Here is a 144,179-nt window from a genome sequence, read left to right on the forward strand (position 1 = left end):
AGGGCCTCAGTCCCAACTGGGAGACTTCTCAGGTGGGAAGAAGCTGAGCCAGAGTCTAATCAGGGCCTGAGTTTGGCAGGTTCCACAAAAACACCCCTGCCTTTCCTCAGTGAGTTAATGTTGCAGGCAGTTTCTGTTTGAGCCTCAGAAACCCCTACAGGGAGCAGCTGCACTTCTGTGTGGAGACAGCATGCAGATACTGTCCTCTGATCTGTGGCTGTTGCACATGCAGGTCATCTACTGAAGGGGAAAGATTCCTCATCTGACTCAAGCTTCATGCTTTAATTTCAAAAATTCAAAGCACATTCTTGGTATTTCCTGGAGAAATAAGGGCATAGCCATCAGGACAATGAAAAGCAAGAGATACTGTTCTGAACATTTTCCATATGATGCTCTCACAGTACCTGCTGTGAGAGGGCCAATAAATCAATGAGCTGTCACTTGATTCATTTACTACTTTATGTGTACAAGTGTTTTGTTTGCATGTATATATGCCCACTACATGCATGCCTGGTGCTTGAGGTCTGGAGAAGGTGTTGGATCCCTGGGGAATGGAGTTACAGACAGCTATGGGCTGTTGGGTGTTGGGAATCTAACCATGGAGCCTCTGCAAGAACAAGTAAGTGTTCTGCGGCTCCATGGACTTGTTTTTAAGGATTTTTGTTCTAATTCAGCTGCCTGCCTGGGTCAATCTGAGAACTTTGTTGTCATTATTTTATTTTCCTTTTCAGTGATAGAATTCAAGACCTTGTACATGCTAGGCAAGTTCTCTACCATGGTACTTCATCCCATTATTATTATTATTTTCTTTTGGACAGGATCTTAGTATGTAACTCAGGCTGGCTTGGATTGGCAGGCACCACAGGTAACCCAATCCACTGAAATTTGCAATCAGGAAGCAAAAGCTGAGACACTCTGACCCTGATTTCTCATGTCACAGCACATTTCTTCCACACTATTCAAAAATTATTTACCTATTTTTTGAGACAAGGCTAGGGTTACAGGTGTGCCACCACACCTAGTGATTAAATATTTATAAGCTTCTTTTGGTTGCTAACACATAGGTCAATCAAGTCAGTTTAAATAAAAGGGGAATGCAATGCTTGTTGAGGGGTAGGGAGAGGAGTCTGACCCCTGTGGGAATCTCAGCAGCAGCTTCCCTAACTTCTGTTTTCCACCAGAAAATGGCTCTGGACAATTCCATGATACAAATGGTCAGTTCAGGTTCTCAGGACAGCCAGCTAGGCTGTCCTTTGAATCACCCTGCAGGCTTGGTGTCTTATGTTCAGGACTTTCAGCTAAGAAAGGGTCCAGGCAGGATTAGACATATGGGAATAGTTCATCTAAACTGAAGAAATATCAGAGATAATCTGCTAGCCGGAAATGGTTATTATACATCCTGGCTTGAGCCTATTTTTTGATTTTTTAAACTATGTTATTTTTCCTTGAATGCCTTTCCTTTCAAACCTTCCTGCAGCTACTGCATCGAGTCTCCTTTTTACAAATGGCAATCTGTAGAACAGGGTTCCAACCACGTAACATTGTGCATTTCGACAGAGCCCAAATCAAACCTTTGCACCAGGTCTTTGAACAGGCCCTGGGATGTGTGTATGTGTCATCCATCCATCCATCCATCCATCCATCCATCCATCCACCCACCCACCCACCCATCCATCCATTACAAAAAATTGGCCTGTAGATAAGGATGAGGGCAGGTGAGGAGAGGTGGCTCACATCTATAATTCCAGCACTTGTGAGGTTGAAGCAGAAGGATTAGAAAAGTTCAAGACCAGCTTGGGCTCTGGAATGAGTTCTAGGCTAGCCTTGGCTATCCAAGATTTGTCTCAAAAGGGGGTGGGTAGGGAAACGTATTAAAGTAATGCTTGAGTACCCGGGCGTTGTGAATAGAGGAATGAAGCAGGACACATGATTTGGGCCTGGCCCAGGTGCTGGTGGCTCACAGGCGCAGGTTGCACCTAAAGCTGAAGCCTGTTCCCGAGGACGCCAGTAGCGAGTGGGCGAGCGAGCTGGGGGTTCACAGCAGCGCCCCAGGCGCGGGCGGGGGCCCGACGGGCGCGCGGGGAGGTGCAGGCTTCAGGCTGGGGCGGCGCCTTCGCCTCCGGCTGCCGTAGGACCGCGGGGCCGCCGCTCTATCGGCGACATCTTGGTGGAGGACGCGCTTCGGGAAACGCTGGTCACACTGTAGCTGCAGCGCCACGATCTCTGCTGACCTCCGGAGGGCGCAGGATCAAACGCGCAGGAGGTAAGGCTGCTGGTCTTGGAGTCCCCACTCCCTGCCTAGGAGAGTGCCTGGGGACCCAGACCACCGTCCTTGCAAACCTGAGTCCCGTTGGTCTCCACCTTTACCCAGAGGGGCCGACCACAGATTACCACCTAGGAGTAGCACTCCTTGTAGCTAGGTCGTGTCTCCTGCAATCCGTCCTGGAACCCCGCCCCCGCTGTTACCTGAACCGCAGGGCCCTCCCGGTCCGAGACTCCGCCCCCAGCAAGACTCCGCCCCTCTCCCAGAATCACCCCGTCACAGACCTGCCCCTTCTCCGCCCCTCCTCGTCCCAGCCTCCGCCCTCCGGTCCGGGCGGGGCTCCGCGTTTGAACCGCGCGGCGGGCCGGGTCTCTGAGTCGGGTCGGGCCCATAGGCGGCGGCGCGGAGCAGGCAGTCTGTGGCGCACAACACCATGTCCCCGGGCAGTGGGGTGAAGAGCGAGTACATGAAGCGCTACCGGGAGCCGCGCTGGGACGAGTATGCGCCATGCTACCGCGAGCTGCTCCGCTACCGCCTGGGCCGCCGGCTGCTGGAGCAGGCGCACGCGCCCTGGCTCTGGGACGCCTGGGGCCCGGATAGCCCCTCAGACAGCTCGGCGTCACCTAGTCCGGCGCCCAGGGGCGCATTAGGGGAGCCCTCGGCGCCTTCTGCGCGGGAGGAGGAGCAGACCGTGGCGGAGCGCGGCGCGGAGCTGCGGGGCGCGGAGGTTGGGGACGCGGAGGAGCCGGACACAGTGCTACAAGGTATGGGCACGGCGGGTCGCTCCAATGACTGAGCAGCGCGTTTCTCTCCTCCACGGGCACGCGCTTCCTGTTTTGTTTTGGTTTGGTTGGGGTTGACAGAATCCGCTTGCTGAACTAAGAGGGGAAGATGCCGGCAGCGTCTCCGCTCTCCTACCCCCGATTTCCCTAATTTGGTGACTTGCAGGAGCCTTTATGACCTCTAACTGTCCACCCTCCCCACCCCACCCTATTCCCCGGTCAGTGGTCCTTGGTCGCAAGGCAGTGGCGGGCTCAGTGAACCCTGGATCCACCAGATAGAGGATCTGTTTGTTTCTGTGTATCCCTCTTTCTGAGAGGAGCTTTTAATTCCAAAGATGACCCGGGAAGTTAAGAACCCCTGAGTTGTCAAAATGGGGTCATGGTTGTCTGTGTGAGCTCCTTGGCCTGGCCGCGCTGTTTCTTAAGAATGGTGTGCGGGTGTTTGTGGACGGACCCTCTTTGTATACGCTGGTGCCTCTTTGTATACGCTGGTGCCAGAGCTTGTGTCTGTCAGCAGAGAGGCCTGGAGGGAGCTTGGGCTCAGGACTGTGCTTCTGCACAATCGGAGATCACTATGGTTGTCTGCCACCTCTTCGAGATCTTATGAGAATCTAGTGATAAGAAAGTTATTATTCAGTCACTCGCCCAAAATATTTATTTTCTCACCCGACCTTCAAATAGTCGTAAGATTGGGCCTTTGTTTTTTAATCCCAGTTTTGTAAACAAAGACCTGGGAGCTTGCAATCCATGGTCAGAGTCTGAAAGGATCCAGTTGCTTTGCTCTTGGTTACCCTGTTTGCCTATTCTCAGTTCCTGCATGGCGGGACTGCCTCCTCGTCATCGTCATCGGGTTGCTTGTGACGACCAGTCCTGATGCTTCAGTGATGTGGTTAGAAATTAGAGTGGCAGAAGGTTGGGGGCGGGGAAGGGGGGAGGAGGAGCGAGGAGCATATCTCCTGGTTATTCTGGTGCAAACTGAGCCCTTGCTAACTATGGTGTTTATTTTATCGGGATGAGTAACAGGCTTTTCTTTTTCCCCCTCTGTGTTTTTGATGAGTTTACCTGCTATCTGTGTGTGCTATATGAAAACTGTTGATAGCACTTTCGGTACTTGCCTGCTTAGGAGTGCCCCGATTTCATGATTATTTGGATTTCTATGGAGATACTGAGTCCTCCTAAAGAATTCGCTAAATCCCTGTTAAAATTTCTGTTGTGTAGGCATTAGAGAATATAGAAATATAGAAGATGTGTCATGCTTTGGATTCTCCATCACAGCTCTTTTGCTTGGCCCATGCAGGCCAGTGTCAATTTGAGAAATGTTCCTGGTGGATGCTTTATATACTAGACTGGTGAGCCAATGATTTGCATTGCTCTAAAATACATTTGCCTTAGTTTTATTGCAAGTGACCCCCCCCCAAAAAAAAAAAAACAGGGTTTCTCTGTGTAGACTTGGCTGTGCTGGACTTATTCTGTATACCAGGCTGGCCCCAAAGTCAGAGATCTGCCTGCCTCTGCCTCCCAAATGCTGAGATTAAAGGCTTGGGCCAGCATTGCCTGGCTATAAGGCATTTTTGCATGAATTTTGTAGCACCTGCCAATAGCTGCCTACTTTTTAGGTAACCTGCTTTTAGCTCCTCTGCTTTTCCACCTTTTTCCTTTTGTGGTATTGAAGATTGAATTTGGGACCTTGGGCATTCTAGGCAAATGCTCTACCACCAAACTGCATCCCTAGCTCTCTTTGTATCTTCTGTTTTGAGATAGGGTCTCACTAAGCCACACTGGCCTTGAATGTCCTCTAGCTCAAGCTGGCCTCAAATTTATGTTTCTTCTGTTTTATTCTCCAGAATGAGTAGCTGCCTACCAAGCCCAGCCACTCTTTATTTGTATTCTTACTTTGGGGCCAGCTCTTACTGTGGTGCCCAGGCTGGCCTCAGACTCCTAGGATTAAGCCATCCTCCTGCCCCAGTTTCCTGAGTAACTCAGCCCACAGGTGAGCATCATCTCACTTGGCTGGTATTTATTTACTTCCATATACCTATGCTGACACTAATTGATATTTTTCCCCAGTTTTTTTCCCTCTCCTTGGCTTTTATTTCTACTCTCCTAATACACATGTTTGTTTCCACACATTCTTCATAGCCGTCATAATCTGTGTGATACTGGGCCCATGGAAATGGACACTTGCTCAAAGCTGACCCACTTTGTTTCTCTGGTTCCTTTTTCTTTCTCTCACAATGTAGCCAGCACAGTGGTTCACCATCACACTCACCTTAACTTTATCCCTCAGGGCCACTGACCTACTTCTGTTTGGCCTGTGTGCCGCCCTTTTGTGGCAGGCGGGGCCTGATGCTTGTTGTCTAAAGAGGGGCCTTGGTGTTGCATAAGGCACTTCCAGTTTTTTCTCTCACAGGAGGTAATCACTATCAGGTTTGACTTACCCTCTCTCATGGTAGAGGTCACCTATCAGCTTAAGAAAGGATGAGTGGAGAGTTGAATTTCTGAGACCATTATTTAAAAGCCAATCATAATTTTTGAGTTTGTGATGTTGGTTCATTTTTTTCTAAAACATATGGAGGCATTGCTCCATTGCCGTGACTTCTGAGTCTTTTGTTTGTTCTTAAATATTTTTATATTTATTTATTTTTTGGGTGTTGCCCTGGATGTCCTGGAACTCACTCTGTAGACCAGGTGCACTGCTACCACCTGACTTGACTTCTGCTTCTTGACCCATACCTTTAACTGCACCAGGAGGGCCTGTTAGAATCTTTTGTCTGTCCTGAGTGCCAGGAATTGATGTAGGTCACCTAAAAGTACCTCCCTACAACCAAACTCTTTAAATGTTTTCTTTTCTTTTTTATTCATATGTTTTACTTGTATGTATGTCTGTGCACCACATACATGCAGTAGTGCCCTTGGAGACCAGAAGAGAGTGTTGTATCCCTTGGGACTGTAGGTTGTAAGCCTTTATGTGGGTGCTTGGAATAGAACCTGAGTCCTCAGGAAGAACAGCCAGTGCTCTTAACAGTTGTACCACTCTCCAGTCCCCATTTTTCTTTTTAATTCTGGGGAGTCTTCTTGAATTATTTTATTTCATTTTGGTTTTCCTTTTGGGGGGCAAGGTGGTTTATGGTGCTGGAAGTGGGATTTGAGACTTTGTATATCTAGGGAAGGACTGTGTAACTGAGCTGCTCTATTCTTCCTTCCTTTCCCTCCTTGAGACAGGGTTTCTCTGTGTAGCCCTGGCCATCCTGGAACTAGCCTGGTCTGGAATTCACAGAGATCTGTTTGCCTCTACCTCCCAAGTGCTAGAATTAAAGGTGTGTGCCACTACCACCCAGCCTTCTAGTCTTTCTTTTAGAAGTTTAAAAAAAAAAAAAGAATGGTAAATAAAAACTACACACATTTATAGTTTACATTTTGATGTTTCCACAGGTGTATATAGTGTGTAACGCTGAAATCAAATTAAGCATGTGTGTCATTTGAAACATGTGGCAGCTCAGTTGGTAGAGTGCTTGCTGTTTACATGCACAAAGTCCTGGCTTCTATCCCCAGCACAAACAGATATGGTGGTACATGCTTGTAATTCCAGCACTTAGGTTGAGGCAGGAGTCTCAGAAGTGAGCTCCAGGTCAGTCTAGGATACATGAGTGAGACCTTGTTTCTAAGAGGGAAAGTATCAAGTTCATTGTTTGTTTATATAATGCTTTTTTCTTCTTTCCTGGTTTGAAGACAGTTTTCCTATGTAGCCCAGGCTGGCTTAAACTCTGATTCCTCCGAGTGCTGGGATCACAGAAGGGCACTACCCCCAGTTTGCAAAAAGTATTAGGTTCTTGACAAGGATACATTGTATTTGTTCAAAGATATTGTAAGAGTGTTTTGTTTCTCTTTGTGTGTTTAGCAGAGTATATCCTCCCCTTTTTGTTTTTGTTTCTTTTTGCTTGTAATTCTGTATTGCTTTCTGGAGGCCTTTTTTCTTTCAAATGAATGGGGTCTGTTGGCTTCTTTTTCTTATTTGAGAAATAGCTGTGATAAATTCCTTGTAAGTTCCACTTGTTATGTTAGAGGAGGGAGTGCTTGGTTAATAGGAATTCTGTAACTTGCTAGCTATCCTGCTTTGAAAAACGGTGAAGACTGCTTCCAGGTTTATTTTTGTGGTACTGGATATCCAACGTGGGGGCTTCTCCACAGCAGCTAAAAGTCAGGCTCCCAGCCTGTTAGACTGTCTCCAGTTTCCTATTCCATAGTCACATTTTTCAATGACATTTCACTTTCTGCAGGGTTTACATGTGTCTTGTTTATTAAACAACCTGTTCAAAATTAGGAAAGTAACCCTGCCCCATTTCCTGCTCATGCTCACCCATCACTCTTTCTGCTGCTTGTCTCTTAGTATTTTTTTGGTGGGAGGCTGAAGGCTTCGCATTCTTTTTCTTCTAGGTATTCTCAAATTCAGTGGTGTGTCTTTCTCTCTTCTTCATTGTATTGGACATTTTGAATATGGAAGCTTCTTACAGATCAAGATTTCCTAATACCACTGAAATCCATTTTCTCTGCTTCATGGTTCACTGTCTTTTTCTTCTCTCCTCTCCTCTTAATGAACCCCCCCTCACCCCTCTTTTCTCTCTGTCTTTGACACAGGGTTTTACACTATAAAAATTTTCTGCCTCAGAATTCAGAGTACTAGGATTAGAGGTTTGTCCTAGTATGTCCAGATTATTTTCTTTCTTTCTTTCTTTCTTTCTTTCTTTCTTTCTTTCTTTCTTTCTTTTTGGTTGGCTGATAAGCCTCTTAAACCTTCTAACATTTTATTTATTTTTTAAATCAAACTTGTTTATTGTTGCTTTTTTTGTAGCATTTTACACACAGTCTTTGATCTTCAGAATACCCTGGATTCAGTAGTAAAACCTTTAAATAAAGTTTTGTACACTAGAAACTTCCCAGCAGTCAAATTTGTACTGTAAAAACATACATGCAAAACATGCTTTTCTGAAAACACTTAACTTTGAACCAAGCACTGAGCTACACAAATGTAGAATGAAAACAACATTTTAACTCCACCCAAAGTAGTCACCATGAAAGGTATAAAAGTCCCCTAACTTCACTTGGCACTGTTCACTTTTTAAGCAGGAGTTAATAGAAAATATTGTCCACAAACAATATCCCAGCTCTATGGCAGGTTCCAGAAAGTCTTCAACTTCATGTTTTAATAGCGATGAGGTGAGTATGATTGTCATCTGGAACGTGACCTGTATCCTCCAAGACTGTAGTAAGGAGAAGGTGACAGCCTTCCTTTTGTAAATTTGATCCCTGTCTTGAGCAGCTAGCTTTCCATCCACCCCTTCCTCTATATGATCTGCTGTAATAGCCCCAATCATCATAACCCTGATCATATCCCCTGTCATAAAAATCACTGCGGTGTGAACTGCCATAGGTGGGTCTCCCCATGTAAATCCCTGGTGTTGGGGTATGGGGCCTTTTTGTTATGGAGAAATCAACCCTAATTTGACGTCCATCAAGCTCCATTCCATTGGCATGTTCTTTAGCTTCTTTGGCATCATCTACATTTTCAAAATATACAAAGGCAAATCCTCTTGAATGTCTAGACTGCTGGTCATATACAATAGACTCATCAGCACTGGGGCCATTTTTAGAGAACACTTATCTTAGGTCTCTTTCTGTGGTGTACAAGCTCAACCCAAACACTCCAAGACAACAGTTGGGGTCAGGATTTGCCGGGTTTCCAACATGATGCCTTCGAGTAGACATGGAAGAATGACTGTGGCTATGTTGTCTTCGTTAATCTTGGCTGTATGACCTGCTCCGGGATCATCTATGGGAGTGGGATCATGATCATGACCATGTATAATGCCTTCTAGAACTTCTGGATCTACACCTAGATTCAGATCTGGACCTTGATTTTGATCTAGAATGCCTTGAGTCTTCCTGGGTGTGTAACCTTGTAGAACGGGATTCCTGTTCACCATAGTTCTGCTCGCCACTGTCGCTCATGCCTCGGGATGACTATCACCACTCCTAACCTTTACCGAAGCTGTGAAGCTCCTATCTTCTCTATAGAGACCTCTCACTGCAGCCTCTTGAGATGACACACTTTGAGAGTTGCCTAGGCCAACTCCCTCCACACCATGTCTGCACCGGTAATGCTACTGGACATGATGCAGCACTGTTTAAGTGGGCCCTGCTCACTCACCTGAAGCTGCACTTTCCTGGACCCCCTTCTAACATTTTAAAATTAAGAATTTTATTTTACTGTTGGTCATGATGGCCCAAACCTTTAATTCCAGCACTCAGGAGGCAGAAGCAAGTATGGATCTCTGTGAGTTTGATGTCATCCTGATCTACATAGTGAGTTCCAGGACAACCAGAGCTACATAGAGAGACCTTCTCTGAGAGAGAGGAAAAAAATGTATTATGTGTATAAATGTTTTTCCTGCATGGATATGGTCCCCAGGGAGGCCAGAAGAGGGTATTAGATCAACTAGGACTGGAGTTACAGACAGTTGTGAGCCACCATGTAGCTTCTGGGAATGGAACCTGGGTCCTCTGGAAGAGCAGCCAATGCTCTTAACCACTAAGCCATCTCTCTAGCCTCTAATATTTGATCTTGATTTCTCCATCCTTCCACTTTAACCTGGTTAGCTGGTATCACAGGTATGAAATACTGAACCCACCCCTGCGTTTATTTTGTCTAAACGTACCCATGGGTTGGTGAGATGGTGACAAATGAACTTGCTGAATGTCTAAATTCTTGGGTTTGATCCCTGGGTCCCACATGTTGGAAGGAAAGAACCAACTTCTGCAAGTTGTGTGCTAACTTCCACACAAATATGTGTACACACACACACACACACACACACACACACACACACACACACGTACGTACGTACGTAATGGGTGGGGTCATACCAAGATGTTTGCTTCTAACCTATCTGCTCATATTTAATGTGAGGCCTGAAAGTGCTCTGAGGAGCCTGAATGTAGAATCTTGGGTTGCCTATTGGCTGTATAAAAGAAAGAACACAGGTGTTTCTCTAGGGAGTTTAAAACTTACCCTACGGGAGTCTCCTATGTGCCTTTCCCAGATGGTGCCTCCAGTCTTGCCCTAGGGGAACCAGCCAGTCTGCCACATGCTTGGAGCTCAGGAGGAAAGCTAAAGAGGAGAGCACTCTGTGTGTTAAGGCTTGCAGTCCTGTTAGGAAGGGATCATCCTAGCTTCTGCTGTGCTGGGGTCCCAGGTCCAGGAACCATCTGCTTCTCCATCTTTAAACAGTACTCTAGACTGAATGAAAGAGTTTGAGGGAGGAGGTGCATGCCTTTAATTCCAGCACTTAGGAGGCAGGTGGATCTCTGTGAGTTCAAGGCCAGCTTGGTCTACATTGTGAGTTCCTGGACAGCCAGAGCTAAAAAAAAAAAAAAAAAAAAGATTAAGAAAGGGTTATCCATTGCTGCAAAAACTATCACCTGAACTTAGCCAAAACCCACACCACTCCTGAAGCATTGTAGGCTCTGGGATGGACACAGGTCCTTTCTGAGGCTGGCACATTTTGTCTGATAGGTATTATCTTTGGCCTCTGCTAAGACCCCAGCTGAGCTGTTGCTAGATCAAACTTCCAAGTCTACCTCTCATGCTGGGCCTTCCCCTTTGTGTGTAGATGGTCTTTAGCACAGCACACAATGCAGCTGAATTGATGAAGGCCCCTGCTTCCCAGTTTCTCTCTGGCCTCCTTTCTTGAAAAGTTACAGAAGTCTGTTCAAGTCTGGAGTTGAGGTGGCCTGACCCAGTTCTCAGTGGAAATGTGTCCATTGCTGCACAGAAGGGGATGGGGGTGGGGCTGGCTAGTGGTGGGACTTAGGAAAGGAAGTCCATTGCTCTGGCCCTGTGAGAACCCTGTGCCTAGTGGACACTCTGGGCTCGGCTTTTGTCCTGGGCCTCTCTTCAGGCAGACTCCTCTGCCTGATTTGAGTCTGTGTTCCTCTCTTTCCTGCTTCTCAGTATTTTATTGTGTCTTTGTGCCTTTGACCTTTACTGAGTGGGACTTGGGGGAGGAAGAGATCTAAGTACATGTTTGTAGTTTATGTATGTGTGTGAATATGCACAAGAAGGTGACCATGGAGAACAGAGAGGATGCAGGGTTCCATGGACCTGGAATTGCAGGCTGTCATGTGCTACTTGATTTGATGCTGGGAACCTAATATAGGTCCTCTGCAAAGAGTAGCAGGTGCTCTTAACTGCTGAGCCTTGTCTCCAGCCTCTGCTTTGTTTATTTATTCATTAATTTATCTAGAAACAGGGTTTCACTGTGTAGCCCTAGCTAGCCTAGAACTCTATGTAGACCAGCTAGCCTTGAGCTCACAGAGATCCTGGAGTGCTAGGATTAAAGACATACATCACAATGTCTGCCATCTTCCTTCCTTCCTTCCTTCCTTCCTTCCTTCCTTCCTTCCTTTCCTCTCTCTCTCTCTCTCTCTCTCTCTCTCTCTCTCTCTCTCTCTCTCTCTCTCAACATGGTTTCTCTGTAGCTTTGGAGCCTGTCCTGGAACTCTTAGACCAGGCTGGCCTCAAACTCATAGAGATACTCCTGCTTTTGCCTCTTGAATGCTTGGGTTAAAGGTTTACCACCACCATGCCTGGCTCTCTTTTGTTGTTGTTTGCTTTTTTGGTTTAGGTTTTTGAGACAGGGTCTGTACATATGAAAGAGACCCTGTCTCTATCTGTCCTGGAATTCACTATGGAGAACAGGCTGGTCTTGAATTCACAGAGATCTCCCTGCCTCTACCTTCCAAGTGCTGGGATTAAAGGCATGTGCTACCAAAGCCTGGCCTGGTTTTGTTTTTAAGAAAGGACCTCACTGCATAGCCCAAATTGACCTTGAACTAGAGGCCCTCCATCAAACTCCCTGGGATTATGGGCACTTGCTATCTCATAACCCAGGTTGGCCTCAGATTTAGTATAGGTGACCTTGAACTCAATTGCTCTGCTTCCATCTCCCAAGTGTGAAACTTTATAACTTGTGGCAAAATATACAGAACACAAAGTTTACCATTTTAACTGTAAAATGCATAGTTCCTGGCATTAAGTATTTCATGTGTTTTACAATGTATATTTTGGTTTTGATTCATAGTTGCTTAAGCATGATCTTTCTGTGTGTGTGTGTGCACGTGTGTGTGCGCGCGTGCGTGTGTGCGTGCGTGCGCCCACGTCTAGGCCAGAGGAGGTATCAAATGTCCTGCTTTACTACTGTCTACCTTATTCTCTTGAGACAGAGTCTCCCACTGAACTTGGAGCTAGGCTGGTGGCTAGCTGGAGCTGCAATGATTCTTTTCTGCCCCAACCCCAACTCCAGTGCTGGGTTACAGGTGCACAATGTTATACTTGACTTTTTATATGTGTTCTAGGATCTGAACTGAGGTTCTTAGGCTTACACAGCTAGTACTCTTACCCACTGAGCCATTTCATTAGCCCCTGGATGTGTTTTTAAATTTCAAAAGTGGAAATTTTTGTTGTTGCTGTTTTGAGACTGGACTTCACTCAGTAAACATCCTTTGTCCAAATAGAGTTTTTAAAAGCATGTACTTATATGTAATTATCATGTAGACCAGGCTGATCTCAAATTTATAGTAATCTCCCTGTCTCAGTCTGCCTAGTGCCGGAGTTCTGAGTGTTAGCTACCACATTGGGCTCAAGAATGAAAGAGATTTGAAAGCTACTTTTTGATGTTTTAGATTAATTTTCCTATTGGTTGAGAGAATATGTCCTTTGTATTTTCAGTTTATGTAAGTCCAGTGAAGATTCCCTTGAATGGCTTTGATTATGAAAAGCTTGTTATGTGTCCCACATCTGTGTGATGGGAATGCCTCACCTCCAGTTGCCTCTTGTTTGTTCTTTCTGCCCCATTGGGTCATTTGTTGTTGTTCTTCTTGTCCTGCTTTGTTTTGTTTTCCATCTCAACAGGACTCTTCAGAATAGTTCTGTGGTTGGAGATGCATTTTCAATAGCATCCACTATGGTGTTACTGAGTGGTTGATCTCTGACATGCCTAACAGACACACCTAACCTTCTAATTATATTTACTTTTAATTTACTTGATTTTTTAAAATAACCACATGTGGCTAAAGGCTATTGTATTGGGCAGCTCCATTCTAAAGACTGGATTTATTTTAATTTGAATGTTCTCTCAGTTGATGAGAAAAATGTTTCAGTCTTCCCCTGAATCTTGTGGGAAATACTGTTTTTGTTTGCTTGAAAATATCCTTATTTTGAACATCATTCTTTCAAATAGGATCTTAAAAGCATATACTTATATCTAATTACTATGTACCAGACCCTATTTTGAGAGTTTTATAAATATTAAATTACAGCAATTACATTCTGTCGCTTTTCTTCTGTTCTGTCCATCGTTTGTCTCCTGCTGGGAATAATTTTCAAGCATTATCTTTTTTTCTTAAGCACAGAGTGTAAGCACCATTATTTTACAGCCTGCAGATGATAATTTAGGTATCTTAAGTCTCTTGCTCCAGCTGCTTGTCTCATCATCATTATTTTTTCTCGGGTGCTGGACTATCTTCTGTAATTGTGTGAAATCATTGGTAGGAGTCATTTGGACTATGGGGTCCTGCCTAGGTCCTGTGGGCAGTGACTTTCATTCTTCACTGAGCTGTGTTAGGCCTTGTGGTAAGGGACCAGCAGCCCAGTGACACAGTCTCTACTGCTCTGCCACTTGGCTTGATCCTTGACCCTCATGTCCCCTCCTGCACCCACCAAAGCCTCACTTGTAAGTTGTAGGGTTGCAGTCCATCATCATACCGACTTTCCTGTGGAATGGAGCACTTCCTTAGGTTTTCTTTTGACTTCCTTTTTACTTTTCTAAACATCCTTCCTTTGTCCTACTCTTTGGTCCTTTCTCTCCTGGATCATTAAATAAGTGTTCCAGGGACCCAACTGTGTCCTTTTGGCCTCCTGCTCCACATTTCTCCTGGGCAGTCCTGTGCACTCAGAGCCTGATTCCCAGGTCTTTCTTCTCTCTCAAGGTGCCTGTAGATGTCTACTAGCAGCCTGCCTAGTTATTCCAACGTGTGCAATTCCTTCCTTCATGCCTTGGGTCCATGGATAGGAGGATCATCTGCTTAGAACATCCATGGGGACTAATCAAGTTTTTCTGTCCCATCCCCATGCCAGCATGGAGCCAGTGTGTCTGTTTACCCTGGTCTGTTATCAGCTTTTTCTGGCAGGCACTTAGCTCTATTCGTTTATTCAATCCATTCTAAAATATAGACAGGACCACATCATTTCTAAACTTAAAAGCCTTCCTTAATTCCCCATGATTTCTAAGGTATAATCACTCCCACCTCCAATCCAAGTTTGGCATAGAAAGGCTTTATTTTGCTAGTGCCACCTGCTCCCATCCTGGAGCTGAAGACTGCCTGTGCACTTGTCCTTAAAACTGTTATTTCTTCTTCCCTTTCAGTGAACATTCCTTCTTTAGGTCTCTTCTTCCCAGCATCAGCTTTTTCCTCAAGGAAGGGCATTATTGTCCTCTCTGGGCAGTTAGCCCTGGGAGATCTGGAGGAAAGGAAAAGGGACCCAAAACTCAGGTCACTATATTCTCATTCTCTGTATTTGATCTACATAGGTCTGTCCCATGCTACTTTTTCTCTTTGCTTTGACTTTGAGGTTCCCCCTTTCTTGCATCCTACACTAAAGTGAGGAAGGGTATGGGAATAACATGTCCAGAGATACTTGGGCAGTGAGTGGACTTAAGTGCCTGGGATGAAGTGGGATCTGGTGTCCCTTCACTTCATGAAGCTTGCTCCACTGCCAGGTTTACAGCCTGGTGTAGTATATAGATGTCAGACCCCAGGCTTGGCTTGTGTCACCTGATACTTAACGATGCTCAGTAAAAAGAAATGGGTTTTGGAGCTAAGGCCAAAGCTGAGGCAGAAATAAAGGTTTCCTACAATCAGGCATGCCCTGTCTGGATTGCCCAATATGGGATACACTCTCCTGTAGAGGAATACGAAACAGATGCCCAGTCAAGGGCAGCAGGGCTGAGGGTTTGTTCTCTGAGGGGACCCAGCTTTGTGACAGTAGTCTATAGTTGTCACAAACAGCCAAGTTCTGCAGCAGCTGACGGAGGAGGATAATGGAGGGTAATGTCTGAATGATGGGTGACTCATATTCCTGTGTGTGTGTAGGTGGGAAGGAAACAGGCTCAGGAAGGATTTATGCAAGAAATGATGTCTTATTAAAGGCGAGAGAGAGAGAGAGAGAGAGAGAGAGAGAGAGAGAGAGAGAGAGAGAGAGAGAGAGAAAATGTCAACATCCCAAAAGGTAGGTAAGGGAAATTAGAGACATTCTAGAATGTTCTTTCATACCTGATATTTACCCCAGGCTGGGCAACCACTGTTTCCCTCTCTTCCCCAGGCCTGCTGACACCGCTCAGGCCCCACACACCATACCTGTCAGTTACTTTTCTCATCACCGTGACCAAATACCTGATAAGAAGCAATTGAAGGGTGGAAAGGTTTCTTATGGCTATGCTTGGGGAGGGGTATGGTCCGTCACTATGGGGAAGGTATGGCAGAGTTCATGGCAGTTTGAAGGTGAGGCTGCTTGCCTGCATCTTGATAGTTCAGGAAACAGAAGCTAGGTCAAAACTGAGACCACTCATCCTGTAGTGACTTACCTCTTAAGTCCCCATCTCCCAGAGATTCTACAGCCCCCTAAAACAGCACCACTAGCTAGAACTGTTCTGATTCACGAGCCTGGGAGGACATTACATATTCAAGCATCACACTGTGGTCCTGACTCATGAAGTCACTTCCGTTTCAACTGCTCTTGGCTACACCGGGGATGCTGTAAAGGGCTACCCTCAGGTAAGTGGCTATGGTGACCACATCCTGTTGTGACAAATGCTGTTAGACTCAGGTGGCCACCTGCCTCTTTGGAGGCACAGGTGAGGAGGTTGTCCATCAAAAAGGAAGAATAATTCTGGAACTCCAAGAAGTGACTTAGAAACCTTGAGCAGCTGCCTGGTGAGGACAGCATATTCTGTCCCCAGAGGAAGCATCCAGAGGGGACCACACACTCTGGGCTTGTGTGCACTTGTCATAGGGATGATGAATCCTGAGGACGGCCATCAAGGTTGCTTTGGAATTGTTTTGATGTAATGTTATGCCTTTGTTGTCAATTTTTAAAATGGGGTACATGACAGTTCTTCTACAAATTTGTTTCCATATCTCACTTTAAGTAAAACTTGTTGAGTTAAACATGTAACTGACTTGATGAGGCTTTATTATTTTTTAACTTAAATTGAGTAACTGTGCATAAACTGGTGATTTAAAGTATTTCCACCTTGTCTCATCCCTTTTTTCAAAAGCACCACCCAAAAAAGATGTAGAAGAAAAACCTGAACTACAAACTGGGGCAAAAGAGACTGACAGAGTGCCCGTCGGCCCCGAACCTCGACAGCAGCCTAGTGCCTTATTTGCCAGAGGAAGTAAGAAAGCAACCAGAAGCCCCCAAAGGTCAACAAGCAAAATAAAAGAGAACAAGCACCCATTTGCTCTGTATGGCTGGGGAGAGAAACAGATGGACACAGGGAGCCAGAAGACACACAATGTCTGTGCATCCGCCTCTGTGCATGAGGTGTGCCTTGGAAGGGAGAGTCTAACCGTTCATTGCCACAGGGCATTTCTCCTTTGGCTTTCACTGCTCTGGGCCATGGGAGGTCCTTGGGTGGTGTGTGGTCCACGGAAGCCAAAAGAAGGGGCCTCTGGTTACTAGGAAGATGGAGTAGACTTTGGTGGACTGGCCAGGGGAAGAGGAAATATCATTGTAGTTTATGAGTTCTATGGCCTTGAGTCACAGGGGAAAAGTACACTGGGAGCTGGAGCTATCCTCAGGAGAGGCTTCAGTTTCCCTTAGCTTTAATGACCTGGGTCCTTGACCAAGGCTTTTTTTTCTCCCTTGGCATGTCTTACCTGACATCCACTAGGGACCTGTGATGAAATTCAGCTTGCAATAGTGGGTTTTTGTTTGTTTTGTTTGTTTTTTGAGACAGGATTTCTCTGTGTAGCTTTGGAGCCTGTCCTGGAACTCACTCTGTGGACCAGGCTGGCCTGAAACTCACAGAGATCCACTTGCCTCTGCCTCCCAAGCTGAGATTAAGGGCATGTGCCACCACTGCCTGGCCTGCAATAGTGGTTTGTTCCTAGGAGTGCTAGTCATCTGACTCAGCCTTGGTTTGACATTCTCTCAAGACCTGAGATATTTTAGACAGGAGGACAGAGAGGGTATGATCTATCATGAAACAGTTACTGTGTTAGCACCAGCTGGATGCCAGGGATGTCCGAAGAGCAGGCAGGAAGAGAAACTGCAAACTCAGTTTTCCTGTAATGCCAGGCAAGTTCCCAGAGCAGCCTAGGTGGCAGATGCTGTTTATTTGAAGTGAAATCCGAGAATAGGGAGCTGTTGTTAGCAGAGGGTTCAGACCATTCTCAGGGACTAATTTAACAGTGTGTTTATCTGCCACAGGATAAACTCCCCTGACATTTTTTGTTTTGTTTATTGTATTTCGAGATAGGATCTTACTTCGAGATAGGCCTGAAACTCACTACCTAGCTAAGGATGACCTTGAACCTCTGATCTTTTTTACTTCGTTCTACCAAATTCTGGGTCTACAGGCTTGTGTGCCTGCACCTGGCTGTCCTCCACATTTTTTAGTGCAGTATTCCTTTTTTTTTTTTTTTTTTTACATTTTAATTTTTAAAATTCATTTTACATACTAATCACAGTTCCCCTTCCCTGCCCCCCTTCCCCCTTCTCTACTACTTCCCCCCATCCCACCGACATCCACTCCTCAAAAAGGGTAAGGCCTCCCATGGGGAGTCAACAAAGCCTGGCACATTCAGTTGAGAAAGGGCCAAGATCCCTCCCCACCCCATCAAGACTGAACAAGGCATCCCACCATACGGAATGGGCTTCAAAAAGCCAGCTCATTAGTGCAGTGTTTTAGAGCATAGTCAAAAACTCAGACTCTTTTCCATGCTCACAGTGGAGGAGTTCCCACAGTTTTCCAGAGTATGGTGGCATATCTATAATCTCAGTACTTGGGAGGCAGAGATAGGAGGATCCCTGGAAGTTTATAGCCAGTCTGATCTATGTAGTGAGTTTTGGCCAAACAGCTACAAACAGGTTTTCCCAAGCTGGTCCTAGATCGAATGAAAGTTAGCTGCTTGCCATTTATATCTAAAATTTTGTTTTTTAAAAAAATATTTATTATGTTTGGTTATGGTATGTGTGTGAGTCTGGGTATGTGAGTGCTGGTGCTCTTAGGGGCCAGTGGCATCAGATCCTCCTGGAACTAGCATTACAAACAGTTGTAAGATGTGTGGCTTGGGTTCTGGGAATTGAACTTAGGTCCTTTGTAAGAGCAGTACTTGTTCTTGACTCTGAGTCATCTCTCCAGCCTTAAAATTTAATTTCTATGCTCAGCTTTGCCATCATTAGTAGTGAGGTGAATTGTGGTGATAGGATAGTTTATTCTTTGAAGTGTTGATACCAAAGATTGCCATAGCTTGACTCCTTGCTTCAGGGAATCAGGCTAGTAACATAAGACAGGGTCTCTTGTATCACAGGCTGGCATTGAGCTTTGTATGTAGCCAAGGATGGCTTTGAACTTACAGTCCTCATGCTTCTACCTCATGCTGGAGTAACAGGTGTGTACCACCACACCTGGGGAATAAACCCAGGGTTTCTTCTGTGCTATATGGAACTGAGCTGTATCCCTAGACTTAGATTTTGTTAAAAATTGGTACTTAAGCCACTTAGGTGTCTACCTTTATTTCTGAACTTTCTTTAGATTCATGAATCAGCACTTCGAGCCAAGAACAGACGACAGGTGGAGAAAAGGAAACTGGCTGCCCAGAGGCAGCGGGCTCACTCTGTGGATGTGGAAAAGAACTGGAGGGTAAAGCCAACTTCCGCAGAGAACCCGTGGCTGACGGAGTATATGCGGTGCTACTCAGCAAGGGCATAGATGCCGGGACATGCTCTTTCAAGTGTTTATGGAAGAAAAGGAAAAACAAAACTATCAAATGAGACCACACACAGGTGGAAGAAATAAATCGACTGGCCCTGCAAAGCTCCTCTTAGGGATTTTCAAGAGATGGTTTTGCTTTCATGATGGTTGGTCACCTGTCTTTGTAGTTAGGGCAGACCATTGAAGCCATAGGTGTTGGCTTGTTTATGAAGACAAGTCCCCGAGTCTTGATATTCTTGTAAGAGTTTTATTTTAAAGATTTTAACCTTTGGAGATACCCACACCAAATGCCTTTAACTGGCTCTAGGCGCTTCCCATCCACACCCTCCTGTAGTACAGTCAGAGCTGTCCCTTCTGACCAGCACCGCATTCCACAGCTGGAGGGGCATCCTATCCCACAGTGCAGAACTTACAGGCACCACATCTGGGCAGTTTGCCTTGCAGAGAGCACCAAGGAAAGCAAGGGCATCGGTGCGAGGTCAGTGCTGTTCCTGATGAACTAGGACTTTGGCAACTGCTGAACATTTACACTTGATACTTCATTTCGCCTCTCCTCCATGTAGACTATGATATTTAAGAATTTTCTGGCCAGAATGAGGGTTACCTTTTCTCCTTAAATCATCACTTAGACATTTATTTAATATATAATTCAATAGTTCTGGTACATTCCGGTGAGTGCAGTGTAATGAAGTGCATGTTTTAGAGCAATGATGACTTTTTTTTCCGAGTCACTGTCACTTTTTTTAACTGCAGTATTCCCTTTTAGAGCACATATGGCATAGCCAGCTGCTTATTAAGTCTGACCTGCCACTCCCCTCTTTGAAGATAGCAGATGATGCCATTGAAAACTTGAAATCTGAAATGACATTTAATGAACTGAGTCTGTGTGGCCTGTGGGGATGGGACCAGCTGAATCCATTTGTGTATCATCGTCTCCATTCTGCTTTTCCTTCTGTAGAACTTAACGAAGGCTTCATGTGCTGAAACTGTAGGTTGAAAATGTGACTACTTGATGTCCGGCCTGGTGACCAGTGCTGCCGAACTGTGGGAGAATGGGGAGGGGCCTGGCTGTAAATGTTCTTCCTTTAGTAGGGAACCACCGTCAGGGTTTTAAAACAATGGCTTTAAAAAAGCATAGGTTTCCATGAGATGGGTGCCTTCTCCATCCTTCTAGAGAGATGCTCAGAGATCTGTGCTCTTCCTGAGATGGGGAGATGTTTCACCTGCACCCACTCAGCATCTGAGTTTGTTGGGTAAAACTGAGTGCAGGGCGAATGTGTGACTGAGCATGTCCAGGATATTTTCACTATGGGTTTTTGAGTATGATAATTTCTAGAACACAAACTGATTTCATTCCATATAAAATTGTCACACAATGTCATCTTAAAACTGTATTAAGCTTTGAAATGCATACTGAAGAATCATGAGTGTTTTAAAAAAACTTTTAAAATATTTGCCTAGTTTTGTATAGTCCCTTGTGTACAGAGCCCTCCCACTGAAGTATATATTTAATTAAAGAGTAAGTTCTACATGTTGTCCAAATACAACCTTGCTAGTGACTCTGTTAACTACATAGTCCCCGAATGTCACATAGGCAAGATGATTGTGACAGTGGCCCAGTTTGCTGAGAATTACTCTTTGTAAAGTGGTGCCTTGAAGGCCTGTATTCCCTACCCAGCCCTACATCATCAAGTTACACCTGACAATCTCAGAAAGACAGGTGGGGAGGACACAGAACCTACCCCCACCCCCAACTTTCAGACTTCAGACTTGTATATAAGACATGTGCATCCTTTTACCTGTGTGTACAGGCTGAGGTGTGCTGAGAAGCCATGCTGGGGTCTTAGTCACCTTTTTACACAGAGCACAACTGATCAGGACTGTGGAGAATATTTTATGTTCACATACCGACTCCACACACACCTGAGTCCCTAGTGTTTAGGCTTCAATTTCTTTCCTATTAAAAAGATGGTGATTATATTTTGAGCCTATGAAGTTTTTACCAAATTGATCTTATCAACAACTTTTTCCTATCCTAGGAGCTAAGAGGGGACAAGCTGCAAGGCAGTGAGATCATTTATAAAATTAGCTTCCATGCTGGGAACGTCTGAAAATGTTTGAGAATACAGTCATATTTAAAATAAATGATACACTGTCTTTTAAAAATTTTTGATTTTAAGGTCTTAATTAAAATTTTTTTTCCATAAGTGTTTTTGCTTTTTTTGTGCTACTTTTACCTTAGAATTAATAATATTGAAGTTCTGCTGGAGTGACAAGAATGAGAAGAAAATAGAAATGTATTCTTAAACTGTATGTTTAGAAGCTATCTGAATACTTGGCATTGGTTATGTGTCTGCTCATCTGCTCTACCTCCATGGAATTCCTAACATGTTTATACATTTTCAAGTTAATTGAAGGCATTGTAGGCGGTCTCACCTGCTCCCAGCATGGTAGCACATACTCCTGTCAGTTCCTATGCAACATCTTCATAGTTGTGTTTCATTGAAGGTTGGCTGCTAATTCAAAGGTGTGTTTGCTCAGGTCATGGTAAGTGGACTGAATTGCAAGAAAAGAGAGCGAGCAGAGGGGCCGTTATTCATTTCCAAAAGAATCCACCATGCTGGGAATGTAGCTCGGTGATAGGGTGTTTATCTGGCATGTAGGAGGCACTGGGGTCCCCACATGGCAAGAAACAAAGCAGCAACCAAAGCAAATTCTGGACAACTTTCAAGTCAAAAATGCCTTCAAAAAACTTTGTAAATGGAATGAGACTCCTTGACACTTAGGCCACAGAAGTAGTATTGGAGAAGCGTGGGAGAAGCCCAGCTCAGGTGGAAGGTGAGGCTTGCTTTCCAGGTAAGTCACTGCTCAGGAAAAACAGCATAGCTGTATGGTCTACTTCATGGGTAAACTAATGCTATGCTGTGGCAAATTCTGCTGTTGCATGGCCCAGGTAAGGTCTTTGCTGTGTGCTCTGTGGCCAGTATAAATGCAACCCTTTAAACATGGCCTGGTCATTTCAGAATACCTGTGTCTGAATTTGAAGTGAGTTTCTCTATGTAGCCCTGACTATCCTGGAACTTTCTATGTAGATCTAACTACCTCTGCCTCCCAAGTGCATCTGCTACCATGCCTGGTTATTTTTCTTCTTTTTAAAGACAGGGTTTCTTGTAGCTCAGTTTGCCTTTGGAACTGATAGCCAAAGATGACCTCAAACTTTCTGCTCTTCTTGTCTCTATCACTCAACTGCTGGGATTACAGGTATATCCCCACACCTAGTTAATGTGGTTCTTGGGAGGTACAAGCCAAGGGCTTCATGCGTGTTAGGTGAGTTATATAGGTAGGCTTTAAATTGGCAGCAACTACATATTTTTTTGCTACCAACTTCTACAAGGAGGTGAGTTAGTGGCATATTAAGGTCTATATGCTGGTCCACCCATCATTTGTATGTCTTTATGAAGGTCTTCTCTCTTACCCTTATCTAGGCTTGTTCAAGGCACAATTATATCAGACATAATCACCATATGAGGTGGTTGTTCGGTACCTGGGACATCCCTGCAGAGCATCTCAAATATGACCACGTGAGGACCAACTGCTCTACAGCCAGGCTTAAGTCAAAGTCAGCATCATGGAAAGTGACATGGGCATGCAGTCATCTATGAACCATCCTTAGTACCTCTTCTTGTATGAAAATCTGGAGATCTAGGGGAGTTCTTTTATTCACAAGAGCTTTTTAAATAACTGAAATTACCTGAAGATTTAAAAAAATCTCCACAAGAAGCAGTTGTTGGTCATCTCTGGGCATTTTTAACGTTATGGACCTTTAATGGGGGAACTCAGGCAGTGGGAGCTGGGGGATGGCCCACAGGATGGAAGTTGGAGTTGTCAGCCCTCAGCATTCTGGATTTCTTAAATAGTAACAAAATTGTATTTAGGAACGTTTCCATCATTGTTCCAAGCTTATTTTGAGCACCACATTCACTTCAGGGTGCTGAAACAACATAGGCTGGGTGGGCAGGGCCACTGCTTGCTTGGTTTACACTGGTCCTAAGTAGTAAACCAAAGGGAACTGAACCAGCAGGGGCCTCTGGGTCACAGGTCCAAATAGCACAGCCAGGGCTTTAGGAATTGATGCTGAATTGGGATCATATTGACAGAAGGCAGGTTCAAACACTGTCAACTCCACAAGGCTAAATATGACAGCCACAGTCCAGTGACAAGGCCACGCCACTTAGCACCCGAACTGGGAGGCTGGGGGGAGAGGGGGAAGATGGCAGATACTGATGATATAAACACTGAAGTAGCTCTAATGAGCAATCAAAACACTCTCACAGATTAGAATATGAATGAGGATGGCAAAGAGAAATGAATGGGCAAATGTGTATAATCTTAATTCCAGAATTGGGGAGGCAGAGGCAGAAGAATTGTTGCAAGTTTGAAGTCATCCTGAGCCACACGGAGTTTCAGTCAGTCATGGTTACAGAGCAAGACTGTCTCAAAAAACTGGATCGACTCAATGGCTGAATGGAGATGGAGAACCACCAGTCTGAATAACAGGAGAAAAGATGAAGAAAGAGCAGTTTCACAGGGCCCTGTGTCATGGAAGATGGGAAAGACAAACAACGAAGGCTTTAAAAGATGGGAATGAACAATGGCTGGGAACTCCCAATCTGATGGAAGATAAAAGCTAAAAGAGTCAAGATGAATAAACTCTGTGCAGGATAAATCCAAAGGGATGCATTGAGCACTTGCAATCCCAGCACTGGGGAGGCTGGGGCAAGAACATCTTCAGACACATCAGGCTACGTAGGGACACCCTGTGTCTCACACTGTCCTCAAACTGCCCAGAACTAAGATGCCATGAAGTGCTCAAAGAAAACCCACCTGTGTGGCAGTTTGAATGATGGCATGTTCTTCATAGAGATCATGGAGGCCAGAGGAAGTGGATCATTAGAGTGAGAGGAAAATGTCACCTGGGAATTCTGTATCCAGAGCTGGGCATGTTAGCACACACTGTAGTCCCAGTATGAGGGAGGCTGAGGCAAAATTGCCACGAGTATGGGGCAAGCTTGGGCTAGAGTGAGACTTTATTGTAGGGGGGGGAGTCTGAAAAGACTAAATTTTATAATGAGAGAATACTAAGTGTTTAACCTAAAAAAGCAGGTTTAGGGAAGTTGAAAAGCATTTAAAAATGCAAAAGATGCCAAACATATCAATGTATACAGTGCCTTCTTGGTGTTTCCATGTCAACAGTGCTGTGAAGATGGCTGAGAAGTCCCAGGACCCACATGACTGCAAATGTGTGAGCATCATGCCCACAGAGTGATACAGGTAAGTGAAGACATCCTGTGGCCAGCGGCTGTATTGGGACTGGGCAAAGGCTGTGTGGACAGGCCCAGGGTTGTATGAGTCAGCTACAGATAGGGAATCTGATGGGACTGACAAGTTCAGAATAAGAGCTGGAAACTTTCACATCCCATGAGCACCAGAGATAATAGAGGAGAATCAGCCATGATGTGGGGAAGCCTGGTGATAAGCAAGCATCAACAGTCAGACTCCAGCTCCCCTCTGCCACAGTCATGCAAACTCTTCCAGGAACACAGAACATTACCAAGATACCAATCCTGTTGTATAAACAGATGTTGGCAGTCAAAAAAAAAAAAAAAAAAAAGATTATGCATTGTATGCTTATGACTGTGCTAGAGTTAAACTAGAAATTAGTGACAGAAGATTTGGTCATAAACTGCCAAAGAGAAAGTCTCAAATTTTGAAAACATTTTAAATAGAAGAGAAATGAGGTTTGATCATATTAAAATTTGCATAAGAAAGGTAGTGTTCAGGAACACTGCTTGTTAGGAAAACAGGCTTTGCTAGGTGTTGAGGCCCACATCTTTAATCTCAGAACTCTTAAGGCAGAGGCAGATGGATCTCTTTGAATTTGAGATCATCCTGGTCTACATAGCAAGTTCCAGGGCTACAGAGTGAGATCCTGTCCCAAACAAAAACCAGGTCAACTTGATAATTGTATACAGTAAAAGGCATTTACATATTCAAGAAAAGCTACAAAGAAATTTTGTGTGACCCATTTCTACCCTGTACTCACTCCAGTCTCTTTAGCTCAAGATGGTCTTGAGGTCATGACAGCCTCTTGCTGTCTCAGTCTACTGAGTGCTGGGATTATAGATGTGTGCCACCAGATGCTTTCTGGGATCAAACTCAGCCTTGTACATGCAGAGTGAAACACTTTGCTACTGAGCCCAAGATTTCTTAATATGTAGTATCTTTTGCTAGAGGTAGTGAGTTTCCTGGAAATGACTACAAAATAATATAAGATGTGGAAGAAGAGACAGTGATGCTCTTTTAATGGGTCTTCTAGCAGGGAGACAGACAGCAGACAGTGGAGGTCGAGGGCGATGTGGAGGCCGAGTAGGATGGGCAGGTTGACCTGGACCCACAGTGGCTCTTGCACTGACCTCAGTTAAGAGTCTTAGAGTCCACAGAGTAGGACAGTGTATTGTGCACGAGGAACTCGGTTCCACTTTATTTCCAGATGTTAGTGCATCCTGTAGATTTAACATTTCAGGTGTGGATCACAGAAACAGTGTAAAAAGGATAAGAGGGATTAAATAAGAAATGTACTGGCTGTGAACACCAGAGTCCTTTGATACTGAGTCATATGTGTAACCAACACAATGAGAAAAGCACGCTCACATTCACAAACTGCATTTCCTGTGAGTTGGAAAAAAAAAAAAAAGCTTCATTGAGTGCAGGATTCTACCATGTCACACTGGCTCTGTGCTGTAGGACTGTGCCAGGCTATGTGCAGCACAAGCTTGATTTAACGGAACATGAAGGGGCAGGTGTGGGGCGGGGATCTTTGCATACATGTGGCATCTGAAGGTATTGTCCACTGAGTTAGTTTGCAGTATGGCTGCTGAGCCCTGTCGGCCAGTGTGCACTGTTTTCCCCATGAAGATCTACTTCTGTTCAGAGTAGAAAAGATGGTAGTAAAAACTTCAGACTCTTCAGGCTCCAGCAACTGTGCTCCAGAAACCACCACTGAACCTGAGAAATGTTAAGTGTGATTAGATACTTGTGTGGTTGTAAATGCAAAACAGCTCACGGCCCAACAGACAGGACAGTTTCACCTTTGGATTAACACTGGCTTACACTGCTAGATAATGCCATGGTGAGCTGAGCATGATGGCATACACTTGTAATCCCAGTAGTTGGGAGGCTGAAGCAGGAGGATTGTCATAAGGTGGTAGGCCCACCTGGACTATGATGTAGTGAGCTCCTGCTTCAACTTCCCTGACAGAAAAAGTCCACTGTGGTAAATGGAAGAGAGCTATTTTAAAAGTATAGACCTCCTCTCCTGGTCCCCAACCCTCCAGCATGCAGGGCCTCCAGCACCCACCTGTGTTACTGGCGTGCCTAACAGCCACATTCCTGTGCATTTGGGGCCTGTGTGCGCCGTGGAGACCGTAGCTGTCTCAGGGCAGCGTCTCCATACTGGATGCCAGAACCCATTCTCTCTGGGTCCAGCTCACCTAAGGACCAAGAAAATGGCAGTGAGTCCGTGCTCCCCAAACATGGTAAGTGGAAAAGGGCAAAGTATATTGTCTCAGCATTTGTATCTTCATTGTGAAGAGCAAAAATATACCCACTAAAAATATTTTTATTTTTTATTTACTTTGGTTTTTGAAACAGGGCCTCACTATGTAGCCTTGGCTGGCCTATTACTTATTATGTAGATCATGCTGTCCTTGAATTTATAGATTTACCTGCCCCTGCCTGATGTTGGGATTAAGGGTGTGTGCCACCACACCTGGCCGGGGGAGAAATGTCTTATTTTAAAAATGTATGTGTGTAATACATGTGTGCAGGTATGTAGCATATGGAGGCCAAAGCTCAACCTATGTGCTCTCTACTTGTTGAGACACAGGCTGTCACTAAGACCTGGGTGCTCTGTACCTCTGAGACACCCGAGCCTGAATTTTGTATGTTGAGTAGAACTATGTGACAGTACTACACATACAAAACTAAATGAGTTAAAAATTAGTAGCAATGTTCACTTATTAGTCTATAATAACCCAATCTTGATGCCACTCTCTAAACACCTGCCCCTGACTGGCGACTCTCCTCTGGGAGCTTGTTTCTGTCAGGCATGCTATTTAGGGATGCTTTACTACAGCCTTACTCATAACAGCCAGCAGGGGGCACTGTTGAGCTACAGGGCAAAACCCACAGATGAGGCCAGGGAAGAATGTTACCTGATTCAATTTTGTTAAGTATTTTCCTTGCACACTGCATGAAAGCCTCTTCAACGTTCTCACCAGTCAGTGCACTCGTTTCCAGGAACATCAGCTCTAAAAATGATATTAAAGAAGACAGGGAGCCACATTTAGAAGATAGTGAGCTTTAGATTATTATTATTACTTTTGGGTTTTTCAAGACAGGTTTTCTCTTTAGCTTTGAAGCCTGTCCTGAAACTCACTCTATAGACCAGACTGACCTTGAATTTACAGAGATCCTCATGCCTCTGCCTCCCCAGTGCTGGGATTAAAGGTGTGCGCTGCCCCACCACCGCCCACTTAAATTTTTTATCATTACATTTACTCATTCATTTTGGAGGGAGTGTGTGCTCTGGTGCACGTGTGGTGGTCAGAGAACAGTTGGTAGGAGTTGGTTCTCTCCTTCCATTATGTGGGTCACAGGGATGGAACTCGGTCCTCAGGCTTGGAGGTAAGTGCCTTTGTCCTCTGAGTCAACTTGCTGGCCCAATGGCAGTGACTTTCAACTAACAGCCTGCTCAGCCTTCTCATATAGTGACAGGCTCAATCCAGTACCTAAATGTTCTATTCCTATAAACATAAAGTTAATACACATATACTTTTGTTGTCTGATTTTTTTGAAATAAGGTTTTATGTACTTGGTTTTGAACTCTTGATCCTCTTACCTCTTCTGTCTCCTGAGTGCTGGAATTAACAGCTATCATCACATCCGGGAATGTCAATATAATTTAAGTAATTGAAGTCCATTGAAGAATGACCACTATCATGCCCTAGCCCCTGAACTGACAAGATTCTCAGTGTGACACTGAGAACTGTGTCAATGACTACTATGAATGGTGGCTAAAAATGGTTGGCTAAAATTGTGACTTAAAGCTTCAGTTTCCTTCTCCAAGTAGATCTGCAAGTCAGCATGAATGCAAACACAGCCTATGAATCATTGCATTGCACTACACACTAGCAGGGCCCATGCCCATCCAAGCCAGATACAATCCTGCTGTCCAAGAAAAGCCATCCCCACCCGGGCTTTTAATTTGTATTCAATTGGAAAATGTGTGCGGCTGGGTATCCTAGGGAATTTTTTACTAATTTTGTTCTCCTCTACTAATCAACATTTTTAATTGGGGAGTTGGGTAGAAGTCTCACTTGATTTACTTTTATTGTTTTGTATGGGTGTTTTGTCTGCCTGTGTGTCTGTGTACCACATGTGTGTGAACCTGATGCCAAAGGTGGTAGTGAGCTGGCAACTGAATCTAGGCCCTTTGCAAGAACAAGTGTTCTTAACTACTGAGCCAACTCTCGAGCCCTGAAGTCCCACTCGAAGTCATGCTCTTTTATCCCCAGAACAGGGGCTAATCCAGGGGAAAGCCTGCTCTGTGCTGTTAGCTGCATCACAGATGCTGGCCTCTGTTCTGTACTACTAGAGGACTTTCCTTGGCATAATAAACAATTCCTGCTTTCTAAATAGCTCTAAAACAGTGGTTCTCAATCTGTGAGTCGACGACACCTTGGGGGGGATCAAATAACCCTTTATAGGGGTCGCCCAAGACCACTGGAAAACATATTTACATTACATTTAACAGTAGCAAAATTACAGTTTTGAAGTAGCAATGAAAATCATCTTATAGTTGGGGGGTCACCACAACCTGAGGAACTGTATTAAAAGGTTGCAGCATTGGGAAGGTTGAGAACCACTGCTCTAAACATCATTCCCTGTACATAGTCTGTACTGCATTTACTTTCTTTTTCTTCCTACCTTCCAACCCTCTTTTTGAAACAGAGTTTCACTATAGGGTCCTGGCTTGCTTCAAGCTTTCAGTAATCCGTCTGCCTCTGCCTCCTTAATACAAAGATTACAGGCCCCAAATTCCATGCCTGATTCATGTTTATTTCTTAGTAAAAGCCCATCAAATGGGGAAAACAATTTTCTGTCCTTGAGTCCAACCAAATGTGGACACAAGGATGTACCAGTCTCAGCTGGCTCTCAGAATTAAGGCTCTTCCTGAATGTTAATAATACTGTTATCTCTATAAACAATGGCTAAATTTGCAATGCAGTTTTAACATTAATAAACTTGCTATCTAGCATGGTCTACTTAGTGAGCTCCAGGACAGCCAGGACTACACAGAGTCTGTCTCCAAAAAAAAGAAAAAAAAAAGATCAAACAAAGAAATTTGTTGCCATTAAACAAATGACTTAATGTAAGAAAATGAAGCCAGCTGAGTGTTTCTTTTGTTTCCTTTCTATATGGGATGACTACTTTACCAACTATATTTCAAGATACATAAAAAAAAAAAGTGTCACCCCAAGATAGCTAATATCCCACACCTAAAAGTCCTTATGGAAGGTAAATACCTTGCTTTTCTTAGCACATTGGCTGTTGTCAGCAGAATGAGACATGCTGAGCTATACTGAACTAGCTGAGTTCACTATACTGAATAGTGGAGACTGCACAATTTCATAAGATAATTGATAATTTAACCTCAAAACTCCACCAGATGTTTTATTTTATGTATGTATGTATGTATTCATTTATCCATCCAATTACTTTTTTTTTTTTTTTTTTTTGAGACAGGGTTTCTCTCTGAAACAGTCCTGGCTGTCCTAGAACTCACTCTGTAGGCCAGGCTGGCCTGGAACTCACAGAGATCTGCCTGCCTCTGCCTCCCAAGTGCTGGGATTAAAGGTGTGTGCCACCACCACCTGGCTCCACTAAATGTTTTAAACCCAAAGAAATGTCACTGTGCCCAAACCCACACTGTGAGAAACTATAAGAGGAAACAGTCACTTGCCATTCTCTTGTGCGAATCTGGAGGCTTCAAGGAAGGTGACTTCCCGGTCAGCATCCAGGTCCTTCTTGTTCCCACAGAGGATGATGACAATGTTCTGACTCGCCAGCATTCTGGCATCTGTTAACCAATTAGTAAGCGCATTGTAGGTTTCTCGGCTGTGTAACATAAGATTGTGGAAATAATACATGTATTTTATAAAACTAGCAACTCTTTCCAGTCATCCTCACCATGCACACTGCTTGTCAACATTTCAGCAAGGGCAAGGGCACCTCAGAGGTGACTTGGGAACCCAAATGCCTAGTGATACATCAGATGCATGGGCTATGTTTAGCTGTTGTTACAGCAAAAGCCATGAGTCAGACACTCAGGGTTCAAAGGGAAAGGGAACTCTTCATTCACTTCACAAATGCACCTGAGCCCTGAGCATGTGCAAAATACGAGGCTGTTTTGCAACATGTCACCTGTAGATTTGTGGGCACTTTGACCCACAGGAATCCACCACAATGACTTTGCAAGGATCTGCTAAGAGCTGAGCCTTGGGAACATGCAGGGCTTCCAGGCTTTGTCTAACCAGGACCTACTCAGACCTGCAGACTAGCTCTCACATTTAAGGACTGGCCCAAGTGATATCACACCCTGGTAGGTTAAGCCTCTCATGGCACTGGGGGGATAAAGAGGGTGGAGTCAGGAGTGTCACCCCATCTCATTAGAGAAAGACAACCATGCACTGTTTTCTCCTGGGTCAGGTTTCTCTCAGGAAGGGCCCCTTAGTAGAACCTTCTGGATTCTTTGTTTCTAGGGCAATGCTGCAAACTCTGAGGTCAGTGCATTGATCAGATATGCTCAAGGACAGGATTGTGCTGCAGCCTACATTGGCTAATCCTGTGGTCATTAGCCAGAACAACCCAGGAGTGAAACTGAGTTGTTACATGCAGCTAGTAACTGTAACAAGTATTTCATTAGACTTAAACTCACTGCCCCATCGTTTTCTTATGGTCCAAGTATATTACCCTCATCTTACAGATGAGAAACCAAGACCAAAACAGGGAGGTCTAGGCCTGTAGAGATCACAAAGCCACTGGCTGGAGCTGGGATTTGAACCCAGGTGATCCGAGCCTGAGTCTGCATCTTGATTCACTTCTGAGAATTCACAGAACGCTGCAGACCTCAAGGAATATGTCCCACAAAGTATGAAGAACAATGAGGCAGAGGCTTGTTTTAGCTCCAACATCTCACAAACACTAAAGACCTCTACGAATCCCCAGGAAAGGGCCCAGAGGTTTGCTGGGTGTAGCCATGCTCCTATCCAAAGTGAAGCACACATCTCACCAACACAGGGATGCAGGACACCAACTGGCCTCTGTGGTAGGGAGTGGACTTTACCTGGTGATGTCGTAGACAAGGAGTGCCCCTGCTGCACCTCTGTAGTAGCTTCTTGTCACAGACCTGAAGGAATGACAAGGCTTCTAACAATCAAGGCCCTTTACTTCTCCCCATAAAAACCACAACATAGGGCCAGGACAAGCAGGATGGTCTCTCCAATACAGGAACAGCTCTACTGAGCAGGTCCTTAGAAGGCACGGGAGGTTCAGGTGTCTGCATGTGACCCAAATGTCCTAGCTCTATGTGGGCACCCCGCTCCAGGACACCCTCACATTGCTGTCTGCCACCTCCAAGTGCCCTGTGTGGTTCCCTCCCTTCTTCCTAGGAAAAGCCTGAGATGGGAGCAGCCTAGATTCCTGCCAGTGCCCCACATTTACACTGTCTCATGGAATACCCTTCTTTACTCCTTGCTCTATGAGAACTGGCCTTTTGTCCACTTCACATTCTCAGTAACCTGTTTTTCAGCAATACATTTTATCTTCTGCAATGCCAACTTCTCTCTAGCTAGCTTTTTTTCTTTTAATTTTATTACTATGTGTATCATATTGGAGCGGTGCATGTATGTAGAAGTCAGACAACTCTATGAAATCAGTTCTTTACTTCCAAATTTGCATAGGTTCTGGGGATGGCATTCAGATGGTCAGGCTTTCCCAGCCTTTAGCTACTGAGCCATCTTGTGGGGTGTGGCTTATCCCACACTGAATCTTGACTCTATGATGTGGTGTACTATACAGAAAGCATGACTGAAATGCAAGACATGTTCACACACTGTCTTGCATTCACTGTTACAAGATGCTAACTACACAATCTAATTAGCAGAGACTTGGAGTCAGTTGTGCAAGAGTGCCCTGCAGGAGTCATAGTAGCTGCCACAGCATGCTCCAGTTAGTGTAAAGGAGTCAAAACCTACAATGGATGTCTAAAAATTCTTTATAGAACTGTACTATGTTAAATTCCTCACTTAGTCCTGTTGCACTGTCTTCGTTTTAACTTAAAAGTATACTATGGCCATCTTGATACTCAGGAGTGTGACCCAAAAAGGTCATGGGCTTGAGGTTTACCTAGACTGCTCAGCCAGGCCCTGCCTCAAAACACCAAAGGAAAGACAGACTGAAACCCAAACCACTGCAGAGTACTCAGCATCTTAGCCTCCAGACTGAGTTGCCGCTTCTGAGATTCTAGTTACCTAGTGTTCTCTCTTGTTTGTTTTGGTATCTGGGGTCCAGTTGGTACTCTGTTAGCAGTGAGAGCTTCCAGGCTGAGCTGGAGCTTTTGAAATCAGTGTACATGTTGGTTTGAGACCACACACCATGAGGGACTCCAGCTAAATAGTTTGAGCCCAAGTTCAAGTATTCTTGGTAAATTAGGAGAGCTACCTGAATCGCTCCTGTCCGGCTGTGTCCCATATCTGTAACTTTACGTATTTACCACCAACATTTATTATTTTTGAGCCAAATTCCACTCCTATGGTATGATTTGAGTCATCTTTAACTAAAAAAGAAAAACAAAAAACAAGTGATTAAATTTTAGAACATGAAGGTAACAGTTCACAGATTTAAATAGTAATGTTAATATCAAAGGCTGAAAACTAAAATAAAAACAGTAAAAAGAAATGGGGGAGGGGATATACTAAGGGCTCTGCAGATGGAAAGGCCACTAGCTTCAGCCATCCATTCTCTAACAGTCAGCTGATGAATGGTACTAACTTTAAGTAAATCACATGATTCCTGTTCTCAAAGAGACACTAGAGAGTGCCCCTACCTCCTAACACATGGTATAGTTACTGCAAGAGGCTGCCCTGAGCCCGAGACACCTGACTGTCCATGGGGAAGACTGACACCAACCATCTTCTGATGCCTGCCTACCACACAGCAGGGTGTGTGTCTCGTAACCGGCTGGACACTTGGTCAGGAGTGAGGTGGTCAAAAGGTAGTTATTCCAAAGAACTGAACAGAGGAGACCCCAAAGATAACCTAGTCATAGAACTCTGATTTGGGGTCTGTGGAGTTGGGGGGGGTCCTTTCTTACGTGTATTACTGGTATCAAATATTCATTAGTTATGGCAATGCACAACAAAAATATGAGTTTATTGGAGAGTCCTATCACTTCTCAACACATGGGATATGCCACTGGTACAAGATGGCTACAACAAAGGGATGAGCTAGAACAAATGCTACTCCTGCCACCTGCTGGCTCTCATCTCATGACTTGGACACAGAGTACCACTTCAAAAATCAGGGGTGCCACTTGATAATGCATTTTTCCCCCTGGAGGGATGAGAGCGTAGACAGGTAATCCAGCCTGTGCCAGAGACAGATTCAAGTGTGTGATCAGGTAGGAAGCCTCCCACCCCCACTCCAGGCAAACTGCAGGGAGGACCTTGGCAGCAATCCTGGTGGAGTGAAAGGATGAAAATATAGCCTAACTCTCTAATGACCACTAAAAGTTAGAAATTTAGAAAAAGTCCATCCGCATGTATTTAAAAATCACCCTAGCTGCATGCAAAGCTAACACATGAAATAGCTTGATCACGATGACTGGTCTCTGGATATTATTATTATTATTATTATTATTATTATTATTATTATTATTATTAATCACCTAGTTTCTGAAGAATGTTGTTATCCATAACAACAGTCTGGGAACTGTTATGGGTCATCCTGTCCACAAAGGAAATAACTAAAAGATGGGACTCACAGCAAAAAGAGAAAGAGAAAACAAGAGCCAATAGATATAGATAACTCCCTGACTGGAAAGTACAGTCTCCCAGCTGCTCAAGGACAAGGCTACTGAGCCCGATGGTTCTTAAGAAAGAAAAAACCCTAACCTTGCAGGTGTGCTAAATCTCTGTAACTTAGGAAACCTTACTAACCATTCCAAGTTTTGAACTATCCCATGACCTTGCTTTTAGGCTTAGTGAAAATAACAGGCTAGCTTTGAAACTGGCCTTCTTAGCTTTGATGTAAACCCTATAAAAGCTATCTCATTTCTGCCCTCGAGGTCCTCAGTCCTCTACCCCTGTGTGGTATATGACTGTGGACCCCAGTGCACTTGGAATAAAAAATCCTCATGCTATTTGCATCAAGACCGCTTCTCGTGAGTGATTTGGGATGTCGCCTTTCCTGAGTGGGAATGTGAAGGTCCACGCTCTGCAGGTCTTACAGAGGCATGCTGTTGTGACAAGGAGAGAGCGAGCTTTCCCTTGAGGCTTCGGGGACAGTTAGGAATGGATATAAAACCCACCTGGCTGCTCTGTTTTCAGAGATGGAGTAGACACTATAAGATGTCATGTGTGTTGGTTCATGCCTGCAATCCCAACAATTGGGAAAATGGGACAAGAAGACTGGCATGGACCGGAGACCAGATTGATTATATTAAGTCCCTAGCCAGCTTGACAGCTAAAGGATGAGAGAAGACCTGTTTCCAGAAATCAAAAGTAAGCAAATGCCCAGAGAACTGCGTGTGTTGGTAAACCACGCTAGCGCTAAGCTGGGCAGAGGCTCTGACAAGCTCTTCACTCTTCCTCTGACTGCCTTAAACCAGCAGATCACTCTCCACAGTTCCTCACACTGGGATCACAGTTTTGCTTATTCTAAGGGCTTTTGAACCTACAGGCTCTCGCAGTCTCATACAGTGTGGAATAAAGATCAAATCCTCTTCCCCAAACGTGTAGGGCTGTGCTCCAGAGTCCTCTGTAACAGACAGTCCTCCCAGGAGCACCCGTGACTGCTCTATTTCACTTCCTGACCTGCAGACCAGGACAGGAGACAGAAGGGCCTCTCGGCACTAAAGGCCACCCAGAGCAACTGAAGGCTATAACATCCAACTGCACTCCAATGTGTATCTGGCTACTCTGCCAGGAAACAGGGTCTCTGCTGAAGAATCCTTCACTGTGTTTCTCTTAAGAAAACACTATATATTGAGCCACCATCAAACTGAAACACTAATAATAAAAACTCTGTCATGTAAAAGTATGAGAGTATAGCCTATTTGGGTGCAAACCTTTAATCCTACCACTCAGAAGGCAGGGACATTGGGTGGGTCTCTGAGTTCAAGGCTAATCTGGTTTACATAGTGAGTTTCAGTCCAGCCAAGGCAACATAACAAGACCTAATATTGAAAAACCAAAACCAAAAATCAGAACCTTGTATTGCTACATAAAAGTACTTTTGCCTAGTAGTGCTACAATACTGTTGCTACAATGCTGACCTACCAAGCAAGAAATACCCACTGGTACAAGAGTGGCATGGATGTTACACGAGTAACCAGCCACTTTCAGACTGGATTTGAGGCCTGCCCCAAGTAGGAAATCCATGCCTATTACTGTAATCTTGGTCAAAGCCCATGCTGGAGAGGTTATAGCCCTCAGGGAAGAACCTACTATAGTTGTTTTGCTAAATGGACATGTTGTCAAATTTCCTTCCAAACGTTGTTTCTACCTTTAGATTAGTGCTGCTCTCAACCGTGGTCAGGAGCAGGCAGAAACTCACAGCTGCTCAAACTGCTGCTAATAAAGGCTGGCTGTTGCTCATAGAAAAGTGGGTGGAGGTGGGGAGCAGGGGAGGAGTGTAAGAGGCAGAGGATGGAGAGGAGAGCTGTGAAAGGCTGTCTTCTAGACACTGTGTCCTTGGACATCATACTCATGAGCTCACAGCACCGACCGGAAGTTGCCTGCATAATAGGCTGGAGTCCATCAACATCCTAGCATGGGCAGGTGAGGGGCTCATTAGGCACTACCCCTAGCTGAGGAGATATTAGCAGTCAATGGCTGCTAGGGGAGAGAGAATTATTTTACTTAAGGGGTGTAACCACTAGTAAGCTGCCTGTTCTCCATGATCCAGGAAATAACCCCACACACATGCACGCAAGCAACCTTAACAAAACTCTGTGATATTACATGAAAGTAGGGAGAGGATGGGGGCATGTAAGGAAGAAGGGTTCTAGAGGGAGCTGGAGAGGATAAGAGGCTAGGGGTGGAGATGATCAAAATCTATACATGTATGAAATTTTCAAATAATAAAAATGCAAAAGTAAAGTATTTCAAAGCTATGGTTTGCGGCTCCAGAAAGCTCAGGTTTCCCATAAGCACCTCTGTAGCCAGGGTGCTCACAGAACATCTGGTGTCACTCACATTTTTTTTCAATGAACTGATGAAGCAAGCAAGATTTGCCGGTTCCCGCATTTCCGATGACCAAGAATTTAAACAAGAAATCTGAAAAGAAAAGAAAGAATAAGAAATAACCTTTTTCTTTTTTCTTTTCTTTTTTTCTTTCTTTCTTTTTTTGCTTTTTTTTTTTTTTTTTTTTTTTAATGGGTTTTCAAGACAAGGTTTCTCTGTTTAACAATCCTGGCTGGCCTCGAACTCACTAAGATCTGCCTGCCTCTGCCTCTGCCTCCCAAGTGCTGGGATTAAAGGTGTGCATCACCTTCTGGCAAGAAGAATTAATAACTTTAAAGGGAGCTATGAACACAGTCTTACACTATGATCATAAAGTCTAGTGACACACTAGTTGTTTTGATAGAGGAGGCAACTGGCTCTCCTGTGAAAACACACACACACTGGCTTGCCTTTTCATATCTACCCATTTCACATTTGCACATTTCTGATACAGTCAGAGCTTTTCCAAACTGGTCCTGTGACAACTTTAGAAATTTGAAGGTTGAAAATTAACTGATGATGAATAAAACCGGTTCTTGCTGGCCACTACAAAAATGCAGACTTAGTTTCAAGCAAAATTAGTCTAGAAATGGAAGCCTGCTCCTTTCTTCTCCACACACAGGTGAGTTCCCAGGCATGTGGTGCTGTGGTCACTCCTCATCCCTCAGCTGAAGTTCCTGGAAGGCAGCTGAGGCCAAGCTGAGGCTGCATGTCTAGTGACTGACTCAGTGTACACAGGTTGTTTAATTTGGGATATTCCTCTTTAAAAATATCTTATGTGTAGTGGTGTTTGGCCTGTATGTCTGTGTAACTATCGCGTGCTCAGTGCCTGCAGAAGCCTGAAGAGGCCATCACATCCCCCTGGAGCTGGAGTTATGGATGGTTGTGAGCTGCTATGTAGGAGCTGGGAATTAAACCTGATTCCTCTGGAAGAGCAGCCAATGGAAGTTCTTAACCTATGAGGAAGTGACCTTTAATACAATTCCTCATGTTGTGGTGACCCCAACAATAGAATTATTTTTATTGTTACTTATAACTGTAACTTTGCTGCTGTTATGAATCATGATATAAATATCTGATATGCAGGTGATGCAATCCCCCAAAAAAGTCATTGCAACCCACAGGTTGAGAATCACTGCTCTGTGACATCTCTCTAGTTCCAGGGATATTCCTTTTATAAAACTAAAAACGTTTCCAAGATGGAATTGTTTAATATGAAGTAGCTTCAAAAGGTCAGGGTTGCAAACTTTCAATGTAGCAGAGGCTGGTTTTGACCTCTTGATTCTCCTGCATGCACCATTACAAGTGTACCATCATACTCAGCACTTCATATGTGCTTTCTCCCCCCCTCCTGTCCCCTTCTCTGAAACAGGACCTCACTATGTAGATGGTACTGCCTTAAACTCCCAGATATCTGCCTGCCTTCACCTCCCAAATGCTGAGATTAAAGGCATTATGGCTAGCTTGCTTTCTGTTTTTGATAGAGAGTCTAACTATATAGCTATAGCTGGCCTGGACCTTGCTCTGTAGACCAGGTTGACTTGAGCTCAGAGTTTTGCCTGCTCACCTGAGAGCTGGAACTAAAGGCATTTTCCATCTCACCCAGCCAATTGCTTTCTCTTTAGTAAGAACTCTAGTCCTGCATAGCTGGGAACTACACACCATTGGCTCCTTATCCCTTTAACGGACCTGCCTAGCCTAATCTTGTTCTTAACCCCGATCTGCTGCAAGCCCCACCTTGCCCAGCACTCATGCTCTGTATTCCTTGCTGATGACCCTAGACACTTCCTGCTCTCCCCCATTAAGCTGAAACAGCTGCTGGTTTTTGACATGGCCCTGTCACCAGTTTCTAAGAACTATAGCCATCACTCAGAAATTAAGCCTATATTTGGTCTCCAATGATATCCATATGGTTTCAGAAAATCATGGGACAGTACCATTAGGATTGTGGCAGCATTTAAATACCAATAACTTCAGCTTCTCAGCGCATGTTTTTAAAGCATGACATGGAAACTCCACTCTTCTTTAAGATGCCTACACCCATGTTCTTACATGTGTCTAACTTTCTTCCTGAGTGCTTCTCTTTCTCTTAATTACTAAGTATAAAATCTATATTAAAATACCTTTTAATAAACAACTCAGCTGGGCAGTGGTGGCACACACCTTTAATCCCAGCACTCAGGAGGCTGAGGCAGGTGGATCTCTGTGAGTTTAAGGCCAGCCTGGTCTACAGAGCGAGTTCCAGGACAGGCTTCAAAACAACACAGAGAAATCTTGTCTTGAAAAACCAATAGCTGATAGATACATAGATATGAAGGAAGGAAGGGAGAAAGAAAGAAAATAAACTTCAACTCTGGTTCAAAAACAAGTTACAATAAGGGCTGGAGAAATGACTTCACAGGAGCACTGGCTGCTTTTGCAGAGGACCTGGGTTTGTTCCTTAGCACCCTCATTGCAGCTTACAGCCATCCTTAACTCCTGTTCCGCGTATCCAACACCCTCTTCAGACCTATGAGACAACAGGTACACACATAGTACACTACATGCACACAGACAAAACACATACAATTAAATAATAAAACTTTATCACCAGCATTGTCCACAGTAGTAAAACAGGGAAGTGTCCATCAGTGGAGGAACAGATACATAAAATGTGGTATTGCCATACACTGGAGCAGGCCTTAGCCTTAAAAAGAAACGAGTTCTGATAACTGCTATAGCAGATGAGCTTAAGGACACTAGTGACATAGACCGGGCATAAAATGACACATACAGATCCCATTTCTGTGAGGTCCTCAGAGTAGACTGGGGGCAGAAATGGAGAATTGCCATTTCATGGGCATGAACGTCAAGTTGGAGGTGTGAGAGTTCAAGAGATGGGTGGTGGTGACTGCTGCACCATGAAATGTAACTACTTTTTTGCTCTTTATTGGAGATCTTATTTACTTTTGCTTTAGTGAATGGGTGTTTTGCCTCCATGTATATTTATGCACTATTGCATACAGTGCCTTTGCAGGTCAAGAGTTGGCTGTCCATGCACTGGAGCTGCCATGTGGGTGCTAGGAATCAAACCTGGTTCCTCTGAAAGAGTAGCCAGTGCTCTTTATCACTAGGCCATCTCTCTAGACACCTCATGAAATGTGACTGCACTTTAATACCGCTGAAATGTACACTCAGATTTTCAGTTGGTTAAGATTGCCAGGCTAAAGGGAACTAGAATTTCTCAACCTTATTCAATACTCTCTTCTGTTAGGAAATAATGTTACATAAGTTGTAAGGAGAACACAAAAAAAAGAACTAAAGCTGGGTCTGTGTTGCCTTGGTGGGGGGTAGAGAGGCTGGCAATAGGCAGGCCAAGGGAGGCTCCCATAGAACACTAAAGACTCTGCTTGAAGGACACAAATCCCTGCTTCTGGACTTCGGACTCCATAGCTGAGTGTAGACTCTGGCTCAGATTTGCTGAATTGACCTTTACAGACTAACTGCTGACTGTACCATTGCCACACCTGGCCAAAGGGTGACATATCAGTGCACCTTGATGGAGAAAGGCCTGGCAAGATGCACAACCTCCACAAAAACACCGAAGTCCAGAAAGTAAGAGGCGATTTCAGAAAACATTTTGTTTGAAATCACTTTGGTCAAATAGGAAAGAATGGTGGAGCTTTAGGAAAATGGAAACACCGTGCCTTTCTGGAACAGTATCAGAGTGCAGCCTTGGGGGTGTGGGGAAGTCTGGAGTGCCCTGACAACTGGTAAAACCTACTCACACTTCCCAGGAGGATGGAAAGCATTCCCCTTTGAAAATGAATTATGAACTGATACTGTAATTATTTCAGACAATACACCCTGTATTGAGTCAGGCGTCAACGATAATATGCCTTAGAAAGCGATGCACATCACTTCAGAGGACACACTGATTAGAAACACAAAGGTTCCCCACACATGGTGCTCTGGAGATATTTACAACCTAACTATAAAACCTGAAGAGAAACAACCCATCATGAGGACATTATGGTAAGTGACATAAGCCAAATGTTGATAACCCCATTCGTGTGAGGTTCCTGGAGTTCACACACAGAGAGCTGGCTAATGGGGGTGGGGAAGCACCTCAGTGCCTTGATGTGTGCAGACCCTGCCTTCAGGACCTGCCAAAGGGCAGCTTGGTAAGGGGCCATGGGGATGACCAATAACAAGAAGATGTAGTTAAAAATGAAGGCACTGGAGGCTTGCAAGAGTAGAATAGAGTCTAGATTGCCTAGAAAGAAAAAATGCAAGTTCTCACAGGACCAGGTGCTACAGGCTTGGCATCCAGCTACTTGAGAGGATGAAGCAGGAGGAATGCAAGTGTAAGGCCAGTCTGGACAACCTGGTTTACGACAGAAGAGGGCTGGGCATGTGTTAATGATGAGGTGGTAGAGCACATGCCTGGAGCGTACAAGGGCCTGGGTTCAGTCTCCAACACTCAAAAAAACAACAAAAATAACAGACAAAAAAGAGGAGATGGACAAAATGAAGAGAAAATAAATAGAGCAGAAGCTGGAGGAAAATTACCAGCAGGAAACAGTGTCATCAAGAGAACCAAGGGGAACCAGAAAGACACAGAGGACTGAGGGAACTCTTATATCGGTAAAAGAGGGGTCAGCACCAAAAGAAACGGTGACTGAAGATTTTATAAAACTGACATTAAAGGAATCAGTTGGTGTGGTAGTTCATACCTGAGGTTCTAGTACTTGGAGGGCAGAGGCAATAGCATCACTAAGGTTTCAAGGCCAGCCTGGGCTACAGTGTGAGACCTTGTTTCAACAAGGGCCAACAAGGTGGCTAAGCAGGTAAAGGTGCTTTTTGGGCAAACTGGGTGACCTGAGTCTAATCTCTGGAGCCCATGAAAAGGTAAGAGCATGGTGGTGCATTCTGTGCCCCTCCCATCATACACATACACACAACAATAATAAATGAAAAAACAACCACAGAAATTATTATGAGTAGTTTCCCTGTCAGCCCCAAATAACACACAGAGACACTGTATTAGATATAAAGCTGTTGGCCTGTTACTAGCATTCCTTATTGGCTAGCTCTGTCTTAAATATTAACCCATTTCTATCAATCTAAGTATTTCCACGTGGTCTTATCTTACCGGAGAGAGGATTCAGACTTCTGCTCTCTTGGTCCTACATGTTGACTCTCCTCCTACCTCTCCCTGAATCCTCCTTGTCTACTAATCCCACCTATCTTGCTTTCCTTTAGGCCAACAGTGCTTTATTCATTAACCTATAAGAGAAACATATTTACAAAATGACATCTCCCATCAAGAAATTGTCAGAATAAAAATAACATTGAGCCATTGAGAGGAGTAAGTGTTCAGTAGACAAGTACAAAAGGGACAGAGAGTGGAGCAATCATCAGGAAGGAAGACTCCCTCAAGGAGAAGGAGTGCCCCAAATGAAAAGGCAGAGTGATGGGTGCAGCAGCTACTTGCCAAGGTGATCCTCTGCCTTCGAAAGTCAGGAGTTCTAAGAATCTGATAACATACCTATATGCAACTGCCACAGGCCTTCCTTCCCTTTGGTTCTAAAGTATGCATGGCTGCTTTAAAAAAAAAAAAAAAAAAAAAAAAAAAAAAGACCTTGTCTGACACGATTGTAGAAATGCTAAAATTTCTTAAGTAAGTGAGAAATGGGGAAGTTAAGGAAATACAAAGATGGGGTGGTGTGATGGCTCAGAGGTTAAGGGCACTTGCTGCCTTTGCAGAGGACCAGTGTTCAGTTCCCAGAACCCTTATGGCAGCTAACATTTTGTAACTCCAGTTCCAGGGAACTCAGTGCCCTCTTCTGGCCTCCAAGGGCACTGCATACATGTGCTACACAGGCATACACGCAGGCATGACACTCATACACATAACATCTTAAAAGCAAGGGAAGGTAGGTACAAAGGAAAGCAAGGGTTCTACCCTTTATCTTGTCAGGTAAGGGTTCTTTATTTTACCCTTTGGTAAAATGGCAACAGTCAATATTAACATATCACACATGTATAATGCTGTATCTCTGGCCATCATTAAAAAGCTGTAAAGAGGGACAGGTGTAGTATAATCAGCACTTTGGGGCGGGGGTGAATGCAGCAGAATCAGGAACTTAAAAATCATTTTAACTATTTAAGGATCTAGGAGTCACCAGGGCTCCCTTCCACCCATCCACCAACCAAACAACAGAAAGATGAGTGGGGGAGGGAAGTTAGCCAACACGAAAAGAGGCTAGTGAAGTAACAGCACACACGGCTCCGAGCTATAGATTTTTACAGTTTTTTTTGTAAATATTTGTTACATGGCTTTGTGGGTGTGTGAGAGAGAGGGGAGGAGAGAGAGACAGAGACAGAGAGAGAGAGTGAGAGCTCCCAAATCATAATGGAATGATGTCCCTTCTTAAATATTTCTACCCTGGATCCTCTTGAAAAGCCCATGGTTATTACACTTACAAGGTCATGGTTTCTTCAGGGAGGAATTAGCTTGAAGGCAGGGGAAAGTCTGTATCCCAAAATAGGAATGCTAAAATGGGATATTATACCAGTGTACTTTTAACTTTCCATATGATAAATGTCAGATGGGATCAGGGTAAAGCTATCAAGCAATCAGTAATCAGTGGGTAGACAGCAGCCACCCTTCCATGGAGGAATTGCAGAACAAAAACAGTTGCGGCTGCCAAAGGACATGACATTCAGTGCCCTTACCTCCTCCCCAGACCCCAGCAGACCCACAGCTGGACCATGAGCTAAGGCACAGAAGCATCGCATGCAGTAGGGAACAAGTCAAAATGAGCAAACAGCACAGCACACTATGCTCAACAGCCAGTGTCAGTGAGCTCAGGCTTGGTTAGCAACAGTGCCTCTGTTGTGTAGCTGCTGCTGGCTGTGACCTGCATCTTGCTTTAACTCTGGGCCTGTTCTCAGTCTCAGACCATGATCCCATCCTTTATCATGGGGTCCTGCAATTTTTTTTCTGAGGTTATTACGGAACTGACTGTTAACATAAAACTGATCTGAAACTGGATGTCTAGCCCTCAAGATGAGAGAATGCCATGGGGGTAGGGGGACTTGCCACCTGCAGTCTGTGCCAACACCAGATTTCAGAAGACACTGACTTGGTCCGTCCAAGAATGCTCCCCACTTCTCTAAGGAAGGGCAAAGAGGAACGGGACACAAACATGGTGGCCTTCTTCCAGGACACCCACCCTCACACACGCTACCATCCTCACAGTGGAGAGCTTTTGAACATAAGTTCTAACACCTTCCTAGTCTTCCCTTCATTTAGCCACTTAGATGTTAAGATTTCTACACACCATAGTAGGCGGGAAGAAACTGCAACCCCCTCTAAGGGTCCCTCTTCCTGACAGAAAGGGTTTGGGCTGGATGGCACTTGGCTTTAGATAGGTAAAATGGAGGCATGGGCGGTTACCCTTGCTTTCCTGCTTGGTTTGTGAGGTGAAGGCCCATAGAAGGGATGCCAAAGGTTACAAGAAGAGTCTATTTTGAGATACTGAGTAGCAGATTCAGCTGAAAACACCCATAAGCCAACAAGATGAGCCCATAGGAGGTGACCATGAAAAGGAAACTCAGGCAAAGGTCCCTGGTGAAGCCCACACCATCAAGGCAGGGCAGAATCCTGACTACAGTGGGCTGAAGAATGAAGTGGTACTGTGTGGACGGAAATACTAGTAGCTCTTCCAAGAAGCTGGGAGGGAGGAGATGGAGAATTAGAAGGGGATGAGGAGTAGTGGGTACCCTGCCAGAAGAGAAGAAGAGGAAGGGATGAGATCTGGGGACAGCTTGTGCAAAAAGCTGGTTCACCTTCGATGGCGGGACTTCTAAAACAACAGGGAAGGCACAGGTGAATGTACGGACTAGAACAGGTGGGCACATCCTTTGCCAGTATCCCCAATCACTGGTGGGCTCCACTGGAGCGATTAATGGGTTGAAATGTGCAAGACAGCTGACATACAGCAAAGGGCAGGGGGGGAGTGTTAGGGGCGAGAGCTGTACACCACCACCTCCCCCTACAAACCTCTCTGTCCTACAGCAGCAGGGCTACAAAGTAACGGATTTGGTCAGGACTTTACAAAGCAAGTGTCCTAGAAGCACAGAGAAGCAGAGACAGCAAAGAAAGATGCTGGAGCTAGAGGTGGAGGGCAGGGTATCTGGAAAGGAGGCAGACCAAGGCCTATCAAAGGGATGGGAACTGGGCAGAGGATGCCCAGGACAAAGCCAGGGAATTGAATACCTGAAGTAGAAGAGGAGAAAGTGACCACAAGTGACCCTATGGAGCAGTGAGGCTGAGGGACTGACCTGTCCTCTGTCTAGAGGCTTCAGGCACCATGTCAGTCAGCAGCTGAGGAAAAGAAGGATGCTCAGCAGACCACCCTGATGAGGGAGGACTAGCTTGAATGTCAGTGGATGAAAGCAGCTCAAAAGAGCTGGGGGGGGGGGGCTCAGCATGAAGAGAGTGTGTGTGTTTCAGAAAATGCAAAGTCTGGTGCCTTCCTAAGGGAAAGGCAGCCCAGGACGGGAAGTCAGCTGCCCATGCAGGACATAGTGAACTAAAGATAAAGAGGTCTGATTAGAACAGCTGCCCTTAATGAGGAACAAATTTGGGGCACATTAAAGAGCAGACTGTCGAATTTGATTACGTTAACAGAGGGGATGAAGCCTGCCAAACTCTATAAAGAAATAAGGGCAAATAATCTGTCAACATGATTTACAGAATATCTCAATAAGGGGAGAGACAGGGAGGAGAGAAAAGGGAGACAGCTGAATAGCTTTTCTGTTTTAGAAAGAATCTTAATATGTAGTCTAGACTTCTGCCTCTGCCTCTGCCTCCCAAGTACAGGGATTACAGGTGTGTGTGACCCCACCCAGTGTGAACAGCTAACTTGATTTGTGGCTGACCCAAAGGGTCTTCCTGATGTACCATGTTATACTGGAAGGGCAGGTAAGCATGCTAGACAGAGAACAGTCAGTTCGCTCTCAGCTCCTCCTTTATGAGGAGCTGGTTCATGAGGTGTTGGCTTTGACCCACGAAGGGCAGAGGCTTGAGGTCTCATCATCATTGAAAGCCTGACCTCCTACTGTTGTGATGTGGCCACCATAGGCACACACAGGAAACGTGTACATTGTTCAGATGGACAGGGGCTGTGTTCCAGAGGCCTCCTAGGTCTGTGGTACCACTATGCACTCCCTCTTTTTAGCCCTAGTTAGCTCTGGATCCACAGAAAGATTTTGTTCCATATGGATCTTGAACATAGTGCGTCAACAAGATCTGGCCACATCAGTAGGGGTGTTGAAGGCCCTTGGTCATCTGCACCCCTATATGGGACCTTGGCCCACTTCATAGTGGATCTGAGTTCTGGGCACCAATATACTGGGCATTAATTATATGACTCTAATCCTATCTGTAGGTAATACTAACTAACTGTCCACTCAGGCACATACCTGCTCCCTGGGTGGGAAAAATTCCCAGTGTAGTATTGGGCATAGGACCATCAATGATGTCAGAAGAACTTCAGGCAGTGTTTAAGGTGTTGGCCTGAAAGCTGAGGCCTGGCAATAGCTAGGAATAGTCCATTCATGGGCATGTGTAACTAAGAGGCATGAACTGTATTCCTAAAACAGACCAGAACATTTGTAAGGTTTTTATGACTGTAGAGAGCCTGCCTGGCATGCACGAAGCACTGGGTTTGATACCTAGTGTCCATAAACTGGGCATGGTGGTGCACACCTACAATCTCAGCCCTTGGAGGGCAGAGGCATGAGTATCAGAACTTGAAGGTCATCCTTGTCTACATAGGGAGACCAAAGTAAATGAGAGGCTACCAAGTAGTCATGACTTGAGATAAATGGGAGCTCCCTCTGCGAACAGTAACAATGAACAGACATCTGAATGCACAGGGGTTCTCCACTGAGAGTACCCCTCTGGGGTTCCAAAGCAGTTCTAGGCACACATGTGCCCAGCAGTACCAGGGCAGGTCCCCCAAGGCCCCACTTGTCACTTGTTACTTCTTTGACTGCCCAGCCTTCATCTGACCATCTCTCGAATCTGGCAGCTACAGAACCAGCTCCACCCATGCTTCTCTCTGAGGCCAGGCAGGCCTTGGCTTCAGGTTTGGGTCCGCAGCAGGGATGCTTGTTTTCTCTATTTTCAGGCTCTGTGAAGTGCCCACGTGACCTCGTCAGTCCAGGAAATTTGATCTACAGAACAGGTTTTATTAGAGTTCTGTTTCCACTAGCACAATGGCACTGTCTGACTTCTCCCACAAAGAACATAGTCGAACCAGGCCGCCAAGTCAGGTTTCTATTTATCTTGGCTTTTTGTTTCATCTTCTCTAACTGAGAGCAAAATCGTTTCTCAAATGGACTCTCATCAAAGCCTGTGTTGGCTGGCTGGCTGGGCCCTGGATTGTACGAGGAACCAGGCAGAAGTTCACCTGGACCTTCTGTTCCCAATGAGAGTTTGCCTTCTAGTATTGAAAGAACGTTTTGCTTTGATCATCAGCAAGAGCTGATCTGCAAAGCGACCCTTGGGCTGTGCTCAGACCTGTGTTTACTTTGTGAGCATCCCCTAGTAACTGCTATGGCAGGCACAGCAGGAGAAAGTGGGGTTGCCAAATGTATACTCTACATATATTGCCAGTGATGCTGAAGGAGGGGGCACTTTGTTCTTAAGCCTCCAATTGCTTTTCTGTGCGATTAAAAATTTATGTTTGAAAAGAAAATGATAAACATCTCTCTAAAATAGACCTCACATTCATAATTTATTAGTACTTTATGAATAGTGTCCTTTCTTCCCCCATCTAAATATCACTGACTCCTCAGGACTTAAATGCCAAAGCACTCTGCACCTGTGCGCTGATGGAGCCAGGTATGGTGGCTCAATCTAGTAATCTGTTTCAGGAGGTGGAGGCAGAAGGATCAGGATCAAGTCCAGCCTTGGCTACAAATCAAGTTTGAGGCCTGCTTGGGTCATATGAAACCCTGTCTCTTTATTATTTTTATTGTTAACATATCATACGTGTGTGTCTGTGTGGGTATGTGCACATGAATGCAGGTACCTGCAAAGGCCAGAGGTGATGGGACCCCCTGGAGCTGGAGTTACGGGGAGGAGGGGGTCACAGGAGTAACAGGGGAGTTACAGGTTGTGAGCAATCTGATATGCATGCTGGGAATGGAACTTGGGTCATCTGGAAGAGAACAAGTATTCTTAACCACTAAGCCATTTCTCCAGTCTGAAACTCTGTCTTAAAACAAAAAACAGACAAGAGAAGCAGAAACAACCACAGGACTCAACCACTAAGTGCTGTGCACTGTTTTGATGCAGTACTGGAGCACACATTCAACTAGATGTCAAATTTACTGTCATCACACACTTATTTGTGCTAAGTCTTTTACAACATAAACTACCTTTGGAACTCTTGTTTTTGAAACAAGGTCTCACTTTGTAGCCCTTGTTGGCCTGTGGCTCTCTATGTAGACTAGACTGGATCTGCCTCTGAGAGCTAGGATTAAGGCTGTGCCACCACACCCAGCTCCTTGGAACTCTTAGACAAGCTTAAAATGAATGAATGAATGAATGAATGAATGAATGAATGAATAAATAAATAAATAAAACATTTAAGTATACAGTGCTTACTTGCTTTATGTTCTCTGCTATAATGTGGTTCTTTTTCTTTTATCTTTTTTAAAGACAGGGTTTTATGTAGCTCAGGCTATACTCCAACCTCTACTTTGTAAGTGTTGGGACTATTGGCATAACCCTCAGTTCTACACTTTAAATAATAGTGCCCTGTGCCACCTTATATTTCATTCCACAGTTACAGTCACTGAGTAGCAAATATCACATGGCCTTCACAGAAAACAAACCAGCAGAGAAAGACAGAGAGCAACGACACTGGGCTGAGGGCTCAATCCCATGTCACAGTCAATCACCTGCTCAATCCCGTCTCACAATCAACGTAACTCCAGTTCCAGGGCATCCAATGCTGTCAGCTGACCACTTCAGGCACCAGGAACACATGGTATATTTACATGCATCCAGGCAAACACTCATAACATAATGGAAAAGTAAATCTTACAAACACACAAACAAACACAATCGCCCTATCTCAGAAATTCCACCACAGCAACGGGTTAAGGCACGGGCCAGGGTACAGGCCAGCAAAGGCTTCCAACACTTAACTGGGCAATATTCTACTAGAATTACTAAGAATGATAAAAATATACCAGCTCAGTTTGACACACCCCCTAGGAAGACTGAGAGAAGAAATTCCAGAAAGAACATGAACCTTTTCTCCTTTCAAAGAAATGTTGAGGGGTGGAGAGATGGCTCAGCAGTTAAGTACACTTCTTGCCCTTCCAGAGAACCAGAGTTAGACCGCAGGGCCCAGCTCACAGCTGCCTGAAACTCCAGATCCAGGAGCTCACATGTCTTCTTTGGGCCTCTGTGGGCACCCATACATGTGACATATTCACACCCACACACACACACACACACACACACACACACACACACACACACACACACACACACAGAGAGAGAGAGAGAGAGAGAGAGAGAGAGAGAGAGAGAGAGAGAGAGAGAGAGAGTTGGGTTAATCCCTTCATTCAGAAGGCAGAGGCAGGTGGATCTCTGAAATTTGAGGTCAGCCTGGTTCACAGTGAATCAATGTTGAATTGTTTAAAAAAAAAAAAAAAGGCTGTTATGAATAGTTGATAAAAAGTAGGTCAACATGTAAATTCTTTTTCTTTTTTTGAGATAGGGTTTCTCTATATAACAGCTCTAGCTGTTCTGGAGCTCACTTTGTAGACCAGACTGGCCTCAAACTCCCAGGGATCCCAGAGTGCTGGCTGGGATTAAAGGCATGTGCCACCACCACCCAGCCAACATGGGAATTCTTAAAAAACAAAGAAACTAGCATGGTCTTTAACAGAAGGACTGCTATTATAACAAGAAGAGAATTTCAAACTTAGATTTACCCAAAATTGCTTTTTGGGGAATTTGAAAGTTTGGGGAGTTTTATTTACTTAATCACCATGGTTTTTCAATGATACTGCATTCCAACATAATTTTCTCAAGGCCTCTTCTCCCATCCACGTCCAGGGAGCTGTGGGTCCTATGAGGAGCCCACAGAAGCTATCTAGGATCCAAGGGTAGGTGTGCAGCAGCAAGCTGCAGGGTGTCACATACCTGCCAAGTCACTGAGATGGGAACCAAGTGAACCTCCCTTTATTTAGGATCTGGCCAAGCAGCTTTAACTCCACTTCCTTTTCTTCCGGGGAGAAAATAACATAGACTCTTTAGAAAGGCATTTTGGGGACTTAGCAGACATCTGGACTCAGCATCTGAGGGTGGGAACAGTTTAAGTGGCGCTCTCTCCTAGGCAGGTGGCAACTCTGAGAGTGCAGCCCAGGGAGGTGGAGGGTTATGTGACTGGACACGGGACACACTGTATTCTAATTCTCTGGGATACCTGGGTAGAATAGTTAGGGAGGGTATTAGAAATGAGATCCTTAAGAATTAATTAATGGTGGAACTGGCACTATAGATTTAGTACGTATCACAGAATCAGAAGTCACAGGCTTTAACACCAGGATGACAATGAGAGGGATAGTGATCTTGTTCTGCTGAAGAATTATGTTTCCAAAGTCCTTGGATGAGCTGTGATACAGTATAGTCTATACCAACCACAAAAATATGTATCTGGCCTATATCCATGGTCACAAGCATCCAAGGATAGCTACAAATGATGTCTAACACATTTGTAGACTACAACATCATGTAATGTCAAAAGGTTGGACACCTCTGATAAAACACTCAAACACAGTTCTTGAGCCAATGGCACCTGTGCATCTCCAGACCCCTGGAGATGACACATGGGCTCTTGAAGCATTGGTGAATGTCTCTAGACTTGGTTCTTTTCTCTTTCTCGTCATTTCCTTCTTCCATAAATTATTATTACTCTCTCTCTCTCTCTCTCTCTCTCTCTCTCTCTCTCTCTCTCTCTCTCTCTCTCTGTGTGTGTGTGTGTGTGTGTGTGTGTGTGTAGGTCAGAGGACAACTTTGTGGAATCAGCTCTCTCACTTTCACACGGGTTCTAGGGACCAAGCTCAGTCTGACTGTGAAGTGAGTGCTTTATCCTCTGAGGCATCTTGCTAGCCTGTCTTTCTCTTCTTCCTCCATACCTCCTTCCCTTTCCTCTCTCTTTCCTTTCTTTTGATACAGGATCACATGCAGCATAGGCTGGTCTCCAACTCCCTACATAGTATACCAAGGGATGACCTTCAATTTCTGATCTTCCTGCCTCCAAATCCTAAGTATTGGGATCATGGACATGCCTCCCACTCCAGTCCTAGTCCTTGCTTCTTGAAATCTTCAGTGAATGAGGAAAAAAAAAAAAACCCTAAGACTTTGGCAATCTTTTTTTCTGACATCTGTTTGAACTGTTTAAATGTTTTGTCAATTGTGAGTTAAGGCGATGGTAATTCAGATGAATCTCCTAATGGGAAATTAATTTTACTTTATAAATGAAGGAACCTTGAAAATGCTGCTTTTTTAAATTTGGCATATCCTTGTCAATCCAAATTGCCTTATCACGCGCCTACATTTCTCCAAGACTCATCATGTAACGACTAAGTCCTGTAAGTAAGTTACCTTTTGAGTCTTTGCACCATCAAGTGTCCCAAGTTCACTGGCTTACTGTGGCAGATATTTACTATCAGAGCCAGAGGCTGCAGTGAGGTGTGGCAGGGTTGAGCTCCTGCATGCTCAGGGAAGGGTGCTTCCTGCCTCTTCCTAGTTTCTGGTGGTTGACAGCTATGCTGGGGGTATCATGGCTGGGTACTGAACCTCTCCAACCTGCGGCTCACTGCCAAAGCCCACTCTCCTTGTGTATTTACAAACATGTATGTCCATGTTTCCCCTGGTCTCATTAGGACACAGTAACCGAGTTTGGGACATACAACTCCAGCATGACTCCACCTTCAATAATCAACAGCAAAGATACTATCCTAAATAAGGTCACATCCACAGGTCCAGAGCTAGGACATATGTGTGACTTTGAGGACACAATTCAAACCTCAAGCACACAAATGAGGATACACAGTTAGTGGAAAATATCCTGATGATCTCAACCTTATGTGTTAGACACCAGAATGTAATGTGTTATTTTCTAGGTGGAATATACTATACTGAATATACTATGATAGAAACCACCATGGGGCCAGCAACATGAGCCGGACTCATGTCTCAGGAGTTTCTCTCATAGTACCTGGGCATAAATTGTAGTGCATAGGCACCTGTCTCAAATTCTTCCTCCAGGCCAGTCTTCTTTAGCATCTGAAGGTTTTAAAGCTCCCTGGCACTTTCCCACCACATATACTGCTTAGTAATTTCTGTGACTCACCATTAATTGTCAGGAAGTACTTGAGGACAGCTTTTAAACTCTCAGGTCTCAGGCTGCTGACATGAGTCCTTGGCCCCACTAATGCTCACTGAAAGCAGATAGCCATAGGATGCTGTGTCTCTAACGATAACTAGGAGGACCTCCCTTCAGGTTAGGGACACTCAAGTTGAGGGTTTAGTGTTACTTTTGTTAGCTGGGACCAAATGCCTGAGAGAACTGAAGGGAGAACAATTTGTTTGGTTCAGTTTCACAGGGGCAGCCCATCGTAGCTGGGGGCATGTGATGGACAGTTCACATTAATAGAGGCAAGGAAGCAGAGAGAAGGGACTACAAGAAGGGGTAAGAAAAGGCTCTAAAGACATTTGCCCAGTTTCCTCCAATCATGTCCTACCTCCAACCTTTGATCACCTGCCAATAATAACATCAGATCATGACTATATCAAGGGTTTAATTCACTGATTAGTTTGGAGCCCTTGGGATCTAATCATGCCTAGATACACACCACAGACACACCCAGTGGTATGCTTTACCAATATCCCAGCGTCCCAGTCTCATCAGATGGACTAGGTCAGCCACATTTCAATGAGAAGCCTATCTGTTTATCATTCCAATTTACATTATGATATTATGTGATCTAAAGCATAGTATTCATGGAGTTAGGGACTTCATATCAAGAAAGTGCTGACCACCACTTAGCCAGTGCAACATGTTGGGATTGTTCTACAGGCCATTAACAGCCAGCTCATTAGCAGTAGCCATAAACACTGGCTCCCATTTTTTCATCGAATTTCCACCAAGCTGCACAGAATCTCCTTTCTCAGAAGAGAGAAAAAACCAGCCCCAAACACATGGAACTTAAAGGTTAAGCAAACATTCCTATGCCAGCCAACAGGCAAAGGTCCGGAAGGAGAGGTTGTGGTTGTTTTAATTTGGGGAACAATACTGTGTAAACACAGCCAAGGATGAGTGAAGGTGACAGCCTCTGCCTTGGTTTGGGGTCACTATTCTTTTATGCCAGCAGCTTTAGAGACCACTCTTGCCTCTTTCTAAAGCTAAACTTCCACTTATTAGTTTATATTTGTATTTTGTTTCCTCTATTGAAAGGAAAGATTACATTCAGACTTAGTGAAAAAGTAAAAACGTGGACATGGGGACACATGGATATTGTGGGATATTGCCACAAGTGTGGGGCCAGCCTGGATTACACTGTGAATCCTAAGCCATCTAGAACTATATATAGAGAAACTATCTTAAAACAAATGAAAATTAAAAATAAAGGCATATTTGGAAAATACCTTGAAATGAAAGAAAAGGTAAACACACCTGTGGTCCCGACAAAGCCAGCTACCCATGGACAGTGCCTTCGGGTCAGACAATATGCTTCAGTGCCATAAGAGTGCTGATGCCAGGAGACAGTGAGCCAGGCTACTGCATGCCTCATAATACCATTCCCAGGGCCCCACCCTCTCAAAGTCCAAACCTCACGATTCTTCAACTGCCTCCTAACCCTCCTAAAGTTAAGGTGCCCAAATCATGCTCCCAGGCCAGATCCCCAGATTTGCCTGTCCACTTGCCCCTCTCTGACCTATCTGGGTCAGCTCTTTCTCACACAGTTGGAACTACTGCCTGGATTTTAATTGTTCATCCATTAAGGTCACAACTGAATTAACAGTCTATTCCTCACTGGACTGCAAACTCTTAGGGAAGTTTCCATGGCACTTTTACAATGATTAGAACCTCCCTGACTGGACCCTGGCCCCACCCTGTGGCAGGAAGGAAGCAGGGGGCACATTGGGATAACACGGACTGATCACCATGCTTTTACACGGGAGTCTCTCCCTGGAGCCAGCACATACCAAGTCAAAGTCTCAGAGACTGGCAACCATGCATACTACCAGTTGTTTTATTCTTACCTCTGGGGGGAGGGGGCACCCAGCACATGCATTGGAAACAGCTGGGTGCTGTAGGAGAAACAAAGATGAAAAAGACACAGCTCCAAATCCAAGATTTATGGTCATAAAGAGGACATGTATTTATAAAAAGCTATACTGCAACACAAACAGGGTGAAGGGAGGGATTGAAAGATACATGAGGCTAGGGGTCTCCAGAAAAGAGATGCACTCATCCATTTAAAACTCATTATAATCTCAATTCAAAGAAAGGAATTCCAAACCTTGAGGGGCCCACAGCCATGCCCCCAAAGACACTGAATGCAGGCGTGGCTCTGAGCCTTCATCCCTGCGCTCTGTGCTGCAGCGGGGAGAGGGAGAATCAGTGATAAGCCGGCTCCCCCAACCTTGAGCTATTTAAATAATCCAAGGAAGAAAATGTAGGGTGAAACCAGGGTCAAAGCAAGAGGGAACTTGGAAGAGAGGATCACAGCGCTCTGCACAGCTGGGGGCACCTGCTGTCCAGAGAGTCCAACCCAGCTCCTGACACCCCCAGATCCTCAAGATTGCAGCCCAGCCGCAATTATTCAGGCACTCTCAAGTTCTAGCCCGACCTCGACACTCCCAAGAATCTCGGGATCCCAGCAGCTGACATCCCGCGACTCTCAGTATCTCCATCTGGCCCCTGAGACCTAGATTCTCAGAATCCCAGCTACTGGCACCTCAAGATTACAGGAATCCCAGCCCAGCCTTAAACATCCCAAGATTCTCAGATCTACTCCTGGCCTCTGACACCGCCAGGTTCTTTGGATCCCAGGCCAGCCCCAACATCTCGATATTCTAAACACTGGTTCTGGATTCCCTAACCCCAGCCACAAACATTCCGGGACCCCAAGGCCTGCCCCTCTACACACATACTCGCGAACTCGCGCAATTTACCGTAAGTCTCGGACATAGCGGTCTGCGCCATCCTGCCGCCACAGTTCCGCGTGGTCCGGTCAGTCCTCCAGTCTCCGCAGAGCTAGGGGGAACCGAACGTGGAGGACCGGGTACAGGCCCACTGCGAGCCGGCCACCGGCTGCGGCCCAGCGGGACTCGGCTCCGCGCCTGCGCACCGCCGCCCCGCGAAGGAGCCAGGCCGGGATGTGGGGAGGCGGGGTCGCAGGAGGAAGGAGGAGCAGGGCGGGGGAAGGGGTGGGGGGAGAGCGAGAGAACTGATGAGAGGCTCCTACTAGAAGGAGGAGGTGAGGCGAAGGGAGATGAAGGAGGGGGACCAGGAAGGGAGGAGGGGTGGGGCTCAAGAGGGGTGCCTGCACCCGGTAGGTCCTCCCAGATGGCATTGCAACACAGACTCAGTCATCCTTAAGCGTTACCTACCAGGCCAGGGTGGACGGAAGGCCCCCTGGGGCTTGCTTTGAAGGGAAAAGGGGAGGGGATTCACCAGCAGAAAGCCAAACTCTTACCCCAGGCAAGTGTAATTGGTCACCTGAACTCCCTGACTCAAGGCTTTGGGGGGACTGTGCATTGGAGATTGGGGTACAGTGTTGCCTGGCCCTTACTTCGGCTTAGGAAACAATGCAGGTCAGAACCTGCTGCTATCCCAAAGAAAGGGGTCAGGGACATTTACTGAATGGCAAATTGGGGTCAGGAATTTGGCGCACTTGAGCAAACCAGGGCCTAAGAGCCTATCTTCTTCACAGCATCAACAGAGGCCTGGATGGTGGCGAAGGCCACTGTGTAACTTTTCATCCTAGGCCATCTGATTCTGCCACGGATCTATCACCAGACCTTCCCTTCTGCTCAGTGCTGTCTGGCCCAATATTTCACTCTCATGTTTTGAGACACAAAACTGGGGAAAAGAGCCCTCATCCTGAAGTCTTGTTGAAGCCTCCTGCTGGCATATCACATACAATTTGCAGTTGAGATAGCCTGGCAAGGTATCCCTTGTCTGTAATCTCAGCATTCGGGAGGCATAGGCAGGAGCAGTGTTTTAAATTGGAGGCCTACCTGGGCTACACAGCAAGGAGAGAAAACAAAGATAAAAGAGACAGCTCAAAAAGAAATACGTTTTAAAAGGATTGCTTACACAATTTTTAAATAGAGATATTTCATATAAGAATGTTAAGATAACAATGAACTGTGCTTCCAGCCCCAGTATGTGAGCTTTGAGCTTAGCTTGGTTTCTTTCCCAGCTGTAAATCTGTACTATTTTTGAGGAGCTCACAAACAAGATTACATCCAAAACACATGCCTTAGTTAGGCATGGTGGCACAGGCCTTTAATTCCAGAACTCGGGAGGCAGAATCAAGCAGATCTCTGAGTTTGAGTCCAGTCTGGTCTACAGAGTAAGTTCTAGGCAACCCAAGGCTGCTTTGTAAGGCTCTGTCTCAAAAACGAACAAACAAACAAACAAAAATATCTTAACCTTTGTGATTTAATATAGTAAAGAATCTTTTGACCCTTGTTACCTATGTTTTTATCTTGGCCTCTAATGCTATGAAGTGTACCTCAGAAACAACTCCATGACCTCATTTTTTTTTTTTTTTTAAAGAATGGGAGAGCATCAAAATTGCCAAGTGTGGTGGCATGTTTGTAGTTCCATCCCTCAAGAATTGGAGACTGAGATTTCAACCTACCCAATCTTAGCTATATAGTAAGTTTGAGGCCAGCTTGAGCTACATGAGACCCTGTCCAGGTTGATTTTTTTGTCAGCTTGACGCAAGCTAATATCTGAGAAGAAAGCACCACAGTTGAGAAAATTATTTCATAAAACTGGCCTGTAGGCAAGCTGGTGGGGGCAGTTTCTTAATTATTGGCCCATCCCACTTTGGGGCCACCTTGAAGGCCAGAAGAGAGTATTAGCTCCCTTGGAACTAGGGTTACAGAGGATTTGTGATCCACCTGATGTGGGTTCTGGGAACCAAACCTACGTCCTCTGCAAGAGCAGCAAGTGTTCTTACTACTGAGCCATCTCTCCAACACACCCTCCCCATTTCCTTAATAAACTACAGCTTTGCTTCATACTGACTTGTAAAATTATTTTTCTGCTGTGCAGTCAAGAATCCTAAACTTTGGCTGGGTATGGTGGTGCATGCCTTTAATCCCAGTGCCCGAGAGGCAGAGCCAGGTGGATATCCATGAGTTCAAGGCCAGCTGGGTCTCCATAGTAAGTGCCTGGGCATGCAGGGCTACATAGATAGACCTTGTCTTAAGAAACAAGCTGGGTGGCGGTAGTGAACATTTTAATCCCAGCACTCGGGAAGCAGAGGCAGGCAGATGTCTATGAGTTCAAGGCCAGACTAGTCTACAGAGTGAGTTACAGGACAGGTTCCAAAGCTACATAGAAAAACACTGTCTCAAAAAACAAAACAAAATGAACAAAAACAAACAAACAAACAAACAAACATAAAAACCCAGCTTCTCTTGATTAGAGGTCTTTGAAAAGAACTGTTGCAGGCAGCTGCCTAGAGATGTCCCTTGCTCATTGTTGCTGATACTAATAGCAAATGAGTATCCTTCCATTTCTGCCAGGCAGTGACCTCCCTGTTCAAACACATTGAGAGCTGGCATTTCCTAGAATTATTTTGTATCTAATTCTTTCAGGACTCCGGTACTTCCTTTCTTGCTTTGTTTTTTGTTGTTATTAGTTTTATTTTTGATACAAAGTCTCACTTTGTAGCTGAGGCTGGCAGACTTATTATGTAGTTCAGACTGACATTGAATTGGCATCTGTCCTTGCATCTGGGTCTTCAAGTGCTGGGATTGAGGTATGTACCCTACTGCTTGCCTTCTGCTGCTCTGTGGCTTAGGCTCTGCACAAAGCCAGCTGCTTCTGATAAAAGCATTCAGAAGAACTGGGGTTCCTGGACCTGAACCAGGAAGAGGTCAATGGACCTGAGATCACTTAATGTCCTTCCTGTCATACACTGCTGCTGGCCAGAAGGAAGTCACTGGATATGGTGCTAATTTGTATGTTGATAGAAACTGGGCCCAGAAATCTCAGAAACATGTTCAAGGTAGCAGGGAAAAGAAAAGATGCTTTTTGGTTGGTCAGAAGTCACTTCAGTTGTCCACAGGCAGTTACAGGTTTGAACTCCTGTTCAACACTTTCCCCTCTTCTCACTGCTGGACTTGAGACTAGTCTTCTTGAACAGCATGTTTTCCTCGAAAACCATGTTTTTCTACTTTTGTGAAAACTGAAGGCAGGAAGACCTTGGGGAAGGATACTGTTTAGGGGCAAAAATAAGATAAAACACAGAGAGAGCCTTCTGTCCACACCAGCAAAGTCTGTGGAAACCACAAAAGACATAGCAGAGCTTTGACAGAGCCAGAATTCTTTGACTGCAGGGTGAAAGGTCTTTATAGCTCAGCAGTTTGGGTCTAGGAGGAAGTAACTCTCTCCTGGTGTTCCTTGAGGCTGATCTGATTCGGAGACATTGTTGTGCATGGAAACTTTACCAAATTATTAACTTGAATTTCTCTTCAATCACCTTCTTCCTCCTCTGAGAAGGCTTTTGACAGACTAAAAGCAGGTCCAAATGTGGGGGTGGGCTGAGGGTGAGAAGAACCTATCTAGGGGAGGGAGGACAGGAAGATTGTCCCAAGACCAGAATCCCACTTCTTCTCAGGTCTGAGTCCTCCACAAAGCTGGCACTTTATTTCTGCTTCTAGACGATGCCAGATGCTGTGACAGGACTTCATATTTAATGATGATAGTTTGATGCTTAAGGCTTGGTGACATGGGTCCTTGAGGCCAGGCTTGGTGAAGGCCCTTCATAGCATGTGGCCCTTCATAGCTGGAGTTGAAGAGCCAATTGTGTCCAACAGTTGGGATGTAGAAACATCTGGGTGTTACCTCAAGGAGGAGCCAGGCTTTGCAGCTAGCTACATTTAGAAGCTTGAATGTGTGAATTTAGTTACACCCATGCAGGTGGGAATAATCCCATGAATGAATGAAGAATGAATGCCATCAAGCAGGAAGATACCTTGGAGGACAGCCTTCCGACACTAAAAACAAAAAACACCCATACCACTGTGTCACCTGCTCTCAGGGAATATTTGCCTCAACCATGGATTAGTACCTAAAGTAGGGCCACCCATGTCTCTATGCTTAACACAGTGAAGTTCAGCCCCTGCTCAGACATTCTTGGAACTTTGGGGCTGGATGATGTGGTTCACTGTGGCCCTGGTAGCCTCAAGCTGAGCAGGTGCATCTGAGCACACTCCCAAATCACTCAGGGCAGAAAATGAGACACTGTATCACCTGAGGAAGATGTTCCCAGGAACTAATGGGTTCAGAGAAATCATTGTCCATAGCTAATTCTAAAGAGGACTGATAAGAAGTGAGATATCATGTCCCAAGCAACTGAGAGGAAGTGTGGGAAGCTGTTCCAACCACACTGGAATTTCCAACTCTAGGCGACTCATTCTTCATTTACTTGAAACAGCTTTATTGAAGCCTGATGAACACTGTGAATTAACGCTTTGATCGACTTGCATTTGCAGGTGCCACAGCTGTTCATCGGGTTCAGTCAACACATCTGTGTCCTGTGATGTATGTGGTTTCTTCTGTTGCTTCTCTATGATAATGTCTTGTAAGGTTCATTGAGTGGTGGTTTTGGGACTCCAACATAGGTCTCTATATCATCCTGATCCACCTCCAGTGGTGTCACATACACTTCCTGTGGAATATGAGAACTTTGTGACAATTACCACTCGCCTCTGCCAGCACCCACCATCTGGATGCTATGGTTCTGGCATTGTGGTGTACCTTCTTTCTTACTAATATCTGTTTTAAGCAGTTTATCCCCACCCTTTCTCTGTGTGTGTGAAAATACACTTACAAAAGTTATATCTCAACTATCTAAACTGATGCTGCAGAAACTGTCTTGCAGAGCCTTTATCCTCCTCCTCCCCAGTGTCCACAGCCCTCATTTTCCTTTCTGTTGGAAAAAACCCGAGCACTCTGGGAACCTCACAAAAAAAACCTTGGACATTATGTGTCTTTTGGTGACTGACCTTGGGTAGAGACACAGCTTGACTGCTGACTGTACGTAGCCTGAGAGCTCTGCAGAGCTTGGGGACCTCCACTTAGAGGGAGTAGGCCCTTGATTAGACACAGTAAGGAATTTCAGGCCTGATAATCCTACTAGGCCCAGTAATTCCAGCACTTAGGAGGTGAGGCAGGAGGATCAGAAGCTCAAAGTCTTCTGCTGCATTGTAGGGTGGATGTCAGCTCTGGCTACGAGAGATCCTGCCTCAAAGAAAGGACGGAAAGAGTTGTAGAAGACCTCAGAGAGCCTTAATATCTACATATGTAAACTTATGTTTTTAGGGTTGTATTGCTCAAAAGACATAATGTACAACTAGGTTAAAAGATAAGCAAAGCTCTAAAATTAGGTAACATTTAAAGATTAAGTAAAAACAAAGTAAGTAGGTTTACCTGTTTGTGTAAAATTTCCTTTGGTGCCTGAATGGTAGGGTGGATTAGTAGGGGCATTGTTTAGGTTTAGGCTTCAAAGAGAGGCGCTGATATGTTAAACTCAAAGGTCACCTTCTGGCACTAAACAAGCAGGATTCATTTGCTGTAGGCAATCTTGTCAGTTGTGTTGAAGTTTCTTGACTGAGCCTACAGGAAATGAAATCAGATTAAAAGGTAAGGTGTTTCTTCCCTTCCCACATTCACTGAACTTTGCTCCCAAAATGCAGTTTCTTAGCCAGGTGTGGTGATGCACACCTCTGACCCCAGCACTTGGGAGGCCAAGGCAGGGTTACTGTGGTTCCAGAGTAACCTGTTATTTAAAAAAAAAAAAAAAAAATCAAAACAACAGTAACAACAAAAGAATTTAAATCCCTTCTTTTATCACCACCCCTGGTTTTTACATGGTGGGGGGGGGGGGGACAAAACCCAGGACCCTGTGCATGACAGGTAAGCCTCCTCCAAGTGAGTCACAACCCCAGCCTGATTTCTTTCTTTGGCCAAACACTATCCAATATGTTGTATGTATATTCATTCTATATTCATTCTCTGGTAGTTCAGCCTGGCCTCAAACTCTCTATATAGCTGAGGACTACCTTAAATTCTTTGTTTTTAGAGACAGAATTTCTCTGTAGCAATGCTGGCTCTTCTGGAACTTGCTTTTTAGACCAGACTGGCTGCCACCACCACCCAGCTTGACCTTGAACTCTTGATCCTCAGAATTCCACTTCCCAAATCCAGGGACTGCAGGCATTCACCACCATAATAGGTTTAGACAATTCTTTTAAATAGTTTTTGTAATATGATTTTATGGACAACAAGGTGGCTCAGTGGGTAAAAGCATTTGTTGTTTGATCCCTGAGCCCTATATGGTGAAAGTAGAGATCAGACTCCTCCAAGGTGTCTTCTGAGTAGTGTGTCCACATATAAAAAGTAAAAGGGACAAACAAAAAGCACATTAAGTTTATCAACTAAGTCCCACGCTGGTGTTATGTTGCCTGGTACCTTTTCCTTCTGCGCAGAGGACTCTGGTGACAAACCTGGAAGCTAATGTACTAGCAGAGAATTCCTTCAGCACCACATGTGGCCTAAGCAGTGCATTCCTGATTATGCTCAGTTGAAAGTGATAATTGAAGTAAGAAAGATGTCAGACACATTTGGGGGCAGGGGACATGTGTCTGAAAAGTGAAAATGGTGGACAGGAATGCCCCTCGGCATGCTCAGCTTGCACACAAGTTTAGCTAAAAATAAAGGGCACTTGGAAGGGGTATTACATAGCCTACCCCTGAAGTGCCACCCAACTTAGAGGGTGACAGTTTCCCATAGTCTACTGTTCATCAAATTTGTTTCCAGCGGCTGTGTTCTGCCATTCTTATCTTCATTTCTTTGTGTGAAATGAGTCACTTATTTCTGCTTTTTGTGATTTCATCTTTTTCTCTGGTTTTGAGCCATTTGATCTTGATGTGCTATTGGGTGCTTCCCAGCGTGGTCCTCGTCCTTGAGTTTTATTAGGCTTCTTTGTTCTGCAAGTTTATAGTTTTTAATCCAACTTGGAATTTTTCAGCCATTGTCTTTTCAGATGTTTCCACTCCTCCGTGTCCTTTGTAGTTCATTAGGGTGCCTGGATTTATGTTTCTCCTGAATTCTTTTGCTGTTTCATATTGTATAATTCCTTGTTTCTGTGTCTTTAAATTCAGGAATCTTTCAGGTATCTTTTTGCTGTGGACCCCACTGGTGCAATGCCTGCCCCACCCCAGGCACTGCCCCAATCTCTCATTCACCTGGAGTGTGAGAACATTAATTCTGTGATTGCGCTTAGTTCTCATCTGTCCTCCAGCTTCTTGGTTGCATAGTTTGTTTTATGGTGTGTGTGTGTGTATGCGTAGAGACGTTCATGAAATTCTGCTCATGGGCTTGTGGAGGCCAGAGAGAAATCTCAGTTTCTGTTTCTTAGGAGTTGCTCCATGGCCTGCAGCTTGCCCACTAAACTAGACAGCAGATCAGTAAGCCCCACAGAGTTGTACACAGAGCCCCACATTAGGATTATAAGCATGTGCCAGCAAGCCTGGGTGGGTTTGTTTGCTTATTCAATGTAGGTTCTGGGGAGCAAACTCAAACCCTTGTACTTACAAGGCAAGCTCTTTACTGGCTGAGTCACCTCCTCAGCCCAGACCGTGCATAGGTCCAATGATGGTTTTAGTCTTGCTTTCAACTGAGTTTTGTCATGTAAGTAATTTGTGAGGCCGCTTCGACTTTTCTCTTTCTCATGGGCAGTGTTCACCCACTTCACATGCCAGGTGATTTGTCATTGACTGTCAGCCATGGGGAGCACTGACTGTCAGCCATGGGGATCACTGACCATCAGCCATGGGGAGCACTGACCATCAGATATGGGGATGTTTACTTAGAGATGATTTGATGTGCTTGAGTTTTGTTCTGAAATGCAGATAAATTGCTTAGAAAGAACTTGACACCCACCACATCCTGAGAGCCTTCTACTCAGCATGACATACTTGAATTACTAGGTATTTTATTATAAATAGTGGGAGTAGGAACTCATTTGTTTGGTACTGGGGATTGAATAATAATCATGCAATGTAATGCTGAGCTCCATCAACAGCTGTCTATTATTTTTTTTTTTTTTAGAATATTCTTTTGTGCAGGTGGTGGTGGCACACTCCTTTGATCTCAGCACTTGGGAGGCAGAGGCAGGCCTGGTTTACAGAGTGAGTCCAGTTCAGTTAGGGCTATGTATACAGAAAAACCCTGTCTAGAAAAACCATTAAAAAATATTATTTTGTGTTTGGAGACAGGGTCTCACTATGTAGCCCAGGCTGGCCTTGAACTCCTGACCCTTCAGCTTCTGTCTTCTGAGTGTAACACCATGCTGGTTTAGTTTGTTTCTTGAGACAGGGTCTTGCCATGAACTCTTGGGCTGGAGGGATCCTCTGGCTTTGGTCTCTTATCCTTCTCAGCAATTGAATATATCCTTCCCTTTCTGTTCTTTATTTGGGCTCAGACAGCAGCCAACATCATCTCTACCCATTAGCTTGGTAAACTATGCATCTTTTTGTTTAGAGTTAGGAGTTTAACCTGGACCTTCATGACAGCAGAGACATCCAGGTTGGAGTCATTCAGATTTTCCCTATTTTGATGAACATGTGTGGGCCAGCTGCCAGCTGGCATGCCCACAGTGGAACACCGTGCTCCTCTTCGGGGTTGATCTGTTTTAACTGCCCTCACAGAGCATCATAGCTTCAGACGCTTGTACAACAGTCATGTTGTCCCCATATGAAAGCCAGGACACGATCTGAAGTCAGATATCACAGGGCCAGTTTCTTTTGGTACTGACAAAGTTCTGCCCTCTCCTGGCTTCTGGGGCATTGCTGCTGTGTGTGCTGCTCCCTACATGGCTCCAAATTGTCCCCATTCTCACATGGCATCCTTCCTGTGTGCAGGTGACTCAGTGTGCCCTTGTGAGTGTGTGTGTTCCTGTATGCTCAGATGCACTTGCGTGTGAGCTCTCATGTATAGGATAGAGAAAAAACTTCAGTTGCCATTCCTCAAGACTTTATTGTTTGTTTGTTGGGGATAGGGTCTCACTATGTAACCTTGGCTGGCCTGGAACTAACTAACTATGTAGACTAGGCTGGCCTTTAACTCATAGACATCCAGCTGCCTCTGTGTCCTGAGTGCTAGTATTAAAGGCATGCACCACCATGCCTGGCTGTTTTGTTTTAAGTTATATTTATTTATTTGTGTGGCGGTATCTGTATCTGCGTGGGTGCACACATTCAATGATGCTTTTGTGGAGGTCAGAGGATGACTCTCAGGAAGTCGGGTTCTCTTCTGCCATGTGGGTCCTGTGGATTGAACTCATGTGGTCAGACTTAATGACAAATGCTATTACCTGCTGAGCCATCTTGCTGGCCTGGCCTTTGCTCCTCAGAATGCTGTCTATGTTGGGCTTTTGTTGCTTTTGGAGACAAGGTCTCTTACTGGTCTTGAACTTGCCAAGTAAGCTGTATTGACTGTCCAGTGAGCCCCAGGGATCTGCTCATCTCTGCCTTCCCTGTGCTAGATTACAAGTGTAGGCCACCATGCCTGTCCTTTTCATATGGGTTCTGGGTAGTGAACACAGGTCCTCCTGCTTGCAAGATAAACATTTAACTGGCTGAACTGTCTCCCCAACTCCTAACATCCCATTTTTGTGAAGATATCAGTCATATGGGTGAGAGCTCAATTCATTATTTCATCTCAGCTATTGCATCTGAAAAGTCCCTGTTTCCAAAGACAGTCCTGTTCTGAGGTGCTGAGGGTTAGGACTTCGATATGTGAATTGGGAGGCGCAGTTCAATCGCACTTTCCCTCACTGCTGTGCTCTGCAAATCTGAATCACAGGACAATAGCAATGCACGTTTTCAGAATGGACCCTAGGGTCTCCTCAAACTGAGGTTCAGAGTACATGACACCAGTTGTCCTCTACCTTTATGTAGGATAGGGATCACGAAGCATTCATTCCTGGGGTGTCTTTGTTTCTGACAACACAGTTCAACATGTCTGCCAAAGGCAGCTACTGTTAGTTTTACAGTTTAATTAAAACAAAACAAAACAAAACCCAATAGAGTGGGCTGAATGTGTAGAAGTGAGCAAATTAAAAAGAAATAGAGAAATCCGAGATACAACTTTTGAGTAGCCAGGAGGGTGAGGTTAGTCCTCCACACAGCCTCTAACTGATGGGAAATCTCCTTTGGCACAGCGCAGCTGTATCAAATGTGGTTTCACCAACATTACTTGAGTATGTTTCACTCCAGTGCAGGTGGAAGCCCCACCTCTCATCCAGCTGTACAGTATCTGAATGACTTGGATTCTGCATCTGAATTTTTTAAGACAGTTTTTTTAACATTTATTATTTTGTATGTATGAGCATTTTGCCTGCATGTATGTCTGTGTACCACAAGTGTGTCTGGTGCCTGAGGAGGTGGTGAGCCTCCACGTGGTTGCTGGGAAATGAACCCAGATTATTTGTAAGAACAGTAAGTGCTCTTAACCTCTGAACCAACTCTCTAGCTTTGCATCTGAATTTTTGAGCCGTTACTTAACTACATCATACTTTTCTGCACGGACTGTTCTGTCTATAATCTTTACTGTTTCTCTCTGTTCTTTTCTTTGTTTGTAAATGACTTTTGCTTTGGTTTGGCTAGGATTGAATGTAGGACTTTAAGCTTGTTGGGCAAGTGCTTTATACTGAGATACAACCCCAGTCTTGCTTGTTTGTTTACTTTAGATGGGGTCTTGCTATGTAGTCTTGGCTGTGCTAAAGTCACCTAAGTTCTGTGATTACAGCCATGAGCCATCATCTCTGACAGTGCAGTCATTTTGAAGAAAGTTCTTACATGTATTTCTAGGCAAACTCTAGGCAGGTATCAGAAGAATGTTGGCTATCTGATGGAAGATGTCATTCTGTAAATATGTTTCTCTTATTGGTTAATGAATAAAAACACTGTTGGCCAATAGGGAAGCAAAATAGGGGGGACCAGGAGACAAGGACGATTCGAGGGGGAGGTAGGAGGAGATTCAACATGTAGGACCCTTTCTCCAGTAAGATAAGACCACGTGGAAATACTTAGATTGACAGAAATGGGTTAATATTTAAGACAGAGCTAGCCATTAAGAAATGCTGGTAACAGGCCAACAGTTTTATATCTAATACAGCATCTCTGTGTGTTATTTGGGGCGATGTGGCTGTGGGAATAGGCTGGTAGGAAAACATGCTCATAACATCTATCAGCATACAACAGGAAGTGGTTTTGTTACTGGGTCACTTATTTACAGTCCCTTAAAAAGAACAGAGGGAGGGGCTGGGACTCACGGTGTACTACTGCAGTGTAGACATCTCTGAGTCTGTGCAGTGAGGACACTCTTCAGGGAACTTCCTGGTGATCCCTAGGAAGAAAGCATGGTTACAGATGTGAATGAACTAACTTTCCAGCTACACCATATCTATCTTGTATTGGTAGTTTCCTTCTAGCTGAAGGCCTTCTTCCTCTTTCATCCAGAGCAGTTGCAGGATTCAGACCTACATGATGCTCCGTGAGGTAGGGAGGCCTATGCATTGTCTAGAATCCTTCCTTCTGCATTCTCTGTGGCTCCCAGGGAGGGTTTGGGCTGGGAGCAGTCCTTGACACCCCTTCTGCCACTGAGATAGCTGACTTCCTTGCTGGTGCACACATTCCCATTTCCTTCCCTGCTTTAGCCCTCTCTTCCAGTTGTATTTTGTTCATCCAGAGTTTGTAGCCACTGACCCTAGATGCAGCTCTGAGGTCAGGATTAGTCTTTGTTGCCATATTTGACTCCTCTAGCATTTTCCCCAGGCCCAGGCACATTTTAGATCCCCAAAAACATTTGTGGAATAAATGAACCATAACTAGAGAGTGCTGTCACTGCCCTATGCAGGCAGAGAGGGAGTGGTGGAGCTCGTGTGAACTACCACTAAGGTTCAGCCTGGGGTGGTGGTGGTAGGAGCTGGGTTTGTTTAAGGCCAGCCAAGCATTAAATCTCAATACAGAGAGTCCGGCTGAGGTAGTCAAGTGGCCTGTCTGAGCCCCCTCACTCTCTGTGTGTGTTTCCCCCATCCCTATTGAGAGAACTGAGGGAATGTTATAATTCCCCCTAAGAAAGGAGACTATTGCTTACCACTGAGTGTACAATAACTGGAAATTGGTTTGTAGAGGTTTTAGGAGACTCTGTGAAGCCTGCTGTACAATATCATCAGATGAGAGTTGGAGGGACCTGTGGCTGCCTAGGAAGGATACCAGTGATGGGACTGGCAGGGAAGTAGCCATGCCAGATGTCCTGAAGCCTTGCTGACTTGAAAATGCCTTCCCCCATGAGGCTGTATACCCACCTTCAGACTGGCTGTCTACTCTAACCTATTGCCAGATAGACAGATCATCCCCTTGAATCCCAGAGCTGCTGGGGAGTTCCAACTCCTCCATTACCAACCCTCAAATTCTGGAGATATCTGGGGCTAGCCTATCCCCCCATGGCAGTGAATTTTAAAGCTGCTTAGAATCTGTAACTGAGAAAGAACTCAGGGCATTCTCCATCTCTTAGTCATATCAAGGTTGAAGACCTTCACTTCAGAAACACAGTTGAAGACCAACTTCATTCAGAGAAAGCACAATAAACTTAGTATAGCACATGAGTTTTTGGTCCTGTGGTGCCCCCTGGTGGCCTATGCATCCAAAATATAGCTCCTCGAGGACTCAGTCTGGTGGTCATCCACGAGGGCACTGCATCTTGTCTGGTTATGGAGGGTGCAGTTTATAAAAGTGCTGTGGGTTGAACTGTGAACCTCAAAGATGTAACTTTATCTGGGAAAATGTTCTTTGCAGATGCTGCTTTGAAAGAGAAGACATGGGCTCAGCAGTTAAGAGCATTTACTGTTCTGGGTGAAGACTCAGGTTCAGTTCCCAGCACATTTGTTGCAGCTTACAGTCATCTATAACTTCAGTTTCAGGGGATCTGACACTGGCATCTGGCTTTTGCCCCCACCAGGCATGCATATGGTACACATACACACACACACATATATATATATTTATATTTATGCACACACATACACAAAGAATCATATGCCACAAAAGAAGAGGAAGAGAAGACATGGCTGTTGAGATGACTCATCCTTATTTGGGAATGGTGTTTGGCAGCAAGCCTGAAAATCTGAGTTCAATCTCTGGGACCCAAACAACAGAAGGACCTAATTGACTCTTGTAAATTATCCTCTAACTTCCATGTGCCACATGTGTGGACATTTGAACACATTTGGGCATACACACACTGTAAAAAGAAAGGAAGACATGAACCTTGGGGTAGCCCTGTTACCCAATGTTCTTTGTGTCTTAAGAGAGATGCCAGGTGGTGGTGGTGCACACCTTTTTAAAAAAAATTATTATTGTTGTTGTTGTTGTTGTTGTTTGAGACATGGTTTCTCTGTGTAGCTTTAGAGCCTGTCCTGGAACTCACTCTGTAGGCCAGGCTGGACTTGAACTCACAGAGATCCACCTGCCTCTGCCTCCCAAGTGCTGGGATTAAAGCTGTGTGCCAGCACCATCTAGCAGTGGTGCACACCTTTAATCCTAGCACCGGGGAGGCAGAGGCAGGGATATCTGAATTCAAAGCTAGCCTGGTCTACATAGAGAGTTCCATGACAGCTAGAGCTATGCAGAGAAACACTGTCTTAGGGGAAAAAAAAAAGAGGAGAGGAGAAACCTACACAGGGCAGGAACACCATGACAGTGGACCAGAGCTTGAAGTGATGCATATATAAGCCAAAAAGTATGAGGATCACCAGTGGCCCCAGGAGGGGCCTGGGTCAGACAGTCCTCAGCTTTGGAAGGTGCCAGTCAAGACCTCACATTCATTGTGGATTTCTAGCTTCCAGTGCTGTGGGAGACATGAAGACATGTGTTGCTAAAGCTTCTTTGTAACCTAGGAGATGGTGGAGAGACTAGAGAAAGAGCTAGAGACAGAAATACTGACATGGAGGGAGATAGACACAGAGACAGATACACTGGGCCTACTTGTTCTATTTAAACAAATAAAATAAAGCCCCTGGAACTCTACTAATGTAGGTAGCTTTTGTTTTAAGTAAATGTATCCTAAACTACACAGCAGAAACATGATCTGAAATAAAATCTTTCTTTCTGGGCTGTGGCTGTCACTCTATGGGTATAGTGCGTGCCTAACGTACACAAAGCTATGGGATCAATCCTGCATAAACTAGGTGTGAAGGTACAAACCTATAATCTCAGTATTTGGGAGGTGGAGGTAGGATTTGAGGCCAGCAAAATGCATGCTGTATGTGATGTTAGCTCCACAGTTTGATTTAGAGCAGCAGTGGCAAGAATTCTGTATGATTCCAGATGTTGAGGGCCACAGAGTCTGTTGCAATTACTCACTTCTGTCACAAGAGCATTACGGCAACAAACATAACTTTGAAAAACTCTGTGTTCAGAAGCAGAACACAGATGATTCGTTCTTGCTTTTGAAGAATCACACCTAAGGCACAAGATTTTCAAACAGCCACCCACATGTTCCCACACATGTCCATTCTCCCTACTTCTTCATTATTTCCCTTCTTCCTGAAGACGTTCCTTGGGTACTCTGTAGCACGAGGGTGCCAGCACCACGCGTCTTAGCCCTGGCTTGTTTGGAAATGGTGTTTTGCTCTCAGCTTTGTCAGATGCATTCCTTGGCATAGCATTCGAGGTCAGCAGGTTTTTCTTCCCAGGCTGCCTGATGGTGTCCATGGCTTCTGTTGGGAAGTTTCCCTGGATTGGGGAAAGAAAGAGAGAGAGGAGGTCACTGGTCCATTCTCCATGGCTTCTCTGATCAATCAGGTTTTTACCCCAATAATGAATTCCAAGTTTTATTGAATAATGGAAAAATGTAAGTAAATGCTTCATCTGACATGGGGCACAAGATCATGAGGCAGCTGGCTGCAGGCTTTGCAGTCACTAAAGTCGCTGCTCACGGCCAGCTCAGTCATTCAGGTGACCCCCATGCCCTTGCTTCCCATCATGCTGGTTTCTCCTGCACATCCCCCTGTGTTCACTTTTCAGGCAGCCCACTCCCTCTCCCCATGGGCTGTGGGCTTTCTCTGGCTGCCTGGGCACCCCCATAGCTGATGGCTGCAGCTACAGCTGGCTACACCCCCACTCCCCACCCCTGCACAGCTCTGCCATTGCCATAGTTGCTGCTGTAGGCAAACTGAAAAGTCATGAGATCTGGTGAGACACCTGGGAATTCTTAAGAAGGAAATTAGGTTTTATTTAAAAAAAAAAAAATCTTTCCCACATTAAGAATGGGGGAATATTGCTGGGTGTTGGAGGTGCATGCCTTTAATCCCAGCATTCAGGAGGCAGAGGCAGGTGGATCTCTGTGAGTTCAAGGCCAGCCTGATCTACAGAGTGAGTTCCAGGAAAGGCTCCAAAACTACACAGAGAAACTCTGTCTCAAAAAACCAAAAACCAAACCAAACCAAAACCCAAACCAAACCAAAACAAAACAAAAAACAAAAAAGCAAAAAACAAACAAACAAACAAACAAAAACCCAAACAACCCCCTGGAAAAAACCATACCAATGAAACTAAGAAAAGTATTCACGCACAGAGGAATTTAGATATTTAGATCAGAATCTATTACAAGTATACTACATAATCCTATAAGACAAGCAGTTATAGAAAGATCTAATCACACTTTAAAAGATATGCTAATAAACAGAAAGGGCTAATAAAGACCCCCCCCAGAGATAGATTACACAATGCTTTATTAACTTTAAGTTAATTTTAAAATGCTAATGAGAAAGGAACAACAGCTGTGGATAGATGCTGGCTAGTAGGAAAAAAACTGCTTAATTAAATCAGCTTGTGTACTTTAAAGATGTGTGGCCCTTAGAATGTTAACCAGGATATGTGTTACATTGAGGACGAGGTTTTGCTTTTGTTTCTACAGGAGAAGAAAAGCTATGGATACCATCAAGATTGATTAAGATTTGGTTCAAACAAGAGAGACATCTTGATTAGGAGATAGTTATCAAACAGCATGGCTACTCAATATAAACGAACTTATAAGACTAATAAATGCCTTTCATTTGTTTAGATATAACCTGCCAAAAAGGAAACTCCCCAAAGATAGGGTTAGGGCAGAGTTTTGCTTTTGTCTTTCCAGCTAAGGAATCTGAAGATCACTGGACACATGAGACAGCTGAAGAAGAGGGGAGAGTCATTCAGAGAAAATGTCCCAAGAAAAGGAGTAAATTGGCCTAATAGAATAGCACATTTCCAACGGGATAAAATTTCATAAACCTTCCCAAATGTTTGTTTCTGCTCTTCTCTACAGACATATAAGGTAAATGGTATTTTTGTAGTCTCAGTTCAATTAAAAATTAAAGCTGGCTTTGGAGTTGTAGTATGACTCTCTCCTTCAAACCTAAGCATGCTTGTTAAAGGAAAATCCAAAATCTCTGTCTCATGTCAGAAAAGCCACCTGGTATGGGGCAGAAGAAAACCAAAATTAAGGAACTATCCTATTGCCACAAATCTCATAATCTTTTGATTTTATTTTGAATCCTTAAAACTTTTCTTAATGTATAATTTATATCTCAAAATTTATACAGTTATTATATATATTTAAACTTTCTGTCATGATGTTGTCATATAGAGTACTAATTCCAGAAATAGGCTTCATCTAGCTTCCTATATATGATTTCAGGCTTGAATATAAGACAGGTAAGTAGGAATTAAGCTTGTGGTCCTCTAAGATCTCTGAGATCCAATGCATATGGCACTTAAAATGTTTAAATTTTCTGTAGTGAACCATGACCATTCCTGGCAGTGACCCTTGAGGTCTCCAAGAAGATGATGGGGACATGCAATGACAAATCCACCCGGATTTCAATAATGCTATTAAGCTGCCCACCACCCAAAAATCAGCTTCGGACTACGATCTGCTCAGGACAACATCTAAGAGATTAGCTAACATGGTCCAACCTCATAACTACTCCAGCCAGGGCTTCAAATAAGCCCTGCACTTCCCCTTTACACTGAGACTAGACAACAGTTAGTTCTTCCAGGAGTTGACCATTATCGCAATTTTCACCCCCAGACAACACAATGCTTATAGACCTAAGGAGTGGGGGTGGGTGGTTTTTGTCAGTTGGTGGATTATGGATGTTTATCATCATTTAGAGGGGTTCGTTGCAAGTTGTTACTGGTCATGGTCAGGGAAGAAACTAAACAAAAGAGACTACTAGATTCTGGGATTTTTAATCTTAAAAGAAAAAAGGGGGGATATAGGAATGATAGAACAAAAGGGTAGATTATTAAATCTACTTTTAAACTAAAAATGCAACTATTAGTCTTAAGTATTTTACATTGATATGTATTTTTGTATGTCGATACAAATTTAAGGTTGTTTTTGTTATACTACATATATGTTTCTACTCTTTAAGGTGTTTTTATATATTGATACAAATTTAAGGTTGTTTTTGTTATACTGTATATATGCTTCTTCTCTTATTTAAGGTATTGTACTTATGCAGCTCATTTAACAATGTAATATAACTTTCTGGACTTTGAAAGTTATTATTACAAACTATGTAGGATATTTAAGAAATATAGGTTAGTAGTTAGTCATCTAACAATCAAATTTGTAGCCATGTTATGTATGTTTTCAAGATCAGACAGAAATATATTTTAGATAGTCTTCAAACACTTCAGAGACCTACAGAGTATGGCATTTAAGATGCTTTATGACAGTTGGACATGTTTGTTTCTGGCAACACCAATTACTTCAAAAAAGGATGATGTGCATCAAAGACACTGAATATGGAGTTTGCTTTCATTGTGGCAAAATAAGCCACTGGACAAGAAACTCCTTGCCCCAACTGCTGATAGTATGCTGTTCAAATTTGGCAAGTAAGACAAAAAAAGTGTGACTGCCAAATTTTGCCAAGACAAGGTAGGAAGGTCATTTACAATTCCTGCTTCACAGAAAAGTTTGTCTGATACTCTAGGCCTGTAGGCTGACGATGGATACCCCAGCATTGCAGAGGAAACCTGGGTAACTCTCCAGGCAGCCAGATGTCTCTATCATATACTTATTTTTGGAAATTGTTTACTCTGCACTTCCTGTTTATTCAGGTAACACTAAATCCTTCTCTAGTCTCTGATAGGGTTGAGGTTAGATAGTTTTAGTTTTCCTTGTTACCAAATTCAGAAAAGAAAGCCATAAAAGAGAAGTAAGTATGTAAGGCTGACAGACATAAAATCTTAAGTTGTTTATCTAAGAAAATGTTTTAAGGTTTAAAGAAAATATCTAGATTGGTAATACAAGTTATGACAGAAAGTGAATTAGGTACAAAACTTTGGACCACTAAGATAGGATAGATAATAGAGTATTTTCTCCAAAATTATCAAATACAAATGGACTAGATATTGTAAATATAATTCTTACCAGACAATTGTTCTTATTGTATATAGTTTTACTATGTTAGAATGAAAGCCTTCCCTTTTTATTTAGACAGAAAAGGGGAAATATTGCAGGATATTTGCTTGCACTGACACTCTGAGACTGCCAATAAAGTTTAACCTTGTATCAGGGGAAGAGTTAACAACTGGCTGACCAGAATTAGCCATAGAGGTTTTGGAGGACCCAGGATACATATAGAGAGACATAGGAAGCAGTAGGGAGGAGCTTAGGAAGATTTGCAGCCCTTTTAGATTGGGGAAGGAGAGAGAGAGGAGGTCACTGGTCTCTTCTCCACTTGTTTGATCAATCAGGTTTTCACCTCAATATTTATTTATTTTGAGACTGGGTTTTTCTGTAGCTTTGGAGCCTGGCCTCGAACTCACAGAGATCTGCCTGTCTCTGCCTCTGTGATGGGATTAAAAGCAGGCACTGCTGCATCTTGTTTAATAATAGATTATAAGTAAACCTTCCCTCGCTCCCCCTTCCCTCTTTCCTTCCCTCCATCCCTCCCTTTCTTCATCCTTCCTCTCTCTCTCTCCCTTCCTCCCTCCATCCCTTCCTTCCTTCCCTCCTTCCAGTGCTGGAGATTGGACCCAGAACCTCAGATGTGCTAGGCAAAGTGCTTTACCACTGAGCTACTTCCCTAGCCTTCCCCACCCTATCCCTCCTTCCTTCCCTCCCCCTCTCTCTCTCTCCCCCTCTCTCTCTCTGACTCCCTTCTTCCTTTCTTCCCTCCCTCCTCTCTTCCTTTTTTGTTTTGACCAAGTCTTACTATGTAGGGCCGGGTTGTCTTGAACTCAAAATGATCTTGATGCCTCAGCCTAGTTGCCATGTTTTCTAGGTTGATGGAAGTTACCACTCTGTGAATCATCTTACAGCGCAGAAATGAGAGTGGCAGAAGGTGTCAGTGCTGGGGAACCTGAGGTGCAGACTGAGGGAGGCTAAGGCTCTCTCTGAGTGTAAAAGTAGCTGCCCAGGGTTGCAGAGTGCCCAGCTGAGTGGTATCCATGATCAGAGACTTTGAAAGCGCGACGCTTGGTATTATTCTGTCCACAAGATGCCTTCTTTGACCAGCCTCACTGGGACCTCAGCAACTCCCTTCCTGCTGGTCTAGTGGTTCTGTGGGGGTTCTAGCTTTGCACAAAGATCTGAATATGGGGTCTGAGGACTTGATTTTGAGAGTGGAGCCACCATGGAGCTTTCAACAGAGTCCATTCTGTCGTGCTGGGTAAACACAGCCAGGCTTAGCCTGTGCAGAGATGGGACGGCTTGCTCCTCCTCTGCCCTTTGTGCTTTGTTAACAGAATGTCCCTGGCACACTGGCTTCTAGCTTGTGCCAACTTAGTTTGGCCCTTGAATTCGGCTGGGCACTTTCAGAGCCAGGGTCCTTCCTCAGAAGGTAGGTATGCTGGCCTGACCTGCCAGGTGTTTGGTTTCAAGGTTCAAACTCATTTGCCTCGGTCGCTTTTCTACTGCAACCTCATTCACCAAATTCTCCTTGCGGGTGGAATGGAGACAAGGTCCTAGGGGCAACAACCTCGGCTCTAGCAGCAGTAATCCACTGGTGACTTTTGTCTCCTCCATGCCCCAGAGTAGCCTGTGTGTCTGGGGAAGAGCCAGTCTCCTGAAGCCAGTCAAGGTGGGTTTTACCTTGGGCTTGCTGCCTTTCTGGCCAGACAGGCAGGGCAGAACACCTTTTAGGGGAGAATAGAGCATGGAAATATGAGCTCTTGGTCTCAGGACCTGGACTAAGGTTCAGGTGCCTCTGCAGCTCTGCCAACTTTCCTCCTTGTCCTTGGGAAGGCCACATCCCTTCCAAAACCAGAAAGACAACTTACAGGGAAACTGCCAAGCCCGGGCTCCTATTGCCCCATGTCTCATGACTGCTTGGCTCAGGGTAAGGTGGTCCTGGTGCTAGAATAGATGTTCTACCAAGGAGGGCAACAGCTGCTTTCCTGTGGGGAAGCCAGAATCGGCGGCCTTAACCTCTTCATTTTCGTGGTTGTTTGTTTTGGTTTCCAGGGGAGCAGGGCTAAAGATGAGCACTGGACAGTCTTGTCACACTGTAGGTGATGCTCAGTCACTTGTTACATTATGTAACCTGTCTTCAATCCATTTGCTCACTCTCCTCACCCTGCTGCTTCCCAGCTGCGCTGCCATGTACAAGTCCCTTTGCATGTCTAGGATCCATTTTCTACAGCCGACAAACTAAATAGCATGTCAGGGTTCCTCCAAGGATCAGGGAAGTTACCACAGGTGCCATGCTGCACATGGCGAGACTCAGATATTATTCTTTTATTTTGTTTCTGAGACAGGGTCTCATGTAGCCCAGGCTAGCCTTGAAAACTCCATATAGCCAAGGCTGGCCTTGAATTTCTAATCAACCCTCCTCTACCTCCCAAGTGCTAGGAGGCATACACCACCACAACTGGTTTCTTAAATATTATTATTGCTGACAATAATATTTTTCTTTATGTGTGTGTGGTACATGTATGTACATGCTTGTGTGAGTATGTGCATGTAGACTCATGTTCACATGTGTAAGCATGCACGCGGAGGCCAGCCTGGATCAACTTTGGGTGTCCTCTATTGCTCTGCTTCTTATTTTTTGAAAACCTCTCACGAAACCCAGAGCTCACCAGTTCTTTACTAATGAGCTGTTTCCCCAGCTCCTTACCAACATTCTCTATACACACATAGCTTTGCCATTTTTATTTTGGTCAAGGACTAGCCTCATTGCTTGCCTTTTCGGTGAACTTTGACCTCAGGCACCCTCCCCACCCCCACCCCCTATTCGTCCTCCATTCCTCTTGCAGCTGGAATTCTGCACTGCTTCTGTGAGCCTGGCTTTGAACTGCCCTCACCCCCACCCCTGCCCCATTCCCAATCCTGTGCTCTGGCAAGGCAGCAGAATGAAGCTATGGCCTTTATGGAGCCATCATGCAGTGAGCAACCAGCAGAGGGTGCAAGCTAGCTGCTGCTTTTTGTAAGAGTCTCATTCTCTCCCCGCCGGCCAGCTGGCTCTGCACTATAAGACTGTGCAAACAGAAACCTGAGCAGCAGAAAGCAACCTGGGGTGGATACAGTTGTGCTACCTTCTTTAAGGCACTGAAGCTCAAGTCATTGTTTTTTTTTTTTTTGGTTTTGTTTTTTGTTTTTGTTTTTTTGTTTGTTTTTTTTTTTTTTAGGAGCCCACTCTGCCTCCTGGGGCTGCTGAAGTCATAGCCTGCTGACAAACCAATGATCCCAAATATGTGGAGTCAGGAAATGGTGGCCTAATAATACTGGAAGGGGGGTTGCATCACTGGGTCACCCCAACCTTGTATCATCTCTTTTTCTCCGTGGCATTCACTCCCTGTGTTGAAGGCTCACCTGCATAGATGAGGGGCCTCCTGGTATGGGGCTAGTATAGAAGGGAAGCTGAACCACCAGAGATGATAAGAGCTCTCCAAGTTTTAGGGGTGTCAATGACTTCACCTGGTCTCTGGTCACTCAAAACCAAAGAGCCAAGGTTTCTTAGCATTCTACCCCACCCTTTCTATCTGCCAGTCAGGCTGAAAGACATCTACAAGAATAAAACTGAGAAGGTTGTTCACACCGCTGCGGCAAACCACCTCTGCTCATCATCCTTGGGCACCTACCTGGACCATCAAAGGACAGGCCACTGCAGGGGTCCAGGAGCCATGGATCGAGCTGTTCCAGAGAGAGTTAGTCTCTGTATCAAGCTGAGTAAGCTGGGACACATTATTGAAAAGGTCTTAGTGTCATGGTGTGTGTGTGTGTGTGTGTGTGTGTGTGTGTGTGTGTGTGTGTGCGCGTGCATGGAGGGGGAGCTGTTCTGAGGAGGCTTGGGTTCTGTGCCCAGGGACTGAGCTCTGGGATGATGCCTGTAATAGTTGACGGAAAGCCTGGAAGCTCTCCTTTCTCCCTTACACTTGGCTGGCCCTTTCCTTTGAATGGATGGTGGATCTGATGCATTCTACCTCTGGGTTCCATCTCTGAGACCGAAGGTCTTTTATTGGAGGGACAAGACATTGTGGGCAGTTGATCAATTTCTAGTTTTAGTTGAAAGTCCCCTGTTCTGGCAAGCTAGTTATCCTGTGTGTAAGGAGGCTAGCCACCTCCTGCCATGTGCCCCATGAGTCTCAGAGAGAGCCCTGTGGTAGTAGGCTGTGATGGGAGCTTCTGGAAGAGAAAAAAACTACCTCCTCCCATCCCAGAGCCAAGGTTTCACATTGACCTAGTTCTCAGAACACCCAAGGCCTAGTCTGGCCAGCCAGCCAATCAACTGCCATTGGGGCAGCCAGAGTAAGTGCACCCTAAACAGGTGGCAGATGGCTCTTGGACTGGAATCTAGGTCCTGTCTGAGACATTCACAGACAGATATGGTGCCTGGGGTAGAGAGGAGGAACATTCAGTCTACACCCAAGAGCTTAGCCGTAGAGCCTCTGTCCCACACCAGTGTGGGCACTGACCACACCTGCAGTTCAGGCAGGTGACTTCACCTTCATTCCATCAACCATGGTGCAGGGCCCTACAGCCTAGCAGAGAGACATGTGCAGGGTAGGGGGAGCATTAAACCAAGGCCACATCAGCTGACTGCACTGGTAAGTGTGGCTCTGTCCTCTCCAGCTCCTAGAAGGAAATGGCATCTTTTGCAGGACCTCTGCAACATCAGACTTCTTAGCAACATATAGTTCATAGGACAGGACCTAGTCCCCACAGAACAGAGTTGGTGGGGTAGGGGTAGATCACCCTAGAGCAGAGGCATTGGCTCTGAAAAGCAAAAGGACTGGCATGCACAAGCTCTAGCACACTCCACTTGTGGTGACCCCTTTTGGCCTCCTGTGTACACAGTCATTTCCTAGGCTGGATCAAAACACAGAAGAAGCCGGGCTTTATTTCAGCCTTTGAAAGTTCAAAGGAACCCACTTCCTGATTGGTAGTGAGGGCATCTGAGCCTGAGGAGCTGCTGCCCAGCCCCACCCTGCCTTGCCCTGCTCTGCCCTGTATACCAACCCTATCACACAAGATTATTCAGGCTGCAGGACCAGGGAGGTTAAGCATTCTTCTTCCACATGTGAATACACAATGTTAGTTAGGGTTTCTATTGCTACGACAAAATACCATGACCAAAAAGCAAGTTGGGGAGGAAAGGGTTTATTCAGCTTACACTGCCACATAGTAGTCTATCCCTGAAGGAAGCTGGGACAGTAACTCAAACAGGGCAAGGCCTTAGAGGCAGGAGCTGATGCAGAGGCCATGGAGGGGTGCTGCTTACTGGCTTGCTCCCCATGGCTTGCTTGGCCTGCATTCTTATAGAACCCAGGACCACCGGTCCAGGGATGGCACCACCCACCATGGGCTGCCCCTCCCCCATCAATTAAGAAATGCCTTACAGCTGGATCTTATGGAGTTATTTTCCCAACTGAGAATCCCTCCTCCCAGGTAACTCTATCCTGTTTCAAGTTGACATAAGATCAACCAGCATCTTCCACAGAATCACACAATCACAGAAACACACATATGGACACACACAAATATATACACATAACAACACAATTATATACATATGCATGTATACACAATCACACAGACATACTTGAACATCCACCAGCACACAAGCATGAACACAGAAAATGCACACAAACATACACACATTTAATTAGACATTCCACACAAAGCACACTCAATATGAATACTGCATATGTACAAACACAAATTATCAAACATATGTGTTCATGAACAAACCATACACAGGCACACATTAACACACATATGTAAACATAAGCTTGGCACAGATGCCCCCACACACCTTTTGTTGGTAGGTGACTTGGGAATGAGAGGGATCCTGAACTTTTCACCTGTGTTTTGTCTCTCTGTGCTTTCAGAAGGTAATTCCCTAGGCTTTTCAATGTCTGATTCACAGGCCTCTAAGGTTTACTTCATAGAATGTTTCACTGCTGTGAAAATACATATACTTCCAATGGCTCATGGTTTACACATCCCAGTCATCAGCTCTGCATTTGAAGACCTAAAGGCAACATTGTTCTGAAGGCTTTCTTGTGCTTCACTGGCTTCTCAGGCTTTTCTCCAGGCCTGGGTCAATTATACTGGGCTGTGTCCCTGGAATATTTCTGACCATGACCATCCTGGCATACAGAGTCCACCCTGGTGACCCGGACCAGTGTCTCTAGCAAGTAGACTATATGGGGTTGGCTCTCCCCTGTGACCATTGCCTGCATTTTCAGGGATGGTCCCCAAGGGCTGGTGGCTCTGAGGACCTATGACCAGCTCCAGCCTCAGCCATGCCCTTGGTTTTCTCTCTGCCCTTAGTCTCCCAGTACCTGCTTAGCATTCTTGAGAAGAGCAAGTAGGCATTTGGTAGGATGCTTGGCTCTGGTGACAATCCAAAGTTGTCACCTACTAATGAAATGTAGATTGTGATCAGCACTGAAGTAGGGGAGCAGAGGAAAATGCCCGGAGAATAAATTCAATCCTCAGAATCCACATAGAAAACAAACAAACAAACAAACTGGGGTGGTGGCATGGGTTTGTAATCCTAGTGCTGTGGAGACGGAGACAGGAGAATTTGGGGGCTCACTATTAAGCCAGTCTAGACTCGCTGGCAAGTTCCAGGTCAGTGAGATATCCTTTCTCAAGGAAACAAGGTGGTTGCAACAACAGCCAACATTGTCTTCTGGTTACCACCCCCACCCCAGTCACACACAACCTGCACATGTATGTGCACATGCACGTGTGTGTGTGCGTGCACGCACGCACACACACATACCTGTGCTCATAAATTGCATATAAACTCTTTATAAATAAATCTTGATTATGAGGTTTGTTCTAAAGTCGATTATGATAACAGGGATGATAGCTCTGTGAATATATTCAAAGTGACTGTATCTTGGGGAAGCTTTCCCAGCAGGTAGGCTCCAGACCTCACCCCTTGATGTACCCTGGGGATCTGGCCTCAGGCAGGGTTGAGGCTGTGCTGAAGGAGTATAGGAGAGACTTCAGCCACTGCCCCACTGGTACCAGGACCTGTCCTCAATCAAGGTAAGCAGATGAAGTTATCTGGGGCTGGTGACCTTTCGAAGATAACCTAGCTATAAGTCACACTGGATGATGTGTTCCAGGGATAGAGGACGTGCTTTCTGCTTTCTGATGGCCCTTTGGCTCTTTGAAAAAGGTGTTGCAAAACAAGAGCCTCCCTGCAGCCTCCATCCTGGCCTCCAGTGCCTGATCTATATTTGTGCCACCTACCATTGCTATGTGGCAAATCATCTCACAGCTCAGTGACTAAAATCAGGGACCGGCATAGGTGCCACTCACAGTCCCTGTGTGGCTGTATGGTCTGGGTAGCCTGGCTCCTGAGTTGTAGAGGAACTATAGGCTCTCTTGTCTAGGTTGGGATTGGAGGAGTCCTTGGGGATGTTTTCTGCTGGACTGTAGGTGGCATTTGGAAAGATTGCAGTTCTCCAGGGGTCCCTCTTTACAGGACTGCTGGTGGCCCTCAAGCAAGAGAGACTCCTCTTCCAGGGAGCAAGACAGAAGCTGCAATGCCTGAAAAAGTGAGGCTTGATCACACATTGTCATCTTGACTGTGTCAAGGTGAGATCCTGAACTGCAGAGGAGACCCAGGGACAAGGTCTTTGATGGCTACGTGGACTAGCCTTCAGTAGACTTCTCCTCTGTGGTATATGTGCATATGTTCAGTGCATGTGGTGTGTGTGTGTGTGTGTGTGTGTGTGCGCGCGCGTGCGCATCCTAGACTGTGAGGAGAGGCTGATGGAGTATACTATGTGTTTTGGGTGAGGGGAGGGGGTAAGGTCAGGGCTTGGTGACACACCCCAAACTGGGAGGATGAATCCTCAGGTCTACCCATGGTACCCCGTTTGTACTGCAGGGGGCGTTTTTCATGTTAGAGCACAGTGCCCCTCTTGACACACCCTCCCTGGTGGTCACCAGGTCCCCAGTTTGGAGCTTCTGTCCTTTTCGGTACCTCCCTCAGCTTCTGTCTTCTGGCACCATTTCTCTTCATAAAGCCCCCTTTGGGGCTTTTCCTTCATCAACACCTTCAGGGGTCTAATCAGAAGGAAATGGCAACTGAGATGAGGTGCCAGTTGCAGCAATGTTTTCTCCCTGGCCTGAGACTTGCTCTCCACGAACACAGCCTGAAGCCCTTTTGGAAAAGGCAGTTCTGTCTTGTGCAAACAGAATGGGCAAATCCGGTTTGGGATTTCCCCCAATTGGAAAATGAAACAACAGAGCTTTCCTGCCAAGTCAGATGAGCAATTGTCCCTCTAGAGACCTATCGCCTCATGCAGATTTGCTAAGGACTGAGCTCCTTTGCAGTGCTTTGGACTTGTCCCAAGAAGCCTGTCCTGCCTGGTGTGTCCGGGTGCTGGTTGTCACCAGCTCCCCAGCCTGCCCCAGCTATCTCTTAGGTTTCTCTTTACTGGATTGAACTGTTGGTCCATAGCCTGTTCTGGAGACAGCGTGAGGTGGCTAAACCAATCAGTACCCTAAACTGTGACCTGGGCCAATCTACACCAGCTTGAGATGCACAGAGGCAGGACAGAGCCCAGTGACAAAAGGACATACAGGCCCAGCTCCTGAGTTTGGCCCAGGAGGACCAAACTGCATGCTCATCATGCAGCTTTATACCTGCCAGGGCTGAGGTGAGATTCACCTGTAACTGTCTATCTTTTAGGTCTAAGCTTTTAAATAACCTGCTGGGTTTTTATACCATGGTGTGATGACTAGTTGTGTGTCAACTTGACATAAGTTTGAGTCATTTGGGAAGCAGGAACCTCAATTGAGAAAATGCCTCCACCAGAAAAGGCAAGACTGGGTGCATTTTCTTGATTGATAATTGACTTGGGAGGTCCCAGCTCACTATGAGCATCAGTAGGATACTGCTGGTCCTGGGTGCTATAAGAACTCAGGATGAGAAAGCCATGAGGATCATCCATTAGGTGGCATTCCTCCATGGCCTCTTCATCAGCTCCTGCCTCCAGATACCTGTCTGGAGTTTCTGCACTGATTTCCTTCAGCAATGGAGTGTTACTGAGAGTTGTAAGCTGAAATAAACTCTTGCATCCCAAGTTTGATTTTGGTCAATGGTGTTTTATCACAGCGATAGAAACCCTAACTAAGACACATGGTGAGAAATAATTTCTGTTTGCCTGATTGTGTGTGTTACTTTTCGTGTGTTTAAGGACTTCTTCCCTGTGTGCTGGAAAATGGGAGGCCCCATTCCTCACAGAACAGGACCCAGAATCCCATGTTCACAGATGACATGTAGGTGGAATGGACCCAGGATGTCCTATTCTGTTCTGCAGCAATATCACCAGTAGGGCCCTAAGCTGTCTGTCCTTTCCATGGGACACAGACAGCACAAATGGGTGGTGAAGCCTGGGATGACAGGAGAGCAGCAGATGGAGTGAAGCTAACACCCTGTGCCCAGGGGAGTGGAAGGGCCCCAAGTCATAGGGGAGGCACTGTGTGACTGGAGGCTAAGCAGCTCTTCTGTAAGGCATAGATAAAAGTCCAGCACAGCCTTAAATATCCTGTTTGAAAATCCCCAAAAGGAGAGCTCCTGGAAGAGTGAAGGCAGTCTCCTTGGGATGGCTATGGCTGATGAGACAGACAGAGTCTAGTGACCAAGGACGAAGAGTGGGGACCAGAGCGTCTACATGCCCCTCCTTAAGCCAAGTGCCTTTCTGCTGCAAGCCTGACAGCTGCAACACTAGGGAACCAGGACAGATGTGAGAACTCTGTCAAAAATTTCAAATCCTAAGGCAGCCTTGAGGATAGTGAATGAACTGTCTTGTGGGCTGCTGTAATTATCTCCATACATCGTATATCATAGCCAGGCTCAGAGCTCTATCTGGAGAGAGTATATAGGTGCTGGCATATCCACCCTAGTCCAGATCTCCTTTGGACAAGGACAAAGGATGTCATGGTTACTTCACAGACTGGAGAAGGGAAATGGAGGCTCTGGAAGGGCTAGCTCACAAAGTATGTACCTCAAGCAAGTAATAGAGCCAGAGTCAGGTCCTACTTGTGCAACATCAGTGCAGGAGTGTGGGCAGGGGTGTGGGCAGGAGTGTGGGCAAGAGTTTGAGCAGGAGTGAGGGCAGGGGTGTGAGCAGGGGTGTGGGCAGGAGTTTGAGCAGGAGTGTGAGTAGGGGTGTGAGCAAGAGTGTGAGCAGGAGTGTGAGCAGGGGTGTGGGCAGGAGTGTGAGCAGGGGTGTGGGCAGGGGTGTGAGCAGGAGTGTGGGCAGGGGTGTGAGCAGGAGTGTGAGCAGGAGTGTGAGCAGAGGTGTGGGCAGGGGTGTGATCAGGGGTGTGAGTAGAGGTGTGGGCAGGGGTGTGAGCAGGGGTGTGAGCAGGGGTGTGGGCAGGGGTGTGAGCAGGAGTGTGAGCAGGAGTGTGGGCAGGGGTGTGGGCAGGAGTGTGAGGAGTGTGGGCAGGAGTGTGGGCAGGGGTGTGATCAGGGGTGTGATCGGGGTGTGAGCAGGGGTGTGAGCAGGAGTGTGAGTAGGGACATGAGCAGGGGTGTGAGCAGGAGTGTGGGCAGGAGGGCAGAATAACCCACATGGCTGTTGGTCAGCTTCTGGCACATCATAGTGGGTTCTAATCACTAGGGACAGCTTGGTGCAGCATCTGGCTTGAGCAGAATTGGGTACCCCAGAATTCACATGCCAAGTCCCTAGTTCCCAGGACACTCCTGTTTGGGGACAGGGCCTTTACTGAGGGGGACCAACACCTGGGGTCCCCTGAAGCACAATTTTTGTAAACAGCGCCAAGGCTTTGCTGGCCTAGGCCACAGGTGGAGCCATGACACCATAGTGATCCTAGTGGCTAGAGCTCAGAATGAAAACCATCACAAACTGGACTGTCCAAAGAGGCTTTGCAAAGAGCACAGGGGACTCACCACAGTTGTCCGCTTTTAAGGATTTTGTTGCTGAGAAAAGTAATCTATTGCTCCAAGAAACAAATGAATAACCGATTTACTTGAATTGATTTGTGTGTGTGTGTGTGTGTGTGTGTGTGTGTGTGTGTGTGTGAGTGTGTGTGTGTGTGTGGTGTTTTGAATGAGAATGGCTCCCATAGGCTCATATGTATGCTTGTGCATTTCCAATTAGCTGTCCCTGCCTTGTGGTTTGCCTCAAAGTATAAGCTCTCTTGCTGGGTGTAGTGGCACACATCTTTAATTCCAGCACTTGGGAAGTAGAGGCAGGCAGATGTCTGTGAGTTCCAGGCCAGTCTGGTCTACAGAGTGAGTTCCAGGACAGCCAGGGCTACACAGTGAGACCCTGTCTTGGGAGTGGGGGATATAAACTTTCAGCCACTGCTCCAGTACCATGCACACATTCCTACCTGCTGCCATGCTTCCTGCCATGGTGACCATGACTCTAACCATCTGAAACTAAGAGCTCCAAATAAACACTTGCTTCTATAAGTTTCTTTGGCCATGTATCTTATTACAGCAATAGAAAAGTAACTCAGGCACATTTCTCATCTACCCCAACATGTTTGTCTGGCTAAAGAGGGGACTCTGATTTGTTCTAGGGAGGGGCAGAATCTCCATGTGGATCAGAGAACAGATGCAAAGACCACCCCAGCAAGGGTAGAGGAGCTGGGGCCGACTTTAGAGCTGCAGACAACATATTGATCCCCACCTGAGGGAGCCCGGATCACCAAGCTGGGAAGAGGCCATACTCTATAGCTCATGTCAAATGCCACCACTCAGCATTGAGTGCCACTGAACACTCGGGTTCACCTCAATCTAGACAATCAGGCTGTCAGTGCTCATCAATGCTTATTTTCTGACATCGTAACACACCAATGGCACCAGAGCAGTATGGAACAAGTCTGGGTTATGCAGACATCCCAGGCTTTCACTTGGCCAAGGCATGCAGACAGAGCCCCTCCTCTCTCGTGGGAAATGACTCCTGCTTGAGCTAACATCCAGACTTTTGAAGGATGACTTAATGAGTAAAGGATAAAGGCTCAAAGAAGTGCAGGTTGTAGACATTTAGCAGCCCTTTGTCTATTAAAAATCCTTTCTGGGTGATCCAATCAGAAAACAGCTGCTCCAGCCACATCTGCTAGCAGGGAAGGCCGACACTACCGACAATGACATGAAGTGAGATCGTAAAAGAGCCAGATGACATCCACGGTGGGGAAGGACCCCTCGGCTGCTGCAGGTGAGTCTGATGAGAAGGGACGAGCAGGCGGGAGGCTGTGAGCCCTCAGCAGACTGGACGTGTGGATTTCCTCCCGGGAGTCCCATACCATTTGAGAAGCCACATCCTGTGGAGGTTGTCACAGGCATTCTTTCACTGCACCCTACTCTGTTACAGAAGCCACAGCCCCACAGTGAGTCCACAGGCGCTCACAAACCTTTGCACTGGTGTCTGAGGCGTGGCTCCACTCTGGCTGTCTCTGCATCTCTGTGAGGGAGATGCCAGTGGGAGGGCGACTCCAGATGGGAGCCTCACTTTGTTTCTCTCTAGAGCTGTGAGGCCCCAGGCCCGAGTAATTGCTCACACCTGACCCCTCTAGCTAGCCTCTTAACTACTTCAAGTTTCTTCCCTAGGACCACCAATCAGAATGGCCTTGACTGGGTATCCTCTCCTACTCTGCATACTGTGAATTTTACTAAACAGCCACCTCCTAATTGCTTTGCTTTGTATTAATCAACATCTCCTACTTTCCTCAGCTCTTCTGATTCTTTCAAGCTTGGGATCTGGGCCAGTGACAGCTTCTGTACCTGCACCCAACATGTAGCACAAGTCCTGAAATGGTAATGGGGCCCCTTTGTTACTCCTCCCAGGAGGCAAAGGACAAAGAAAGCATGGACTGATTTTGTCACCCAGTGCTGGGAAGTGTCCAGTCCCCATTCCAACTGGCAAGGGGTCTGAGGAACACAGGGTGTGATTGAAGACACCAAAAGAATCAGAATGATTTCTCATGTGTGCAGAAGGGAGTTGGAGGAAGAAACAGTGTCCTCTTTGGCTCTGCAGGGGAAAACATGACTGTTATGGCTACTACAGCCCCCAAGGTCAGCTATGGGGCCTCATGCATTTGGTCTCCTGAAGGTCTAATGTAGAAGCTGAAGGTGGGGGCCAGATCCCAAGGGACAGGGTCATCTCTGGAGGGGCACAGGGCATTTAGTGTCATAGCAGGGTTGATAGCCACACAGATTGGTCATTGGTTTTAGATTCAGGCTGTGCTGTGTGGTACCAAGGAGGAAGAAAAGGCTAGGGATTGGTGTTCTCTGGACCCACCTCCCTCTTAAATTGTACCTCAGTCTCTGGTGTTGCCTCTGTCAGAAAGATTCATCAGGAGGCTGGGATGATTACAGTGGGGTGAATCTAAGTTCACTAAGACTCTCAGCTCAGACTTGGCCCCAGGGAAAGTAGCCTGCACCTCCCTGATGGTTCCTTGCTTGTCTTTCCCTTAGTCCTGGGACAGTGGGTTGCAGGTGCAGAACCCATGATGCTGCTGAGGCCCATCAAGACCTTCGGCTCTTTCCTCTCAAGACATTCTGGAGCCAGGCTGTGTCTCCTAGGAGAATTATTTTTTGCCCACAGCATAAATAAGCTCCAACAATCACAAAGACAAGCAGCTTCCAGAGCATGAAGACAGAGGCATAAGTAGTGAATAGCCCCTGACTCACACTTACCTTACGGAAGTGGCAGGTGAGTTTGTTTAAAATCACCAAGGAACTGGGGAAATGGCCAATAAGGCCAGTGTGCTTGCCAGGCAAGCATGAGGACTCCAATCTGAACCCCAGTACCTGCATTTAAAAACAAAACAAAACAAAACAAAAAACAAAAAAACAAAACAAAACAAAAAAAAAAAAAAAACAAAACAAAACGTTGAAACCAGGCATAATAGTGCATGCCTTTAATCTCAGCACTCAGGAGATAGAGACAGGTGGATCTCTGAGTTCATGGCCAGCCTGGATTATGTAATGAGTTCCCAGTTAGTCAAGGTCTGCACAGTGAGACCCTGTTTCCTAAAAACCAAACCAAACAATCAACAGCACATGAGAAATGACAGCTCAGACTGACCTCTGGACTCTATATGCACGCGCACACACATACCTGCAATCACATGTTACACTTGCACACATATGGGCATACATACAGATATACACATAAATGAGATAATAAAATCACCAAATTCTTCATATGAATAAAAAAAGAATAATTAAAAGATGAATCTTAATGTTTGCCCCAGCTACTCCCGTTCCTTACCACGATTTTGTTTCCCTTTCTTGTGTTGGCTTCAGCGTTTATGCTACTGAGAAATATATGCATCTGGAAGTGTATGGGATATGATCCTGTTTTGTATTCTAAACTTTCTTTAGATGAACATCTACTGTACATATTTCTGCTAGTTGCTTTTTAAAAAACTATGGCAAGGGCTGGAGAGATGACTCAGTGGTTAAGAGCACTTGTTGCTCTTGCACTGGACCTAGGTTCAATTCCCAGCACTCACATGGTGGCTCACAATCATCTTTCACAACTCCCCTTTCAAGGGATCCAAAGCACTTTTCTGACCTCCTCAGACACCGGCAACAAAGTGGTGCACAAACATTCATACACATAATAAATAAATAACTCTTTTTAAAAAAGGTGTTAAAAACGCAGCATGAAGTTCACACTCCTCATTTCCAGGTGGGCCATGTGTTGTTGCCCACAGGACACTGCTTTGCTAGTCCTAGGATTTCCTCTCCTGCGTGATTGAAACGCTATACTACCAAGAAAGAGCTTCTTGTGTCCTGTGGCACTGCCCTGAGTCTGTGAGTTTCCTCTGGTACCTCTTGTAGGTGGGTAAAACAGGGATTTTCTTTTTAAAAATGAAATATATTTAGTGTGTTTGTGTGGGTCCAAGAACAGCTTGTAGGAATTGATTTTCTTCTATCATGTGGATCCTGAGGAAAAAGACTTGGTCTTCAGGCATGGTGGCTATCACCTTAACCCAATGAGCCATGTCTTCCCAGCCCTAGGAATTGTCTTTTGTGGCTGTCTTGGTTCCAATTTTGTCCCCACGATTGCATGTGATAGCACGTCCTTTATTTAAGGCTGGTATTACTCCACTGTGTGGGCACACCTCATTCTTTCTACCAGCTCACCTAGGCCAGGTTGCTGTGGTAGTTGTGATGGTTACCACTTTGCACATGGTGATACCCCCTGGAGACCTTGATTGCAATTCTTTGGGTGCAAATCTTGAATCAGGGTTGCTGGATCATGTCTTACTTTTATTTTAAAATTATTTTTTTCAATTATGTATATATGCACACAAGGCAGGTGCCTGATGGGCAAGGTGTCCCTGGAGTTTCAGGCAGTTGTGAACTAAGTAACATAGGTTCTGGGATCTGAACTTGAGTCCTCTTAACCTCTGAGCCTTCTCTCCAGCCCCCATAAAAATAAAACACCCTTGTGCAACCCTTATGACCTGGGATTTTACCTTATTGCCTGCAATCCTGTCCAGTACACTGCAAGAACCACCCCACAATCCATTCAAGTTCCTTAGCAACTGCCTTAGAGTTTTTATTGCTGTGAAGAGACACCGTGACCATGGCAACTCTTATAAAGAAAACATTTAATTGGGGTGTCTCCCTTACAGTTTCAGAGATTTAGTCCATTATCATGGTGGGAACATAGCAGTGTGCAGGCAGACATGGTGCTAATTACATCTTGGCTTGCAAAGAACAGGAAGTCAACTGAGACACTGGGTAGTATCCTGAGCATAGGAAACTTCAAGGTCTGCCCCCACAGTGACACACTTCCTCCAACAAGGCCACACCCACTCCACCAAAGCCACACCTCCTAAAATGTGCCATACCTTGTGAGATTATAGGGGCCAATTACACTCAAACTGCCACAGCAACCTTTTGAGAAGTAACTTCAGAAGCCACCGAAATTCTTTACTTGGCTATTGTAAGTTCAGTTCTCTTGGGAAGCCCATGCTCATGCTTGGGGATGTGTGATCCTTTTACTGATTTCCTCTGTATTACACCCCACCCCCACCCCTCACCTGCTTCAGCTTAAGTCTAAGTGAAGTCTCTTCTTCATAAATTCCAAGTGTGTTTCATAATGACTGGTTCTGACACTCCTTTCTGCAGTGGAGTCAGGCATCCCAGTTCACCTGGGCAAAGGTCTCAGAACTGAACTCCCCAGGCTGCTGCTGCAGGTGGCAGTGTGGGGCTGAGCTCTGTCCGCCCCTTGACAGTAGGCATTTTTAATACACTCTGGACATTAACCCTTTATCAAGTACGTGGTAAGCAAATATCTTCTCCTTTCCACAGGCTGTCTTCTTTCTATTGACTGCTTCACAGCTTTCAAGTTTGTCTATTTTTGCTTCTGTTGCTTGTGTACTTGGTGTCATATCCAAGAAATCCTTGCCAGATCCAAAGGCGGCTCTTAACCAGCAGGCACTGATTGCCTACCCTGCTTTACTGCACTTGCTCTATTCACTGGCTGTCACCCAGCACAAAGGCCACTGTTTCTCATGGCGACAGGGTCAGTTGGTGAGGATTCCTCGCCCAGTGTGGGTTCAGGGATTTCTATGGTGCATCAGCAAAGGATGCAATGTACTTGGTCTTCCTGTCTCTAGACTGCTGTTTGTCTTTCTTCCGGTCTAGGACAGTGTAGATCCTCCTAGGGTTTGGGAGTAGACACACAAAGCATAAAGATTAGGCATAGTGGGAGGGGGCATAGCCTCCTGGGCATAAAGATTAGGCATAGTGGGAGGGGGCATAGCCTCCTGGGCTGAGGCGACTCCCATCCACACAGCACCCACTTTTAGAACAACATAGCACAGGCCATGTGGGGGTGCTGTTTTGAAAGCTGCCACTTGGGGAGCAATCTGTGTGTCCTCCTCTTATGTAGTTTAATGTCTTGTTAGAAAGATTTCAAAATTAGAATCAACATTTGGGAAGAAACAAAATCTTTTCACACACTTCGAATCTGAGTGGCACCAAAAATGGCAGAGCTGAGTCCTCCAAAGACGACCTGGGCCCCAGCACCTCCCATACTCTCCAGTGATGCGCCTGTGCTGGCTCCATCCCTGCCTCTCTGCTCATCCATATGCCCGCTGCACATCCCCCCCCCCCACCCAGTGTCTGTTCCATGCTTCCCTCCTGCACACACCCTTACCTACCAACAGAGATACAAGTGATGTAATGCTCCCCTCCTCTCTGCCTCCTGGGGCCCTCCCTGCCTCCTGGGGTCCTCCTTGCTTGTCTCCTTGGGTTGCTCCATTCCACTGTCCTTAACAAGCACCTTAATGGTGCTTGGGGCTTCAGTTTCTTTGTTGGGGAGCCAAACCATGTCTTCTTTCTCTCTTAACATAAAAACAAGAAACACTGGCTCAGCACCAGACTGTCTATATTTCCCTCAGGCCAGAGTCTAAAAAGCCCAGGCCAAAGTAGGCTCAGTCCTTGAGGGACCACCTAAATGGAAGAAATTTGTTCCCTAGGTCACTTGGGAAATGTTGGCAAGAGATTCATTCATCAGCAGGGGAATCAACATAGGCCTTTGGGCTTGGCCAGGAAAATCTTAGACCCCGATCTTTTTGCTTGGTTTAGTTTTTTTTTTTTTTTTTTTTTGTCCGAATATCTCCTGCAGCTTTCAGCTGCCTTATGCCAGTACTCCGTACCTTTCTTGTTCACAGGGGCATGGTGCTGAGCAGATTTCCCACACAGAGAATTTGTCAGCAAGACTTCAAGCTCCGCAGACGCCACCATCTGATCCTGATAATCCATCTTGGAAAACTACAAGCTCACCCTATCTGGGCTAAAGAGCTTCATCTTACCCTCCCAAGTAGCCTTCGGTGCCTCGGGCCACAGATGCCACACCTAGTGGTGAACCCTGTGCTTTAGCCTTGGGCCTGCTTTCTTTTTCTCTTCATGTGTTTTCTCTTTTGGGTCCTTAGAGACAAGAAAAACACAGTGAATTAAATACTATCTGATCTGTGATTTAACAGACTGCTGTGGGTGCTGGGTGAGCTGTCACTCATCACTTGGGAATGCATACTGCTGTCCTGTTCTGGCTCTCAAATCTGTGATCCTCAGCAGGTCTCAGGATTCATACTTAGGTCATGTGAGACTCTAGGTGAGGTTACTGCTGTAGCATGTGTCCCCTTGCTGGCCTCCAACTCCAGATGGTTAACCAAGTCTCTATAGGCTGTTTCTATCATGTGACATTTAAATCAGTAGCATTTAGGTGGTGCAGACAATCCCTGAGCCCCATCCTATGGGTGGCCTCATCTCGCTGACTGAAGGCCTTGGAAGAAAAGGCCCATGTTCTGAAGGAAGTGTGAATCTACTAGCTGATGTCTGTGCATCCAAACTCAACATGTTTATATATTATTATAAAACACACACACACTGTGAGCTTTCTGCCTTTAGCCTCTGTGAGGTCTGGTCGGGCTAACCCAAATCACTGCTTGCTTCTCAGGTACGTGAAGGTCATACATCTGGGCATCATCATCATCATCATCATCATCATCATAATAATAATACATTTTAAAATGGTTTCCTTGGGGAGCTGAGGATAATTCTAACAGTCCTAGGGAAGACATAAAAGATCTTGTCCTTGGGCTACCCAGTCATTCCCACTGCTTATCCTAAATTCTAAAAACCTCAGTGAACCAAGACAGTGGGCCCTTTCTGCAACCCTGCACCCAGAACAGAGTCCGTTGGTAACCTGACTGTCCAGGTCAGTTTTGGAGAGCCAGTGGCCAGGCGCCTTCCTTTCCCCTAACTGCCAGCAGAAGGGAGACATAGCCAGTGGTTTCCAGTTGTTGTTGGGTCAGAGCCAATTCTTCCTGTTTCAGTCGGCTTCAGTCTGTTTATTATCTGTTCAGTTCTCAAGAGAAAGATCAGAAAGCTGGTCTCTGAGCAGCCAGCAGTACCGGGACCCTTTACTCTCTAGGCCCTCAGGTCAGACTCCAAATGCCCAGTCCCCCCCCTACTCCTGGGTAGGACATGAAGCCCTTGTTGGTGTGAGAATGGGGCCTAGGACCGGGTGTGTGTGTGTGGGGGGGTGAGATTTACAAGATATGTGAGGGGCATGAGGAGGTGGGGTGGGTGTTATGTGCAGGGGGTGTGGAGTGAGTAGTAGATGAGTAGGGATGTGGGTGAGTGTTGAGTGCATGGGTGTGGGGTGTGAGACAGAGAGTAGGGTGTGAGGGTAAAGGGTATGAGGAGGTGAGGAAGTGTCTAGTCCTGGGTCACCCCTGTCTTAGAGGTCCCTGAAGAGCACAGTGGACCGAGAAGAGCCCTGAGGAGGACAGGAATATCATGGTCAACTGAGAAGCACCAACAATCCCTGGGATAAACTAGAAAAAGGAAGAGGCTGGAGGTAAACAGGGCCTGGGCCTGAGAAGGAGCTGTGAATTTCTACCTGGGTCCTGAGCTCTGAGAATATTAAAGGCTACCTTTTTCCTCCCAGGCTCTGAGGCCCCAGTGCAAGTAGAAGGGACAGAGGTCCTAGAGGAAATAGTGTCACCCAAAGACACTCAGGAAAACATGCCTTCTATCCTGTTTTCATCTAGGCCTAACTGACCTGAGGAACAACGGTAGCCAAATAGCTTTAGAACACTTGCTTATGCAAACAACCAATCCAGAGCAGGCCCCACCCCCCAACTGTGCTCCACTGTGCCCATCTTCTCATGCTCTGGGCGCTGGCCCTGCCATCCTGCCTGGGGTCTGGAGATAGCCCTCTAAGCCACTTGCTTTGCTTCCCCTGCTATCTCCATAGAAGCCACACTTCCCCTGGCTCCTCTGCCCCTTGTTCCAAGTCCTCTTCCCCTAGCTGTGGTGCCCTCTGCTAAGTACAGTTAGTTCTACACAGCCTATCAGCTCTGTAGCTGGTTCAAACTCTAGCCAGTATCTGTCTTATGACACTCGAAGACATCTCAGTTCCTTATGTACACACACCCTTACGAAGGCCAAACTCACTTGAATCATGCAGGGAGGTTTGTCTTTCAAAGCACCTTTGGTGTTTATGGAAGAAAGATGATGGAAAAGGCAGAGCATGCTGGCTGGGCCCCACTCTGCTGGATCTGAACTTAGTGAGAAGCAGACACAAGCGTATCCATAGTCAAGCAGCGTCACTCTGTTGGTGACCAGCAGATGACCGCCCCCCGGCTCCCCCTCCCCCACCACCCAGAACTTCCTTCTACAGGCTGAGCATGGTTCCAGAGGTACCCACTGGCAACTGTGGTAAATCAGTGGGGGCATTAGCCTGGGCTTGAAAGACGGAGTGCCACACTTCTCAGCTCTTTGGCAATGGAACCAAATGGGTCCTAGGTCTGTCTTCAGTTCAGACAAGTGGGTGACATCTGCTGGCTGAGGACCTTAAGCACATCAGTTTCCTGTGGACTCTGCCCTTGTCATCTGTGAACCCATAAATTGCTTGTGGTTGGTGGCATTTACAAGCCATGGCTTGGCCAGAATTTCTTTCTCACCACATCCCTTTTTCTAGTTGGAATAGGTTTGGGCCTCCATTGCAGAGTGCCAAATAGGAAAGGAAGAGGTGAAGAGTTCTCCCAGAGAGATAAGGTGTTGGTATAGACAAAACATCTTCCGAGACACAGGGTTGGGGTGTGGGTTAGGAAGGCAGCACCGGGTGGAAGAAGGACCTGTGAGGAAGATCTTTAGGAACACCCCAGACCCTGCAGGTGGGGCTCTGTCTATTGCAAACCTGGTAACAGAAGACAACTTGTGAACCTCTGCTCCGATCCATTTGGGGATTACTGTGTGGTGCCTCCTCTTTCTATACTCATTGAACTGTAGTCTGAAGAAGCTGATTGTGGAATGCAGGCTCTGAAAGCCTGACCAGTGCCTGAGGAGGGTGGGCAGTAAGGGATAGGAAGGCTAAGGCTAGGTCATTATCTGCTGTTGCCAGTTTGAAACCCTTCCTAAATTCTGGGTGACCGCTGCCTGTTGTCCTGAATCATGCAACTAGGATTTGCAGGTGTAGCAGTGTGTTATGGGAATGGCTCCACCTCACCTGAGATTTGCAGGTGTCTGTGACCAAACTTAGTCCTTGACTTCTCCCTCCCCACTTAGGGTGAAGATTGTGTGCTTATTTATTTATAAGCCCTCAGCCCCTGACTGGGCTCCTGACACATAAAGGGGCTCAGTAGTTACATGTAGAATGAATGAATTCATGTCAAGTATAATCTGCTTGAGTGTTTAAGCAAGAATACTGAGTTAGAGAAATGTATTCCTTACATTTAAAAATTATTTATCTATTTTGTGTGTGCTCCATGGAGCATGTGTAGAGTTCAGGGGTCAACTTGCATGACTTTACATCATTTGGGTTCCAGGGATCAAATGTAGGTGGTCAATTTTTAGCAGCAAGCGCTCTTACCCATTCAGCTATCTCGACCCTAGAAATGCATTTCTTAAGGGTTATAGAAGAAATGCTAAATGGTCTGTGTGAAATAGAATGACTGTAACAGCACTTAGCAGCTGCTTCCTGGTAGCTACTCACCCAATTTACTAATCTAAGAACACTGGGACGAGAAAATGGTCTTCAGCAGATATACTTGGACTGCAGCCAGACATCTCATTCGAGTTTATGAGTTCGTCATCTTTGCGTAAGTGCTCATGGAAATGCATCACGCAAGCTTTTCACAGTGAAGAGCCTGGGGATCCCCTTTTGGGTCAAGATCTACTTCAAATGCAATTTAGAAAGACCCACTTGGAAAAGCTGTTTGCTTGCAGGATGTTGTTCCCATGGATGTCTGTGGGCCAGAGCAAGCCTCTGGATGAGAGCCAGTCTGGGCTACTGTCTTGGTTGGACCTTTCTGAGGGTAGAGTACCCACTTGGCCTCCTCTGGCCCCATGTGTATCTCTGAGGGTTTGAGGGGACTTGGGGGTTGCACTGAGCTGCAAAGGATGCTGGCACCAGTCATATAGCTTCTTGGATTCAGGGCTAAAGTTATAAGATGCCTGGCAGCCTATATAATAGTTCCTGGACACAAAGATGTGTCACAGTGCTTCATATGTCTGAGTTTAACTAAACTCAGGGTCTTTGAAAATATCCATAATTACATCATGTTAGAGGTGAGGGGGATGAAGCACAGATGGGATAATTGCATCTAGACCAAGTATGTATCATAGTAATACTTATTATTATTTAGGGATAAGTCTTACTATGTGACTTAGGATGGCTTTGAACTTGAGCTCTTCTTGTCTTGGATTTCTTAGTGCTGGGATTACAAGGCTATTTCATTATGCCCAGCTCCTTTCTGGAGTCTGGATTGCTGTAACTGATAGAGTCATTTCTGCCTTTTGCAATGACAATTGGTCTCCACGGAGGCCCTGGAACTTGGTATTTCCTGAATTACATCTACGATTTCCTCCAAGTCAGGGACATTCTTTTTGGCTCCCCAAAGACAGTCTGTTCTGTGCATCAGAGTGGCTTACACCTCTCATGTGGGAGCACAGTGATGTTTATTGCAGCCACTTAGGAAGTTGCTCATCTCACAAATACTAAGTTCCTGAGAACAGGCAAAGACCTGTGTGCCATTAGCATATTTACCAGCAGATTGAGAGCCAGACTCATGCAGCTCTTCACGCTCTCTAGCTCTGTTTGCTTTCTGGATCTCATAGTCTCGTCTCTGAGTCTCTGACCCTGACATCTGCATCCATGGCTTCTGCTTCCCTCATCTGGAAAGGTACACAGTGAAGCAAGGGCATGGCAATCTCCCTAAAATCAGGGACTTTGGTACCCTGGACTGACCTGCTGATTTTTATGGGCCACCTTTTTGGGAACAACTGGCTTTGCTGACCTTGTTTGTCACATAGTCCTCCCCATTTTCCCTTCACCCTTTCTCCGTAGCACATGCCCTCTGCCTTCAAATCATCCTGTGCAACAAAGGGAGAGACAGCAAAGGCAGTAACTGAGGGGAAATTGAATCTGGAGCTGCAGGGGGGGGGGGCTGTGTGCCTCGAGCACTCCTGTCACAGGTCACAGCAGCACCCTCCCCTGGGCTGGATTTTACCTTTTATCTTCTTAAAATGTTAATGTACCTTACAGACTCCAACCTCCTCATCCCTTTCTGGGAATCTCCCCTTTTCTATCTCTCCCAGGGGGCTCATTTAAATCTTGCTTTCACCATTAGCTACATTTGGGGCTGAACAACTTTAAGTAACCTCTGAAGTGGTTCGAGTTAACATTGTGCTTCATTGTGTTTTTTTTTTTTTTTTTTTTTTTTCAAGATTTCATGCTTATTTTTTCCCAGTTAGGACCCTGATCCAAACCCAACATTTCGGATTGCACATCTGAGCTTTGGTCTCAGGCCAGTGAGCTCATGCACAGTGTTTGTCTTGGCTCCACTGCCTGACCCAGCCAGGAACACAGGCTGGCAGATCAGAGGGAGAGCAAAGCCCAGTTTTGGCTCTTGCCAAAGATGTGGTCAACCAGCCTAGGGTTTGGGCGCCTCCCTTGGGGACATGTAGCCATGCCTGCTGGTCCTAGTTAGCATCCCTAGGTCTTTGCTGCTAGCTTCTGTTCTGTTCAAACACAACAGCAGTGACGGCTGGGCAGAGATCATCTGAGCAACAAGAGGCAGACTGAGAAGGCAACAAATTTCCAAAACTCTCCCTGAGCATGGCCATATCCCAGGTCTGGCCCAGGCTGTACCATACCCTAATGTAGCACTGACGCGAACCCATCCCACTTGAGATCTGCCTTCCTAGATGGCACGCACTTAACGGTCACATTTGACTGGTACCCCTCTGTGCTATAGGAACCTATGCCCTGCAAGTTCAGGTTGCGAGGCCCTGCCTGAAAGCACACAGTTCTGGAGACCATAGGATACAGGTGTTTGGGGCTTTGAGAAACTCTCAATTCTGTAGACAACTGTAGACACTGTGCTTGGGCTGGGTTGGGGCAACATTCATGCTGCATTTAAAGATATGTATATAGCTCTGGCTGTTCTGGAACTCAGACAGACCACGCTGGCCTAGAACTTGAGATCAGCCTGCCTCTACCTCCCAACTCCAGGGATTAAAGGCACATGTGACACCATACTGACTTGTCTAGTAACATTTTTGAATCTTGTGAGCTTGTGCAGAGTACAGTTGCCACTAATGACACCTTTCTATGAAGATATATGCTATGGTTTGCTCACCTGGGGGCTTATATGGGGGCCCAGAAAGGCAGTGGCAGGGCCTTTTGGGGTGAGTGTTGGGACAGAGGAAATCAGTGTTGAGCACTCATAGTGTGTAAGGGACTGAGGGCCCATCTAGAAATGAAGAACATCGGGATGAGAGGACAATGTAAGTTTGTCATAAGTCCCCTTTGATAGCACTGTACAGGCCCCAACAGTCTTCACCATGATCTGAACCATGCTTCTGCAAAGGCCTTCCATACAACATGGTGCCTTAGATCTGAGGATGGAGCTCTGGCTTTGGCTCTTTTGGGGGCTGTGTGACTGCACTTGACACAATTGCTCTTGGAAGGATACCATTCTCCCTTGACCTAAAGAAGAAACTCTCTCATCCTCATTAGGGCTCCCATCAGCTTTCCTTGGAAAGGTTTACATTTGGAAGTAAATATTCCTCAGACCAGGACAGACCAAAACTTGTCCAGCTCTTGGGTTCTGAGGATAAGCATCACACTTTCAGATATCTGGCCTTACATTTGGCTCATAAATGTCCCTACCATGCAGGTAAGCTTGCTTGTAGGTGGTTAAGTGAACTGGCTTCTTTTCCTTCCTTCCTTCCTTCCTCCCTCCCTCCCTCCCTTCCTTCCTTCTTTCTTCCTTTATCTCCCTCTTTCTTCCTTCTGTCTTTCCCTCCCTCTCTCCCTCTCTCCCCTCCTTCTCTTTTCCAGAGGCAGGATCTCTCTATGTAGTCCTAGCTGCCTCAGGCTCAGAGATCCACCTGCCTCTGTCTCTCAGGAGCTGAGATTAAAGACTGCCATCACACCTAGCCATGGGTTCTTCTAAGAAACAACAATGTAGGTCACCATAACCTGCTCATCACAAAGCACCACATGGTTGATGCTGCTAGGGTTGAATTGCTGGGCCCCACATATTTGTTCCGGGAAGGAGGGTGGGCCTGACAGAGGCTGAGTCTTCATGGCTATACTGTCAGCCATCTCTGACTTTGTGTTCCATTTGTCCCAGCAGAGACTTGATGCTCCCAGGCAGCACTTCTTGGTGTGACTCACTCTAGGAAGTGGGGTCAGGCCTGAGCACAGCCAGACTGGGTTGCCCTGGGCAGCCATGTAGGCTGACTGCCGCTTGCTCATCTCAGTCCCGGTCCTTCCACTCCTGTTCCCGTCTCCTCCTCAGATACAGTGCTCAGATACAGTGATAGTAGGTGGTACAGGGTGGTTCCTCTTGGTCAAGGCCACTTGCCTGCTCTCTGCCTTGCACTGTCACCACCCTCTCATCTACCTCATGGAGAAGAGATGCAGAAGGCCAATAATTCCACCCTGGTCCCCCTGTGTGGAAGCAACAGAGTCAAACTCACAGCTAAGCTTTCTTGAGCTGAATTGATGCTATGGTTGGTACTACGTGCCTCTGTGTCTTGTAGGACATCCTGTCTCTGTGATGCTTCAAGATTCCCTTCATGACTGGAGCCATGTGCTCGCCAGTCTGCTCCTGACCTTTCTCAGGACTGACCCTTAATACTGGGAACTCTCCTGCCAGAGTGAAGATCCAGGGACCAATCTTATCCTCCAGGACCAGGATGGGACAAGCTACAAGCTGGCCACCCCTTCCCCTGGCCCCATTTCCCTCTCTCCCTTTGAAGAATGATGACAGATGCAGGAAGACCTGGCTGTGGAACCACCTCAGGGGAAGACCCTCTATTGGGAACAAAGTGCATTTCCTCTAGGAATTGGCTCCATAGAGATCCAAGATCTGGGGCCAGACTTAGGAGGAAGCTCCCAGGGAACTCCTGGTAGGTGGTAAACTGTGGCAGCCTGAGGTTGGGGGGAAGGTTAGGGGTTATGACTTGACTTCTGCCTGTTGAAAAGCAATGACAATATTCCCACAAAGGAGTTGTGGCTGTTCTGGCTGTGAGTGGCCTGCATTGGGTCCAGCAGTCTACTAGGTGACATAAAGCACCTTGAAATGAGGGGTCTGGGGAAGAGCAGAGAGGCACAGGGCTGTTGAGCAGGCAACAGTCTAGAAACCCAAAATGGTTGTAGTGCTAATAAAACCCTTTGTAGGCTGCATGATTTCTGCTGAGTGTCTTTCTGATGAGCTACTGGAGGATAAAAGGGATTAATCCATTGTCCTTCTCAGAGGTAAGAAAGCAAGCAAACAAACAAATAAACAAACAAAACTTTTGGAAGCCGGAGAGATGGCTCTTTAGAGCACTTATTTCTTGCAAAGGACTTGATTCCCAGCACCCATTTCATGTGGCTTACACAAGCATACAATTCCAGCTACAGGGGATCTGACCTGTTTATTCTGGAACCTAGGGCACTTACACACATGTAACTATACACTCACATACACATATGTAAAAAGAAATCTTTTTAAACGCTCCAGTCATTGTGAAAATTGTATATGGCATAACATGATTGCTTTTCAAGCTAAATCACTCAGTCCAGCTATTTTCATTTTGTTGTGTATTTTCTGCCTTATATGCACAATATCTGTCACATTGTCCTGGGGACTCATTGATGCCATTGAGAGATTCTATCATAAGAATAATCTCTCCAGTGTTGGCACTTCACATTTTTATTTTATTTTTTGCCTTGATATAAATACTGGTGGATTTAGGCAAAGGAAAATTCCACAGGACTAAGTCTAGACTACAAGATCCCGAGGCTCTGGTGATTTTAAACATGGGTTGGTATAAGCTGGGATGTGTTATAGGAATAATATTCATTCTGAGTCAGGAAGACTTACTATAAAAATGAAAACATAAACCATCTCATTCACAATTCCTTAGGGCATACAGGCAAAGGAGAAGATGTAGTTCAAAGTAAGGGCACAAAGCTGCAACCAGGTAGCATAATGGGCTGAACATAGTCTCAGCCTGGAGATAATGGTAGTCACTGTCTACAGATGGCCTGGGAGACTGGTTTTAGGCGATCTGACCACACATGCTGAAGATTGACTTCAGCAGTCACTTCACTACACATATGGAGATGAAAATAAATGCATCAAACCATCAGGGTGAAAACTTAAATATATATACATGAAAATAGGCATATGCTTTTGATTACATTTATTTAGTGTATGTGTATTAGAAAGTTTTAAGTTAAATATGTAACATTATAATGAATTCAGACAGACTACAGTGACAAAATAATAGCAAAAAATGCAATGCAACTTTAAGTAAGAAGGCTGGTTATAAAATGACAAATGCAGTATGAAGCCATTTACTAAATGTTTAAAACTTTGTAGAGTAACAGGGTTATGGCTGCACACACACAGAGCACTTGCAGCCTTAAACCATGCATGAGAACAGTTACCTGAACTTCAGATTATTTATCTTTTTTTTCCCAAGCTCTCTTGATGTCTGATCCCGTTTGCTTCTAATTCCTTTTGACATACCTTAACATAAATGAGGGTCAGAGCCCAGCCAGGAAGTGCTGACTTAAAGGTTTGCTATCTCCTGGTGATGTAAGAATAGTCCAACAAGCAGAGATGTTCTCAAAACAAGTGGTACTGAGGTGATCACTCTTGCCTCTTAAAGCCAGGAAGGGCCCTAGCAAGGAAACATTTCAAATGCAAGGCCCAGGACCAGGGCTGGGTCAGCAGAAAGAAGCTTCAGGTGCAGACGGTAGGCCAGTGTGTGCCCAGGTCCTGCCCAGTTCCTCAGGCTTGTCTGATCTGAGTCCCTTCCACTGTGGCTGAGGAGGGTAATGTCCACATTCAATGCTGTCTCTAAGTGAAGTGAAATGACTGTGTAAACCTTTGTCAGTGAGATAGAGTGGCCTAGGCCTCTCTTCTAAACCTGTCTGACCAGTCTCAGCTTTGCCTCAGCCAAGATCCTGACTTGGCCTTGATTGGCTGCAGGCGTAGTGACCACTGTACAGAACAGAGAGGTGACAGTTCTGTGACCTTCAGAGAGGGACGTGTCTACTGTGGGGAGCTGGGTAGATGAATCAGCAGAGACCTTGTCGCTCAGTCAGAGCCCAGGCAGGACTTAGGAAAGGTCAGATAAACCTTGCGAGCCTCTTTGGTCCTTCTTGTACCAGTTCACCTCCCAGGAACCCTGCTAAGAATCTGGGTTGTGACCCCTTTAAGGTCAAGCAACCCTTTTACAGGGGTCACATATCAGATATCTTGAGTGTCAGATATTTACATTATGATTCATAACAGTAGCAAAATTACATTTATTAAGTGGCAACGAAAATAATTGTATGGTTGGGGTCACCACAGCATGAGGAACTGTATTAAAGGGTCGCCGTATGAGGAAGGTTGAGAAACACTGCTCTAGAGTATTGAATAGTGACAAGGCAGGCAAGGTAGCAACTTCCCCAGGGGAAAGCTGTATTTCTTTGGGATTGATCCAGTGTCTATAAAGAGAAGAGTTTACTTCTGGAGATGCCCAAAAATTACTCACCACCACTTTAATTTCCTTTTTTAAAGTCTTGTTTTTTGATAGAAGTGAGCAGAGACAAAACCAACACCTTACCTACTGTGGGAAAGCATCCAGGTGCCAGGCCATGCCCTCTCTCACCCAGCTACCATCAGAGCAAGCTGACCCTTGGGAAAGAAGCTGTGTGCACAGTGATCCCTCTTGTCCTGCTCTGGAGTTTCCAGGAGACGATCAGCTTCCTTCTTCCTTACCGTTCCTATTTTTTTTTTTTTTCCCTTAGCATTTGTGTCAGATAAACGTGGAAAAGGGACTCGTGTGGGAACACCCCTGAAATTTTGATCTCAGTGTCTGAGAACAAAAGGAGTCATGTTGGAAAGCAAAGAGCTGCAGCAAGATCTCAATCAAGCACAGACACCTCTGCAGCTGGTTCCCCTCAGACACTCACGGGCCTACCGTGGCCAGACCTCATCTGGGATCAAGGAGCAACCAGAACCTAACCTTCCACCTCACTATCTGTATGCTGCTTCCCACAGTCCTCCTGGAGTGTCAGCAGGGCCCTGATTCTTGTAGATAATATCTTTCTCAGCCCCCTCAGCCGCCAAAAAACAGATGGGCAGAAGCGATGCAGCTGACCCCTGAGTTATAGCCTTAGGGCTGGGTTGATTTTCCTTCCCCACTTTTGTTGTTGGGGCTGGTTGAAAGGGAGTTGGGGGCCTCTGGTAGCGATGTCTGCAACAACACTGTTTCTGAGATCCTTACGGGACAGCTGGGCTCTGCCACTCACTGGAACCAGGCTGTAGTGTTGGCCTGGTAACAGCTGTAGCAGGAGGCCATTCACATCAGATCTCTCCAATGTCGCTTCCTGGCCTACTGGTGACTTGCTCTACTAAAGTCCTCTCTGAAGACAAGGCCTGACCTAATTGTAAAGCTGTCATGGGAACATCTCAAGAGAACTACTCCTGCAGCAGTGATCTGGGCCAGACAGTCATGATGCTGATATACTCCTTGACATCATTACCAAGGGCTCCAGAGGACTGAAAGCTACAGACACTCAGCTGTGTCTCCATCCATGGGGGACATCCTGTCCAGAGAACAGGGGATGGTATTAGGCCTGCAGAACCCATATCTGCCAAGAGCACCTTATCAGTCACACCACCACCACCTTCTCTGTGGGGTATCCAGCAGATGGGACCTCTACACACCATTGGGCTTCAGTTTTCTCATTCATTTATTCATTTTTCAACAAATATTTGCTGAGGACCTACTATGTGGTGGCTGCTTTTCTGGTGGGATTTACACTAGAGTGGACAGCAAATATCATGAGGTGACAATGCTGTGTGTGTGTGTGTGTGTGTGTATGTGTGTGCGCGCGCGTGCGCGCGCACGCGCAGGGGTAATGACAGGCACTATGGTGAACTGAGGCTGCACAGGAAAACCAGTAAGGAAGCCTTTTTTTTGGCAGGGAGGGCTGACACACATACTGGTCAGCACCTGATACAGATCCACAGAAGGGGTGCCAAGAGCAAATGTCTTGGGGATGTGAAGGTCTCCGTGAGGCTGAAGGACTGAGAGGAAGCTGTGTGTCAAGAGGTTGAAGGGTGGAAGGCAGCTTGGTGAACTGAGCTGGATGGCATAGGGCTATACAGGCTTGAGCTGCGGTGAAGTTATTGGAGGACTTTAAACAGGAGAGCATAGCCTAATTTGCATATTAAAACGATTGCCCAGCTGCTGGGTGAAGCTGCCTTTCAAAAGCACAAAAATAGAAGTAGGAAGACTGGCTAGGAGGGCATCACAACAATCCAGGCAGGGAATAATCACTGTTATTATCCCCGTTTCTCAGAGGAGCTCGCAGCAGGTAGCACCACGGCACTTGCTTTCGTTTGCAGTGAATCAGCGTGGAAGCCTTTCTCCTGTCATCTCCCTGGAACTTCAGAGCAACCCTGGAACGGGTTAGCTAGCACTGGTTCCTGGGCTAGAATGAGTCTCCAAGACACTGGTCCTAGGTAAGGGAAGGCTTTGCTGGGAGCTGGGAGCCTCTTGACCTATCTGGGCTCTGTCCACTTCCTGATGACTTCCCTACCCCCGGCAGAGTTCCCCAGGTCAGAAGGAGTAAGTGGACTGGCCAAACTATGTAGTGGAGGCCCAGAGCCCTACTGAGCAGAACCTAAAGGGCCTGGGGGAGCCAGGGTGCTAGGCTCTGCCAGAGCTATGCCACATGGTGAATACAACATGTAAGCCGTGCTTTGGCTTCCAAGCGCCTGAAATCTACTGAGAAACGAATGGAAGGCTTCAATAATTTACGGATGTGCTGCAGATTAAAAGGCATATATAAAAATAAATAACTTTAGGAGGAAGCTATGTCTTTTCCTTGGAACAAATGGCCTTGAGTACTATTTTGAGGGCCATGTTTTCACTTGGACCTTGACGGTCTCCTGGGGCAGTTACTGGCCTGCTTAACAAGGTCACCCACATCATTTGATCTGCACTATACTGAAGCGGTCCTTACCCAGTGTCCCCACTACTGCCCAGAAAACTCCCCCCATACTTAGTGTCTAATACAATCACTGCTTTGTTGACCTCATGAATTCTGTGCCTCAGGAATTTGGAAGGTCAGAGTGGGGATGGCTGGGCTCTGACTCAGCATGCCTAAAAGCCTTAGTTTTGAACCCCACTGGCTAGGTGCCAGAACCTGGGACCCTTTGACAGTTATGTGGCAAGCAATCTGGCTGGGGAGATGTCAAAGCTGAGCTGAACGGGCTGCTATTCAGTATGTTTCAATGGGGGTCTCTCCATGGACTGGGGTCCCCTCACAGCATCGAGCCTCCAGGAAGTCCTGCTTCAGCCACACAAATCAGAGCTCCCACTGTAAGGGCTATAGGAAAGACAGAAGCTACTTGACTTTTGTGTCCTACCCTAATCACCGAGGCACAGCACTGCCCAGGCAGGGTGCACTGGTATGTGTGAACCCACACCAGGTGGGCTCTAGGACCCTGACACACACTGGAGGGACACATCAATATCCAGCAAGCGAAAACCACTCTAGTGTGCTAGATAGTTTATAGCTATACACCAAGGGCAGCAAAGAGATCTTTTGATATGAAATGAATTTGAGCACAGAATTGTGCTGTGGTATAATCAACAAAATGCTGATATTTTAACCCACAGACCAGAACACAGAAGTACTTACTATTTATTACCTTGGGGAGGGGGTGGAGAAGAGGACCCAGCTCCTGAGTGTGCAACATGGCCAGGGACTTTTGTGAAGATAAAGGAATGACAGCAGTTGAGATTCCTGGCCAAGGAGCATCAGTGAAGATGCTTTCTGGAAGGTTTGTTTTGATCAGGTTTTAAAAGAGAGAAAAAAAATGTTTACTTTACATGAATGTCACTTTTAAATGATCTCTTCTCATCAAGGCAAGCCCATTAAGCCTTATGTTTGGAAGTACTTAGTGGAAATTAATAATTACTATGTGCTTGAGATAAAAATAGAGGGGAGAGAGAGAGAGAGAGAGAGAGAGAGAGAGAGAGAGAGAGAGAGCACTGAAAGAGGAATAAAAGAGAGTACCCTAGGAGAGGAAACATCAGTTTGTCCATATGAGAAATACCAAGGAAAGTGCTATCTAATGCTCACAGGGTCCCCAAGACCATCACCTTCCAGACTGATAGCAAGTTTTCAATGGTTTCAGAGTGTGTGACAGAGGAATAAGTTCTCTCAGAGGAACCATGTGATGTGTGTATGTACCTGTCTTGGGTTTCTATTGGTGTGATAAAACACTGGCCAAAAGCAACTTGTGAGAGAAAGGACTTACTTGACTTACATGTCCCAGGCCTTAGTCCATTGAGGGATGCCAAGGCAGGAATCTGGAGGCAGGAGCTGAAGCAGGAGCCAGGAAGGAACACTGTTCACTGGTTTGATCAGCCTGCTTTCATATGTCACCCAGGACCCCTGTCAAGCAGTGTACCACTCACAGGGGTCTGAACACTCCCACACTAACCATTAATTTTTAAAAATTTCCCTACAGATTTGCCTAGAGGCACTGTAATGGACATATTTTCTCAACTGAGGTATCTTTTCTCAGCTATGTATAGATTTATGTCAAGTTTACAAAAACTAACCAATACCTGAAGAAAGAACAATTTACATTGACTTGACCCTCTCCTATTGTTTTAAGAAGCTTTATGAGATACAATTCATGTACTATGAAATCTACCCATCTAAAGTACAAATTGGTTATGGTTGGTAAAATCACAACAGTGTAACCACCAATACATTCTAAATGAGATGCTCTGGACAAACTAGGTAGCTAGACTTATGCAAATCAGCAAGTCTGGGTCCAGCAAGATACCTTGGTTCAGTAAATGACACCCAAAATCAGTGCATATGTGTGCCCTCAAATACCCACACACATTTGAACATGTATGCATGTACCACAAGGGGGAGGGGGAGAAAGGGAGAGAGGGAGGGAGAGAAGAAGAGAGGGAAGGAGGGAGAGGGGGAGGGAGGACAAACTCCATTCCCATTCAGTAGTCACCCCCATCCCTGTACACTCCCAGGCAACCACCGATCCACTCCTGTCTCTCTCTATTTTGAGCATTTTCACAAACCCATGCAAAGTGTTCCTTCCATCTGGCTCTTTCTCTTTGTGTGATATTCTCAAGACTCATCTGTATCTGAGCCTCATTCCTTCCCATTGAGGGATAGTATCTCATTGCATACATTTGTCATATTTTATTTATCCATTTAGCATTTATGGACATTAGACTGTTCTCAGTTTTTTTTTTTTTTTTTTTTTTTGGTTACATGAATAACACTGCTATGAACATCCTTCTATAAGTTATACACATACATATAAGTGAGTGTACACCCCCCACACCAATGTACACATGAAAACATGTGCATGCATGAGTAGAATGCTCTTCCCATGTTGGGGATCCAGTAACCTAAGTAGCAGGAATCCATGAGCAGCCTTGTACTTCTAGCATGGAGCAGTAAGGATGCAATTTTCCCCACTGAGGCCAGTGCAAACCCGGGCAGCTCAGCGGCTTCTGAGTTCTGAGCTGAGTTCTGACCTTCAGCCTGGGGTGAGGAGTCAGGAATTGACCCTGTTCTGAGAATGCCTCTTCACCTTCCTGGGTGTTCCTCACAGTTGCCATGAAGACATTGAGCAACACAGTCCCCACAGTGCTTCTCGGGCCTCAATCCCTTGAATTTTGTCTTGTGTGATGCCTTCTTGTCAGGCCTGCACAGGGCATGCTTCTGAAGGTGCCCTTTTCTTGTTTGTGTCCCCACAGCCAGTGACACTTCCTGCCATGTGTCCTGTAAACCTCAGGGTCTGGGCCAAGTATGGAGAAAGGGGAAATAAGGGAGGCCATGAAGAGAGGGGAGGGGCAGACTCCTGGCTTTCTTCCTTCTGTGGACTGGTACAGCTCAGGAAGCCCTGCCTGCTCCCCACCAGCCGCTGGTGTGGCCATGGGCCTCTTGGTGGAGTCAGCTTTGCCTGGGCCCTGTCCCACCACCCCCTGCTCTGATGTCCAAGCTTTGGGATGGCACAAAGATGTCCCAGGAGTAGCCTCATGCTAAAATGGAGGAGCCTGTCAGAAAGTAGCCACCCAATGATGCACAGGTCCATTGAATATTTTGCAACTTCAGTGAGCTGATGGGAAATACACACATGTTCAAGTACACACACGGTAGTGGGGGTGGGGGAGGGGAGAGAACACCAAACACCTTGGTTAGTCACTATCAGCTCTGCCCCTTGAGGAGCCCACCCTCAATGTTTCCTTCTTCCTTATCCCACAGGAGGCCTTCAAAATGTAAGCCTGGCTGTGCAGGTTTCCTGTCTGAAATCCTCCGCTGGCCAATAAAACCCCAACTCCTCCCCAGAGTCCAGAGACCCTGCCTGGCTCTTCCACACTGACTTTGCTGGATCCCACACTGAGGTTTTGGCACTTCGGCATGTTCTGTACACGCAAACCCTGGTGGATCTCAGAAGGTGGTGACTCCATCAGGGTCTGCAGAGAGGTGATCAGGTTAGAATGACACTGTTAGTGTATCTGGCCTGATGTAAGGTAACTGGGTTCCTTATAAGAGAAGATCAGGACACAGACCCATGGAGGGACCACCTATGTGCCTAGGTAAGACAGCATCTGCAAGCCCAGGAGTGGGGCCTCAGGAGGTACCAGCCTGATGATTCCTCTGCTCTGACTTCAGCCTCCACAGTATGAGGCATAAACCTCATCTGCGGCTTTAGTTGTAGTCTGGAGCTGAGGGGGACACCCTCTTCAGTGCCCGCCTCTGCTCACACTGCCCACCCAACTTCCAAACATCTCAGCCTTGGCCAGACTCCTCAGGTCAGTTTTTTCTCTTGTAGAAATTCTCTAACGAACTCTGGATGGGGCCATGGATTCCTTCCATGGATACCCCACATGTCTGGTGGGTGGTACTGTGCAGGCAGACGGCTATCACGTGCAGCCTTGTGTCTGCATTTTGCCTAGCCACGGTGCCCATGGAAAGCTTAAGTGTCTCTCGGAACTGTGCCACACACACAGGAACAGACATTGGCCCCTGGTGGGTAAGTGCACACTGAACCTGAGGTTCCGATGTCCTCTCTACCCCAGCTCATGGATACAGGTCTCTACCTGGCAGGATGGCGGCGGGGCAAAAGTTCTTCCTTTCTCCTCTCTCACTTCCAAGTGTTGCTCAGTGGCTATACCGCTCATCACAAGGGATCCAGAGGGGCCAGATTCTACCTCATCTGCCATAGCTGCCAAACACCCATGCCTGGAACTCCCTGACGTTCTCAGGTCTCAGGTCAACCTGATGTTCCCAGAGTCGAGTGGTTCACCATAGAGGTCAGGCTTGCCTGTCCCAAGAACCCAGATCAGTGTGCTGACACGGGAAGGTACTCTCCACTCTACCACTTCCAGAAAGTCCAGCTTTGCTTCATAATGAAACAGGCTACCTCATGGCTAAGACAGCACTTAAAACAGTCACTTGGAATGAAAACATATCACATCACTATTAAAAAAAAAAGATAATCTTAAAAGAAGTGATATTTCCAGACTAGCTGTGTCAACCAGTGGATGCTGTGGGCACACAGGATGTGGGTGTCTTCCAGTCAGAGGATAGCTTCCCTGAGTAGAAGTAGGCATACGATCTGCCCTACAAGTTGTTCAGTAGAGTTGAGACCTGGTCATTGCTATCCATTGTGGCTTCATGAGCTCAAGGACCAGAACATAGATTGCTGGGGAGGTGGCAGGGCAGGCAGCATAGGGGTGGAGGGAAATATGGAATTCTGGGCTTAGAAAATGAAGCTGTCCCAGTAGGTTGCTGGGAGTCACTACAGGTTTTTAGGTAGAGAGTGGCCTGAGGACATTTGCAGGGGTGGCTCTCCGAGGCCCATGCAGGAGCTTTGACTGAAATAAAAACAGTGTCACCCATGCCAAAGTTCCATGTCACCAAGCAGAATCTGAGCTGTGGTCAGACCTTCCAAGAAAGCAGAAAAATGAGAAACAGCCAAGTTACACATGCAGGCCAGTCCCAGTTGGCAAGACACTGAAGCCCTCTCCCCCTGATGCTACTCAGAGAAGGCAACCTAAAGAAACCTGATGCTAACGCTCAGTTTTCTATTGTTCAGCTGCCCAGTCCGTACCTTAGAAGGAATTCTTGTTTGAAATAACCACTCAGCTTTTTGTTCATTGTTTTCCTTTTTTCTGTAGCTCTTGTTGGGGCATGATGGTGCATGCCTGAACCTCGGCTCTTGGGAGATGAAAGCAGGGGGATCAATAGCTCAAAGTCTTCCTTGGTTACATAGCAAGTTATGTGAGAACCTGTATTAAAAAATTCAAAGTATGCAGGCAGTGGTGGCGCATGTCTTTAATGTCAGCACCCGGGAGGCAGAGGCAGGTGGATCTCTGAGTTAGAGACCAACCTGGTCTACAGAGTGAGTCCCAGGACAGCCAGGGCTACATGAAGAAACCCTGTCTTGAAAAACCAAAAACCAACCAAACAAAAGAAATCAGAGTATTAGTTTATTAATTTAAAAACAAACCAAAACCATGGCCTCCTCCATTCAGCCTTCAGAGACCCCTCCCCTGCGGCATGGGTGCTCACTCTATTCTAAGATTTTGAATTGTAGTTTTGTCTCCTGGTGCCCATTTTGCCCAGTCTACCCTTCAGTGGGAATTTTGATTCAAACAATAACCAACTGTTGCTTAAACCTAACCTAACCCTAACTGTTTTAACTTTCAGACCCTCGCACGAGGCCTCTGCCCTTCACCTACAGGTTCCATATTGCAGTCAAGGGAGGTGAGGCTTCCTATGCAGAGGACCTCTCCGCAGCTGTCTGTGCCCCAGTCCCCAAGCAAAGCCTGCAGCAGGCACCTGCTAACAAGCCTCACTGCAAAGAGAACAACTGTGAAGGAGAGAGGGCGAAAAAGCAAGCTTGGAGGCAAAGAGTATTATTCAAGGCAGTAAGAAAATCAAAGGAGTTCCCACATTTGTGGCAGACCCTCCCATAAGCCACACCTCCCACAGGACACACCCTCCCAAAGGACACACCCTCCCATAAGCCACACCTCCCACAGGAGCAGCCAGAGCAGAAAATGTGCTGAGCTAAGCGGTTCAACAGGGCTCAGCACAGGACATGTGGAGGGAGATGGTACCAAGTGGTACTTCTAAGTCTTAGGAAGAAGACCAGAGAGTTCTAGACTATTAGGGGAAAGCAAAAACTCGTGAATATAGTATGCTTTCCTATTTACTTAATTTTTAACTTTTCTCAGTAGTGTTTTATAGTTTTCTATATGGAAGTTTTGTACATCTTGGGCCCCAAACTGTAGCAAGGTGAGCTGACAAGTAGGGTTTTGATCCCAAACACAGAGCAGCTAGTTTCTTAACCTTCTCCATCCTGAGCAAATGGAGGCAATCTTTCTGGTCTAACTGTGGAAAGGAGGACAGTCATTTAAAGACTCAAAATCCTTTGCACAACTGCAGCAAATGAATGCTAGCTCTAGCTATGGAAGGCAATCCATTAAGTTTAAACTGCAAGGTTAGTTTCATGTTGGAAGTTATCAAAGGAGGTACATGGTAAAATCATCTTGTGGTAGTTTGAATGTAATTGGCTCATATAATCTCATAAGGAGTGTCTCTATTAGGAGGTGTGGCTTTGTTGGAGTGGGTTTGGCCTTGTTGGAAGAAGTTTGTCACTGTGGGGATGGGCTTTGAGATTTGATATACTCAGGAGACTGCCCAGTATGTCAGTACATTTCCTGTTGCCTGCAAGACGTAAGACACTCAACTATTTCTCCAGCACCGTGCCTGCCTGATGCCACCATGTTTCCCACCATGGTAGGCTGACCCTCTACAGTGTGAGTCACCACAATTAAATTAGAATTGCAGTGGTCATGGTATATCTTCATAGAGACAGTAAATCTTGAGACATATCTCAACAGAAGCAAAGTGATTTATGAAATACTCCTAATTTTAACAGGAACTCAAGCTAGAGATAGAACAAAACTTTAGCTTATTAAAACTATAATAGGACTGGAGAGGTGACTCATGCTGTTAAGAGTGCTTACTGCTCTTCCCCAGTGCCTGAATTTAGTTCCCAGCACCCATGTCAGTTGGCTCACAAGTACCTGTGACTCCAGGAGGATCTGATGACCATTTCTGGCTTCCACATATAACACATAACACACACACACACACACTCACACTCACGCACACTCATACACTCACACACACTAACACACTCACACACAATTCACACACACACACTCATACACTCACACATACACACTCATACATACACACTCACACACACTAACACACACACTCACACACAATTCACACACACTCACACATACACACTCACACACACATACACTATCTCTCACATACAGAATTTTTTTAAAAATACAACAAATCTTTTATTAAATGGCAGAGGTGATTTCTCCCTGAAGTTGAGGAAACAGATATGTTCAAAAGTCTAGTGAAACAAATTATAAAAAATATAGAAATGTGTAAGAGTTACAAAGGGATCAATACAACAATTGTAATTCCCAAATGATGTGTGTGCATGTAAAATCCATATTAATCTATATACACCATCAACTACTGAGATTAACTCGTTGATTTAATAAGGCTTCCAGATACTATGTTAGAGATACAATAGTCAGTGGCCTCCATGCTGCAGCTCCCATGAAACTCTCACCTTTAATCTCAGCACTGGGGAGGCAGAGACAGGCAGATCTTTGTGATTCTGAAGCCAGCCTGTTCCATACAGCAACTTCCAAGGCAGCCAGGACTACACAGTGAGATCTTGTACTGGTAAGTCCCCAGCATTCTCCAGTTCAGACTGGGATTTACATTCTCTAAAATGGGTGAAACATCTCACATCTTTCCAAATTCACCTGGGATAGTTCATAGTGTGCAGTGTATGGAGGTCATAGGACAACTTTCAGGAGTCAATTCTCTCCTTCCGGAGCTCCTGGATTGGGCTCCAGTTTTCAGGCTTGCATGGCGAGCACTTTTACTTGCTGAGCTATCTTGCTGGTCTCAAAGCAAATTGCACTTAGTTCAAACAGCTGAGAATAAATCAAATAAAATCTGTGTTAAAAAAATCTACAAGGAATCTATAAAACATCCCTGAGATACTGAAAAACTAAATAAATGGAAGAAACCCTTCTATTTATGGGTCAGTTACTGCTTCCTCCAAAATGATCTGAACAGATTTAATGAACTACTAATCCATATCCATCAGGATTTCTTGTAGAAAGTGACACACTGGTTCTGTAATTTACACGGAAGTGTAAAAGGACAAGGACTGCTAAGAAAAACATACAGACAAATTGGAGTGCCTTCACTAGGAGATATCAGGGCTTACAAAGCAGCTGTAATGAAGACAGTGTAGTTCTGCAGCAAGAATATGCAGATGGAAAATAGCTTTTAAAATATATAATGTTGAGTCTATTGGGTATCCAGAAGATAATAAAATTAAAAAAATAAAAATAATAATTTAAAAATATTCGTTGCTATTTTACTTGTGTGACTGTTGTATGTGTATGTCATGTATGTGAGAGTGCCTGCAGAAGCCAGTAAAGAGTGTAAGGCCCTGGATCTTGGGTTACAGACAACGGTGAGCCACCTGACATGGGTGTTAGGAACCGAACTTGGATTCTCTGCAAGAACAGTCCATGCCCTAACCACTGGGCCATCTCCCCAGCCTCAAATAAATATTTTCCAGATGGAGTTGTGAGGCTAGCCCTGAACTCTGAGGCTGCAAAAATCTTGCTGCAGTCTTCTATGATGGGGCTGGAGGCCACAGGTACACCACCAGTCCTAGCACATGCAAAAATCTAGGCCTTTGTCACTCACAAAAAGCAGTCAGTCTCAGTGGGTAGGAGATCAAACGTGAAGATGAAGATGCAGGCTCACAGAGCACACTGCTGGAGAGCATCCCACGTGGTCGAGGGGAGCTCATCAGACAAAGGGGAAGATGGATACATTTGGTCGGTATTAAAATGTATAGTTTCTATTCACCAAAATCCACCACCGAAAGAATGAAAAGATGTCTGCCCCAGCAACAGAGGACACAAAGAACTCCTACAGATGGATATGAAAAGGACAGACAGCCTTGTGGCGGCCACACGAGATCTGAGCAAGCGCTCGGGAAAGCAGCTGCTTAAATGGCTAATGAACAACCATTATGAAAATTCAGGTCAGGGCCTCAGTGAGATGCCTCACCAGCACTGAGCAAGACTGGGAAAAGGACAGTGAACCTGGCCTTGAGCAAGGTGGCAGTGTTGGGACTCACCCAGGTACTGCTGTGGTGTCTGTGTGTTAGCCCTGCTGGATGGCCGAAAGCCTGACTCCCTCACTCCACAGTCCTGTTCCCAGGTCTGTCTACTCTTCCTCAAACCCAAGCACCACCTGAGTGTCCCTCTGCAGCAGAACACATCAGTAGTTGTGATGGGTTCACACAATTGACCCTAAGCAGTTGTGAATATACTGTAACTCACAGACACAGATGGACGAAAGATGCCAGCAACAGCAGCTCATGCCGTAAGGCTTCCTTCCTATGAAGGCAAGCCCTGCTCATGGCTATGGAAATGAGGTTTAAGGTGCACCCTGAGGAAGAAGAGGCCCTAGGCAGGGTGTGCTGTTTCCTGTGAACATCTGTATGGTGACATAAACTGTATGCTCACTGTGGAAATGCCCATAGCTGCAAACTTACAGTGGAGAATGTTATATTGTGCTAGCCATGTGCTGACATTGGTAATGATTATTATCATTTAAAGAGAGAGCTGGGGAGACAGGCCTGTGTAAAAAAAGGCACTTGCCATGCATACCTGGCAACTTGGATATGATCCCTGGATCCCATGGTGGAAGGAGAGAACCTATATCAAAAGTTTTCTTCTGACTGTCGCACAGATGCATGTCAAGCACTCCGGCCCATGTACACATCACATACACACAACAAAATATTTCAAAATTAAAGGAACAAATGAAGGTTGTGTAGGTACTATTCAGCATCTCTGCGGAGGGGTTCACCGTGTGTTTAGCTTCAGACATCTTATCTTTGGCACAGCACAGTGTAGCAAGTGGCCCTGTTCATAGCTCGTTCACACCACACACTTCATGCAGTTCTGACTTCAGGTCCTCAAAGCTCTTGCCTTTCACCTCTCTGCCTGACTGTGTCTTTCCTGCCCCTGACTTGCCCTCTGGGGGTGACTTTCTCTTGGCCTCACAAACCTGAGCATGGGTCTGTCTTTGGAGTCCCAGAGAAGAAAGGGGAACAAATATTGCACATATCCTTTAGAGGTCGGGGAGGGGGGCAGTCCACATGAAACTGATACTTTTTAAGGCATCTAGAAATCTAAATACGTGAACCCAGAGCTTTTTTTAGAAGCAGGAGAATGCAATACACATACATACAGACACATGAAAGCACAGACACACATGAAAATTTGCATGCACACACCCCCTCTAAGACATATTGACTGGTTATTTTATATTTTCACATTCAATAGCTCTTTTTCTTAACCCCTCCTTCCTTCCTCCTCACTACACATATGTAATATCAGTGTGGATAATTTTATTTAAAAACACAACCGAATGTCTAAATGCGTCGACTCAGGCTAGGCCAGGCCTGCAATGTTTCTTCCATTCTCTGCCCTATCAGGGCCTCAGCAGCCATATGAAGGGTCTTATTTCAAGGCTGGGGTTTTCTGCAGGCTGTCTTTCCCCTCTGTCCTCACAAGACAAACTCCTTGTCCAGGCCTGGCCCCGGGGAAGACAATGACAGGACAGCAGGATCTGCAGATGCTGGTGTGGGCTCTTGGGCTGCCTGGCCATGGCAGGAAGCTAGCGTGGGGCTCTGAGCAGGGGATTCCTGCTTATCCTTTCCCTCTCTTCCCTGCAGGGTCCAAATGCCCCGGGCAGCTGTGCTGGAGGGCGCTGGCCTTGTCCCATCTTTCCTTTCAGTTTGTTCACTTTGGAGTCTGGAAGCCTGAAGACCTGAACACCCGTCCTGGGAAGGTTGGGTGGAGGTGTGTTTCCCATCTTGGAGCTCAGCTCCCATTTGGAAAACCTGAAAAGGGCAGATCCACATTCCTTTTAGGTGAGATAGCAAGTTCCACATGGTGAAAACAGTTTGAAATGAAATGTGTTAGAATGCTTTGGAAATGACGATGCTTGAAGGAATGCGGGGATGAGAGGAGATAGTGTCTGCTCCAGGTACTGTCTGGGACATTTTAAAAACAGGAGGCAAATGTCTCTCTGGGGGTTTGTGGAGAACGCCCCTATCCTTTCCTCCCTCTGCTGATCGATAATGGATGATCGTGCCTGCCTCCTGGGCTGTCCAGACCTGACCCCCACTTTGACCTGGGCCTGCGCCAGACAGACTTCATTCCTGGCGGCCACTGCCTACCCATGCTCCACTGCTGCTTAGTCTCATGGGTGCGTGGGGGGTGCTACATCTCTGCTTATCTCTAAACAAGACCCACATGGTGGGAGGAGAGAACCAACTTCTCCTCAAGTCCTCTGACCTCCACATCCATGCCTTAGCACATGCTCATGTTTGTGTGCAAGCACATGTACACACATACACAGCGCACGCACACACACACACACACACACACACACACACACACACACACACACACAGAGAGAGAGAGAGAGAGAGAGAGAGAGAGAGAGAGAGAATTTAAAAGAGGACTACTTTTGGATGCTTTTGAATTCTTCATCTAACCATGCAAGAACATTCCTTTTGTTCCCAGTCTCAGTAGGGACAACAAATTGGACCCAGACAAAAACCTGGATGGCCTCTGATGACAATGGAGTGGAGAAGTACACTGAACTGGGAAATCATGGGCTGAGTGACCTTCACTCGGGGACTTTTGGGAATTTTCATCTGCTGAAGACGAGATTATTTTCTCCCTCTATGTGGTTAGTCTACTGTGTCTTCTACATACACTATACCTCCAACATTTGTTGAATGTTTTAAAAATGGGCTCTTTGGGACTGGTGATACCACTCAGTAGGTAAAGGCGCTTGCCACCCATCATCATGACCCGAGTTCAATCCCCAGATCCCGCGTGGTAAATCTCTGAAGTTGTCTTCTGACCTCCACACATGCACTGATGCATGTATCTGTCTGTACACACACACACACACACACACACACATGCACGCACACACATACCACACTTAATAATAATGATAAATAAATTTAAAACTTACAAAAATAGAGGCTTTCACTGCAAATATGCCACAGATTTGAGACAAGTGCCCCAGCTGGGAATGAGAAGCCACTACTGTATTCTCAGATCTGTTTAGTTTTCCCCGTATAATCATTACAGACCATTGTTCTCTTCCCATGTCCTAGGTCCCCAGGCAACCTTCCTGCTTCCTAACTTTGTCCTTTACCTACAACCCCTCTGGGTGCAGCACAGGCTCGTGCCTGTGGGAGTCCAGCAAATGAGACTCAGTTCTGCATGAAGAGAAACGAGTGGGCAGCTGATAACTGAGCAATGACAACACAAGGTGACGATGGTGGTCTGTCACCAAAATCCAGCCTTGTCCCTGGAGTCTCCCATTGGCTGGTCCCCTGTGGCCATGGGGAGTTGCTGTAGTCCCCACCATCAGAGACAGAGAAGTGTGGGCAATAAACACCCATGCCTTGAAGGCAAACAATACAGTAGAACTCTGGGAAAGTGATGAGGGGGAGGGGTGTATGACTGCAGCCTACTAACCTGTCATGTCCCAAAGAGGCCAGACAGATGCTGCCTAGAAAAGGGCTTTGCAGTTTCTTGTATTCCCAAACTGAGTGAAATGGCCTTTGTTAGAGAACAAACTACATTCAACAGTGTCTAACTGTGGTCTCAGGTTATGACAGAGCAGACATCTCTAAGCTGTAGGGATGCAACTGTGGAAGCATCACGGTGCAGTATGCTGGCACACTGGTGGGGATGCGGCTAGGAGTAAGCATGCCTGCCTGCCGGACAGGACGCTCACCGCTAAGTCTGGTACCTTTCTTTGACAGTAATAGCAGACAGCTGCCACTGGCTTATGCATGCATCATTCTCTCCATTATGAGCACGAACTCCAGCATATAAAAGCAAGTTTACTGGAAACAGCTTGCTATGTCACACCAGCAGCAGTCTCGGACCTCTTCTCACGCCTCCTGATGTACCCAGAAGCCCGACCAATGGTTTCTACCTGCTTTGTCCAGGTGTGTGAGTCACTCCAAGGCAGTCACATGGTAATGAGTATCTCAGAAATTCTCAGTGTTGCCAAATGACACAAGACTGTAATTGACACCAAGTGTCATAGGACCAAAGCCGTAAGCAGGTGGGAGCATGTGACAATAGTGAGCCAATCTATGGCGACAGGTGATCACTGTCCTGTGAGGTCATACTTCTTGCTCTGCTCAGTCTTTTTTTTTTTTTTTTCCCACCACTGCCAGTTCTTGTCTGTGTGAGGATATTGGGAACTGTGAGTTCCACAGGTAGGGAAATGTCAATCACGACAAAGCAGAGATTTTTTTTCCCCTTCAGAACATTTCAGGCAGGTTATTTGACCCCCCCCCACTTCATCACCATAAAAACTGTTCAAATTCTAGATTAAACACACAGAAAGTCACCTTTACAAGACCAAACATCTGAAGAAGCAGCAAGGAAACAGACTTCAGGGAGAGCCGGCCTGGCTGCCAAGACCTCTGCCAGGCTAGGCACAGCAGGGACCAGGGCCAGAAGTCAAGACATGCACTGACCCGAGCAGGGGCACAGCAGATGCCTTTCAGGAGTGTGACTCCACCCCTTTGGAAGCTGTGTCTACCAGATGACACACCCATGAAAATACAACACCATTGCCTGGGGAACACAGGAAACCCAGAAGCAGGTGCGTCCTGAGTTGCCCAGGCAGGTGAGGCCTGAAGCCTAGGGAATCAGCTGCAGTGACTTTGTGGGTCAATGCTACTTTGGCACAGACTGTGAACAGTAGGCACCCATATAAAAGAGTAAAAAACAAAAAAAAAAAAACAAACAAACAAAAAAAGTGAGGCAAAACATACACACAACAACCACAGAGACAGCCAGAGCGATTATGGCTAGTTAAATATTGGAGTTGACAAAGATGGCTAAGCAACAATTCTCACTATGTTTAAAGAAATAAAGCAGGTTTGGAAGTATCTTTTGGTACCAGAATCGATAAAAAGAGATTGAACATATTTTTAAAAGAGTGGACAGGATTTTTGCAGGTAAAAGTTAGTGTCTAAGAGTTAAAGTCATTTTGGACACAGAAGAATTCGCTCTAGGTACATGGGAAGCTGTTGTCTGTGATAAAACATTTCCCTCTCACTGCCTTTCTGAGACCACCTTGTGGGGCCTCCTTTGAACGGAGAAAGCCATTCCTGTGTGGGACTTATGGGGCACAGTCCATAACTAGAGCTGTGGCTTGCCATATGCCTGAGTTCTCTCAGGCTCCAACTGAGCTTTGTAAACACAGACTAGTGATACCACCTCAGTCTGGGGTGTGCTGCAATGACCTTAACTCAGTAACTGAGCAGGAATTCTGGGGTACAAATCATGCAGGGATTCTGGAATGTAGGGTGGTTTGTCTCATAGCGCTCAGCACAGTACTAGACCATTTCTCGTTGGGTGTCTCTGCAGATCAGAATATCCAGTAGCACTGAGGTCAGTTGTCTCAGCCCTATGGAATCCCTGCGTGTAACAGTCCATCACTCAGTCCTTTAAACATGGAGTTCCCAAAGCCTTTACAATTCCAAGGATCATCTTGAATGATATCCTTAGTGACCTGAGAATGGCCTATAATTCCAGTTCTAGGAGATCTACTCTTCCAACCTCAGCAGATGTCAGGAATAAATATGGCACATATACATACACACATGCAGGTACTCACACATACACATAAAACAAAATAGATATTTTTAAAAAGCTGCACACATTAGCTAAGTCCCACATGGTCGGTCTTCCCTGATCTCATTTAACCTTTGTGATGCAAAGGCTATTATTATTCGGTTGCCTATCACTCATGGCACTGGCCCTGTGTCTTTCATCAGGTGGCACCACAAAATATCACAGAAACCCATAAAGGAAGATACTCTGTATTTAAGAGAATGTGCTCACTGGAACCCTTCTAGATCCACAAATGTTCTTGAAAAGCAGAAACACTGACTCTTCAGCCCTAGGCAGCTCATGCCTTCCCTTCCTCATGTTCTCATAGGGCTAGATGAGGTGGCCAGGTGGCTCTTGATGAAATGGTTTATAGCTCTGACTGTGGTAGCCTGGGCTTCCTCTGGCTTGTAGTTACTTTCTCCACCCTCTGTAATATAACAATGCTGTATCCCTCAGCTTAGACAATGCCACAAGCTTCAGAAATAAAAGGGGATAAAAACTGAGGAAGGAGCTTGAATTTTGTCAGAACAGGGACACCTTTATTTCCTTGTGACAAGCTTGAAACAGTTGTCTCACAGGAGACACTGGCCTTGGGAAGCTGGCCAGTGGAGTGTCCTCACCCAGGACAGCAAGCTTCTGAGAGCCAAAGCCAAAAAGTTAATGGTCATCAACCCTCTCCAAGGTGGTTCTGTGGACTCAGAGTGGAAGGGCTCCAGAGAACTCCAGAGCCTAGTGCTGGCGGGGTGGGAGCGGGACTGAGGGGTGACTCCCCTGCAACCGCACTAGGCAGGAGAGCATCCTGCGAGAGAATGTTCTTTAGGAAAGCAGGAGCCCCTTGTGAAGCTACCACCACCAGATATCCAGACCCATGACAAGAACACAAGCCTGGAGAAGTTGCTTATTATGGGTTGGCTGTGTTCCCCAGAGGATATATGTTGGTATACGTAATCCCAGGATTTAGGATGGGACAAAACTTAGAGCTTGGGTCTTCAAAAGTACTTGAGTTAAAGTGAAGTACATTGGTGCACACTTCTCCAGTGTGGCAGGACTGCTGGCAGGAACAGGGAATGAAGAGAGTCACACCATAGGGATAATTCAGTGTCACAGGGAAAAGGCTGACATCTCCAAACCTTTTGTGTTGCTGCAGGCTTGGTAGTTTATAAAGATGTATTGCCCTTGGTCCAGGAGACAAAGGCACTGGCAAATCAATGTCTACTGAAGGTCCCATAGGTAACCTCTTCCCCTGGTTAAAGGAGGTAGCAGCTCCCTAGGTCTTTTGTGAAGTCACTAACTCATGTCCACACTGTACCTTCCTACCCTGTTACCCAGCACCCCACCTCCTGACACCATTGCATTAGAGCAGGATTTCTGCTTGTGAGTTTTGGCAAGGCTCAAGCATCACTGCAGAATGACAGGAAACTACCCATATCCAGGAAGCAGAAGAGCCGATTCCAGCCCCCTTAGCCTAGAGGCAGGGAGAGACCTCCCAACCTTGTCCAGTCTCAGGTCCCTGGTCCTCATCTGTGGCTTCTAGGGCTTGAGATGCCCCAGGGACCTTCTGAAGCTCAGTCCCAGATCTTTCACAGCCCAAGCATCCCACTCCTGAGAAAAAGCCTCAGGAACTGAGAGATCCAGAAGACAGCCACAGACATCTTGAGCAGTCCCTTCCACCTGTTCCTCCAAGGGCCTCCTTCACAGCCTTATCTTGGTTTCATCCTTCCCACAGATATGGTTTAATCTGATGAAAACCATATTCACTCACTCCCTGACTACCCTCACTGATGAGAGAAGACAGGCTCCCGGGAGCAAGTATCCCCTGTGCTCCAAGCCCAGTGTTGATGGGGAGGCCCAGGGTGGTATCCTGACAGGTGCCAGTCAGGCTGGAGAGGGATGCTGCAATCCAACATTTAGTTGGCAGGTGCATTTTTCCTTTGCCTTTAGCTGCATCATAAAATTACACCTGTGAGTGAAAACAATCCAGGCACGCAGTGAGCTGGTAAAAGTTAATGTTACAGTCTGAGGAGCTCTGCCCAAGTAATGTCTTTCACGGTGACTCTAAGACACCGAGAAAAGGTTTGGGTCCTTTCAATACTGCCAGCATCATTGCACCAATCCCCCAGGCCCCCAGCATCATAGCTCTAGCACATTGTCAGATGCCACCAACCCTCAGTATTCATGTTCCCTGGCTGTCACTGAAGGTGATGGACTTCAGCTGAGATTCTAAGGATCTGTCCAGCTTTGATCAAGAACATGGGCCTCAAAAGCTGTGGGTATCTCCTGTGGAACAAAGTGCACAGGTATTCAGGCAGAAAGCTTGTCCTCTGTGGAGTTTATGATTTAATTAGAGAGAGACATGTGAAGAATATGCAGGGCAGTATTGGCCGAGGTCTAGCATGAGTGATAGTTCTAGCTAGCTGCCAGGTTCAATCATGGTGCTGACTGGCCTCTCTGAGTCATTCATTCTCCGAGCTTTAGATTTTCATGAGAAAATTTTGAAGTACATCCTCAGAAGAGCATAAAGTGTGCAGCATTCCCATATCATTTATCACTCATATTGTATCTTTTCTTGTGAATTTTTTTCCCAAGGATAATGACTGGAGAAAAGGACAAAGGACACACCACAAGGGTGGAAAACTTGGATGATGTGATGCCCAAGTCAAAGTCTCACTCCTCTCCTGGTCAGCACTGGACACTCCCTGGCAGCATCTGAAGATGTGGATGTCAGGTATCTACCATCGCTTACTTTCCCTGGTGGCGTTCCAATAAAAAGCAGTCAGGGCCTTTGCAGAACTCCAGTCTTTCTTTTCTATGCCACCCCGTTCCCCCCTTACCAGGCAGAAGCAGGCGAGACAAAGCTAGCCCACAGCCCCAGTCCTGTGCTCGTTCCCACTGTCCTTATCAGCAGCCAGGGAACAGCGCTGCTCTGTACCACCCAGTTCACAGATCCATCTATACAGCTGTCTAAACAAAACTGGGAGGAAAACCCTCATTTGTTTTTCAGGGAGCCAGGAAAGTTTAAACTGAGCTGAATGCTGATCTTAGCATTAAAGTTTGGGGTTAGGATGACAGAGAGGCGGGCAGCGGACATGCTGTTGCTGAAGTCTGTGGATGTTCTGGTTCTATTGAGACAGCAGAGTTCTCTCTCTCTCTCCATCCCTCCTCTCTCTCTCTCTCTCCATCCCTCCTCTCTCTCTCTCTCTCTCTCTCTCTCTCTCTCTCTCTCTCTCCATTTTTCTTAATTTTGCTTTCACAGATGCAGATGTTTTGTCTCAAAGCTGGCACTTGCAGAAGGATGGAGGGACAGGAATCCTTTGCTGTTTTGGCTCTCTAGAGCCCCTGCAGTGCCTGGTGGGGAGGGTACCCTGGTGACCCATATCCAGAAGATGAGGCTCACTCAAGCCAGCACAAGGTGGAGAGGGGTTCACAGCCTATGCTCCACACTACAACCGTCTAGACTTCAAACTTTGGAAGCAACTTCCATTCAATGGCACTAATGCAGGTCACTCCTTCAGGGTTGTGAAGGGGAAATCGAGGCATAGAAAAAGCCAGAGCTGTGTTTAGCTCTTAAGGGCACACTTGGGGGTTCACATGCACTTTGGCAGCTACTTACTAATCATAGCAGGTGGCTCAGTGGTGGGAGCAGTATGTTCTTGTGGTTACAGATGACAGAGCTCTCCAGAGTTAACAAAGCCGTGGGGACTATCCCGGGATAGTAGTGACTCTTAGAATCCCAGAAGAGGCAAAAGCCAGAAACCCTGCAGAAAGTATAATGGAGACCATGGACACAGGCTTCTCTATTGGAACCTCTAAAGGAGTAAAATGACATTCATCTTTGAGGCAGCGACTCAACTTTCAGGAAGATGTCTGGCACAGGCAGAAATCCCAAGGTACTCCAATCTGAAACGAGCTACCTCTTAGACTGTGCTCTCCTTGGTCCCACTTGGACTTTGTTGTCTCCCAATGACTATTTGTGCCGTGTACCCAGTCTCACCATGGCATGTGCCTAGGCCACAGAGCACAGTATGATTCCTCAGGTCCTGTGGGTCTTGTTGTTCTCCAGCCTGGCTTTGTGGCTATGTTCCTTTTTCCTTCCACAAGCTCTGGGGATCACTGAGTCTAGCTGGGACTTCTCTCAAATATCAGAAGTTCTGCTGGCCTTCCTGAAGCTGGAACTTGGGATGAGAGTGTGTCCCGGACTTGAGCAGGCAGGGTGGCTGGGAAAGCCGGTGTAGACATGATGCCTTGCTGCACGTTCCCACAATCCTCACATGGCGGCTGTGCCTTCATTTCCCACAACTCTAGTTGGGCCAAGCTTTCTTCTCATCACCGCCTTTACCATCACAGAGACAGGAAGCCTTCTGGTGTTCTGGCTTTTTAGAGTCCCCTCAGTGCTAAGGAGAGCCAGGTGGGGAGGGTGCCCTGTACCATCTTTCTGTGAAGTTGTTCCAACCCCTGAGTCAGTCCTGTCCTCCTATGAGTTCAGAGCTGACCGTTGGCAGGTAGGATAAGAGTTGAGGGAGGGACCACAGTTCTCAGCACATGGAGAATTCAGGTAACCAGGAAGCTGGTCCAGTGTAGATTCCAGATCATCCTTAGAGATGTCATTATGTCTGAGATGAGGCCCCAGGTCCTGCACTTTAACCAGCTTCTCAAAGAAGCCGAATGAATGTTCTGTCAGCCTCATTTAAAATTACTCCACAATATTCCAGCAAAGACCAGACACCAGAGACAAAAAAGCATGAAAAACTGTCTGGTCACCTCATAGACCTTTGCTTCCTATATTCTGATGCCTCGACATCTGGGTCTTGCTGAAAATGGAGGATAGCCCTAGTCTTACATATAGTGAAAGATATATCCTCCTACTCACCTGTCATGTGCCAGCTGCTGCCTACCTGTCCTTGTCAGCCAGCCCAAGGACCAGGCAAGTAGGAACTGCTCTATGCCCCAGAGCCCTGAGCATATCCAACTATCCTGTCACTACTCAAGTCTTCCAGGCAACCTCAGAGAAAGCACTGTGTGGTTACTTCTCTCTGCCTTTCACAGAGGATAAACGTGGCAATTAAACATGCTGGACTTCTAAGTGCTTGGAACAGTGCCTGGTTCCCAGAGAGGATTAGGTCAGTATCTATTATTATCCTCATTTCACTAATGGGGAGACAGAGGCAGAAAGAGGATTAAGTCACTTGCCAGGATCCGCAGCTTCCATTGAGCTGGATGGATGCCACCTTCTAGCCACAGAGCTAGCATCTTAGTATGCCAGAGAAAGGCATCATGATCATGTTTAATCACATGTATCATTTAGTTTCTTTGGACTCTCTTTGGGTAATACCCACCATAGCAGACACTTGTTAAATAAATGAAGGAGGTTTTTTATCACAGTCAAGTGGCTTGGCTCAGGACCTGGAGCTGCAGCTCTCCCATGTTCTGAGCAGTGAAGAGTGGTAAAGCCGAGGGAATGTGGCCAGTGGGTAGCACGACTGGTCCATTGCTGATGTGCAAAGCCCCACTGAGAGCATGAGTGTTGACTTCAGCGGGGCGCTGGCTCCACTGTACTGTGCATGGCCGACCAATCAGGCAGAGTCTAGAGCCTACAACCTCTGGCATGGAGCACTGTGGTTTACACAAACACAATTGAAGAAGGCCTAGGTTCCTGAGGGAATTGACAGCATCTGGTAAGTGATGAGAACACAGAGAGACCAGAGGAGGGGGTAGGGGATTCCTAGGCAACTCCCTTCTTTTCCTAAGGGCTGAGGTCATCAGAAATGGAACTTCTCTTTCCTCTACTTTTCCTTGTAATTTAAGCTCAGCAACGGGTTCCTTTTAAGATGAAGCATGCCTGGCACAATTCAGTTCTGAAAACACCACTATCCCTCAAGATGGCACGCGTGTGGGCAGATGTTGGAAGGTGCAGATTGCTGACTCCAAGGGATCTGGCTTGGAGCAGCTTCCATGCTTTGACTCAGCCTCAGCCATCTCACAGCCTCTCTGTTAAGCCTCACACTTGCTCTCCTCCATACAGAAATCCCAAGAACCCTCTGGGTCCAGACTCTAGAGTTGCTAAGTGGGTAATTCAGCTATTTTGTAATTGTCCAGCTCAGGCAGGAGAGACCTGGAAACTGTTGGCTGTTCTGTTTCTCTTTAATAAAATTAAAATAACCTTTTATTAGACATGAATCTTCTCAGGTATGTTACTGGATAGGAAAAGGCTTTGTGCCTTGCAAAGCCATGCTAAGTCCCAACTGCCAGTGTGTCATACAGTATTTCTCCCATTGGCAGCAGCACTGTTTCTCCTGGATCGTGAGCCCCTAAAGAGGGTTGTGAACTTTGTACAGTAATGAATTCAAATCCCACAAATGCTCAACAGACCTGTGCTTAATGATAACAGCTACATACACACCCCCTGTAACAGAGGTCACATAATTGGTTGTCTTTGTTAAAATTGTATAGTGCATAGTTCCCAAAATACTAGCACTGTGACATAAGCGTGCTTCAATTTTTAAATAAATCCTAATTGGTTAAGCATAGAGATGCAGTAATTCTGAACTATAACACAACACAGAATTCTGCTTCATGGCATGTCCCCAGATGCTCTGACGGGATTGATCCTGACTGTGCCTGGATAATTCTTATTTATTAATTAATTTATTATTCGCCAGTCAGCTTTATTTCTGAACAGAAGTTGCTAAATAGTCAACATGTATTACATTTGCCATCCAGAGACAATGAGTCTAGCATGTTCTCATGCTGGGTATGCTTACTAGCCAGGCTTGCTATTGCCTGCTCCCAACAGCAGCATCTGGTAAACCCTACCCCCCCCCCCACACACACACTCATTGAGCCTGCCACAACCACACACACAATTATACACACACCATCCACACACATACCACATTCACATACAACCATCCACACCCCTACAACCACACACACAACCACACACACACACACACACACACACACACACACCACATACACAAACACATACACACCCAAACACACAGACACACACAGACACACAGGGTAAACATTCAGGAGACTGAAAAGAGGCTTCCTAAACATTCAGTTTCCTTTGCAAGACCACCTACCAAGTACTGCTGAGACTTTGCCCTGGGGCACATGTCAGTTTTTCTACCTTTTTCTCTTCTCCTTTCTGTGCTTCTTCACCAAAAGCAGTTTGTGTTAGAGACGCACAGGTGTGCCACTCACTTGGTGCCTTTTACTGCAAAGCAATATTCATGCTCCCTTTCTTATGAGGCTGCCAGGAGTGGGGAGGGGCTTCTGGGCCATTGGAGATCCTCAGAGGGGAGTGTCAGTTCTGGTGCCCATACCTTCCTGCAGCCCAAGTAGGTGATGGACGGAGGCCGGAAACTGAGGCCAGGTGGCTTGGTTTACTTCTTCTACCCACACTTACAGTACAGCTCACAGTGGGGATCCCCAAGGCTAAAACAATTCAAACAAAAACATTTACAAGGCCAGTCTTCAGATGTCTCTGCTAAGAACATGGCCATGCATTGCTCAGATAGACTCCTACACCTGTCTCTAGTCAATTGTCTGGAACTTCAACCCTGAGAAATGTTTAGAGTTCCATTACCAGTGTCCCTCACTTGGATCCCTTCGAAGGCCTTCTCAGCCTCCTTGCTTACAGCTGCTCCTCATTGAGCCTGCCACAACTACTAGAAAGATGACCTTTCATCCAGAGCAAAAATTTACAGTTCCATAGCTCTGCTGCCTTTCAGGGCTCACATTGCCCTTCCTCGGGACCTTTAAATAGACTCTTTTTTTCCTCCTAGAAGGTTCTCTGCCTTCCATACTCTGATCCCTACCATAGTTTGCTTCTCTGATCTCTCAAGTTTTAACTCCAGCTTCAATTTATGAAACTCCCACCTTCCAAGACAGAAGTAGGCCACAACACACACTGTCATTCTCACAGTCTTTCATTACAAACTGTCTTCCAAAATGAGGGGGAACTCAGACATTTTCAGGTAACAGACCCTAGGGATAAACAAATGATACTCCTATGCAGAAAAAAAAAACCTTCAGATCAATGAAAGTATACTGAACAAAGATCTGCAGCCATGTGGAAGATCGTAGGTGATTCTCACCGGTGCAGATGAATGTGAGTAATTGGTAACCTGGTTTGTAATCCCACTCTTATGAGATGAATGCATGAAGAATCACTGGCCTGTTTGTGGACCCTTAATGTGCAAACATGTAATTTCGAGACAACAGTAACTAAACAAGGTAGACAGGAACTGTATAGGAGCCAGGATTTTATATGTATTGGCATCAGGTTGGTATAAATTCCCATTGCAAGGTTTTCATTTTAGGGTGTAAAATGTAATCCCCATGGAAACCTCAGAATAGCTATAGAACACATGAATATGGAAATGAGAAGGGACTAAAGTGGTTCAGTAGGAAAAATCAAACTCATACCACGGTAGTACAGGAAAAGAGACAACAATAACAACAACAAAAATCAACGAGGCAAATAGGAGAGAAAGACTAGAATGTTAAAAGTCTGAGACCTCTCATCAGGTTGCTTCAAATGTGAGTGGATTATATTCTCCAGTCAAATAATAGAGATTGGCAAAGCTGGTAGAAAACCCAGGGTCTATGTGTATGCTGCCTGCAAAAGACTGAAGGTCCAAGGATACAAATAGATTTAAAGTGAAAAGATAGAAAAAGATATGCCATGTAATTAAGGGAGCAGAGTGGATAATGTACGATTTAAAAAAAGTCATTTGTATTCAAATTTTGTGTTTGAAAAGGATTATAGGGACAAAAAATGACATTTAGACAAGTAAAAGACTCAACCTGGCAAGAAGGTGTGACAACTAAGCTGTCTAGGAATCTAACAGACTAGGAAATAAATAAAGCAAAACCTCTCAGATGGAAGGGCAACTCCACAGAGACATGTGGAGACTTTCAAAGCTCTCTAAGAGTTTTGGAACAACCAACTGAGTTGGGAAGTGAGTTGTAAACCATGTAAACCAGTTTGTGCAGAGGACACCACCCAGTAGCATCATGAACTGGGGTTTTTTATGTTCTTAGAGTTAGTCTGACATAAATTCACAGGACACAGTTTTCATTTAAGATGGAAAATGCAACCCTATGGAAACCTCAAAAAATGCTATAGAATATATACACCAATGTGGGTCAAAAGAAAAACCCCAGTAGATTCTAAAAGATACATGTCCTATCAAGAGTCTCCTCTGTAATGAATTGAGAAGTCAGTAATGGAAGAAAAACAGAAAAGTTCACACATCTGTGGAAATTAAATTACACACTCCCATAGTTAACACTTCAAAGAGGAAATACAGTAACACATGAAAAGATATTTAACACCAGGAATCATTAGGAAAATGCAAATCAAAATGCACAAAGAGCCTTTGGTATCTTGTATACATTAGGATGATGCTCATTTTAAAAAAGGGGGGAGGGAGGGAGGCTGGAGAGATGGCTCAGTGGTTAAGATTGCTCTTCCAGAGGACCCAGGTTTGGTTCTCAGTACCCATATAGCAGCTCATAACTGGAATTCCAGTTCCAGGGGACCTGACAACAATAGCAGAGCACCAACGCATATAAAAATAAAGATTAAAAAATTTTTTTAAATCTTAAAAATAAAAAAGAGGCAGTTGTCTAGAGCTATGATGTAGAGGATACAGTCTAGTGTTCCTGAGGGTGGCATGCAGGAGACAGACTTGGGCTCTGGTGTGGTGTTGGGACATGGTGAGCTTTCACAGGTTGGGGCTTGATAGGAGGTGCTGGGTCATGGGCACTGCTCAAGAAGGGATGAAGCTATCAGGAGGGTTGCTATGGAAACCTGAGCTTAAACAGCAGGTTAGTGTTGATTTGAAGGTTATCACATGGTGTTCATCTAGTTACTTCTGGTTTTCTTCAGATTGAAGGAGAAACAGAGGTTTCCAGCTGGGTGTGACCTTCCTCTGCACGGCTTCGAGCAGGAGCTGTGGCTGGACATGGGTAGATAACCTCTTTAGAGCCTTGGCATTGCAGAGGGTCTTTTGGAGTGGCCTTTTGGATAGAAAGAATCCAATTTGTTTAAATACCCCTAATTGCTGGCTTGCTGTGTCATCTTGGGCGAACAACTTGACTTCAAGGGACTTCTGTGTTCTCTCTCAAAAAATGGATCACATACCTCCCTAACTTACTGCTGTGCGTGTCTTCTTGCCAGCCTATGCCTACAGAAGAGGTTGTAGTGATGGTGGCCTGTGTGTTTCGCTAGCTAAGACATCATTAGCTCATCAGACAGCTCATGCTCTGAATTTATTTTGCACTCAGCATGAAGCTACATATATCACAAAGAGATGCACATGTTCACAGGAGAGCTGACTGCCTGCAAAGCCATATATGTGCTAAATAGAGAGCAGCACTTATTCCTACTGCTTTCAAAATCATGAGTCAAGGTGGGTGATAGTGATACTAATCAGTGCATACTTTGGATCTTACTTTCTGATTAGTCCCCACCATCTTGAATGAAAATCTCCCATGGCAATCCTGTACAGCTGGATACATATACAGCTTTTCACCACCATTCCACCAAAATGGTCTGGCAAGAGAACCTGTGCCAAGCTCTCCTGCTCCCTTTCACTCCCTGTGGAGCACCAATGACCTGGAATATCCCTGTGGACAATGACTCCAGCTTGCCTCCCCTACTGAAGATGGCCATTCACCCTCTCACTCTGGGGTTGGCTCATTATCTCCAAGGGAAAGAGGCTTCCCACTGCCTGGAAGCCCAAGTGGGAAAGGGGGAATGGAGGCTGAGGGAAAGATGGAGTAGAGGCTGGAAAGGGTCTGTTTGCTACCAATACAACTAAAGACACATGTCATCCCACATAATTAAAGAACACTGGGGTTGGGCCTGGAGGTGCAGGCCTGTGATTCTAGCTACTCAGAGGCTGAGGCAGGAGGATGACAAGTTTAAGGGCTTCCTGGACTGCAAATGAGTTCAAGGCTTACCTGAATAACTTACTGGGACCTTACTTCAAAATAAAAAGTAAAAAGAGGGCTGGGAGTGTGGCTCAGCAGTGATCGATTGCCTAGTACATGCAAGGCCCTGGGTTCAGTGCTCAGTTCTGCAAACGAAAAAGCCACTGAAATATTTTTGAAGTTATGTTATTACATAATCATATAATTTTGTACATAACTTAGACGTTAAGGGACAAAGGGCATTTCAATGCCTTCCATTTCCATTCCTTCAAACAACCAATGCTGCTCTTATGTAAAGGAAAAAAAATAAGAAAAAGATGAACATGGGTTAGTTTTTGTTGTTGTTCTGTTTTGTTTGAGACAGGGTCTCTCTGTGTAACAGCCCTAGCTGTCCTGAAACTCACTTTGTAGACCTTGGCTGGCCTCGAACTCATAGAGATCCACCTGCCTCTACCTCCCAAGTGCTGGAGTTAAAGACATGTGTCACCACTGCCCAGCTATAGATTAGTTCTTATTCTCAGATATAACCACCCATGGACATTTGGATTAATAATTTTCTAGGATTTAAAATTCTTTCCTTTCTGTAACCCAGACTGACCTTGACTTTTGATTTTACTGTATCCAACTCTATTCTAGGCATGCACCGCCATGGCCAGCTGATTTTTCTTTCATTAAGGAAAACATGTCTACGTAAGTTTTTTGTTGTTGTTAAGCTGCTGAAGAAGTTTAACTATATATGTACATCCTTATCCTTGAATATAAACACATATGCACATACACCTGCCACCATAACACTCAACTCTCCCTCTAAATAATGTGCTATGTCTACTTAAAATTTTAGCTCATGCTCTATTTAAGTTTGTCACAGTATGTGGTATGTTGTTGTATTGGTCAAGAACAATAAGAATGCAGTTCAAAAACCATGACCCTGATGTCAGCAAATTTTATTCTTTACATCTGGATCCTCTCTCACCCCTATGTAGGGTGACACATCTTCTCCTGCAGACTGTAGGGGCACAGGAAACAGCTGGTGAGTGTCATCTCTGTTATAGTCACTGTCATTCTTCCCATGCATGCTGTGTCCAGGCCCACTGAGAAAATATGATAAACCCACATTACTAAATGGGCTCACATTTTCCACATTGTGAAGGGCTCCTTAACTCACAGAGGGATTCCGAGAGGATTCATTTACATAGGAAGATCTCTGTGTTATTTAAGTGGAGTCTATTTACAAACTATCTGGGAAACATGGAATCTCCGGAACTCATTTTGTCAGTGAAAGGGGGCTCATGTTAGGTCCTCACATCTCAGAAAGACTGTGGGCTACCTGAACAGGACAGGGCACTGCTGTCCTCTTACACTGCTGACTAAAGGACAACAGAGCTATCGAGAAAGTAGAGTGGCCTCAGGACCCAAAAGAACTATTTCTGCTTCTACAAGGAAGATGTACTATGTGAGGTGGTTTCCTGAATCCTCTCCTTGGTATCGTTCTCTTTGTCCCACTATGTGATCCAGGTGGCCAAGGGCCCCTTGTGTCTCATCAGAGGCCACCTAATCAGATATTTTAAGGTGTGGGCTGTGCCTGAACAGCTGTAAGAAAAGTAGAGAATGGTGCTTTATGAACAAGGGTTTTCTAGAGGAACAGAACCAATAGAACGAACGTGTACATTGTAAAAGGGGATTCACCAGATTGGCATACGGTATGGGCTGGGTAGGCAGCAATGACTTTGTGCACGTTAGAGAGACTGATAACTTGGTAGCTGTGCAATCCAAGAAGGTGGATGCCTCAGCAGTCCTAATCTAGTGCTGAAGGTCTGGGACCTTGGAAGCTCCCTGGGTAGCCACTGGTGCTGAGTCTAGATTGAAAGCCTAGAAGAAACTGGAGTCTGGTGTCAGCAGTGGATCCAGTAGCAGCTGACATGCTCAGATAAGAAAGGAAATTGCAGGTATGTGCCGCAGCCATTCTAACAAATCCCTTCCATCCTAGGACTGCAAGCCATTCAAAGTGCTTCCTACATCCAGGGAGAAACTTCTTTTATTTCTAATCATTGTCCCTCAAGTCAATCATCTGGAAACAACCACACAGGCACACACACATGTATGTTTTGTTTCACCAATCCTGGGCACCTCTTAACACAGTCAAGTTGGCCACTAAGACAAACCACCACAGATGCTGCGATGGCTAATGTTTATGGTCAACTTGACAGGATGCAGAATCATTGAAGGGACGAATCTCTGGGTACTTCCATGGGGAAGCTGCTAGAGCAGTGGTTCTCAACCTTCCTAATGCTGAAAGCATTTAGTATAGTTCCTCACATTATGGTGACCCTCAGCCATAAAATTATTTTTATTGCTACTTCATAAGTATATTTTGCAATTGTTATGAGCCATGATGTAAACATCTGTATTTTCCAGTTGTCTGGGGTCCAGACCCATAGGTTGAGAGTCACTATTCTAGTACGTTACTTGAGGTGGATTGACCCCTAACTGTGGATGATACCACTCTGTGAACTGGGGTCCTGGATGGCATTAGAAGGAGAAAGGGAGCTGAACATAAACCTTTATCTCTCTTTGCTTCTTTGCTGTGACATGAAGTAACCGGCTGCCTCTCCTCCCATTGCCACAAAGCTCTATATTCCTAAAGCTGTGACCACAGCAGCCCTTCCTTCCTGAAGTTGCTTTTGTTGGATATTTTGTTGCAGCGATGAGAAAAATATCTAACAGGTGTCTTCCAGAAGAACAAAGTTTTGTTAAAGTAAGATTGGTGGTCCATGACAGCAGAGACCAGGCTCCTGGGACAGGAGTGTACACAGGACAGGAGAGCAGATCTTTCCTTGACCCATTGCAGAAATTGAGAGGGCTCTGAGCACCCCTACACAGTGGAAATGTGGTATGTGACCTAGCCTGTCTCAACAGTCGGAGAAAGTGCTGCTCTCTCCATTGCTGAGGGCTTTCTCACTGCTGTCCTGTGGGAACAGCTCCTGGGTGGTGCTGTGTGAGGGGAGCATATGTTTTGTATTTGCATGGCTCCAGCTCCTCCACAAATAAGACAACAGTCTTTGCGAGTCTCAGTCTGGGACCAGGCTCTGGACAGGGCTTCTGGTGCTGACAAGAAGTGTTCTCTCTCATAACTGCTTTTTGGTTCCACTGCTGTCTCTTAAACTTTGGTTCCTGAGGGACCTCAGGCCCTTTGCCTTTCACCGACTCTTAGCAATCTAGGAATTACTGTCTTGCCTGCTTTAATCCATCAAGCAGAAGAGACCTTTGCACTTGTGTCTTTGAACAGGAAACAGGAGTGGGGCTTCTACCCTGACAAAGCTGAGCCTGGCTGAGCCTCTGAGCGTGGGAAGGGCTCACAGCGGCTCCATCTTCCTGCAGAAAATGATTTTATCACCTTTGTATTTTCCCATCACAGTTAAAAGACATTTTCTTCAGAGGAATGAGGCCTCCCTCCCTCCTTCCCTCCTTCCTTCCATCCCTCCCTCCTTCCTTCCCTCCCTCCCTCCCTCCCACCCTCCATAACTTTAAAATTCACTTCAACACAATGGTTTTTAAAATAGAAAACAGGCACCCGCAGAAATAATTTTAGGGAGAGATTTTTAGGGAGAATTTCCGGTGCCATTCTGAGACAAAGGAAGTGATCTAGTTTCCCCCAAGTGTATTTGATTAAGAGCAGAACACTGTTGAGGCCTTGGTAATGTTAATGGCAAGCCTTTATTGTAAATACCATTATTAATGTTTCTTTTCCCTTTACATATACAGAGATATTGGACACCAGTGACTTGACTCTCTAATTGACAGCTGTTAGACCTGAGACCCCAGCCACCTTAAACAGAAGTCAGTCTACCAAGCAGTCAGCCTGACTGCCAACATGGCAGCCCAGTTGGCTTTGAACATTGCAGGGATTCCCAAAGGAAGCTACGTTTGCCCACAGTTACTTGCTGTGGAAGCATAACTCCAGAACCTGACAGTACCATTCCTGCCATGACCATTTCATAGAACAGCTTGTACTGGACCTTTCTCTGCCATCTTAAGCCTCAGTCAACTCTAGCAGCTATTTTCAACTGGCCACAGAGGGAGCCGTATCCTGTGGCCCAAAAGAAGCCACCTGATTGGTACAAACACAGTTCATAAAGGACTCCCATGATTGGTGCACACACCCTTGCCACACCCCCTTTCTGGTTATAAAAGCAAGAAGTTTGGTTTACTTTTTACTCCCTGATGTACTCTCTGTCTCTGTCTCTCTCTGTCTCTCTGTCTCTGTCTCTCTCTCATTCATACACTGCTCCAGATATTGTAGCATCAGCAGTGATGGGAGGAAATCTGATCATTCTGAGAAATTTTGAAAGTCTCCCCAAGTGACATCATCTCAATTTGATAGAACAGGGGAAAAAAAAAAAAAAGTCTCAAGATTAGCAGAACTGAGGGGAGTGGCAGCTGTGGAGAGCTCTGCAGGCTGAAGTCAGTTGGACCATGAATTCCCATCAGTGACCGTGAGATATAGGAAGACCTCTTTCCCCAGTCACTCCCACATTCAGCATACTCTGCTAATCGGCAGTCTGTAAGCAGAGTTCTCACACCTGGACTTGGGTTTCGATTGATCCAATAGAGAAGAACTCAGGGAAGTCCTTGCTTACATTCACTCCAGTCTGAAGAGAAGAATGTTATGAAGATTATCTTTGAAAAGATGTCGTGGTCAAGGCATGAAAGAAGCAGAATTCTCTGGGAGCACGCTCCTCCAGATGTTCCCACTGTCCAGTCCTCTGAAAGCGTCAGGAACCTGTCTTTTAGGTTTAATGGATGCTCCATTATGCACTTGTGATGGGCAGCACCACTAGATTGGTGACTAGCTCCACCTCCAGACCCATCCTTTCCCAGGATGGGGTAGGGCTGGAATCCAACTTACAGATCCATGGCTGGTTTCCTTGACAACCAGCTAGGCCAAAGCATTGGGGGGAGGGAGGGCTTCATCAGAACAAAAGATGTTCCTCCTATCACTCAGGAAATGACTAGGGGTCGGGAGCTCTGCCCCAGGACCTAAGATGTAGACCACATGTATGTTTTTAATTACTATAGTTGCGAAAACAACAATATGTGCATATATGTATGCATATCTGTGCACATATGTATACAAACACATGCATGTGTGGATATGCTTGTGTGTGCTCTGGATTTAGGGCTTTTGAGGCATTTCAGGGGACCTTTGGGTTAGATGTTTTCCACTTACGACTTGGCCTGCAGGCTGACATCTCAGTTACCATTTGGTAGGTGCTTCTCAAGTACCTTTTGCCCACTCCCAGGCCTGAGCCCTCCAGCATGGATAAAGAGTAGTCACACAGCTCTGCTGACCCTCCCTCAGCCTGCTGTCCCCTCTCCACTGTGAGTAGTGAGCCCTAAGCAGCTTCTGTGATGAACCCTCATTATGCGAGCAGCATATAGCCAGAGGTTGGGACTGAGGCCCTCATCATGTTTTAAGGAGCCTGTGAGCCTTGTTCTGGTTATCTGCCATGTCTCTTGATCAAGTTTCTCAAGCTCTAAGACTCGTTCTTCACCTATGAACTGGAACTGAAATACCATATCCCGGACCCTGGTGTTGAAGAGTAGGAGGAAGCAGAGTGGAGGATGGAACAGACTGAGCGGGCAAAACTGGGAGAAAATGACACTCACAGGGCCTGAACACCTCATCTCCCTGCCTGTGCCAGGTCAGGACATTAGAGTGCTGACTGTCCCATGCTGGGAGGAAGCCAGGAAGGAACTGAGACTCCTGATCTCCCGAGCCTTCTTTTCCTAGGAGTGTCTGTCCACATAATCAGTGTGGACAGACTGAAACATCAGAGGGAACAATGACTACTCAGCCAGTGTGGCTGCTGACAGAGTGGGCAGGAGGGCCATGTTTTCCACTCAGCACAGTTAAAGACGAGCGACCCCCTGGAAACCTTCAGATTTGAGGATGGAAGCTGCAGGGTTCTCCCCACCCAGGATTCTAGTACTCTAAACTAAAGGACACTCCTACTTTCAAATGTCCAAACAAAACCACAGAGAGTGTTTGTAACTAGAGGAGAGTGGACTGGCTTGGCCCTGCCCTGCCCTGCCCTGCCCTGCCCTCAGATAATAAGAATGCCTTACATCAGGGCCACTGGGCTGTGTTCTCTGGCCAGCAGTGTGAGTCACCAGCCCCTGAGGTCATTTTGGCTTCAACTCAAAGTAAACAGAGTATTGAGCAGTGTATCAGGTGAGAAGTGAAGCCTGCAGAGACGGGGGAAGGGAATGCCCAGTCACAGGGTGGGCATGTCCCCTGCCCAGGCCACAGCAGTGCTAGACTGAGGCCTTGGCTTCACCATATGACTGAGCCAGTGTGGTCAGCAGAAGGAATGTGACTAATGGACACCCAAGACTTTCTTCTCTTTTGCTGTTACCCCAATCATTGCTATATTCCCCAGGCAAATCCACAGGGAACCTAAAACTGACCCCATATCCACCTCCCTGAATTAAAGTCTTCGCTTGTTAAAGTGTGGGCCTCTTCTGGAAGCCCCTGGGTTCTCCTGAGGTTCTGAATGGACCTGTATCCATAGTCCCATTGGGGATTAACAGGCGGAGGTCTGGATTGTACTGGTCCAATTTGCCCAGTGGATGATGCCCAGAGGCAGGTGCACTGGCACTGGACCCTCTGATTTCTCATCTCTAAAATGCTGGTATTGAGCCTGATTCCCCCACTGTGCGTGAGGGACAGCTTGCAGGAGTGCCAGGCTGCTGTATCCTGCCTCAGAGCCCATAGGCCTAGTGTCCTAAAGAGGCCTAGCCATTCACCCAGTTCCTGTTAGCAGGGGTGCCTGTCATCCTTAACCAACATGTTCTGGGAGGCCTTGAGGAGGTCACACATCACAGAGGACCCACACATCCCAGAGAAGCATAGCAAGGCTACTAGAAACTCCACTGGACAATTGAACTAAAGGCCAAAATTGGGGAAATAACCCCTGGACCTGAAAGATGCATTCTGTTTGCTTCTCTTTGATGGGAGGGTTTATGGGAATTCCTACATTTTAGCACACATCTCAAACCACTGCTGAAGACCTTTGCAATGTGAACTTCCACTTCCTGCCCAAGGCTCACTCGATGTTAGGTGGCCTCAGCCTCTGGAATCTGTTACGTTGGAAAACAAAACACAACTCCAAGAAATCCAGAAAGCCACTTCTGCAGATCACATTATGGCATATCTCTCCCCAGCTGTACCCTTTTCCTTCTTCCTGGTGATTCAGTTTGCACCATGAGGATCTATACATGGGGACTCCCAGAAGATGGGAGCTTCTCCTTGCTTCTGTGTGGTCCTGACACCCATCCCAGTCCAAAACAAATGGAAACAAAAATGACCTGTGACCACCCAATAAAACGCCATGTGTGCTCATTAGCCCTACTACCACGTGGAGTTAGCACCAGGGGCCTTTGAGAAACTGCAACAAGCTGCCAAGGCTTCATCAAGCAGACTGAACCTCAAGGATGAATGTGTGTCTTGATACAGTTCTCACTGCCTGGCAGGGCCTTGTGCTCTAGGTCATTAAAATGCACAAGTTGCCCTGCTTATCAGAACCTTTGAGCTGACAGAAGCTGAAAGGGGGTACAAGGAAACAATGGACTGGATTCCTGCCCTGGGAGAGTCTCCCTTTCTGGAAGAGACAGGCACAGTTAGACAAAAATCTGTGTGTATGGTGAGGGTTGCACAGAAACATGGCCTTCTTTCTCCAAGTGCTCCACACACCCACATCCAGAGTAATGGGTAGATAAGCACTGAATGGAGATTTGTGGGCATTGATTCCAGACCCCACAAGCCCAAGTGCTTGCATGTGGGCTATTTGATTGGGAAAGCTAAAACGTCAAGAGTGCATACCAGTGTGGGCATCCTGGGAGGAGGTTGCCAGCCTCCATGGGCAGAGCAGGAAGGAAGGAGAGCAGAGAGGACTTGCACAGTAGGTCTTGCCACATGGAACCCGCACCCTATTATGGCTATTTTCAGTAGCCATGGCACTGTCTCAGGTCCTCACTACTGTGCAGAATTTGGGTCAGGAACTGAGCAATGTCCTGTAGGAGCAGCCCTGGGGGAGCCTAGAAGCGAACACACAAAAGTTAGCAAGACTTAGAACTTGATTTAGAAAAAAACATGACATGAAAGTTGCAGAGTTTTGCCTTCATTGTGCTGTGACTGTTAAATTAGACTAAAACATTAGCAGCGGGCGCAGGGTGCTGCAATTAAAACAGAAGGCAGGGCAATAGTCCTTTGCATTAGAGAATAGCCATTATTTTATCAAGTTCAATAAAATCCAGACAACATAAAGTTCAAAACAAGCAATATTATCCAAATAGTTGCTGATCACTTGTAGCTCCCTTTCAGTTGCTACAACAGGCTAAGAACAAAATGACACAGATAAGCTGGCTTAGGGGAAGGTATGTACACCCAACCAGAGGCTTCTAGAACCTTTGGAAAAGCCTGGCTCCAAAGTGTCTGGGTACGGCTCTCAGCTACAGCTGGCTTGCTGGGGCCTTCCTTCTCTGAAGTATGCCTACCTTTTCACTCCCACCCAAACTCCCCACATGTATCACAGGTTCAGTATATTTAGACCATGTACACAGCTCCTGGGCCTGCTCTGAGGTGACCACTAGACACCCCCCACAACGTTACTGAGCATCCTGTGTCCTGTCATACAGGTTTCTTCACACTCTCAGACCACCACAGCTTCCCACCTGTCTTAGTTGTTGTGTTCTAAAATACTTTGACCAAGGAGCAATTTACCTAAAAGAAAACAACAACAACAACAATAACAACAACAAAATGTACTGGGCATTGGTGGTGCACACCTTTAATCCCAGCTCTCAGGAGGCAGAGGCAGGCTGATTTCTGTGAGTTCAAGTCCAGCCTGGTCTACAGAGCGAGTTCCAGGACAGCCTCCAAAGCTACACAGAAAACCCTGTCTTAAAAAAAAAGAAAAAGAGAAAAAAAGTCTTGTAGGCTCCATGAGCACACACACTATAAGAAAACCCAACAATACAACAGAGAGCCTTGTCCTTTACTATTAGGAGTCTGTAAGTGAAGTCATCAAAGGCACACGAGCTGGGAAAGTGCCAAGAGTTGCTGGCTTGTGAACCTCCCTTCAGCAGATCAGTGCTGAAGCCAGGCCAACAGCTTCCCTGGTGGCTATGCTGGGTGTGGGCTGTGGGGGGGGGGGAGTGTCAGTTCAGGGAATACTTCCCTTGATACAGTCTTAGCATAACTCATATAAATCCCATTCTCTGCACATAGCAGGGCTCTCAGGTTCTCATTGCAGAAAATATAAACCGGGCTCTACCAAAACAGCACAAAATTCTTCTAGCCTCAGTGTTGCAGCAACTGTATCGTGAGCAAAGATGCTGAGGCTTCTTCTGAAGTAGAGGAGGAGGATAGGTAGGAGGGGTTGCATCTTTACTTGATTCTGAAGGATAAACTATTCCTCGAGTAGCCTGGTACTGCCTCACCATGATAGGAGTATCAGGACCCACTAGACAGAAGACCAGGACAGCTAGGTGTAACTAACTGTCCAGAGCAGTGTCTGCCTTCTTTGGGACAGTAATAAATATCTTGTCATATGCATATACATACATGTATACACACCTGCTTGTGCAAGTATGTGCACATGTACATAACTCATGCAAGCACAAGGAAGCATGCCCAAGCACCTTGTTCTCTATTTTGAATCCTCTAGTAGTCTGAATACAATCATGCACACACAAGACATGCACATTTCTATTCACATAAGCATACATCGTCATATAGATACATGTTTCTACTGGTATCACACCCCACAAAGAAAGTAACAGAGATGAGGAGCAAGCAGACGCTGTGGAGATGTGGCTCCCACGGACTGGGCTGGATGTAATGGCTAATTTCCATTGACTGGATTGATAAACAACTAAGGCACTAATGAGGGAAACCTTTGGGCCTCTGAGTTTCTAGAATGAATTGACTGAAGAGGGAAGAACTTTCTTCAATGGGGGCAACAATATCCTATGGCTAGAGTTTTGAGTGTTGGGAAATATAGAACTACCCAGCTCCACAACTGGCACTCTTGAGACTGTCAGTCTGACCACTGGGAAACCAAGTCTCTTCATTCTAACACAAAGATGGCCCTGCACATCCACAGAATTCTGGTTTTGAAGGATTAAATTACTTGGTACCAGAGGAAACTTTGTAAGTACTTATGGTGGTTTGAAAGAAAATGGTCCCCAGTAGGAGTAGCACTATTAGGAAGTGTGGCCTTGTTGGAGGAAATATGTCACTATGGGGGTGGGCTTTGAGATCTCTTTTGCTCAAGCTTCCCTCAGTGTGACAATCAGTCAACTTCCTGTTGTAGCACTCTCAGCTCGAGCATCATGTCTGCCTGCACACTGCCGTACTCTCAGTTGCCGTGATGATAATGGAGTGAACTTCTGAAGCTATAAGAGAGCCACCTCAATTAGATGTTTTCTTTATAAGAGTTGCCATGATCATGGTGTCTCTTTACGGCAATAGAAACCCAAACTAAGACAGTATAATACTATGAAGAGGTGAAAGCAGAACAAACTTGCAGAAATACCCTCAAATCCTGAGCTAGGGCAAAAAGTCCATGGACGTGGATAATCCAGAAATGTGATCACAAAATCTCAAGTCAGCATGGCCAGTGTTTGCCAGAACAAGCCAGAGCATCTGCTGGTAAAAAAAAAAAAAAAAAAAAAAAAAAAATGCACAGTGCATTAGTTACCATTCTCATCACTGAGACAAAATACATGACAAAAGCACTTAAGGAGGAACATATTTATTTTGGCTCATACTTTGAGGATGCAGTCATCATGGTAGGGAGGCATGATGGTAGGAGCGAAGGAGCCTGGACACATTGCATCCCTAGTCAGGAAGCAGAGAGAAATGAATGCTGATGATCAGCTCAGTTTCTCATTTTTACTCAGTTCTGGACCCCAGCCCATGAGATGAAGCTGCCTATACTTAGGTAGGCCATCACCACTCAGTGAAACCTCTCTGGGAATTCCATCACAGACACACATGCAAGAGTGTCTCTCACGAGATTCCCAATCCTATGAAATTGACGAGATTGACCATCACACATAGTCATGTGACCTGACTGTTGCCAATCATGCTGTGCCACAAAAATAAACTCTTTCTTTAAAATTTTGAAATTGTGGAGCTGAAAAGATGTCTTGGTGATGATAAGAATGTACTTCTCTTGTAGAAGACCTGAGTTAAGCTTCCAGAATGCACATGGTGGCTTACAACCATTTGTAACTCTAGTTCCAGGAAATCCTAGGCCCATTTCTGGTTTCCACAGGCCCCAGATCCACACAAGGTATACTACATACTTACAGGCACTCACATGCACACATAAAATAAAAACAAACAAATCTTTAAATGATAGTTTTAATAACATATTCAGTAGGAACTTGGCTTTTACTTTAAAATACATTTTATTCTCAAAGACTGCAGCAAATGGTTGTTTTTCTGATTTCTGAGTTATTGGTGTTCCTTATGTTTTGCACAGAAATGGATGCCTCTCTCAGTTCCTAAAGCTCTATCACTGGTGAGCTCTGATGGGTGCTATTGTTTCCACTGTGATAGGTTTTGGTGGTTCTGACAGTCATGCTTCTGTCCTTCCTATCATAGACACTATCCAATAAAATAAAATAAAATAAAATAAAGATAAAGAAAGAAAACAAAAATAATAGAAAAGAAAGGAACACTGTGGAGTACAAAGAAGAAAATTGGCCATGAGCACCCAGACCTCTTCTGGTTATAAGCTCTCCTAACACAGTGCAAAAACAGTTTGAGCTACTGAGTCCACATGGGACAAAATGCCCTTAGAGAGTGTTGTAGGAATCCATCCATGTAGGGGGACAGCTGTGATCCTACTCTTGCAGGTGCACCATGGGGAACCTGGAGGGAGATAGAAACAAGATTAGATCCAAAATGGAGAAGCATCTTTAACAGGAGCTTGCAGGGCTGTGATAACGCTTCCTTCTTTCTCTGCTTCGGGGCAGGTTTCAGCTCTTTGCAGCTGATGCATGACTCGTGCTATTGCATCAAGAGAGGAGGCCCAGCCCTCCAGGTATTGCTAAGTCACAGGAGCTGCCTGTGTGTCTGCCTGCTGTAGCACCAGGAACAAAAGTAGATCTTAATAATGTGGTTGAAAGAGAGAAAGAGAGGGGGGGAAGGGGCAGAAGGAAGGAAGACAGGGGCAGAGGGAGTGAGGCAGGAAGGGGAAAAGGCCATGAAGGAAAAGGGAAGGAATGAACCTGGCTAGGTAATCAAAACACAAAAAAAGCCTGAGAAGCTTTCACGACCCAAGGAATCCAAGGAGGCTTCCAACTCTGGCCTGAGGACTGCTAAATTCCTTTTGTTTGTGTTGGACATTGGACACAGTGAGGACATGAGGGTGAGCAAAGGACACAGTAGAGGCATGAAGATGGACACTGCACATAGTAAGGACATGAAGATGTGCAATAGATATTGTAAAGATGTGATGATGGACACTGAGCACGATGAGGACATGGCAATGGACTCTGGATATAGTGAGGACATGAGGATGGACACTGGGTTTGATGAGGTCATGAGGATGGACATGGGACATGATGAAGACATGAAGATGGACACTGGGCATGATGAGGACATGACAATAGACACTGAGTGTAGTGATGACGTGATGATGGACACTGGACATGGTGATCACATGATGATGGACACAGGGCATGATGAGGACATGAAGATGGACACTGGATAAAGTGATATGAGGAGGGAAAGTGGATATGGTGCCAGCCTGAGTTGGTGGACAGTGGATACGCAGAATGGACTCTGTAAGGATGAGAGGTAAGAGCCCAAAGATATGTCCTGCGTAAGCTTCATGGTAAACAATGTGATCACTTAGTCACTAGTATTTCCTCTATGACAGGTCAGTATCATTGCATGTGGAACTCTGTGTCTATAACTTTTCTGTAAATCTGAAACTCTAGAATAGTTTTATATTTACAGAAAAGAGTTTAAACACTAAAATAATGGTTTTACTCCCACAGCAAGATCAGAGTCGGGAGACAAGATGCATCTGACAACATCAAAGGTCAGAGTGTCAGGCTACAGCTTGCCCTGATCCTCCGGGGAGGTGACTGGGCAGTGATGAGGCTTCTGAGCTACAAGACATATAGCAGAAGGCGGGGGCCCGTTGCCTCTCACCCCATAAAACTTGGGTTGTTAACCACAATCTGGGTGTTCTGAACTGAAAACTCATAAAATCCAGAAACTAAAGCCCAAGACTGGGGACATGAGACAGAGTTCTCTAAAGAGGGTCATTGTCCCAGGCTGGCCTGGCTTCTTAGAAAGCCTTGGAGTCAGTCTCTTTGCTGGTCATGGATCCTGGATGGATGGGATCAGAACAGTAAACTGGACTAGGTTTATCCTCTGTTTCCTTTCTCTAATCCTGAAGTGGATGAATGGTGGCTGGTGAGTCTCAACAGAACAAAAATTAAGATTGCCTGAAGTTTCTCAGAAGCAAGGCTGCCCATCCCTAACCCCACTGTATTTATTTAGGTCTCTATTTGCAAAACCCAGCAGGGCAGGGCCTTTGTGCTCTGAGCTGACAAAAAAAAAAAAAAAAAAAAAAAAAAAAAAGGTCACACTTTGTACTGG

General features: G+C 45.7%; 2 protein-coding genes across 2 annotated transcripts; one reads left to right on the forward strand and one right to left on the reverse strand.

Moving 5' to 3' along the window:
- The first annotated feature begins 2,507 nt into the window (after window positions 1-2,507).
- Window positions 2,508-19,206, forward strand: Ccsap (centriole, cilia and spindle associated protein). Its single transcript, XM_051201496.1, has 3 exons — window positions 2,508-3,027; window positions 16,437-16,705; window positions 18,921-19,206. Exons 1-3 carry the CDS (start codon window positions 2,697-2,699, stop codon window positions 19,095-19,097), a joined length of 777 nt encoding a protein of 258 aa, XP_051057453.1. The 5' UTR covers window positions 2,508-2,696; the 3' UTR covers window positions 19,098-19,206.
- Window positions 19,207-25,643: 6,437 nt separating this feature from the next.
- Rab4a (RAB4A, member RAS oncogene family) lies at window positions 25,644-55,196 on the reverse strand. The gene is made up of 8 exons (XM_051201436.1): window positions 54,990-55,196; window positions 36,698-36,778; window positions 32,943-33,057; window positions 31,567-31,629; window positions 30,184-30,338; window positions 27,374-27,469; window positions 26,518-26,650; window positions 25,644-26,165 (listed from the first exon to the last, which is right to left on the reverse strand). Exons 1-7 carry the CDS (start codon window positions 55,018-55,020, stop codon window positions 26,535-26,537), a joined length of 657 nt encoding a protein of 218 aa, XP_051057393.1. The 5' UTR covers window positions 55,021-55,196; the 3' UTR covers window positions 25,644-26,165; window positions 26,518-26,534.
- Window positions 55,197-144,179: the final 88,983 nt, after the last annotated feature.

Source organism: Phodopus roborovskii, unplaced genomic scaffold, assembly GCF_943737965.1.
Source record: "Phodopus roborovskii unplaced genomic scaffold, PHOROB, whole genome shotgun sequence".
Classification (NCBI taxonomy): Eukaryota; Metazoa; Chordata; class Mammalia; order Rodentia; family Cricetidae; genus Phodopus; species Phodopus roborovskii.

What these genes read in the sequence shown, in the direction of transcription:
- Ccsap (XM_051201496.1), top strand. Translation starts at nt 2,697, where the DNA reads ATGTCCCCGGGCAGTGGGGTGAAGAGCGAGTACATGAAGCGCTACCGG. An exon ending in GCCGGACACAGTGCTACAAG is followed by an intron (nt 3,028 to 16,436) that starts GTATGGGCACGG and finishes TTTTTTCAAAAG; the next exon opens with CACCACCCAAAAAAGATGTA. An exon ending in CATCCGCCTCTGTGCATGAG is followed by an intron (nt 16,706 to 18,920) that starts GTGTGCCTTGGA and finishes AACTTTCTTTAG; the next exon opens with ATTCATGAATCAGCACTTCG.
- Rab4a (XM_051201436.1), bottom strand. Translation starts at nt 55,020, where the DNA reads ATGGCGCAGACCGCTATGTCCGAGACTTACG. An exon ending in CGCTATGTCCGAGACTTACG is followed by an intron (nt 36,779 to 54,989) that starts GTAAATTGCGCG and finishes TTTTCTTTTCAG; the next exon opens with ATTTCTTGTTTAAATTCTTG. An exon ending in ACTTAACAAAATTGAATCAG is followed by an intron (nt 26,651 to 27,373) that starts GTAACATTCTTC and finishes CTTGGTCCTTAG; the next exon opens with GTGAGCTGGACCCAGAGAGA.